Below are 116,901 nucleotides of genomic sequence, written 5' to 3'. Positions count from 1 at the left end.
GTATAACTTCCGAGGAAAAGGTTAAAATTAATAAAATCCTGAGTTTTTCTCCAGTTATGGCAAAATTTTCACTACTTACTCCTGGTTGATTAGCATAGAAACAACAGGTTTCTCCCAAAGGCACACATAGTCCCTCCTATTTCATGAGAAGTAAGTCTAAGTCTCTCCTATTCTATAGGGACACTACTGTGAGGGGACCAATCTAACAGTTGCTTTTATTCAGAAATGGAGTCCTCTAATATATTGATTCTCAACCTGTTGGTCATGACACCTTTGGGTGTTGAATGACCCTTTCACAGAGGCTGCATAAGACCATTGGTAAACACAGATATTGTGTGTTCATTGTATATTCATAACAGTAGCAAAATTACAGATATAAAGCGGCAATGAAAATAATTTTATGGTTGAGGGTCACCATAACATGAGGAACTGTATTAAAGGTTCTCAGCATCAGGAAGATTGGGAACTACTGATCCAAGACCTCTAGGTACTGATCAACCTGTCTACTTAGTTTCTTAAAGTTTCTACCCACCATGATAAAGGCCGATGTGCCTTTGGCCCTTGAGCTAGCTATGCCTGCTCTGTCCAGGTGTAAGATGAGGATGGGCAAAGCTCTTTTTTTCCTCTGTTGTCCAGTGTCCATATTAAAATATATTCCCCCTTTTCCCTATTAAATAGGTGGTATACCTGGGGCAGAGTGTAAACTAAGATGCATAAAAGGGTTTCCCAGTTTCAAAAGGATCAGAAGAGAAACATTTAGTCAAACATGCCTACCAAGCAGTCTCAGGGGCTCAGGAATATTGTTATAGTCTAGATGATGTAACAGGTCTTTCTTTGGGACATCAATTCCCAAATAATGACAGAGAGACTTCTTATTAATTATGAAAGCTTGGCATTAGCTTACGCTTGTTCTTACCTATTTCTTAAAATTAATTAAATTAACCTGTTTATATTAATCTCCATTCTGCCATGGAGTTCAATACCTTCCCTCACCTCAGTACCATATGCCTGACTTCCTTCATGTTTGCTGGAGAATCTCTTGCCAGATTCTATCTTTGCCTGGAAGTCTTGCCGATCCTCTTCTGCCTATTTACCCTTCAGCTCTTTATTAAACCAATCAGAAGGTGCCTTAGGCAGGTTAAACAGAGATACATCTTCACACAATGTGATCAAATATCCAGAAACAAGATGAGTCATCCCACAAGGTGGAATAGCAGGCATCAGAATAAGGGGGAGTGCCTAAATTAAACTGGACAGGTTTCAACCCTTATTAAGATTAAGTCCTCTAATGCTGTGGGACAATGGTCTGTATCCTGTCAATTGTATTTTAAATAAACGCTGATTGGTCAGTAGCCAGGCAGGAAGCATAGGCGGGACAACCAGGCAAGAAGCAGAGGCAGGGTGATGAGAACATGAGAATTCTGGGAAGAGGAAAGCTTGTTCTGCAGTCTTCACCCAGCCACAGATGAAGCAAGATGTGACTGCCTCGCTGAATAAGGTACCAAGTCACGTGGCTAATATAGACAAGAATAATGGGCTAATATAAGTTATAAGAGTTAATAAAAAGCCTGAGCCAATGGGCCAATCAGTTTATGATTAATGTAGACCTCTGTGTGATTTCTTTGGGACTTAATGATTGTGGGAATCGGGCAGGACAGAAAACCCTCAGTCAACACTCTAGTATGAATTCGGGCTGCCCCCAATCACAGTGAGTTTTGTCAGTCTATAGACTGACCATCTAGTTAGTTCCTATCCCTATATAATACAGGGGTTGGGGGCTTAAACATAACCAGAAATTCTGGCCAGTTCCTGGCCAGGAATGATTAACTAAGTGGTAGACTTAGAGCAGAAATAGGAAAGGGGGAGATCCCTCAGCTTCCTGGAGAGTGGGAGGCAGGACTCTGGCCCAAGGTGTGTTGAGTGAGATAGTTTTCTTTGAAGGGAAGAGTAGGTCAGGGCTTTGGCATGGGTAGATCTTTGTTAGGACTCTAAGGCCTGGGAACCCTAGGGAGGGTTTCTTCTGGATAGTTAACCTATTCCCGGGGTCCTTTCTTGTGACATTGAATCTGATGCCCCTGGTTCTCCCTGTTTCTCCTAGGCCAGACTCTCTCTTAAGAAATTTACAGACCTTGGGGGCTGGAGAGATGGCTCAGCGGTTAAGAGCATTGCCTGCTCTTCCAAAGATCCTGAGTTCAATTCCCAGCAACCATATGGTGGCTCACAACCATCTGTAATGAAGCCTGGTGTCCTCTTCTGGCCTGCAGACAGAATACTGTATACATTATAAACAAATAAATAAATATTTTTTTAAAAAAAAGAAATTTACATACCTTTAATTTTATGACCATTGCATTTTCCTATTGTGTATTCCTTGGTTTGTCTGTCTGTCTGTCTGTCTGTCTGTCTGTCTGTCTCTGTCTCTCTCTCTCCATTTATGTGAGTGTGTGTGTGTGTGTGTGTGTGTGTGTGTGTGTGTGTGTGGTGTGTGGTGTGATGTGTGTGGTGTGTGTGGTGTGATGTGTGTGGTGTGTGTGTGCACACGTGTGTATTTATCTATGTGTTTCCAGGGAGTCTCTGTTTCACAACCCCATTCTTTACAATGAAACTCCCTTGCTCTTGGCAACTAGGGTCCCAGACACAGGGCATGAACAGAATTGTAAACTCTGTATTCCAATCTCAAAAGATAAGCTCCCACATCTTTTCTTTCCTGAAGCATGATTAATAAAAACTCAGAGAAATTGGGGTTCAACCTGAAGACCTGAAAAGCAAAGCAGCCAGTCTCTGACTCTTACCTTGACTTCAGATCGAAATGGCGATCCTGCCTCCAGGAACATCAGAATGAGACTGTGTCTGAGAGCTGTTCCTTCAATTTTATCATCCTTTCTAGGGCTGAGATTAAAGGCTTGCACTGCCCAGTGTCTATGGCAACTAGTATGGCTACTGGTAGTCAAGGTGTTTTGTTACTGCTTGCCTTGCTGTAAGGCTGACCAGTGTGACCGTTTTACTTTCCTGATCCCCAGGCAAGCTTTATTTATTAAAGTACAATTGAAATGCACTGAAATGCACTACACTTTCTCAAATTCAATGGGACAGCAGTGAGCCTAGGTCCAGGTGAGGTATGGGTTGCTGGTCTATAGTCATGATCGTTAACACTTCCCCTTTCTTTGTCTTCCTCAGCTCCTAGGTCCAGGCCTGAGGGCAGTAGGAGTTGGACCCTGATCCCATCCATACTCATACCTCATATCCATAGCCATAGAGGCAGGGAATGCAAGGGTCCAAGACCAATAAAACCTTAATTTTAATGGGTCCATAGTCTAAGAAACAGTCTATTTGGCATGGTTTTCTGTGGCTTCTGCTTTCTTGACCTGGGTGTGGTGGACCCATGGTATAATGCCAGCCACTTCTTGACTGTAGGGGTGGAGATAATCACCATGTAAGGTCTTTCCCAAGTTGTTGCCAGTGCTCCCTTGGCTGCCTGCTTGACCTAGGTACTATCTATCTAGACTAGACATATTGGGCTAGAACGAGGGGAAACTGGTTGTGGATTTGGAGGTCAGCTGGGTCTCTTAGACAGTCTGATGAATAGACATTATGCAGGACTGGCGGGCCTGTAGTGATCTGAGAATGCAATGGCAGAGAGTTCTGCCAACTGCTGGCCTCTGTTCTGGAGAAACAGTGGTAAGGTCTTTCAAACATAATCTCATAGGAGACGAATCCTTCCCTGTGTGAGGGGCAGTGGGCCTGAAGCAAAACACAGGGAAAGAGGTCTATCCATCCTTTGCCAGACCCGAATGAGAGCTTTGCTAGAGCTTCTTTTAACATACTGTCATTCTTTGTACCTGCCCAGAACTCTGAGGTCTATTTGCATAGTGAAGTTTCCAATCTATGCTAAAATCTTTAGCTATTGAGGGGTTTTGACTATGAAAGCTTGGTCATTGTTGGCCTCCATTACTAGGGAGAAGCCAAATCAGTGGGCCAGTTCCTGGAGGAACTTTTTAAATACTATTTGAGCAGTTTTAGTCCAGGTGGTCAATGTTTTTAACCTACCCAGAAAGGCTAGCTATAAAAAACTATTTAGTACTTGTATCCTCCCCTGGCAGGCCAGATCTCAGTGAAGTCAGTTTCCCAGAGTTCACTGGGTTTTTAGCCTTTGCTCATTTGGACTCCTTCCTGGATAAAGGCTCTCTGTTTTGGATTTACGTGAGCACAACTCTGCCATTTGACCAAAGGGTCCAGTCTAGGTTATAACATACCTTGGTCTAAGCAACTCAGATAGTATTGTAGACCCCAGATGAGGATCCTGGTGAAGTAGGGTTACCAGGGTCCTGCCAGTTGTTTCTGGGAGGATGATCTTTCCTTCTGGTGTCCTATGGGTTTTTGCCGTTCATTTCTTCTTTTTGCATCTATTTCCTCTTGGCTGTACCATGGAGTCTCAGGCAACACCAGGTTGGGCTCTGTTACCTCTTGCCTCAGAGAAATCATCTTCTTCATCATCCCTTGGCAGTGGAAGATAGCAACTTGTAGGAGAAGCCAAACAGCCTCTAGGAGAACCAAGGTTTCTGCTTTGTTTATAACATCCTTCCCCAGTGGTGAGAAGCCCTATTTCTCTATAGATCATACTGTCTATGTACATGTGCGATGACAAAAGCGTAGTGACTGTTCATATTTATGGTGATAGACTTTCCTTTCTCCATCTGAGAGCCTGTGTCAAAGCAAGCTGTTCTGCTGTCTGGGCTGAGGTACCTGGCCCGAAGGCTTGGGCCCAAATCTGTTCAGCTTGAGTAACTACTGCAACCCTTTGTGTACCTAGTTCCATCTTTAAAGGAGCTGCTCCCATCAGTGTAGGGCTCTGCCTCAGGATATTTTAGGGGAATGTCTGTTAGGTCCAGGCAGATCTCCTGGACTACCCTGGTCACCTATAATGAGTCTTTCTCTGTCTCACCAGTCGGCTCCCAAATAATGACACAGAGACTTAGGCTTGTTCTCAACTAGCTCATAACTTAAATTAACCCATTTATATTAATCTACATTCTATCATGTGGCATTACCTCTCTTCCATCTTGCAACCCCTGTTTCCTCTCTGTGTCTCCTGGCTTCTCCTGCATACCTCAGTTCCCCCCCTTCTTCCTTTCTTTCCCTGGAAATCCCCCCTATACCTCCTGCCTACCTATTGGCCATTCATCTTTCTTATTACACCAATCACAGCAAATAGATATTCACATAGTATACAAGTATCCCACAACAATAACCTCAAGACAGTCATGCATGCACCTGTGGGTTATCCTCAGGCAAGATGGCAGCAGGATTGGTGGTAGTGGGTTTCTCAAACCAGACCTGAGGGTGGCCCAGCAGCAGGGCCTGGTACTTGGTCACATGGGCATTAGGCAGCTAATGAAGTCTGGTGTTCCTCAACTGTGTGGTATACTGCGAGTATAAGATCTCGAACCAGGCCGGGCAGCAGTAGTGGTGCATGCCTTTAATCCCAACATTTAGAAGGCAGAGGTGGGCAGATGAAGAAGATCCTGACCCAGAACTCTGGGTCTTGTCTGAACAGTGGAAACCATCACAACCAACTATCAGGTCCAATTGTTTGAACAGGTATGTGACAGGGCATTTCTATGACCCACCTCCAGAGGTGACAGACCTGGCAACTCTCATGGAGGAAAATTTAGATAGGGTGTTAGAGGGGCCTGGACCTGCTGCAAGTGCGAGCACCTTCTCTCCTAGAGCCCCAGAACATCTCAGGGTGTGCACCTCCTAGGAGGTCCACCGGTCACAGTCCAGGGCCCACATGGAGACTTCAAGGGTTGGTCAAAGTGGAGAGGGTCTTAAAAGGCTATTGATGGGACCTCCACATGTCCTGTGGTAGAGGCCACTCAGCACGACCAAAGTCTGAATTCAGAGTCTGTGTTAATCTGTGCTGACTGCCTGGACACCTGAAAGACACAGAGTGGCCTGGAATGTATCTTATAGGAAGCTTTTAAAGACAAAATCACAGAAAAATTACTTCATGATTGCCAGTTGCAGGGGGAATGAAGCAAGGAGGTAGTTTTTAAAAAGCCCCAAACAGTACGCAGTTAGCTGGGGCATTCAGATCCTGAGGGACTAGAACAGGGTTTTGTACTTTCTCATGGGATTTTTCATGTTGAAAATGGGAGTTAGGGGTTATTTCAGGTTAAACCAAAGATGGCTCCAGCTGAGACAAGATGGAGGAACCTTGGCTCTGCCACATACTCAGGTGTAGAAAATGACAGACCAGTAAGAAGACTAAATAATAAGAAGAACTCTTACCTACCACAAAAAAGCCCAGAGTCTGAGGTTTTCTCTAGTAATTTCTACAAAATACTTAAAGAATTAACTCCAGTCATTCTTAAACTCTTAAAAATAGAGAGCAAGATAGATCAGAAGAGAAAGAGGGAAGGAGAGCAAGAGAGGAACCACTGACCAAGAGAGGCAGCCTGGGCCATCAGATTGGACTAGCCAAAATGGCTAAATTGTATAGGGATCTGGCTGGGGGAAGGGAAGTGGAAGCCCCACCCCCAGGAGGTAGAGATGAGAAGTGCTGGGGGAGTCACAGGTACTTAGTGATGCTGGGAGAACGGACCAGTGTCCCCTTTGATATGTTCATAGGCACCTCAGTGTTTCTGAGACCTAACAATGCCCTCTTTTGGCTTCTGAGGACACTGGGCGTGCATGTGAAGCACAAACATACATGCAGGCAAACATACATGCAGACAAACATACATGCAGACAAACACCCATACACATTACATAAATAGGTTTATAAAAAGAGACACTAATCTAATTTTATAAAAACCAACAATACCCTCATATCAAAGCAAAAAAAGGACAATACAAGAAAAAATTAGAGGCAATATTTCTAATGAACCCACATACAAAAACTCTAAACAAAAATACATGGTAAAGTTTATCCAACAGAACATTAAAAGAATTATCAGCTATGGGCTATTGTGATAGCTCAGCAGGTAAAGGCACTTACTGCCAACCCTGACAACCTGAGTCCCACACTGGGAGTAGAGAATTGACAACCACAAGTTGTCCACTGACCTCCACACATGTGCCTTATCACACATACCCACAGATAGATAGATAGATAGATAGATAGATAGATAGATAGATAGATAGATAGAAAAATTGTAGTGAGTTTTAAAAAAAATCATCCTCAATGATAAAATAGTATTTATTTCTGGGATGTAGCAATGGGGCAACATATGTAAACAAATAAATATCCCACATCACATTAAGAGAATAAAGTCTAAATTCTTGTAATCATTTTATTATGTGCAAAGCAGGATTTGACAAAAAAAACCTCTCCTGATAGACTCTTAATACAAAGATTGAATGATTAGAGAATAAAATGAAGAAACAGAATGAACAGAAACTGATCAAAAGATTTGAGATTAAAACCATGTAGTAAAAAGATGTAATGGGGCTGAGAGATGGTTCAGCAGCTGACAGTGCTTCTGCTCTTGCAAAAATGGGGGTATAATTTTCTTGATCAAGAAGGTTCCTATTGGTATATTCTACAGTAAACAAAAAATCTCATTAATTTTCAGGCAGAAAAAGGCTAGGGCAGGGCTGGCTAGGGCTGCTGCCAGCCACTGCAAAAGATGTCAAATAGTCAATTTTATCTCAGTTTTGATTTTGGATAAGTATATAGGCAAAATCATTGTGAAAAGAATACTGTATGACTTGAAATTTTATATAGATATACTTATTTTAAAGTTTAAGTTGTTTAAAGATACGATTTCAGGACTAAATGAAGTTTGCCATTCTTAATATAAAGCATACTTTTCAGAGAAAAGCAAAAGGTCAAACAAAAACCATAATGGAAATGATACTGTGTGACTGTAGAAAGATCTAAGATTTTAAAGTATGTATTTATGTGTTTATGCATGAGTATATATGCATGCATAGAGTACAGAAGATAAAAGAATACCTAAAATATGTAAAAGACATATAATGAAAGCAGAAAATCTAACATATATCTATCAAATTAAAAAATGAACGTGGCCTGATAGTAATTATTCAGATTTAAAAGTACACACATAGTACCAAGTCCTGGTTAAGGCAGACAGCAAACCGCACATGTTGGAGGAATCTTCATAGAATCTATTACAATGGGAAAGACAGGATATTTAGATATTGAACCACAACTTACCCAAAGTGGAGGTACCGTGAACAGCTACTTGGGAGCCAGCATGCTGGGAGATCGCCAGGGCAGCAGGTATGCCATGAAAACAACACCACCTCAGAGACGGCTGTGCTGGGAGCCAGCCACTCAGTTAAGCTGAGCCCCAGTGAAATTCAGGAAATCCTCAGGACATATGTTAAAAACATATATTCCACTAAACTGTAAAATCTAAAAGAAAAAGATAAATTTCTAGATGCTTATGACTGACTAAAATTAAACTAAGATAAGATAAATAATTCAGGCCTATCTATTTCAGCAGACACTCCATATGTCTGTGAGCCACTTGTCTTCGTAGTAAGATATTGTTTCGGGCATAGCAATCTCATCCTGCCTGCATCAGAAAGAAAAAAACTCCTACAAATACCAAAAAAATAAAAAATAAAAATAAAAAACAGACAAAAAGAATGTTCATGCCTGTGGGGTACATTATATGTGTCTTCAAATTTCTCTTGTGATGAGAAATGAAAATGTATGTTGGTTCTTGATTTCTCAAATTTTTCTCACATTTTTTTTAGAAAAACATTTTTCCAAATTATTTTAGGCCCTCTGCAGAAGCTGGAGAAATACTCTGTCGAAAAGACCATTCCGAATAATGAGGACTATATTGTTCCTGGACACAAATCCCACTCTCTTGATTAAGGTCGGTATTCAAACTCTAGGAGGACCATATAGGCGGGGTGGATCACAGGCTCTAGAGTAAGGATTTGGGCTTTGGAAGACAGGAAGACTTGTGGAATTCCAGCCTTGTTTGGGTAAACTCCTTGACTTGGAACAGTTGAACCTCATTGATAAGAAGAGGCATAATGATCCTGAATGCAGAAATGTCAACATGTCTTCGCTCTTCCCTGCAGCCACAACCTAGGCAACATGCTTTTTCTCTAGCTCCCATCAGACGGTGGTGTCTGCTTCTATGCTTTGCAACTGAGTTGGTCTCTTTTGGCCATGGCTCACATAACCTTGTGTCTATTCAAGTGCATTAGTCTGACATCTGGACTGGAATGGTCTCGAATGCTTTTCATCTTTCTGTCAAGACACCTCAGCCTGCCGGAATGATGAGATATCATGAGGTGTTGGGAAAGATGCCTTGGCTGATAGCCAGCTCACCCTTCTGTGGCTGTACCATCATAACAGCCACTCACTTATCAGATGCACCAGAAGTGGCCCAGCTGAACCTCTATTGCGGGGCAACCCAGTCACCAACAAATAAGTTTTGGAGTGGTTTGTTATCCAGGGACAGAAAAGTAATGTGCCCTTATAGGCACGATGCCATGACTTAATGATATTTTAATTGTAAATTATGTGGCAAATGGTAGCTGCTATGAATGCATTAATTTCCCTTCCCACTAATTAAAGTTGGATCTCTTCGTAGATGGTGTTGAATTATACGAGAAAATTTGCAGTCATTTGTGCATATGGTTGGCTTCTTACGTTTACACAGTCCTCCACATCACAGGAGAGCACAGATGTCCACAGCCTGTCAGTTAGGTCCAAGGCCAAACTGAAAACAAAACAAAACAAAATCAGTTTTGCTTTTAATACATTTAAACTACAGAGGCAAGTCTGTAGAAGGATCAGGAAACGTGGGCTTTCCTCCCATGCTCACCTGGGGACCCCTCCTGGCTGGAGCCTCTGCTCTCTTTTAAGACCCTGTTACTCCCATGCACTGGGACCTAAGAGAAATATTGGCAGGGAATTGTATTTCTTCACCTCTGACATAAATGGGAGAAATTCTCAGGCGCCTCGCCTTTTAGAGGTCAGAAAAGTCATAGCCCTCAGAGGAGGAATGTGACCAGCTTGAACTGAAACCTGCTGAAAACTTGATGAATCTTGACAATTTAGTACAATAACCAAAATTTATGTGTGTGTGTATACACAGTATTTCTTGTATATATACGCAGTATTTCTTATAATGTGTATATATACATCAGTAATAATACATGTGTATATGTACATATGCATATAATATATATATATATCTCAGTAGCAGCAATTTCGCATAATGATAACATTTTGGATATACTGGATTTTATTACAATCACTGTTACCTGTTTTAATTTTAATATTAATACTAGAAGTTTTAATATTACACGTGTGTAATATTGAATATTGCTGATTCAGGGGATTGCTTCTCATTTTAAAATTTAGAGTTCAGGAACAAAACTCAGAAAAAAAATTGTCACGAAGTTCTTTCTATTGAGAATAATATACATATATACGATTCATAAATCGGTATGCTCTTATATACAATATTAAATACAAATGTCCCCTTTAGGGTCAGCTTTACTACGACTTGTCATTCCAGCTTCCTAGGGTAGTGCTGGGGCTTGATGGGGCGGGACCTGAAAGTCATCCAATCAGTAGCATCCCGATAGTCAGACCTTCCAATCAGACGTTTAGAAAGGGTGGCGGGGGCGGGCTTTCACGTTTTGTTTCTGAAGTCCAGGATCTTGGAATCCTGCTCAGGCTGGGTCTCTTCCGGTGTGGACGCTCGCTCGGCCCCGCCGCATCCGTCTGCCCTGCATCTGGCGGGTGCCGGGCCATCACGAGAGGACTCGGGCGCCGCAGACGCCGGGCCACAATGGTGAGTGTGCATGGCGCCCCGACACCGGAGGGAGGCTGTGTGAAGCCGGTGGGAACCGGCTGCGGTCGCCCGTCGGGGAGGGAGGACGGAGGGCACGGAGAGCGAGCTGCCGAGTGTGTGCGTGGCGCAGCGAGTGCGGAGCTGAGGGACTCTGCTCCCGGAGGGAAGCTATGGCGGCCCCGCCCTCCTCGGACGGCACTGGGGGGTGGCGGGGTCGAGTCCCCCGTAGGTGTGCTGGAGGCCTCCGTGTCCTGCCGCGCCCCGGAGCTGCTGGGCGGTGGGCGAAGGCCGCCCTGACGGATGACTCGCTGGAGGACTGCTTGCTCCCCGCTGGAGTCCTCAGCGCTCCGGTCCAGCAGCCCGAGTTGGGTGGCGATGACCAGGATCGCCGGGGTTAGGGTATGTGCCAGCCTCGGTATGGGTTTCCCACAGTGGAAGGAGCTGTGTTCTGTGTGGTGGCCGGTCCCTCCGCCCGTGCGTTCCAAATACACACGAAGCAGAACCTAACATCCAGATGCCTGCACTTCCCCTAACCTCGCTTCTCTCATGGGCGGCGGAAGATTCCTGAATTTGCATCTCCCGACTCTATTTCCAACCGCTGACTTTAAAAATAATAACAATATTAACACCCATTTCCCATGCTGCATTCCAAGTAGGCATAGGTTTTGGTTGATTGGTTTTGATTTATTTATTTTTCCTCCACATACCGGGTGACACTTTTTAAAGGGTTTCCTCTGGGGATAGTTCACATAAAATCAATGGACGCTTCATTTTAAAAACCTTAATGCCTTTCCTTTTGTCTTCCTTAGACATAGGAACCCAATCAGAATGCTTTGGGGTTGAGCTTCCCCTTTGGAGATTTACGTAGTGATGGGCCTGCCCTCATCTCGCTCTCCACCCCTTTCCTTGCCCCGGTTTCAGAGATGCCTGACACCATCTGCCATGTCTCTGGTGTCTGAGAGCATCCAGTGTGTATATCAGTGTCTGGGCTCCGGAATCTTAGCAGCTGAGGTATCAGCATAGATCGTAGGGAGCCGCTAGATGTCTTGAGCCTCGGGAGAGCCTCCTCTGAAGCGCACTTCAGCTATTTCAGCTTTTTGGTAGTATTCTGTACTTAGGATGCGGGAGGTCTGATGTTTGCTTAATTAAATCCTTTGTGCAAGTGTGTTCGAATGAATCTAGGATGCCAAGTAGTCCTAGGAAGTGTGTTCTGTAAACCAGTCCTGGAGATGAAATGGTCTCCGCTTCCCGGTCCTTTTGCCATTACTTCTGGGGTAGGGCTCCTGAGCGTGCGTGTACCCAGTTTTTCTTGCTTCATTTTTCTTTTATCATTTCTTCTTTTTCATTTGTTTAATCTTCTGAGCGGGACAGGTACTTGCCAGCCCTGGTGCTCTTGTGAGGTCAGAGGACAACTTGCAGGGAGGGCTCGATTCTGTTCTTCCATAATGTCAGTTCAAGGGGCCAAGTTTAGGTTGTCAGTTGTGGCAGCAAGGGCCACTGAGGTGTTTGATTACTGAGAGCAGTCATTAAAAAGCAAGTTCTTTAAATAAAGGGATAGTAAAAAGTATCTTTTTAAAAACATGGAAGTTTTCTTGTTTTCTGCGTTTATCTTTCTCAGCATGAATCCTGTCAGCAAGGCAAACCTGTCTGCAAGTCTGCCTTTCTCAGCAGGGGACCCTAAGAAAAGCAATGGCCTGATCAGGCCTCAGACTGAAAAACCTTTTTATTTAGAGTATTTAAAATTTGTACCATCAGCAAATAACACGTATAACTGTTGTACCCCCAAGTTACTGTAAAACCGAGATGTTCCTAAGGTGAAACAGACTTTCTAGCTCTGATTGGACTGATCTGGCAGCTGTAGCCTACTGGGAGGGGCTGGCTGAGGTCAGCTAAACTGCCTGACCCCATCATAGCACTGAGAAGAATATATCTGAGTAGGAATTAGAGACCAAATGGCCTCTATATCAATTAAGAATGATAAGACTTACCCTCTATCTGGATGGGCTGCCTGAGCTCCTCCTTGGTAATCTCGGTTGCTTTTTTGGGGGGTAGAGGTCTTTGGGCAGCGTCAGTCTTTGGCCACCAGGCCCAGAAAATCCAAGAAACTTTTCTCAAGAGGAGGTACTTGGGGAACTGACCTACCTTGGCAAGGCCAGGAAAGGCAGATTTTTTTTCAGTGTCCCACTTTTCCATGGTTTTGGCAGGGTTCTGGCAAATGGCAAACTGAAGGGCAGTTCTGCATCCGATGATCACATTTGAGCCACATTCCAGGTGAAGTCCATTGCCCCATATTCTCAAAGACGATGTTAGGGCTGTCAGGAACTGCAGCTCCATTTCCGTCTGTCACAGGAAGCTTTTCTTTTCAATAAATACCTCAAATGTTTGTCAGCAGATCTCTCTCTCTCTCTCTCTCTCTCTCTCTCTCTCTCTCTCTCTCTTTCTGTCTCTGTCTGAGAGATTTGATGGCTGTCATTGAATTTGTTAAGTATACCTGATTTTTTTTTTAAACAAACTTTACTTGTTTTTGGCTCAGTCTTGACAACATATTCAGAAGACTAAAGGTTGTCCCTATAAATGAATCACATTTGTACTCAGCATAAAAAGACTAATCATTTATGTGGTAACTGACTGTAACTTGCATGTCTTAATTGTCTTTAACAGTTTACAAGTTATTGGCTTTTATAAGATTAGGATTTTGCAGTTTTATTCCTGTTAAGTTTGAGCCTGAAAAATTGCATTTAGAGATTTAATCGAAGATCCTTTAGCATCAAGATAAAACTTTAAACCATAAGTATAGTTCACAGAGAGACTGAGAGCCTTGCTTTCCTGGCCCTTTCTCTTTTTAAAAATATTTATTTATTATGTATATAGTGTTCTGTCTACATGTATGCCTCCTGGTCAGGAGAGGGTGCCAAATCTTATTACAGATGATTTTGAGCCACCATGTGGTTGCTGGGAATTGAACTCAGGACCTCTGGAAGAGCAAGCAGTGCTCTTAACCTCTGAGCCATCTCTTCAGCCCCCTGGTCCTTTCTTAGTGTACCTTTGTAGAATGACACAATTTCTTGTATGAGTCAGTTTATCCAAATAGCTAAAGCTTTAAACAATTAGCAAAGACAAAGAGGCTGACATACATCTTCAGGTTAGTTTTTGCTAGCCTGAATGGACCTTAGGAATTAATAAACCTTATTCATCAAACATGTTCCTTATCTAAAAAAAAAAAAGTTTTTAGAAACCTGTGTCGAACACAGCTAGCAAAGACATAAGTAGTTAGACATACATCTTTAAATAGGTTTCTGTTAACCTGAGTAGACCTTGTGATGTTAGGAATTCATAACTCCCAATCATCAAACATGTTTTTAGGGCCTGTTCCAGGAGCCTCGTTCCTGCTCTTGTTCTCATCTGTTATTTTTTACCCTCAGAACAAAACAATCTCCATGCAAAATCCATCCTAATCCTAAATATCTCGGAGGCCTGGTGTTGCATTTTTAATCTCAGCTAGGAGTACAGTGACAAGCAGGGGCTCAGTAGCTCACAAAGTTTTGTGGGTGCTGCCTTAGTTGGTTTGTACCACATGGTCACCTTAACCAAGATCCCATGCCTGCCAGCCACTTGGTGGCTATTTATTACAAAGTGAGCCATCAGGCACATTTTTTTTTTTGCTTTTTATAAACATCTATTTTTCTAAACAAGAGTTGAATCAAAGTTACATATAAGTGTGTTTTAGCAAGTTAAGATTACCTATGTATAGATTTTTTTCCTATCAACTTTTTCCTATCAACTTTTTCTGTTACAAGTTTTAAGCTTTTTATTACAGACCTTAAAAAAAATACACCAAGCAAACTTAAAAATCCTGAGGTACAGGAAGTTTGCACAGTGGTCTTATAAATCTTGAGATGAAGTTTGTACTTCACCAAAAGTTTTAGAGATAGAAGAGAAGGGAGTATTCAGAAAGTTCAGTAAAACCAAGAACGGGGTGAGGTGAGCGGTGGTAACCCTTAGTGGGCGTAGTACGCTAGTGTTCCGAAGCACATGGCGTCTTTCCCGTTTCCCGGCCGTTTCTCTTTGCTTTCCTTCTCCAGCCGGACCCCGGACACAGAGACTTTGTAGGAAGCTTCTAAATGAGCGTGCTTGGGTCTGGAGAGACGCCATAACTCAACTCCAGAGTCCCCCATTTAGTAGAATAGTATACAAAACCATTTTTTAGTATTATCTATATGCCAAAGAGATTTGAATCTTTTTTTTATATTTATTTATTTATTATGTATACAGTATTCTGTCTGTGTGTCTGCCTGCAGGCCAGAAGAGGACATCAGATCTCATTTCAGATGGTTGTGAGCCACCATGTGGTTGCTGGGAATTGAACTCAGGACCTTTCGAAGAGCAGCCAGTGCTCTTAACCACTGAGCCATCTCTCCCACCCCAGAGATTTGAATCTTTAACAACGAATATCATGGTCAGAGGGAGGAGGCCACAGCAGCTTAGAGCAAAGAAGGCCCAGAGGATAAGATTTTTGGGACAAGCAGAGAAAGCTTAGAGAAAGGGGGACTTTCAGATCATTTGTATGGTGGCAGAAGTTGTCACAAGCTGAGAATTTGGCCAATTTCTGGCCATGGAGAGTGATTGTCTAGTCTGTACGGAGACCAAACTATTTGCAGTAGGACAGTAAGGCTTTAATGGGGTCCCCGAGTCTAAGGAGGAAAGAGACTAGAGGAGGCAGGTGAGGGGTCTGTGTGACCGGAAAAGCCGCAGTTGGCTATGGGTGCTGAGAGAAAGGGCAAGCAGGACAGAAGACGTCTTTCAGAAGTGAATGAAGAGGAGGTGGGAGAGGCTGAGGGAAAAGTGTTGGGAATAGGAATTCCATCAGAGGGAGGTTCCATTATCTTAGAGGCCCAGTAGGTCTTAGAGAAGCTGCCCTGAGTACCTGCTGGACTTCTGTAGAGTGGGCTTCAGGAGCTGAGAGAATCAGAAGGATCCAGTGAGAGGGACACAGACGGAGCAGGCAGCTCCTGGAGGAGGGGAAGAGAGGAGAGATGGGTGGTCAGCCATGGCTAGAGAGCAAGCTCCAAGAGGAGCTGAGACACCAGGTGAGGAGGCGGCCAGGACCAGAAGAAGGGGAGGAAGTGTCCAGGTGACAAGAATTTTAATTTGGGGTGTCCCTAGGTGGACCTAAAGATGTGTCAAAGAGATGACCTGGATCAGTGGAGGAATGTCCTTCCTCCTCATGATGGTCCCCACCCAAAAGGGCACAGGGAGGCCTCTGGACAAACCGGTGCACTTTGTGGGAGCTCCTGGTAGACAAAAACCTTTCAAGATCTGCTTTTCCAGTGAACAGCACCCTTTAGGCTTGTCCACCACCAACAGTCCTTCTGTCCACCAGCAGTCCTTCTGTCTGTCCACCACTAACAGTCCTTCTGTCCACCAACAGTCCTTCTGTCCACCACTAACAGTCCTTCTGTCCACCACTAACAGTCCTTCTGTCCACCACTAACAGTCCTTCTGTCCACCAACAGTCCTTCTGTCCACCACTAACAGTCCTTCTGTCCACCAGCAGTCCTTCTGTCTGTCCACCACTAACAGTCCTTCTATCCACCACTGACAGTCCTTCTGTCTGTCCACCACTAACAGTCCTTCTGTCCACCACTAACAGCCCTTCTGTCTACCTGGCCAAAGTCCTGTTTAGGACACGTCACCAGCACTGCCATTTTGGGGAAGGAAGCTTTGGACCTGACAGTATTTACACATTTTGCTCATCTTTACAACGTTGTAAATTGTGTATTTATTTTAAGTTTAGAAATAAGGATATTCCAACACCCAAGTTTACTGCAGAACGTTAATAATTACTGATTTTCAAAAATGCTGTAGACTTGATCACAGATATTGAGCTAAATTTACACCATTGGGAATCTTCCCTCTGTTGTAATGGTCACCTTTTCATAAGTAAATATTACCCAAAAGGTGGACTACAGGCACCAACTCAGTGCTGAGAAGAGATGTCTTCAACACATACTAATAATATACTGTTAACATAAAAAATGAGCCACGAGAATGTAGCTTACAGAACCGCTGCCTTCAGAGCGCAGCTTTTAAACAGCTGAAAGACAGGTTTGTAGAAACAATCCCAGGCCTTCAGGGTTAGACTCTGCCTTAGAGTTCAGGGATCTGTGCGGAGATTTGAGCACAAGCTATCCAAATGGAAACGTGTCTCAGGGGATTGTCACATGGCCCATTCTGAAGTGCTTGAGACAGGCCGGTTAGTGAGTTTGTTAAGTATTACAGCAAGTAGAAGTGGAAGAGGCAGTGCCTAACCATTACATTGCTTTTCTAACTCAGCACCTTTAAAGTTTGTATTATATGTAATTACTTGTGTATGTGTGTGGAGCATGTATGTACCATATGTACCACAACACATATGTGATGGTCAGAGGATATCTTGTAGGAGTCAGTCCTTTCTGCAGTGTGTGTCCCTGGTATTGCACTGAAATTGCTAGGATTGGTAGCAGGCACCTTTACCTGCTTGAGCCATCTTGCTGGGTCATCAATATTTTTTAAATTGGAGGCCAAATCAATTCTGATTAACTTACTTATAGAATTCAATTAAAATATTACAACATAGTATCATACTTTGCAAAGGTAATTTTGTTTAATTTTTGTTTCAGTTTTTCAAGGATGTGTAAGTGTATACTTGGCATGTTGTAATACAACACTTTTTTTCTTATTGTTTTTTTTTGTTGTTGTTGTTGTTGTTTGAGTCAGGGTTTCTCTCTGTAGCCTTGATTGTCCTGGAACTCACTCTGTAGACCAGGCTGGCCTCATATTTACAGAGGTCCACCTACCTCTACCTGTCGAGTGCCGGGATTAAAGGTGTGCGCCACCACTGCTATCCAACCTAAACTATATTTCTTATCATGGGCTAAATTAAAAAAGCAACTTCCTGGAAACCACACATTATTATTATCACTTATCTTACCTTTGAATTGTCTTTAGGTTTCTTCTTGTTTCCATCTTAATTATAGTGTACATCTGCTTGTTAGAAGGGTTTCAGCTGGTCCTGATGACCTGTATTTGTGTGAGTTTGATGTTCTCTCGTGTGTCTGTTGCCATGGTTGTGTGCAGCCATGCATCATCCCAGGCCTGGAACAAAGACCTTAGACACGTGCACCTGCATAGATTACTGAACTACAGTTGGTGAAGGCGGGGTTACATTATGGATGTAAAACATTTATGGATGTTTGACAAAATGTCATAATTGAAGAAAAACGTCCCCTGGTCTCAATAGATTAGTTGGGGTGGTTATGCATTAGCATATGAAAAATTCAGTGATAGTCTTTTTTAAATCACCAGAAAGGATAGTTGCCTTGCTGCTATTACAATAAAAAGTAAATTTCTTAAAACTCTCAATTCAAATCCATTTATGAATTCTCTTAGTATCTTCTTTATTGCTGGTCAGTGAGGTGTATTTGGCCCACTAATATTGGCATTGCTAGTGAGTATGCTGCATTGTCAGACATCTACTCAGAACTGCTGAATTAGAACCTCTGATTTTAGGGCTGGGATGTAGCTTAGTTATAGATCAGTTTCCTAGCTTGTGTAAAGTTTTAGGTCTGAGCTACCACCCCCGCCCCCAAAAGAGGTAGCAGTGTTTCAAAAAGTCATAAGCATGTCCTTTTCACCTGAAAAAAGACATACATGATCTTATAGTAAAAGAACTTTAAAATGTAAATACTTATGTTGATGCCATTACATTTAATTTTTTATAAAAGCAGAGTATCTCCCCTGCTTCTATGGACTTTATATTGTCTTTGCTTGAGAGTTAGGTGATACAATGGAAATGCCAGCAGGTTGGAATGTCTCCATTCAGGCCACTCCACTGTGTGAAGGGTAGTTCTCCCTAACTCCTTTATCCTGGGTCAAATTCAAGAATTGAGTCAATGGCCACATGGTCATTGTGCTGCCTATTTTTATTTCAGGAACCGTTGACCTTCAAGGATGTGGCTATCGATTTTTCTGGAGAGGAATGGGAATGCCTGAACTCCGAACAGCAGAATCTGTATAAGGATGTGATGCTGGAAAACTATCGGAACCTGCTCTTCTTGGGTAAGGCTCACTTCAGCAGAGTTACTAATTCAGCATTGCATTTACTTTCCTTGCATTGCTGAGTATATCTTGGGAGCCTATGATTTCAGGAGAGAAATGATGGGAGGTAAAGAAGTATTGAAATAGATAATATTCATATTTTAAAATCTTTATCTTTTCCATCTCTCTTCAGGTAATATATATCCCAAATTAAAATTAGTGGTAATTATAGCAACTGAGTGGCATAAACTGTTATAATTTGCATCTTAAAGTCCAATTATTCTCTCTTTACCTGTGATTGGGTACTAAGCAAAAATGGAGCTAAAAATCTTTAAATTGTAAATTTATTACTGTATATCTGTAGGGAAATAACATTTGGAAAATGATGTTATAGAGTATTATTGTATATCTTTTATGTATCTTTTTCATACTGAAATACTAATTCTAGGTCAGATATGTTAGTAGTTATGAAGAAAATAAAATAAGTATCATGTTCTGTTTTCCAATAATCAGGTCTTGCTGTGTCTAAGCCATACCTGGTTACCTGTCTGGAGCAAAAGAAAGAGCCCTGGAATGTAAAGAGGCAAAAGACCTTGATCTTGTTCCCAGGTCAGTAGGAGTGACTGAAGCAGAGCCCAAAAATGAGGGATCCAGGATTTGATGAAGCAGGCCTAAAAGATGTATTATGAAGCCTGTTCCAGTGGCATTGGCTTTCCAAAGTGCAGCTCTGTTTGTCCTCCCATTGCCACTGAAGGCACTTGCTGCTATGTTTACCATCCTTTATATCCTCCAGCCTGGTCCTCCTGCAGTGATCTCCTCCACATTCAGAGTGATCCTCCAGCCTAGTCCTCCTGAGTGGTCTCCACATTCACAGTGCTCCTTCAGCCTAGTCCTCCTGCAGTGATCTCCTCCACATTCAGAGTGATCCTCCAGCCTAGTCCTCCTGAGTGGTCTCCACATTCACAGTGCTCCTTCAGCCTAGTCCTCCTGCAGTAATCTCTTCCATATTCATAGTGCTCCTCCAGCCTAGTCCTCCTGAGTGGTCTCCACATTCATAGTGCTCCTCCAGCCTAGTCCTCCTGCCGTGATCTCTTCCATATTCACAGTGCTCCTCCATCCTAGTCCTGCAGTGCTCTACTCCACATTCACAGTGCTCCTCCAGTCTAGTCCTCCTGCAGTGATCTCCACATTCATAGTGCTCCATCCTAGTCCTGCAGTGCTCTATTCCACATTCACAGTGCTCCTCCAGTCTGGTCCTGCTGCAGTGGTCTCCACATTCACAGTGGTGGCTGAAATCCTCCCCTCTCCTTTGGGCAACTGTATAATGTGACAGTTATTTCATAATGTTTGGTAGCCTCAGAATATCTGTCGACATTTTCAGGAACTCTTGGTCAATATAGTATATTATATTAATATGCTAAAGAAGTTTTCTATTAACATTGTTTATATGTTTGGTTTTTTTCAATTGTCTCAGAACCCTTTATGTACATTTTAATGAATTTTCTGTGAATTTTTTTACCAAACACTTGACTGCTAATGATTTTATAGGTATATAGAGACAAAACTGAGAACTCGTTTTCTATAAAGGCATTTTTAATTATCACCTGATGATTTAGGATTTTATGGTACAATGGTTCATTTTTCCTTCTTTTTTCCTGTATTTTCTGTTTTTACATTCCTTTATATTCCTTAATATTAGTAGCTTTACCTGTATTTTATTATTAAATGTCTGTTATAAATACTGTATGTTTCAGGACAGTGTAAGGTGAAATTAAAATAAGACTGAGTTATGTATTTGTCTATTATCAGTAAAATTGTGTGGGTTTTTATTTGCCTGGCTAAATAGTGCACCTGTTTTGCTTATGGCAGGGATGTTTTCTGACTGGGTTGTGCTCCTTGGTCATTTCATCCTGGCTCAGTGAATATTTTTGACAGTTACCTTACTTTATCATCTGTGTCTTGATAAATCTGCTTCCATGTCTAAGAGAGACAGTTTGTTTAAGGTAGCATTTGAAGTTTCAGTTTCATTTCTTTCTTAGCTTTTTACCATGATCAAAACCATGTAAAATTAAATTTATTTTCTGAAAGATTTTATTATTCTATTTTAAACTGTTAAATCCAAATTGTTGTGTAACACATCTCTATGACCTTTTCATTTTACAAAAGAAGAATTCAGTATTTATGAACAAAAATGAGTGTTTATTTTCTTCCAGAGTCATTGTGTTCAGTATTAGTAATATAATGAAGGCCATAGATTTTTTTCCATTCTGCAGTTTGCTGTTGTGCTAAATTTAGCATGATTTTAGATGTTAGATGTGCTAATTGTATTCATCAGAGTCTAATGAGTGAAATAATTTTTTGTCTTGATTTCTTTCAGCCGTGTTTCCTCATTATAACCAACACTTTTCACCAGAGCAGAACATAAAGTATTCATTCCAGGAACTGATCGATGGAAGCCATAGAAATGGTGACCTTGACGGTTTGTGCTCCAGAGAAGAAAGGGACCATATAGAGGGACGTGAAGTTCCGAAGACGTATTATAATGGGTACAACCCGTTTGTAACAACTGAGAGTAGGAGAAGCTTTACTCCCAGTAGACAGCAAGAACCTGAAATGGCTCAAGAAAACCCTCAGGCCCTGCCTGTTGCTTGTGAACAGCCGTGTGCTTCTGTCAGTGAACATCAGAGTCAGTTTTTGAAATACACTTCTTCTTTCAAAGATAGTTTGGGAAATGCAGAGAGGGGTCTAGCCCATTCTTCAGTTACTGACTTCAGCAATTTCAAATGCAGCTTTGGGTTAAGTTTTCATTCAAACCTTTTTGTTGATGGGGAACTTAAAAATAAAGAAAAAATTTCTAAATGTAATCAATTTGAGAGCTCCATTATGAAAAATTCCTTAATATATAATCAACAATTAGGTCTTTCATGTGCCAAAACACACAATTTCCATAAACACGACAGGTTCTTTACACATCCAGTATCACCTAATCAAAATTCAAGTACAGATATTTTAGAAATCCAGTATATATGCAAAGAAAACAGGAAGGCCTTTACTGAGGAGTCTACCTTAAATAATCACCAGGGCCCATTTATTGGAGAGACAGTATATCAGTGCAATGGAAATGACAGTGACTTAATCCATGAGCCAAATCCTGCGGATCAGCAGTCTGCTCATTTCCCAAAGGACTTTTACAAATGCTACAAATGTGACACCATCTTTCATCAATACTCAGAACTTATCATCCACCAGTATATCCATATTCAAGATCAGATTTCCAAGGGTATGGATTGTAACACAGCTTTCAATAAAAATTCCAGCCTTCCTAGAAATCATACCGGAGAAAAACCCTACAAATGTAAGGAATGCGGCAAAGCCTTTACCTATTGTTCCAGCCTTAGACAGCATCATAGGATTCATTCTGGTGTCAAACATCACAAATGTAAAGAATGTGGCAAAGCCTTCTACCATAAGTCACTCCTTACGCAACACCAGAGCATCCATGCCGGGAAGAAGCCCTACTGCTGTAAATTTTGTGGCAAAGCATTTAATCAGAGATCAACTGTCACTCAACACCAGAGGATTCATACTGGAGAGCGGCCCTACCATTGTAAAGACTGTGGCAAAGCTTTTCATCAGAGGTCAAGCCTTAGCCTACACCAGAGAGTTCACACTGGAGAGAAACCCTACAAATGCAAAGAATGCGGCAAAGCCTTCAACCGTAATTCACTCCTTACTCAACACCAGAGGATTCATACTGGTGAGAAGCCCTACCATTGCAAAGATTGTGGCAAAGCGTTTAATAAAAAATCAAGCCTTACTCAACACCAGAGAATTCATACCGGAGAGAAACCCTATTCTTGTAAAGATTGTGGCAAAGCTTTTAATCAAAGATCAAGCCTCAGCCTGCACCAGAGAGGTCACACTGGAGAGAAACCCAATAAATGTAACGAATGTGGCAAAGCCTTTAACCGTGTGTTTTTCCTTACTCAACACCAGAAAATTCATACTGGAGAGAAGGCTTACCACTGTAAGGACTGTGGCAAAGCTTTTAAACAGCGCTCCAGCCTCACTCAGCACCAGAGAGTTCATACCGGGGACAAGCCCTACCACTGTAAGCACTGTGGCAAGGCGTTCACTCAGAGGTCAAGCTTTACTCGGCACCAGAGAATCCACACTGGAGAGAAGCCCTACAAGTGCCAAGATTGTGACAAAGCTTTCAGCCGCAACCTGCTTCTAATCCAACACCAGAGAATCCACACAGGAGAGAAACCATACCACTGCCAAGACTGTGGCAGAGCGTTTAATCAAAGATCGAGCCTCACTCAGCACCAGAGGGTTCATACTGGGGACAAGCCCTTCTGTTGTAAAGACTGTGGCAAGGCGTTCACTCAGAGGTCAAGCTTCAACCGACACCAGAGAATCCACACCGGAGAGAAGCCGAACAAGTGCCAAGGGTGTGAGAGCACCTTCAGCTGCAGCTCCCGCCTCGCTGAGCACCAGTGCACTTCCTTAGGCAGCTGCTTCCAAGACACAAAGTTCCTCCAGTATATGTGAGTTTACTGCTCTGTTACAGCCAGCTCGCAGACCGTTGATTCATTGTTAAACATGTGATGTGTTTTATATAAAAGGTACTTCTTTCTGTTGTTGCAATACCTTACTGGATTCCCAGAATCACTTTCTGGTTTAAATGAGTAATAGTTTTCTTTCTTGTCATTTTGTCAACTGGTTCTGTGTTAATTGCACTCTCAGATGTATTTCCCATAGTGTAAACATGAAACATATATGCTGTTACACGGAAAAACCCTATCTGGAAAAAACAAAAAAAAATACATTGTCCAATGTATACATAAAACTGTCCACCAGACTTCATACTAGAGTAGTGTTTGGCGGGCACCATTCAGAATCTCCCTGTGACTTACAGCCCCATCTCTAAACTGTGTAGCATGGAGCTTGGCTGTCTCCTCCAGTCGTGTTGATCATCTCTTCTATGGCAAAGTTAAGATGATATCATCCAGTATAGAGCTGCTGCATGCTGGTTCCACACTTCTATAAAATTGAATTGCACTGGGGAAGGGCTGTTGTGTAACAGCATGCGTGTGGGAGTCAGCGGGTAGCACTCAGTCCTCCATTTTGTTTTTGGGGCTGGAACTCGGCTCGGCTCCTCAGGCTTGTCTGCAAGCTCCTTCTCTGAGTCATCTCCGTGGTGCGACTTCAGGGTCTAGGGTTTCTCTGGCTCCACTAGAACCGCCTGCATGGCGCGGAGCCCTGCTGACGTCCACCCTGCCATGTGAGAAAGGCAAGCAGGCCACCTACAGCTTCAGCACAGGGCTTATCATCCTCCTGCGGTTTGAAGACGTGACCATACTTAAACATGAGGACGTACAGAAAATGTAGGGAAACATTTTTATGCCGAGATTTCAAAACCGACCCCCAGAGCTAAAGGCCTTTTGGGGTAGTCTTTCGTGTTCTCCAGATCATGTCTAGTTACGTGTCGCTGCTAGAAGGCTGTGTGTCAGTGTCCTGGTGATGAGTGCGGAATCTGTACGGGAAATAGTGGCAGCACACTTGGATCTGATACATTATCAGGAGGGAGAAGAGCTGAGAGGAGTGAAACTTAGACACCACCTAGCCCAGGGCTGTACACAACTAACTCAGCTATAGACTGTGAGTGGTGTTTGCCTCGGCCTATGGAGGACCAGTCCTGTCACACTGTCGAAGGTTTCTATTGGGGCCATTTCATTCTCTGTGTTGGCCTAGAGTCCAGGATCACTGTGAACTGTCTCACCGCACCTAGGACCTGCCAGATTTTTAGGGCTTCAGATTTTGCACATTGGTTCAGGCTAACAATAGGTCAGAAAGTAGTGAGTGATTCAGAATTCTTTCACGGAAGCGTTTTTGGTTCTATGGAGGAATCATTCCAGTTTTCTGGTACTCAAAGGAGGAAACCTGTGTCCACCTACAGGCAAAATACACTCAATAAATCAATTTATTCACATAGGTCTTTCCAAGACAACAGCAAGAACAAACACAAAACTGCCATGGCTGGAAACTTCTAGAGAACGTCAGTGTAAAATAAGGGGACAGATAATTGAACTTATGAGTTGATGAACATGAAGAAGGGAAGGAATGATTGACAGAATTGAATTTGTTTGGAAAAGATTGATGTATTGTATTATACATTCTGATGCCCTTCTACAAGGGCATTTTCTAGAAGGGTTCTTATTTCTGTTTGTGTTGCTTTCTCCTTGTTGGAGGATTTGGACGCTAATAGAACTGTCTTAGAGAAATTTAAAGAGTTATGTTAACTTGGCTGCTGCTTTATGTTATGAAGTGGGAAAGTAATTGTCGTTTGCTTTCTGTTGCTGTGGCAGATAACTATAACCAGAAGCAGCTTGGGGAGGAAATGGTTGGTTTTAGCTTCCTTTTGCGTGTAGCAGTGTATCATAGAGAAGTCAGGATGGGAGCTAAAGCAGGGGCAGGGGATGGAACCGTGGAAGAGAAGCTCACTGGCTTGCTCCCCCTGGCTCCTGCTCAGCCAGCTTCTCTAAACGTCCCAGGACCACCTGCTCTTGGCTGGCACTGTTCACAGTAAGCTAGGTCCTCCCACATCAGTCAGCAACCAAAACCATTCCAGACACGGTTAGAGCACCGTGATCTGGGCGGTTCCTCAGCTCCTCAGCTGAGACTCCCACTTTCCACACGACTCTTGGTGTGTTAAGTGAGAATAAGAACAAATAAGGATGGTACAGTGTAAGGTAGTGATTAGGAAGGACAACAGAGTATCTACGGTAGCAATACAGTAACCAGAAGCCTGCATCCTACTTAGGGTTCCACAGAGATGCTCAGAAGAGGCCCGCTCAAGTCGAGACCAACAGCAGTCTCCCCTCAAAAGAAGAAACAATAGGTCGGTACATTTGGTGGATACACCGGCCTCAGACTTTTCCCAGACCCCAAAGAAGATAAGTCTGTTTGGTGGGATGACACCTTGATTTACCTGTGTCCAGAAATGTTCTCTCAGATACTCTGCTTTTTGATTCCTGAAGGTCTAGTAACTGCTCCAAGTGCAAAATAACAAGCACCAACTCAGTAAGATTTCCTTTGAACGACTTTAGGAATTTCCCTTTGTCCCAGTTGTGGTGTTTAGTCCTTAGTCCTCTGCATTAGCAATGAATGAGTGATACGGAAATACATAGTTGGTCCTGACATCTGTATGGCTCACCATGCACGATGAGACAGCACCCAAATTCTAGGTCTTGTGTTAAGTGTTGCAAACAATATGAAGTTTCCAGCTCACAATTTCACAACATACTGTGAGCACATAATGCCCGCTTAAATAGACATTTTGTACATGACTATCTGCATCTTATGGATAGGTGCCTACAGCAAATTTTAAGCAGAGTGATTTAAGGTTTGCAGCATTCACTGAGAACTGAGCCTGTGTTCTGACAACAGATAATTTGCCGTGTGCTGTGCTTTTTCTCTACTGTAGCTGCACATGGTGGCTGTGAACACCGACGAGGACCCTGCTTGTGATGCCAGTTCATGAGTGTCCCCTCAGTTTCCTCAAATTCACTGAATTACAATGCCTTAGATTGGGGTCCACGTGTATTTTCTTCCTCCAAATGCAAGATCACTCGCATAAGTCTACAAGGCAGTGTGCGTGTTTGCTTTGGTGCCAGTGCCATGCTGGTTTTTAAACTTGAGAATTTTATAACTATGCTTCAATCACATTTTTTTTTCTTTTTAAAGTCTTTTTATTGCACTAGACATTTTCTCTGCTCCCTTCTCTTCCTCCCCTCTCCCCTTTTACCCCTTCGTGATCCCATACTCCCAATTTACTCTGGAGAGCTTGTCTTTTTCTCCTTCTTGTGTTTTATGTCTAAAAGCCACTTATGAGTGAGTCCATTATATTTGTCTTTCTGGGTCTGGGTTACCTCACTCAATGTGGTGTTTTCTAGTTGGTCACGTTCTTACTCCTACTTCTTCCCTAACTGCACACCATTGCCTTTAGGAGTATATAATATAGTTTGAAGTCTGAAATGCTATTTCCAGCATTACCTTTCCTACTCAAGATTGTGTTAGCTATTTGGGAGCATTTTTATAAGTTTTAGCATTTAGAAATATTTCTATAAAGAATGTCATAAAAATTTTGATTAAGATTGCGTTGAGTCTACCTATCACTCTTGGTGCTATGGATTCAGCCCAGCCATGTGCATGGGAGGTCTTTCCTGTCTTTAGTGTCTTGTGCATTTTGCTGTAGAAGAGTTTAACATGTTTGGTTAAGCTTTGTGTTTGTGTCCATATACATGTGAGCACGAGGAGGCTGGATGGAAACTTCAGGTGTTAGTTCTCAGGCGCTGTCTGCCTTGTCTCCCTGGTGTGGATTCAGCAGGTAGGACGAGGCAGGTGTTCAGCAACCCCAGAGAAGTGCAGTCTTCTTCCCAGTGCTAAGATGTGGACACACTACCACGTGCGTACTTTCTTACATGGGTTCTGGAGACTGAATCCAGATCTTCATGCTCTCATGCCCAGCATTTTGCCAACTGTACTCTCTCCCCCACACCTAAGTACATTTCTGAAGATGTCATGGGTGGAGTTTTGCTGATTTCTAGTTCATGAAGTTTGCTGATTTTGATTCTTGCTTCTTTGCTAAAACTACCAGATGTAAGAAGTTTCTGGGTCTTTTGGGTGTTTTAAGTATAGTATATGTCCTACAAATCAGTTACTTAAGTTCCTTCTGTTAGATCCCTTAGTGATGTAACTAGAATTTCAAAAAGTTGCTTTGGTCAAGAGTGGTTAGAGTGGACGTGTGTCTCCTTCCTGATTTTTAACAAGGTGTTTTCAGTTTTTTCCCAATTGGTGTGATATTGGCAACAGTTTTCAGGTGTTGAAGTATGTGTAATCTTTCTAGTTTCTTCAGGACTTCTATCATTCAGGAGTATTGAATTTTGTCAAAGGTCATTTCCAGTATTGGTTGGAATGATGATATAAGCTTTGTCCACATTTCTCTGTGCTATCAGTACTTACTGATTTGTGGATACTGAACCAGTTTTCATTCCTAGTATGAAACCAAGTAGTTGGCATATGATCTTTTGCTTTGTTCTTGTATTGAGTTTGCAAGCGTTATATTGGGGAATTTTGCATCTAGATTTGCCATGAAGGAAATTGGTTTGTAGTTCCTTTTTTTCCCCTCCCTTCCTATTCGTTTTTTTTCTTACCATGGGAATGAGTTTGGAAGTACTCTCATTTTTATTTTTACAGACTGTTTTGAGGAACATTGGTATTCAGGTTTCTTCAGATGTCTGGTGGGATTCAGCAGTGAAGCCATCTTAGTCCTGATTTCTTCATTGGGCAACTGCTACTTCTTCTATCACGTTGTCCATGATAGATTTGTTTAGTTTCTTAGACTCTTGCAATGACTGTGTGTCTACAAGAACAGTCTATATTTTTCAATGTATTGAAACATATTTGGTTTTCTTTTGTTTTTTTTTTAGCAGAGAGTTTTATTTTTTATTGCTTTATAAATAATACCATTCAAAATTTCCACTTTTTCCCCTCCTCCCATTTCCCTTTTGCTTCCCCACTCATTCTCCCCTCTCCCCCTCCAGTCCTAAGGGAGGGCAGGGTACCCTGTCATGTGGGAAGTCCAAGGCACTTCCCTCTCCATCCAGGCTTAGGAAGGTGGGCATCCAAATAGACTAGGATCCCCAAAAGCCAATACATGCAGTAGAGACAAATCCCAGTGCCATTTTCATTGGCTTCTCAGTCCACCCCCATTGTCAGCCACATTCAGAGGGTCCAGTTTGATCACATGCTCGTTCAGTCCCAGTCCAGCTGGGTTTGGTGAGCTCCCATTAGATCGGGCACACTGTCTCAGTGGGTGGACCAACCCCTTGTGGTCCTGACTTCCTTGCTTATATTCTCCCTCCTTCTGCTCTTCAACTGGACCTTGGGAGCTCAGTCCAGTGCTCCGATGTGGGTCTCTGTCTCTATCTCCATCTGTTGCTGGATGAAGGTTCTATGGTGATATTCAAGATAGTCATCAGTCTGACTATGAGACAAGGCCAGTTCAGGCACCCTCTCCTCTACTGCCCAAGGACCTAGCTGGGGACATCCCCGTGTTGAAACATATTTGTTAATTGTGCATTTCATAGTATCTTGAAGTATCATAGAAACTTGGATTTCAGTAGTATCAGTTTTATTTGATTCTTAATTGTATTCATTTCCAGTTTTCTCTCTTTTACTTCTGTTACTTAGGCTGTTTTTCTCTGTTATCTTTTCAAGCAGGTAGCCTTTCCTTTCTGTTAACCCTTCATGATTTTCTCTTTTCCCAGTTCATTAATTTGAGATCAGAACTTAGTATTTCTTTCTGTAGGTGTTAGGTTTGGCTTATTCTTGTTTTCTACCACCTTGAGATAGCATCATTAAGTTATTTACTTACTGTCTCTTTAATTCATTACTATATAAGTTTCTTTCCTAGAACTGCTTTTTTTGCTTGATTCTGTGAAGTTTTTAATCCTCCCCTTTCTTCAGTGAACCACTAATCATTCAATAGTATATTATTTAAGTTTCATATATTAGTTTATTTTTTCTTATAGTTGATTTCTGGTTTAACCCAACATGATATGATGGAGTATAAGAAGTTATTCAATATTTTTTTATTTGTTAAGATTTGCTTTAGGGGGCCTAGAAAGATGGCTCGGCGGTTAAGAGCACTGGCTGTATTTCCAGAGGTCCTGAGTTCAATTCCCAGCACCCACATGGTGGCTCACAACCATCCGTAATAAGATTTGCTTTAGGGTCTGATATAAACTATTTTGGAGAAAGTTTCATTGGCTGCTGAGTTCAATGTGTATTCTGCAACTATCAGGATATTCTTTGTGTGAGCATGTCTGTGTCTAGGATGTTTGGTCGTCGGTTCAGTTTAAAGCTTGCTGATATTTTGTCTAGATGCTCCATGTATTGATGAGATCAGGGTGTTGAAATTGCCTACTGTTGTATCTGTATTTATCTGTTCTTTATGTCCAATACTGTTTGTTTTATGAAATTGTCCGGCCAGTGTTCACTGTGTGTGTGTTTGTACACAATTGCTTTATCTTCTTGATGAACTGTTCCCCTTATTAGTATTTAATCATTTCTAGTTTCAACTAATTTTGCCCTGAAATCTCTTCAGGTATTAGGATAGTTACAGTAGCTTGTTTTCTGGATCCATTTTCATGGAATACCATTTTCCATCCTTTCGGGCTGTGTGTCTTTATTAGTGATGTTAGTAATTTCAAACAGGTAACAAAAATTGAATCTTTTTTCGTTCAAGGAGCCAGTCTCTGTTTTAATTGGAGAGCTAACACTAGCTACACTAGTTTTAACTTAGTTTGTTATTGAAAGATACATACTAGTTTCTAATTTTTTCTGATTGTTTGGAATAGCCAATTATTTTTTCAAATTAATCATAGTGTATTGCTGCTTTATTGTGATACTGTTTTTATCCCAATAATAATTTGATTATTTGTTTAGTAAGATTTATTCCTTCTTAAGCTCTTAGTATTGTATATATTGTTTTCTTGGTGTAAAATACCTTTATATATTATTTGCAATATTGGATTAATGGTGTTGAATTATTTTGATATACAGTTATCTTGAAAGGTTTTATTTCTCCACTGATTTTAAAGTATAGTTCTACTGTGACCATTACTGTTGGTTGGTAGCCATTTTCTTTCAGGATTTGAAATACATCATTCCCGTCACCTTGGCCTTAAGAGTTTTTGGTGAGAATTCTACTGTTATTCTGAACAGTTTTCCTTTGTAAGTAACTAGATGCTTCTTTCTTGGAGCCTTCACTGTTCTGCGGGTTACTCCTGGGGTTTCACTAGGATGTTACATATAGAAATGGGTATCCATGTTTTCTTAGATTTTAGCTATTTCCAGCTATTTCATGGAATGAGTTTTCTGTGCCTTTAGGCTGTATTTCCGCTCCCTCTTCTATACAAAAGATTCATAATTTTTGTCTCTTGATCGTGTCCCACAAGTCTGGATTATTATGACCACGGTCGCTCATTCCTGTTGCTCAGTTCCTCAGTCTTCCTTTGCCGTGCTCTGGTCAGCTGGAGACGCTCCCTGTGGAGTTCTTCTTCTTAAGCTTGCAGATCTTTTCCCAGAGTATTTTCCTTCTCTTTGCTTAATTTCTCATCCAAGCCGTGACTAATTTTAAAAAATTATTTGCTTTATTTGCATTATTTTAAAGTTATTGATCATTTCTTACAACAGGCTTTAGAATTTTTTGCCAAGCATTTCATGGGCATCATTATCTTTACATTTGAATATTTAAGGGTTATCGGCTTTGGGTGCAGTTATTTTTCTTGCTTTTTCAGATTATGTTTTTGTGTTTACCTTTGAGACAGGAGAGTCTTAGCAATCAGCCTTCTGGTAAGGGCCCAATCCCTGGGGGGTAATTCTTGGGGAGAAACCCCGAGATAACATCACAGCACACAACCAAACCGGATATATAAATGTAGCATGAAACAACAACACACTACGATCCCAGTAGCAACAGGAGGAAGGGGCACACAAATAAGATAGGTTAAAGAAATGGAAAACGAATAGTTTGAAAGTGAATGGTGAAAGGGAAAAGGAAAATAGAAAGAAAAGTTCCGGATTAGATTTGAGAAAAGGCGAGGGAAAGAGCAGCACGCAATCAAAATGGAGAGAAAAGTCAGATCTCTCCCTCCCGGAAGACATGGAGACGGCTCTTCCCTAGGCAGCGGAAGTGGGAAGTGGAGCTGTAAGTTGTTTTCCTTGTCCTCCAGATGGGCGGAGTCTGACAGTAGAGGCCGATCCTTGTCCTGCCAGCCAGCAGGAGCTGAGAGAAAGTGTCCACTTCAGGGCTCTGTGTGTGCCGGTGTGTGATGAAAACTGTAACCCTGCATATTTAGGCAAGACCCCTGTCTCCTGGTCCTGTGAGTGGGTGTCAACAGGCACCAGAGTCACTGTCCGTGTGACTCTGAGCATGCGAAGTGCAAAGACAGGACGGAGCATATCCTCTGAATGTCTCTGAGCATGGAAAAGGTGACCATGCCAAACGATCACCTAGCCTTGCCAGTACTTTCCATCTCAGCCCCACAGAGACACGCACATGCGCACATTGCGGCTTCACTCCCTTTGGACATTGGAACGCTGCTTTAAATAGGAAGAACCTAAGAACGGTACTCTTGCCACATAGAATTGGGGAAGAATTTTAAGTAACAGTTATTTTCCCGAGGTGGCTGCTGGCTCCCAGTTAGATCACCAGTGACTATGCTAGGAAGGGGAGGAGACAGTGCAGCATCAGCATGCTGCAGGAATTGCAGAATGTTTCAGACACTGCAAGCTGCGCAAAATTTACGTCTCGGTGTAGCCCTGCTGAGTGGCAGCTCCCCTTCTCCTCACCATCCTCTGGGGGTACACACTGGTAATATTGTGTTTCCGTTCCAGTCGAAGTGTCTGTAATTTCTAGATTTAGTCTGATTGCTGCCCAACTAGATGGTGGTAGCTCAGACTCAGGGGCTTCCAAGTGGAGCCTGATCTCGAACCTGAAGATCTGCATGTAGCCCAGCCTTTACACATTTCCAAGGGATGTGCAGATTTTCCGACAGAGTTTATCTTTGGGACTTGTTAAGACTACAGCTCAGGTTAGACCCTCAGAGCAGTGGTTCTCAACCTTCCTAATATTGTGACCTTCTTGCGCGTGAAAGGAGTGGGGTGGGGGCAGAAACTGTGCACTGGCTCAGTGGATTGATACACTACGTCTTCAGAGAAGTCTAGTTGGTGACTGACCAGGACAAATAAGATCTGACAGCAAGACAACATCTTGGAAAACACCTAGCCTGCTAAATTTGGTAAATCAGGTGCAGCTAGAGACTTCTGCCAGATCAGAGAGAGTCATCCTGAGGCTTCCCAAGTACTGCCCATGGGCTAGACCCTCAAGAGCAGGCAATGTCTAAGAGCAGTAATTACTGCCGAACACTGCACAGTCCTTCACTCTGCCTACTGACCCCATCTTTTAGGCAGGCGAGTGACCATGGCAATGGCAACAGGATGCTCTGTGCTAGGTGCACAGTGAGAAGAGAGCAGAGTTGGGCCCACACGATCTCAGCTCAGAGAGCTGCTCCAGTTTGTGGAGCTGAACTTGGCAACACGAAGCTCCTGGCTGAGTCTTGGGAGGACTAGGTCCCAGCTCTCTCGACCTCCTACTTCCAGGACCTCCCATTGCAGAGAAATAACTCAAGGCCCATTGCCTAAGGGATTACTGCTGCTCACTTTTTAATTTTGCTAAATTCTTCCTCAGAGAAATGAGGTTCAAAACAAAACAATAACCTCATTGTACACTGAGTGTTAAACTAATTAAACTGTTAGTGAAATTTGCCTTATCTAAAAAACAAAACGGAAAAAAAACAGCAGTAAGAACAAAACCCACTGTGACTAAGTGAAGATTTTCCATTGTTTTCAATAACCTTGGTAAAGAGTACTAAGCAAACAAGTGTGTGCAAGGAACCCCTGCTATCTCTGCAGCCCAGAACTAGCAAGTCCGTGCAGCTGGAGTCAATAGCTGTCTGAATTATCTATCATCTTTGGCAATTGAAGATAACATGATGTGCTTGTCAGATCCATAAGAAAATTAGGGTTGGGGAGTTAGGAAGGGGAAGTCCCATGTTTGCCTCCCTGAGGTCCGTTCTAAAGATTCAAGAGTTTATTTCTTCATGTAGTCCAGGCTTCACACATTCCCAAGGGATGTACAGATTTCCTGACAAAGATTATCTTTGGAATTTAAGTCTACAGCTCAGGCTAGATCCTTAGAGCAGTGGTTCTCAACCTTCCTAATGCTGTGACCCTTTAATATAGAGAGTTCCTCTTTGTGGTGACCCCAAGCCATAATCTTATTTTTGTTGCTTCTTCATAATGAATTTTGATACTGTTATGAATCACAATGTAAATATTTTTGAAGGTAGAGGGTTACCAAAGGAGTCCTGACCCCCAAGTTTAGAACTGCTGTCTTAAAGAGAATACTTGCCCAACAACATCTTGAACAGATTGAGGCTAGTTATTACTTCAGGTCTCCACAAACAGTGAAATTTGTATCAAAGTACCTTCTGCCAATTTCTTCCTTGCCTCCACTTTCTTAAATAAGACCATAGTTAGCAATGACAGGCGTTCCTCCTGTTGTTTAAGAAGTTACAAAATAAAATAATTCTGTTGAGAATTTTTTATTTAAATTCACACATTAAACTACAAGTCTGCCAAACGTTTCAGTGCCTCAAAATGAGATTTCTTAAGTAAGGTCACTATATTATGATCTAGGGAATCAATCAAGAATATATGGTGATTATAAATCTACATGCATTTGCAGCCCAGCATAACAGCACATTTCCAGCACTTGGGGAACTGAAGAAGAACCAAGAATTTGTGGCCAGTTCGAGTTACATAGTAATATTCTGTACCAAGCCAGTATCTCCATGCATGTAATAGTGAAGCACCCAACCTCATAAAATACATCGACTCAAAAGATAGGTTCAAATTTAGTAGTAGAAGTTTCCAAACCCCAGCAGCAGACAATCACGTAGACGATACATCAGATGTAAGAAGAACTTAAAAACGAATAAGTCTGGAATCTTGTATCTTCTGGTCACAATAGAATGAAATTAAAAGTTAGCAAAAGAAACTTTGCTGACTAGATTTTTTTTTTTTTTAAATCTGACCCAGGCTAGAGCCATTTGGAAGAGGGAACTTCAGTTGAGAAAATGCCTCTTCCATATTGACCTGTATACAGAGTTCTGGGGCGTTTTCTTGATTGACGATTGATGTGGAAGGGCCCAGCCCATTGTGGATGATGCTACCCGGGGTTGCTATAAGAAAGCAGGCTGAGCAAGCCAGTAGGAACCAGCCAGTAACCAGCTGCCTGACAAATTCCTGTCCCTGTCTTGTTTCCATGTTGGATTTGAATGTCCGAGTGTCAGCCAAATACCACCCCAAAGCCAGCTGCTCTTGTTCATGGCGTGGTATCCCAGCAGCAGAGGTCCTAACTAACACAGAGACTGCTACCAGGTTGTGGGGTATTGTTGTGACAGACCTAACCACGTGTCTCTGGGAGGATTATAATAGTCTTTGAACTTTGACCTGGAAAAGCCTTCGAATGCTCAGAGCCCAGTGGGTTGTTCTGTGGGAGCATCAAAGACAAGACTGCCAGTGAAGACGACGGAGGCTTCCTGGCTTGTGAAGTTTTAGATGGAAGCAAAGACGACTTGGGAGGGAGGGGAGCAGAGAAAAAGAGCTCAATGAAAACCAAACCAAAACCAAACCAAAACCAACAAAAAACAGAAAAAAAGGCTAACTGGGCCATTCATGTGATGCTTTGAATTAAGAACCCCTAAAGTTGTGGGTGTTGGTGGTACACACCTTTAATCCCAGCACACAGGAGGCAGAAGTGGGTGGATCTCTGTGAGTTCGAAGCCAGTCTGGTTTATAGCGTGAGTTCCAAGACAGCCAAGGCTACACAGTAAAAACCTGTCTCAAAAAAACAAACAAGTAAGAAAGCAAACAAACAAACGGAACCACTAAAGGGAAACCTTTGCTTTGCTGGATGTTGATGTTGGTCAGTGGAGGCTGAAGAATCAACTGTGAAATTCCTAATGATAATCTGTTATAGACTGGAGCCTAGCATAATCGTCATCAGAGAGGCTTCTTCAACCAGCAATGGATGGGAGCAGATGCAGACCCACAGCCAAACATGTGGAGCTCAGGGAATTGTGTGGAAGAGGGGGAGGAAGCATTGTAGGAGCCAGAAGGGTCAAGGACCACACACAGCCCATAGAATCAACTAACCAGGGCTCACAGGGGTTCACAGAGACTGAGTAAACAACCGGTGAGCCTGTATGAGTCTGATGTAGGTCCTCTGCATATTTGTTATGGTTACGTAGCTTAGTGTTCTTGTAGGACTCCTAACAGTAGGTGGTGACTGTCTCTGAGTCTTTTGCCTGATTTTCGGACCATTTTCCTACGAAGGATTGCATTGTCAGCCTTGTTATGAGGGAATATGCCTAGTCTCACTGTAACTGTTAGGTCATGTTTGGATGATATCCCCAGGAGGCCTGCCCTTTTCTAAAGGGGAACAGAGGAGGAGTGGATCTGGGGTAGAGGGGAGCTGTGTGTGGGAGGGGCACTGGGAAGAGAGGAGGGAGAGAAACCTGTAGTCGAAATGTAATATGTGAGAGAAGAATTAAAGAAAAAAAAGAGACCAGCATCGCTGAGGATCATAAACCTGGGAGTATTTCTTCAGGGTCAGCACACACAAGCTGTGGGCCATCAGGGACCAAGGCTGCACCTTGTTGTTAGCTGAACTTCGTGATGTTTAAGGGTCACCCAGATGACATTGTTTTTGAAAGCGTGAAGTGGGCATGGAGAGAAGCTGAGGCTTGACACCATATAGTAGGCTTAGAATTCCTGGAGGAAGGCCAGGAAAAGCTATTGGTGAAGGTTCGGCTTAGTTGCAATAGAAAACTCCCAACATTTTGGAGATGCCCATTTCATGCAATGAGTGCCGAGGACACTTTGAACCTGAGGGACAAGCTGTGTGTATTGCCAATGGTGGAGCCAGAGAAGTGGCCCAGAGGATCACTTCAGTTCCAGACACCAAGGACTGAGCTGTTGGACTTGGTTTCCTTTGGTCATATTGTGATTGTGTACCAGTTCTTCCCTCTTGAAGTAAGAAAGTTTTTAACCCATTTTTTTTTTAACTTTACAGGAACTGACAGCTATGAGACCTTAAGTATCTCATAGAAACTTTACAAATTAAGAGCAACTTAATTTTAGATATTTTAGAAAGACTTGAACTTTTGGAGAGAATGGCTATTTTAGAGGGGCCTAGAAGTTTGAGAGAGACTTCAGGTGTTTTAAAGAGAATGAACTTTTAAAGGTGTGAAGTGTTTTCAAAGACAGACAGACTTGGAGTGTTTTTGATTATGGCATTAAGTAATATGAGGTTTTGGGATGAGCAATACGGAAAGGTGATGATTAATCAGTGATGTATTTGTGTGTCAAGTTGACAAAGCTGTGCTGCCAATTTGACACAAGCTGGAGTCACTTGAGGAAAGGGAATGTCAATTGAGAAAATGACACCATAGATTAGCCTGTGGGAAAGCCTGTAGGGAATTTTCTTGATTAATGATTAATAAGGGAGGGCTCAGTTCATTTTGGGTGGTGCCACCCCTGGGCGGGGGATCCTGGGTGATACAAGAAAGCAGTGTGAGCAAGCCACAGGTGTCAAACTCCGTCGCGGTCTTTGCGCCAGTTCCTGGCGTCAGGCTCCGGCCTGGAGTTACTACCCTGACTTCCTTCAGCGATGAGAGTGTGCCCTGAGTTATAAGATGAAATAAAACCTTTCCTCACCAAGTTGCTTTTGATTGTGCTGTTCTATCACAGCAATAGAAACCTTCAATGAGCCAGAAATTTTAGAGATTGTGTAAATATATTGAGATTAGGTAACTTTTTTAAAAAATGGATTATTCAGAAAGTCAAAAAGAGATGTTGAAATTTTTCTTTAAGCAAAAAACTATAAATACAACATACCCAAATCTGTGGTATATAGCAAAAAACCATACTGAAGGAGATTTATAATAATAAATGCTTATATTAAGAAATAGAAATGTTTTAAATAACTTAAAAGTTAATTAAAAGTTATTAAAGCTAGTAAATAATTTATTCAATGACAAAGTTTATTAAATAAATAAAGTCAAAAATGTAGTATCCTGTGATGTGGATGTCAAGTCTGAGCCACAGACTGGAGCAAGACTCATTTGTTGCCTGGGAGAAGGGCGAACCGTGTAAGATGTCTAAGGGGTCCGTGTATATGACACCCCGGGGTAGAGCTTGCCTACAGCTGTGCCAAGTACTTAGGAACAAAAGGAGCAGGACCGAGAGAAGCAACAGCCTCAGCTCATGAGCTCCCTCTGCTCGTAGTGCTACCATCGCCCAGATCATCACAGTAAGTGAAATGCCATCAGTTCTTCGGTCACTGGAAGGCACCAGCCCACATACCCAGAGAATTTGTAAAAGGGACAAATTCAGTTCAGTGGAGAGGAAAGTGACCCACGACTGGCCACAGAATAAGTATCAACAGTGAGCTGTGTAGAATCCAAGTGGAAAAATGAACATAGACATAAACTTTACGAATTACACTAAAATGTTTTTCACTTTATAAATGGAAAATTTGTAAAGATTATAGAGGAAGATCTTCATAGCCTGTGTCCTTGAGAAAGGTGCCCACTAGATGGCCCGGTGGGTAGAGACAGCTGCTGGCACACCTAAGGATTTGAGTTAAATTCCCGAGACCTGGAGGGTGAAAGGTAAGAACTGACTCTCACAAGTCGCATTCTGACTTACAGAACTAAATAAATATGTAACTTAAAAAGATGTGTTTATCTTTATTTTATGTGTATGAGTGTTTTGCCTGCATGTTTCTATATGTACCATGCGCATTCCTGGAGCACACGGAGGCCAAAAGAAGGTCATACCCAGTTACTTTCTCCATGGACATCCAGGCAAGTAAGTGGAGGTCTGTCATAGACACTCAGAATCCCCTTAGGCTGCCCTGTCTGACCAAGAAATTCAGTTTTCAGGATTTTTTTTTTGTAAAACAAACAAATAAAAACCAAACAGGTCAAGAGAAATGGACAGAGGTCAGGAATGTCCAAGGCAATATTACTTTTTAAATATCCAATGAAGACAACTAGGAACCAAGCTATTGATTACACAATCACATGATAAATTATTGGTGTGAGAGTGAAAATCTGGAATAAATGGCTGTCCACTGACATGGACAGATGTCAGCACAGTCAGCCAAGTGAATGAAAGAAGAGACCAAAACCAACATGGCAGCTCAACAGCATATTTGTCTCATAGACACAATGAATTACCATCAGACAGGTTAATTCCCTAGTGTGTGGTGTGTAGGCCAGTTCCAGCCAGGCTTGCTGCTTGCCAACCAGGGAAGATATCCTATAACCACAAAAATGGCAGAGAGCTCCCCATACTTGAGTAACAAACTGGTAGAGGAGGGTGGCTTTGTTGGGCTAGGTGGGGTCAGGGGTGGAGCATTTCTGCTCTCCAAAGAGACCTCACTGTACAGAGCTCTCACAGCTCTCGCCTCACAGCCAGGTGGAGCAAGCCCAAGCCCATTTTGTGCTTCCTAGAATACAAGTGGTTGTCACTCAAACTGTCCAGTCAGGGCTAAGAAGCCATTGATCCTTCTCTGCAGAATTCTCCAGGGAACCCTGGGGATTTCTGTTGTGTTGAAGATCAAGTTTGGAATGGAGTGTTGAGCAACAGTGGGGTCCACATCTACCCTCTTTACCTGGTGCCCCAGGTGTGGCTGGACTAAATGTTGTTGACAGGTCAGGAGCATCCTGCTTCTCAGGTCTGGAGGCCTGGCCACCATGCCCCTGTATCCTAAAATAAAGAAAGTACCACACACAGAGGCACCATTTGCCAATCTCTGACTCACTTTTTTGCTTGGGAACTTGTTGATCTTATCAGACACTCTGTGGACCAGGCAACCCTCACTCCAGCTCCCAGTCAACTGATGTCCAAGCATCTCTGCTCAGGCACTGATAAGGTATATCTATTCCATGAAGTTCATAAAGAATCAAGCTAGCACAAAAATCATTACATTTCACCAAAAATATATCTGGCTCCCCTAGAAGATGTCACTAGTGTGTAAGAATAATACCACTCTCATGATCTCATGACAAGAACTTTATGATAGAGTTACTAATATTTCTACCAGAAGTCAACAAAGGGATTTAACTTCTTTAGTATTTATTTATTATCAGTGTGTGTGCATGGGTGTATGTGTTCATCCATGTGAATGTGGGTACTACATACACAGTTTGACACCTCAGTTCTTTCTGGGAACACAGTGACTGTGTGAAGATTCCTGGGCTACCCTGATCCAGAAAACTCTAGACGGAATGGCCTGTCTCTTTCTGAGATCCAACACAATGAGTGCCTGGGAGTTCACCAGGTAAACATAGTCTCATGAGTGACTCCCGTGAGCATGGCCTAAGGAACCCTCAGTGGAGCCAGGCTGAAAGTGATGCCTCGTGGAAGTGTGAACAGTAATCTGACAGTAACAGTAACAATAATTTCCTTAGTCACTCCACTATTGAGTGGATTGTTATGCGGAATTGACAACCAGTCCACTAACATCCCCGAGCCTCCCTGTTCTCACCTGTAAAACGAGGAAGAGAACTGCTTCCTCTGAGACATGGTCAGTTCGGTTCTGAAGTCAGCAAGGCTCTTCTGACCTCCCTGCAGTGCACAGCAAGGTCCTGGTGCTCAGCTCTGCTGCACGCAAGCAGAGCAGGGTCTGAACCATGGGCAAGTGAGACCCATGGGCAAGTGAGGCCCGGTGCCTGACACTGGGGGCAAAGTGAGGAGCACCCCGCAGCATGAATTAGACAGCATGGTCACAGGAACAGCATTCAGGGAGAGGGATGGTAAGTTTGCCACAGGGGGTTGCCTTCAATTCCAGGCGGGGATGGGGCCTGTCAGCATCCCTGTGTGAGGATGTTGATGAGGCAACATCGTCCAACAATGTGGGGCGGCCTGGGAATACTCTTGAGCCTTGCAAGGAGCCACAGGGCTGCACCAGCTGAAGCCCCACTGCCCCCTCCTCTAGGGATGTGCCGCTGCCTCGTCAGTAAAGGAGAGCTGCCCCGTGCTCTGCCTGCTAAGCACGAATGATTACTTTGAGCCCTTGTAATTTAAGTACAGAAATAAATGTTCATGTAAATTGTCCAATGTTGAACACAAATAGACTACAAATTCATATGATACTGCTGGTTTGTATAAATTCGTGTCTATATTTGAGATATTAACAGTGCCCTGACTTCTTTTTTTAGCATTTTTTTAAGTTTAAGGTTTATTTAGTTTTACACTTTTTTAAAGATTTATTTACCTATTATGAATATGTATTCAGCCTGCGTGTATGTCTGCATGCCAGACCAGAAGAGGGCATCAGATCTCATTCCGGACGGGTGTGAGGAACCATGGGGTTGGTGGGAACTGAACTCACGACCTATGGAAGGGCAGCCAGTGCACTTAACCGCTGAGAAATCTCGCCTACCCACACCTCAGACTTGTACTTAAAAACATCCCACTGCACTTTCCACTGGCATTCTCGCCGGCTGTGTCCCTTTCCTCCACACGGGGGCAGCAGTGAAGCTCAGCAGTCACTGGGGAAGATGGGAAGTGGGGAGGAGCTGCTGAAGGCGCCAGGCCTCCTGGCTGGATCTTTCCCCAGTGTCTTTCCCTGTACCGCTTCCCTTGCTGGCAAACTTTCAGAATAAAAGAGGAGACATCGGCGATGCCTAGGTGCAGAGACCTGAAGGAGTCTGTAACATAAATCAAAAAAGATTTTTTTTTTTCAAAAAAGCACACGCTTATAATTAACTATACAAGTACCTCACTCATGACCCTGGTTGTGGTGCATGCTTTCATTCCCAGTACTCAGGAAACAGAAACAGGTGGATCTCTGAGATTTCCAGGCCAGCCTGGTCTACAAAGTGAGTTCCAGGACAGCCATGGCTATCCAAAGAAATCCTGTCTCAAAACAAAACAATACAATACAAAGCAAAAGAAAATGATTTTTTTAAAAAAATAATCTTGCTAAAAAACTAAAGTCCCACTCGAGATCCTCATTAAAAACCCAACACGCAGGTGATGTGTGCTCATATTTCACAGAGAACACACACAAAGTAGCCTAGAAGCAAGGCAACATGGCGAGGGTTTAAGGTGTGCTAGGGCAATTAGGATTGGGTTTAGAATTTCAGATGCAGGTCAACAATAGGAGGTCAGATTGGAAAGCCAAGGTGCTGCCTGTACCCAGACATCCCTAGGAGCAGTGGAATGGGAAGCACCTTTGTATCTTTCTGTGTCAAGTAGTGCACGTGGGAGGAGGGAGGGGGCCTAAGAGGCTTTTGGGGAAGGCCTGTGTGAGGAGAGGACTCGGGCATGAGGACCCCAGGAGTGACCTCACTTCCTTAACAGTGACATAACAATGCAGAAACCTGCAACCAGGCAGCCAGCTGATTAGAGACAGCCGAGAAGGCTCACTTGTCTTTAGACAAGCTTGACTAGTAGTCATGCCTTCGTGCTTCCTGTGGTGTTGTTATTGTGGGAGTCGTGGGAACTCAGAGGATGACACCAATGGGAGGAGGAGGAGAGCTAGAGGCCCTAGAGGTTCCTGGAGATCGTGGCTCCAGCGCCTCTGGCCATTCGGCAGCCATGAAAGGAGAAGACAGGTGAGGCAGGGCAGCCAGAGCCAGGTAACCACTCTGAAATCTCAGTTTTCTCAAACTTGGTGTTTGGCAGAGTGAAAGGGTCAGGAAAACGTGGAATGATAATAACTAATCATGACATTGTAGTCCTGTGCCAGTTTGAACCACCCACCCTGATCTCTCCTCAGGTTGCAGAGGAGCAGGAGGAGTCAGCCCCCAGGGGCCTTACTGAGTCCGCCCCCAGGGACCAGAAGGGCTCCTCCCTGGAGGCTCAGCTGGATTCGCTCCCCGGGGTCCCTATGGGCGACTCCCCGAAGGACCAGCCAGGGCCAGTCCCTGGGGACCCGATGGGCTCCTCCACAGACGACCAGCAGGAGTCTGTTCCCAGGGACGTGATGGGTACCTCCCCGGAGGCCCAGAGGGAGTTATTCCCCGGGGACCCGATGGGCTCCACTCCCCAGGACCAGGACCGGGACCCGATGGGCTCCACTCCCGAGGACCAGGACCGGGACCCGATGGGCTCCACTCCCGAGGACCAGCACCGGGACCCGATGGGCTTCACTCCCGAGGACCAGGACCGGGACCCAATGGCCGCCGCCTCAGAGGACCAGCCCGGGTCCTTGCTTGAGGACCCCATGGGCTCCAGCCCCGAAGACCCGGAGGCCCTGAGGGAGACCGTCCCCGGGGACCTGATTGGCTCCTCCCTGGAGGCCAGTCAGGAGTCCATCCCCGGGGACCCAATGGGCTCCACTCCCGAGGACCAGGACCGGGACCCGATGGGCTCCACTCCCGAGGACCAGGACCGGGACCCGATGGGCTCCACTCCCGAGGACCAGCACCGGGACCCGATGGGCTCCACTCCCGAGGACCAGGACCGGGATCCGATGGGCTCCACTCCCGAGGACCAGGACCGGGATCCGATGGGCTCCACTCCCGAGGACCAGGACTGGGATCCGATGGGCTCCACTCCCGAGGACCAGCACCGGGACCCGATGGGCTCCACTCCCGAGGACCAGCACCGGGACCCGATGGGCTCCACTCCCGAGGACCAGGACCGGGACCCAATGGCCGCCGCCTCAGAGGACCAGCCCGGGTCCTTGCTTGAGGACCACATGGGCTCCAGCCCCGAAGACCCGGAGGCCCTGAGGGAGACCGTCCCCGGGGACCTGATTGGCTCCTCCCTGGAGGCCAGTCAGGAGTCCATCCCCGGGGACCTGACAGGCTCTGCCTCTGAGGACCTGGAGGACCAGGGGGAGGTCATTCCCGGGCACCCGCACCCCATGGACTGCACCCTGGAGGTCCAGCCGGAGTCAGTACCCGGGGACCTGACTGAGTCCTTCCCTGGGGACCCAGTGGACTCCGTCCCGCAGGACCAGCTGGAGGACCAGAGGGACTCAGTCCCAATGTCCTTAAACTTCGAGGATTTGGGGAAGGCAATAGAACAGCTCATCGCCTCCCTTCGCCGTGGGGACCGGGAGTGCCTGATGGCCTTCTTGAGCGCCTACCCTGCTCATACCACCATGGAGCAGGTGCTGGATGTGCTCTTCAGGCGGTGAGTGCCCACTTCCCGGCTCAGAGGCCTCACATCCTCTTGTCCTTTATGGGAAGCCTCTGCCTTTCTCTGGGCCTACTTAGTTGCTAGAGTCTTGTCAGAAGCCAGCAGCATGTAGTCAGACATTACTACCTCCAGGTTGGGCCCTAGGGACTGCTGTGTCCACAGCTGAGACCCTAATGAGTGTGGGTGTCCTTCAGGAAGCTCTCTATCCTTGGCCAGTTTTCCTGAAGCATGGTCAAAGCGCTTCTCCCATTGGAAAGGGGGTTCTAGAATTCATATTGGAGCACCCGATAGAGATGGGTCTTGAGTGGAGACCCGTGGAGGATAATCCGAGGGAAGCTGTGTCCACTGAGATGTCCGGGTAGACATACTGCACAGACATATTTGAAGCACCTACAGAATGCAGGTGAACTAGTAACCTGAGAGCAGAGAGAACTTCTAGGCTCTGGACTTTGATTCTGCTCGAGGAGTCAGCAGGCCCCCCAGATGTCTTTTAGGTAGGGAACTGGGACTTCACAGGTAACATCCTTCCTGATCTCCTCCAGGTATGCATGCTTCCGCCCCGGCTGCCAGGAGGATGAGCAAATAAAAGCGTAAGTGAGCTTTACAATCTGAGAAAGGCGGGCCTTGGCTCTGCAGGGTGGGCTCCCTGGGGTACCAAGGGTGAGGGGTGGCCAATGCTTGGAGCTCACGCTCCACGTTTCTACTACCATACTGAGGTCTAAGCATTGACTGGGGGGTGAAAAGAATTGCATGAGCACGGCCCTTGCAAGTGGGGATATGGGGAAAGCCTGTGGCCTCCGGTGGCCCTCTGAGACCCTACCCTCATCTCAGTCCATGGCATGAAGGCTCGCTCAGCTGTGCTCCATTAGAGCCTGAGCATGGGGGCGCATGGAGCTCCCTGCTCCCATGGCCCTCTCAGTCCTGCTCATTGTCCTCGTATGGCTACGGGTTGGATATCCCCTCCTTTGCAGTCTCACATGCACGGAGTCTTGGGCGGGATGGCAAAGGAAAGTCCAGGCCACTAAGTGTCCTGTCTGTCCCTTTCCACCAGGGCCATCTGCACCCTCCTGGACACGTGGACGAGCCTCTTTCCCGGGGACTTTCAAACAACAAGAGGCATGTCCGCCCTGGAAAGTGTCAAGAGGTACCTAATTATCAACTCGCCCTACTCCGATGCCCTTATAAAGGTGCATGAACTCATTATGAGACTCTTGTCGGAAACATCAGAAGAGGGCGATTAAGACCAAGCCAGGTAGGTGCTTGACACTGTGAAGAGGTCTCAGGACCTGGTCTCGGGTCTCAGGAATGATTGGGGGATTGCCACACCAACTCCAGTGTCGTCTGTGTGACATGACATACGTCACTATGCCGGACGGGAGCTGCGTATCCTATGGGACTAGGCTTCTTGGAGGTCAATGGCAGAAGGCCCGGTATAGGCCACCCGTTGAGGCATAGACGGGTTTCTCCATTAGCTGGCTATGTAGGATATGGGCTTTGCACCATCTCTTTTATAATGACGATATTCTTTATATCTACAAGACAAGGATTATCTCTTCAGGAACAGCTCTGGGATAGGGAAGCACAGTGTGGGAATGTATAAGACTACAGCAGAACCCTTGCCATACACTGGGGTGTATGATGAGCAAGGGAATAGATGGGTTAATGTTGATGAACAAAGAGTGGTATAATATACTTTGAACTTTATGGATAGGCTTGCTAGATCCCGACCCCGCATGGTGTCTGCTGCATAAGAAGGTACAAGAAAGTATATTTGGCAGGCGCAGAGAGCCGTCAGGCATATTTGGTCACTAGATGAGATAAAGAAAGGGTTAGAAAGAGGAGCTTGGGGAAGGCCATGAAAGCGATAATGAAACAGAAACTTTCTATTCTTAGATAAGATGAGACCACTTGTCTGAGGTTTACGTTCCCAGGGACAAAGGATGTGTTATGTCAAACACCTGTTCCTGATAATATGCTTTTCTTAGAAATCGCTCATGTAACTAAAAGAAGCTTTCATACTTGCCGCGCCAGCACGGCAACTGTAGTTGTTCTGAGCGAGGGACGTCGGGATTAACGCACAGCACTACTTCAGGTTCTGCACACAAGCCTTTATTCCACTTTTTCACACGGCATATATAGCCCTCAGCAGGGGAGGCGGAGCCAGCAAAAGCAGGAAGCTCATCATCCCAACTCACATATCTTAGGGGCAAACAGCCTTAGAAACATTGCTGAAAACGACAGATTGTTCCTGTCCTTGTTCCTGTTTCCAACCAACCAACCACAAGAGTACAAAACAGATCCAGTGGGGGTGTGAAGGCCTGTCCTCAAGGGACCCAGCAATTCCCCCCTTTTTACTTTAAAAGCATGAGAGCCCCTGTCTTAGGACTCCCCCAGATAGGTACTCTAACCTCTCTATGGGAGGTCTTAACCCCTGTCTTAGGCGAGCTTTCTATACCAGGACAGTTGCCCATCATAGGGATCCCTCATGACTTCTGCAACCAGACTTGGGGCGCTTCCTGATTACCCGAAGACAACCCGAGCAACACTTGTTGAGTGACAGTGTACTGTACGTGGGATTGCCACATAAAGCGGCAGAGAATCCAAAAACAGATAACCCCAATATCAGCAATATCAGCGCAGTGAGAGCATTGCAGACAATTGCTGGACCCAGCCCCCAAACTGGACTATGGCATTCCACTGACTGGATCCAGACACAGCAGGAACCCGTGTGCTATTCATATTAACAACATGATGAGCTGTCTGCAGGGTAAAATTCAAAAAGGAGGAATTCCAAGGGCCATCCAAACACGCATTCAACTGTTCAAACATATCAGAAGCATTTACAACATTAGCAGGTGTAACGTACAAGACACTTGTTGCAGGAGCCAAAGGGAATCTACCTGTTCTTGCAAAAGTGCAGTTTGTTGATTTAAATTTAAAAGTCCAAGTCCCATATGAGAGTCCAGAGCACTCCGTGCCTGCAGGGACTCGCTAACCCTTCCAGACAGCTGATCCACAGTCTCTGCGGTCACAGCTGTCTGGGAAACGGCAACCCCAGCAAGCATAGCCGCAGTGGCAGCGACAGCAATAGCAGCAACAATTGCAGCTGTTATCCAAAGTCTTGCCGCTGTCCATGAAGGATGATCTCCTGACCGTTCTTGAGACACCAGCCCTGGCAGAGGAATCACAGCAGGCACTCAAATGATCAAGGCTCCATCAGAACCATCCCAGCAGTTACTCAGCTTGCAGATCCTGGAAGAACAATTAAGACTATCGCCCTCCAAAGTGCCATTCCACAATACAAAGAAAAACGGGGCAAAAACACAAGCAGAGGATCAAACAGTCATATTGCGTCCAGCAGTATAACAAATCAGGCTCTTGAGTGATACATTCTCCCCACATAACTGTGGGGTAGAGATTAAAACCTCTATCAGCATCCCAACACCGAGGAGCAGGCTTGGGACCATAGGTCTATGTTATATTTGTTTTCAAATCCTCTTTCAGGATGGGATGCGGTATGAGTATGATTATTAGTTATGCAATACTAACTGGCGTTAAAATGTGGGGGGTTTTTCACCAGACTCCCCATCACCTATGATTCTGTTGTTGTTACCAGAGTCATCACCCGAAACCGAAGGAGCGTTCCCATCTTCGTCCTGACCGCAATTGGTTTGTCACCTCTTAGAGGAGCACCACATACAGCCGCCCTCACCTTTGCCAACAAGGGGGCTGGTTCCATTCATCTTGGTGTTTAAGCATCCTTACAAGAACCCATCCTAGGCTCTGATCCCTATCTTGTGTATGGGTCTCTGATGGGGAAGCGAAGTGGCTGCTCCTTGCTCTCTCTTGCTCCCAGCTGCGTGTGTGTGCTCCCTGGATCTCGGTTGTGTGAGTTTTCTGTGTTTGTGAAATTATTAAATATATTATTTATCTGTGAGCTGGTCTGGTTAATTCTAACTGCCGATTGACCACGCCCTTCACTTGGTGCCCAACGTGGGACTTTTTAGAGCTCTTTAAGACTCTGGCCAGTGGGGGCCAGGCTGCATTCATTTGGGCACAGACCCAGCTGCTATGCACGGCCAGCTGCTACGTGCCCCGTGCACCGAACTCAGGAATCCAAAGGCCAGTGCCATCTGCCCTCCCTCAGCACTTGCCACTGGAGACTAGCGGCAAGCGATAATGAAACAGAGACTTTCTATTCTTAGATAAGATGAGACCACTTTCTGCTAGTAAGAAACACACAGGATTGTGAGCTGATGAGGAAATAAACCTCTTCTCTCTTTGTCACCAGAAAACTCTCTCTCTCTCTCTCTCTCTCTTTGTTTCTCTCTCCTTCTCTCTTTGTTTCCCTCTCTCTCTCTCTCTCTCTCTCTCTCACACACACACATACACACACACACCCATGCATACACGCGCGCGCGCACACACACACACACACACACACCCCACACACGCATATGCATGCGCACACATACATACATACACAGGCACACACACATATTCACGCACGCACACACCCCCACACATTTACACAAACGCACCTGCGTCCCACTCCACCCCACGCCCGGCCAGGACACCTCCCCAACCTCCTATTTCTTCACCATTCTTCATCTTGCTGCATTGGAAATTTGGTTCACAGGGCTGCATTTTCAGTACTCCAAGATGCATCAATGTTAGATAAGCTTTGTCAACGCACACAGGATTCTGAGGGAAGGGAATGTTTATTTGTCATTAATCTTCCTGATATGACCGTCATAATGTTGTAGGTCTGATAAAGCACTGAGCCTGATTGACAGCATTTCCAGGAGTTCACAATTTCACGGCTAAGGTTCCGATCGAGGTAATACAGTTATTAACTTAATATAAAAGAAGCTTTAAAAAGATTATAAAAAGCTATCTGCCCTTGCTACAGACAGTATTACTAACTCAGACTTAGACACACACAGGAGTGAAGGCCAGCACTAATGTCAACAGGGAGATCAGGAGGGCGTGCCACTATTGTCATTAGCAATACTAATGACACATTTGGTCATTAGCGTACTAGCGTACTAGCTTGTCAGGCACAGGAAGGCAAGCATGGCTGCAGTCGCTGAGGGAAGCTGATGGAGGCAGCAGGGTCACCGTGCGCTCTAGGCTCCCTCCCTCAGTCGTCCTCTCCTCCACAGGGCAGCAGCAGAGTTTTCTTATAGTCTCCAGATGTGTCGCCCTGGAACCAGACACAGCTCACTGACTCACAAACGCCACAGGAAATAAGAGATCAGGAGCTATCTGGGCACGGATTGTGTTGCTATGACTTTTCTCCCAACCGGGAACTTCTCATGACTCCCACAACAGGAATGCTACGCAGGGAATTTTCTATCAACGTTGCTTACTTTAACTTTCTAATTTGACCCCTCAAGAGCTGTTCTCTTGATGACTGTGAAGTATGTTCTTCCATCTAGAAAGAGAGGGCAAGGAAACTTTTCCAAGTATATGAAGCTCATCATGCTTTCCAAACAGACTCCCAGTTTCTCTCAGGCTAACAAAGGCGAAGGTACAGGCCCACCTGGGTGCTAGGGCTTTGCCTTGGTCCCTTGCTGCAGATATGACCTGACACCAGAGAAAAGGTGAGGAGAGAGAAGTGTTGACAGAGACAGTGGATACCGATGAACACAGAAGGACATGTTGTAGCCGGGCAAAGCCTTGGCTCTGTTGGACCATGGTCAGGCCTGACATCCAACTCTCCCTTTGTCCTCTCTCAGAACCCCTAGCTCTAACCCTATAAGCACAGGAACTGGAGGGTTCTTTCCCCCGTTTCCTGTGTGCCGCCCACTGTCTGGCTCTGAGTTTCTAATGTGACACGAAGCTCTACCTTGATCATAGAATACAGAGAAGCGGCGAAGCTCTTCCTAAACTCCTTCCTGATGTTAAACAGATCAATCTCGCTCCTGGACACCACGACTCTGATGAGGGTGTGACCGTCCGTCCCAGCACCCTTTAGAGGAGAAAGAACACAGGCATTGAGTCTTCACATACAGCATCAAACGCCCCTGGTCTGAGTCACTTCAGTCTAGCGGTTTAGTAGGGAGAGGCAACCCGTTTGAAGATGTGAATTCCCAGGTTGTTGTCTAAGGCGTACTCAGACAGAGAAGGGCACATTGGTTAGACAGATGGTTCACGGAGTCCACTCACCTTCATCGCATAGTAGAGGGTCTCTGCAAGGTAGGCTGGTGTGCTCCGAATAGACTTCACCAGGACAACACATAATACGGCTGTCAGATGCTATTCTGCCATGAGAAGACTGATGTAATCACGGTGCGAGCACTGTCTCGTGTGCTCTCTCAGCCCTGTCTCCAAGTGTAGAGTGAGATGTGCTGCAGAGGGGCTCATCGGCAAGCTGCTAGGGTTCCCTCACCAAATACTTCTTTAGGCACTGGTCTGGTTCTCCACAGAGGTCTATGCGGGCACAGAAAGGCACTGGACCAGAGGCTCAAGTCTTTTCTGGGCCCCTTTGTTCTCTGCGGTCTCCGTTGGGTAGTTAACATGCCACAGCCTTCGACACTGATATGTTATGTAAGTAATTGGAAGTTTCTGTTCCAGATGTTCAATCAGATGGTCCAAGACTACGATCACCTCTGGAAGCACTGTGTCCTCTCCTAATCCTCCAAACTAAAACTCACAATTCACATAAGCAGCCTGCATGAATCCATTACAGTCCAGATGCCGGGCCAGACTGTCAGGGAAGCATACTCCTCCCTCCCAGCACATACAGCGAATGCAGTTAAGGCTGTGGAGACCACAGTCTCAGCAAAGGACACATGGCATATAGAAGCTTTAGCGGATAAAAATCCAACCACCTTTCAGCTGTGAGGTTTCTTAATTCTTCCTTTTCAAAGATTAAGGAAAATAGCTTTGGGGGCATACTGAGAAGTTATCATCTGGCTAGGGGGAAAAAATCTCTATCTCTGATGTGTTAGGAGATGGGACAGTGGTGGTTTGGGGGTTACATAACTTAGGGTTGTCAAGTGCTCAAATAATATGACTTCCATGTGTGTCTTCATCATGAAAGAGCCAAGTGTCCAACTTATTGGCGGTGTGTTCATGTAAAAGGTGACTTTTAAGAGTGGGCTATTGCATAATGTTTGCTCATTTTCCACAAAACAAAAAGCCAGAATGAGCTCCATGTCAAATGCTCAGGACACACAGACAAATGACAGACAGGCCGCCTTCAGACCATGTGAAACCAGGACCTGAACCCTCAGGATTTGGGGAATGGATAAAAACCCACAGTCAACTACAAACTCACTCCCCTAGTAATTCTGAGCACTTAATGAAAGATCCAAATGATTTAACCTGAAAACAACCTCCACCCCATCACGTCGAAGGTACACATTATTTTTCTAGCCAGATGGTAATTTCTCAGTCTGCATGCAAAGCTGTGAGGACAGTATTCAAAGGAAGTCTAAAACCACACAGGAATCAAAGGCAAGCCATACTAGCAAGCTCTGTGGTAACATTCCCAGCATCAGAGGGCCATCGTACTATTTTCCAGAGAGAAATAACGTCCATATTCCCAAATATCGTTTATAAATGTTCTTTTATTGTAACATGAGGGCCGGCTTGTTGGGGTTTCTGTTCAGCCCAGTACCCCAACTGGTACTCCCAGCGCACGTGCTTTGTAACTCTCTACCGCTGCGTCCCTGCCTACTCCCGAGGTTTCACCTGGGACTGGGAGCAGTTTGACCAATCCGAGAATGACACGTCCGAAGCGGGGTCTGTTTCCTTTATAAGGGATGGGTTTCCCTCATTCTGGGTCTCCGCCATGTGGCTTATGCTCTAGCTCCCAAGAGACATAAAGCTTTACTGCAGAAGGATCCTATGTGTACCGCGTGGTTCTTGCTGGCGAGACGGTAGCGCGGGACACTTTTGGGAGGAGGAATTTCATTTCATTCAAAGCTAATCTAAGTGTCTCAGAGAGCTAGATTCAAGAAGCCATTTTCTTAGGAGGTTCTGAGCAACATTGTGGAAGAGTTGCTTGGGGCTGTCTTTGGAAACAGAGGGACCAAGCCTCCAAGCTAGCGCCGACCAGCTTCTTACAACAAATTATGATGAAATAAAACAAATCGAGCAAGACATAGATTTTTTTGGACAGTTTAAATTGCCTGCTGGTTAATGCAGAGAACACATTATTCAAAATTCAAGTCATATTCAAAGTATATTTTCGTTATTGAAGAAATAAGTTGTCTGAATTTTGTAACTAGAGACATTGTGTGTGTGTGTGTGTGTGTATTTATAATCTGGCATTCTTTTTTTAACTGTTTATTTATTTATTATGTATATAATATTCTGTCTGCATGTATGCCTACAGGCCAGAAGAGGGCACCAGACCTCATTACAAATGGCTGTGAGCCACCATGTGGTTGCTGGGATTGAACTCAGGACCTTTGGAAGAGCAGTAAATGCTCCTAACTGCTGAGCCATTTCTCCAGCCCCGACACTGTATATTTTTTAAATCTAATACTCATTTTTCTTTTAAGCACATAGAAAGTTTAGAGTAACAGATACAAAAGTCCATAAAACTTTTTGAAAGAATCAATGCATGCCATCTTGTTACCGTAATAGTATTTGACACTTTTTAGATAGCTTATTTGGTTTTATGGTGTACATAAGAATAGGATTGCAGCCAGGCTGTGGTGGCGCATGTCTTTAATCCCAGCACTGGGATAGCAGAGACAGGTGGGGATCTCTGTGAGTTCAAGGCCAGCCTGGTCTAGGAAGCGAGTCCAGGACAGGACCCAAAGATACAGAGAAATACTGTATCAAAAAAAAGAACGAGACTGCATCTTATTGTTATCCCATCTTTTTTACTTTTCTATGGCTGTGAGGAGACACTACGCCCAAGACAACTTCCAGAAGAAAGCTCTAAACGGGACTTACAGTTTCAGAGGATGAGTCCATGATCGTCATGGCAGGGAGCACGGCAGCAGGAAACAGGCATGATGCGGGAGCAACAGTTGAGAGCTCACATCTTGAAACACATGAGGCAGAAAGAGAGCTAACAGTCACGCCTCTTCCAACAATGCCACACCTCCCAATCCTTCCCACATAGTTCTACGAACTGGAGGGAGGGTCAACTATTCAAATATTTGTGCCTATGAGAGTCATTCTCATTCAGATACATATTCCATACCTGTTCCTGTTGGCTTCTAGCCAACATATCAGAATGAAAAATGCATTTTGTCCAACTCCAACAGTCCCCCGAGTCTTTCAGTCTGAACAATCTCACAGGACTCTCTTAACTGTAATCCCCCTGTAAAATAATAATAAAAAAAATCAACTACATACTTCTGATATACAATTGCACAGTTATACATTACCATTCCAGAACACATGGTAAAATAATAGAGGACAGTGAGGAAATATTGGACCAAAACCCCCAAACTCCAAATCCCATAGCTCTGTGTCTACTGTCAAAGGGCTGACTTAGAAGGCTCCACCCCTTTAGCTTTGCTGGCTGCAGCACAACTCTCTCTCTCTTGGGCTGTGCATTAGTCAGGGTTCTCTAGAGAACAGAACTGATAGAACGTGTGTGTGTGTGTGTGTGTGTGTGTGTGTGTTTCTGTGTGCGTAGCAAGTGAATTTATTTCATCATAGATTTATGATATACCCAATTTTTCTAGGTCTCTGATATAACGTGCTCTCTCACTGGCTAATCCCATCCTAGTGTTTATTGCAAAAATCTTCAACTATTCTAAATATTGCACTCATTTGGGCATCTTTCCCAGAGCTGATCTAATTATATAAGAGGAGCTTTAGTTTTCTGTTCATTTAAACTAAAATTTTTACCTTTTTAACGAATTGACCTGGTATTTTGAATAATGCTGCCCTAAATTTACATATTGCTTGGAAAAAACTGGCAACTTTGCAACGTCACTGGGAAATGTTAAATGGGTGTGCTGATGGGTTTTTGGGTTTGTTCTCAAGACAGAGTTTCTCTGTGTAGCTCTGGCTGTCCTGGAATGCACTCTGTAGACCAGGCTGGCCTCAAACACACAGAGATTCCTGCTGGCTCTGGACTCACTATGATAATGATTCTTTTTTCTTTTTTTTAAAGATTTATTTATTACATATACAGTGTTCTGCTTGCATGTATACTTGCAGGCCAGAAGAGGGAACCAGATCTCATTACAGAGGGTTGCTGGGAATTGAACTCAGGACCTCTGGAAGAGCAGTCAGTGCTCTTAACCTCTGAGCCATCTCTCCAGCCCAATGATAATGATTCTTTAAAGACTTTGCAGTTGCTACAGCCTGCAACTATGCTGAGTTCTGCTGCAAAAGAGTCTTTATCAATAGGATTAAGTTAAGGACTAGCAGCGAGGAAGTTGCCCTGGATCTTCTAGAGAGTAACTAACAAATACCACCATGAGAGGGCGACCAGAAGCAGACAAGGAGATGTGAAAGTTGTGTCAGAAGATGGGGTATGGGCCACAAACCAAGAAGAATGTAGACAACTTCTAGAAAATGAAACAGGTGTGGGAATGACTTCTCTCCTAGAGCCTCGAGAAGGAAGGCAGCTCTACTGACCCTGTTTAAACTTCTGACTTCCATAACGTAGCTGCCAATAGGGCTAAGGAGGGGATGGACCCCTAAGCAGGAGTATAGAATAATCGTCTGCACACCTCATGCCTGTCTCATGTTATTCTTTACTAACAGAGGAATAAATGTTTAGAAATTGGGTAGGCAAGCTTGTCCAGAAGGGATTAAGTTACTTTTTAAGATGTAATTTCCCCTGTCAAAAATTTTGAAAAAGAGTTCCCAGTGCGGAGTCTGAACTTCATAGTTTCATGAAGGGTGTTGTGGTACCAACATGAAATGTGCCCACAGGCTCATGCGCTCCATCACTCAGTCCCCTATTACAGTAACTGTAACCTCAGTCCTCGCTACTTCACTGTTAAAATGAAGTCTTACTCACAAAGACTGGTCCTGTGTTTCCTCTTAGGTGTGGCTAGACCTGTCTCTATTTAACCAGGCTGCTCTACAATGTTAATCTCTAAAAAATATTTGTTTTAGTTGTTGCTAACAGTTTTTGTTTATTACTTATATTCTAATTTTCTGTAAAGTATCTTCTTAAACAGTTCTTACTCTGTATTAAATTTAGAAATATTTACCTTTGGGGTGCTACACTTTGCCCTCTAAACTCTAGATTACACTGAAAAGCTACTTATATCTGCCTACTTACCAAGAATTAATCCCATGACAAATGTTTTCATGTGAACTGGGTCATAGATCCACACATAAACCTAGAAGAATCAAGAAACCTCAGTGCTTAAAAGTTCTGCGGTCACACTGCAGTCAAGTGTACTCCACACTGCAGCTCCTCGAAGGCACCCCAACACCTAACACCCGAAGAACTTTTTCCTTTCAAGATCAGAACTACACTCAATCATTAAAAGGTTCTCAGTTTGAGCTCTCAGTTTCTGTAAAGTACAGCATTCTTCCATTTCCGAGTTCTATTTTGAAAAACCTTTTTATCGCTTTTATTCTGATCTGTTTATATTTCTAACACTTGGGATTTCAACTCAACCCTTATTACACTGTTTCCATATTTCCTGGAAATTAGATTCACAAACATTAGTTTGGCTACTCATCACTAAATAAAACCCTATATTTTAAAAAGAGACATTTTCCAATTTTAAAAGTCCAGAGACATGGTGTTTCTTGAGTGTGTGGGTATGTGTGCACACAAACTAACCTTTTCAAGATGACAAGGGTTCAGCTTTTGTTCAGCCTGCTTCCTCCCGGACAGACCTACAATTCCTTTCTGGTACAATGGGCAATCTGCCAGTTGGTTCTGAAGACTTACGGCAGGTGTCTACCGTCTCCTACCTAACTGGTAACCGGCAATGCTTACTACATTATACAGAATACAGAAAGATGTGTAGGTGCCTATGTCTTTAGGGAACTCTAAAATTCTTTACAGAGAATTGCACTATATTTTACTATTCCAATCCCAGCGTCTGTGAAGCATCTGGCACACACGGATGTACTCAACGCTTAACTCAAGATATCTAAGCTCTTCCCAATGCAGAATTTAAACAGAGAGCCCTAGGAAACACTGCTTTTTACATATTTGATAATTGGTATCAGTGAATTAAGAAAGAATATGTCTTGAAATTCACATCAGTTTGGCGGCTAAGACATAGTTATTATTTTTGTAGTAGTTAAGTGACTACCATAACAGCCTCCATACAAGGCCATCATCGCATAAATCTCACTACAAAAGATAGAATGGAACTATGCCCTTGAACAAAGCATTAGCAATGTTGAAAATTTCAGGGCTCCAAGAGCTGCGTCTGATGAAACACTGCTGAAGAGCCAGAAACCAGTAGGCGATTCCCATGAACCATTCTCCTGCTTCTCTCTATGATAACAGAAATTTTGCATTCTGACTGGGCAAATTAAACCCTCAGTATAAAAAGTGCATTTTGAAGACCTTATTTCAGGTGATCAGTAAATCCAACTGTGCATTCATAAGATGGTTTCCTGGAAAGGAATAAACGGGCCTCTCCTTCCTTTTCTCTGTGGATGTAGTTTTAGGGTTGATGGTCTTTATGGATCACGAGGCACCTTGGCCAGAAGATTCTAACACAGGGAAAAAGAAAGGAGGATCTCAGGCCCGCCATGAAGCTCCATGCCTGTGCTGCTCACCCCTAGACTACACTAATGAGAAAGAGTCCAGCATGTGTTCTATACTAAGCGATCGTAATTTCGGGTTTCACATCACTCATATCCAGTCAAATCTGACTCTAACATCTTATAAAACTAGCTTAGAAAAGTGAATTTTTTGAAAGTGACTTTCATGTACTTAAATTAAGTATTAGATTTTTCTAAATTATTTCTTTTCGTAGTGATGGTATTAAATATATTTCTAAGATTTTTCTAGGAAAAACTGGAATTCTATCATACTCAAATCCAATATTCTAATCTCACCTCATCTCCATCCAGAAAAACTTGATCATCATGTGGCTCAAGTTTGAATTTTTTCTTAGTTTCCTTCTTTTTTTGGAGTTCCTGAAGTTTCCTCCTATGAACAGACAGGTGAATAGAATAAATGCTTCAGATAGCAAACAATGCAACATTAATGAAGGGAGAAATCTGATGATTTCGACACTAATAAAAATCCTTGAGATCAGTATTTACAGATAGCCCAACAGTTACCTCATGTGGCTGTAAAAGCTTTATGATCATAGGCCAATTAAGGATCACATGTACAAATGATTTTTACTTTTTTAATTTGTGTATGGATGTTTTCCCTGCATTTTGTCTAAAACACGTGCATGCAGAGCTTTTAAGAGAGCCAGAAACAGATTCAGCGCAATGCCCAGCAAAATCCCAGCAAAATTCTTCAAAGACCTTGAAAGAACGGTACTCAACCTCATTTGGAAAAGCAAAAATCCCAGGAGAGCCAAAACAATCCTGTGGAATAAAAGAATTTCTGGAGGCATCACACTCCCTGACTTTATACTCTGCTACAGAGTTACAGTATTGAACACAGCCTGGTATTGGCATAAGAACAGAAAGGAGGACCAATGGAACCGAATAGAGGACCCGGATATCAATCCACACATCTTTGAACATCCGATATTTGATAAAGAAGTAAAAAATATCAAATGGGAAAAAAAGCATATTTAACATGTAGTGCTGGCATAACTGGATATCAACATGTGGAAGAATGAAAATAAACCCATATCTATCACCATGCACAAAACTCAAGTCCAAATGGATTAAAGACCTCAACATAAAGCCAGACACATTGAACCTTATAGAAGAGAAAGTGGGAAGTACAATTGGATGCACAGGCACAGGGAACGACTTCCATTTAGAATCCCAGCAGCAGAGACACTGAGAGAAACAATAAACGGGACCTCCTGAAACTGAAAAGCTTCTGTAAAGCAAAGGACACGGCCAACAAGACAAAACAACAGCTTACAGAATGAAAAAAGATCTTCACTAAGCCCACATCAGACAGAGGTCTTATATACAAAGAACTCAAGAAATTAGACACCAAAAGATCACATAATCCAATAAATAAACGGAGTACAGACCTAAAACAGAGATCTCCCAACAGAGGAATCTAAAACGGCTGAAAGACACTTAAGGAAATGTTCAACATCCTTAGTCACCAGAGAAATGCAAATCAAAACAACTCTGAGATTACATCTTACACCTCTAAGAATGGCCAAGATCAAAAACACTGATGACAACTTATGCTGGAGAGGTTGTGGGGAAAGGGAACACTTCTGCATTGCTGGTGGGAACGCAAGGTGGTACAACCCCTTTGGATGTCAGTGTGGCGATTTCTCAGAAAATTGGGAAACAACCTTCCTCAAGACCCAGCAATACCACTTTTGGGTGTATAACCAAAAGATGCTCAATCGTGCCACAAGGACATGTGCTCAACTACGTTCATAGCAGTTTAATTTGTCATAGCCAGAACCTGGAAACAACCTAAATATCCCTCGATCAAAGAATGGATAAGGAAAATGTGGTACATTTACACAATGGAGTACTATACGGCAGAAAAAAATAACATCTTGAATTTTGCAGGAAAATGGATGGATCTACAAAACATTGTTTTGAGTGAGGAAACTCAGACACAGAAAGACAATTATCACATGTACTCACTCATAGGTGGTTTGTAAACATAAAGAAAAGAAAGCCAGCATACAAACCACAATCCCAGAGAATTTAGACAACAATGCGGACACTAAGAGAGACTTAAATAGATCTACATGCAAAGTAGAAAGTATAAAAAGACAAGATCTCCTGAGTAAATTGGGAGGATAGGGACCTTGGGGAGGATTGAAGGAGGAGGGGAGAGCCAGGGAGGGGATCAGAGAAAAATAAAGAGCTCAATAAATATCAATAAAATAAAATAAAAAATTAAAAAAAGAGAGAGCCAGAGACATCCCCGGAACTGGAGTTAACAGAGGTTATGAGCCTCCACGTGGGTGTTGGAAACTGACTGTGGGTCCCCTGAAGAACGGCCTCTGCGCCATCCCTCCAGCCCCCACAGTGACTTTTAAAGTTTTAATTTAACTTCAGGAAGCTTACCTTTTTGGATTCTTCCTTTTCACCATCTTTCTTTTTCTCTTTTTCCTCTGTTGCCCTTTCTTCTTTTAAATTTTCTTTCTTGCTCTTTTTATCTTCTTTTTTCCCACTTTCAGAAATTTTCCTTCTTCTTTTTCTTTTTTTATGTCTTTATCACACTTCATTTCCATTACTTTCAGAGCCCGATGAAAAAACTGTTTCTTTAAAAGTCTGTGGGAAAAGTGACAGTTCTAGAATTACAACTCCCATGAATTACAAAGACACAAACTTTTTAAAAAAGCAACTATATCAAGACCCAAATAAAATGAGCAAGGAAGATATGAACTGGCAACTCATAAATGAAATTATCATCAGTAAGACTATGGAAAAAATACAGTCAAGTAGGACAAGCATACAAAAGAGTATGAGGAATTCCACAAAAGAAAAAAAGCCAATCATTCTCTGAAAAGCAGTCAAAACTGTCATTTGAACTAACACAAGTGACGTTACTGCTTTGAGACTTACCTGCAGAGTCTCTATGAAGTCTCAGTGACAGTAATTACGACTCATTCTCAATGTTATGCCTCTAACATAAGAGTCAAAGGGAACATAATTTATTGAAGAAATGTCAACACGGGAAACTGTGTTCCCGACTTCTGGGGCACCTACACTCTCTCTTGCTTGATTGGGTTTCCTTGTGATACCCAATTAATTCTAGCTCATGGGCATCCTACACAGCAAATGTCAAGATCTCCTCATTTGGCCTAGTCTTGTTCAGAAGCAGATACTTGAATGCAATTGTGAAACTGCTCCAACTGCCCCCCCCCATAAATGTTATTTATATCTGTTTGGTAATGTATAAATAAACAAGAATTTGAAATGAATCTTCAATGATTACTACTTGTAAATACAAAGGGGAATTTAAAAGCAGCAGGTTAAGGAGTTACTTAAGTAAGGAGAAGAATGTTCTTTTACTTCAGAATGTCTTGAAAAATTATTATAGAAGATATATTCTATTTTGCTTATATAGCCACTCAATATTTAATGGGAAATATATAATTTTTATGGGAACACCAAAATTTTATTAGATTATAGATGCCCACATACTAAAACTTCTGCTCAAAATAGTAATGTGATTAACTATAAAGTAATATTACAGCAATTTAGAATTGTCTCTACATCATTAGTTTGTGTCTTTGGATTTCAATTTACTCTGTGGAAAAAAACTTTTTCAGTCACTTACCAAAAAAAAAAAAAAAATCCTCAGTAAGAAGTTGCAGAAGGGCACAGACCTAGCAGGGCTGCTGCTTCTGCTGCTCGTCCAGCATGGCTGCCCACACACAGCAAAGCCAAGCATGTAACCACTGCCTAATAAAGGCACTTCCCAGCAAGCCCCCGGCCAACATTTGCTCAAATGGAGAGAAACTAAGAGCAATGCCACTAAAATCAGGACCAAGACAAGGCTATGCACTCTCTCAACACTTACTCGACATAGTACTTAAGTTTCAGCTAAAGAAATACAACAACTGGAGGAGACCAAGGGGGATGAAAACAGGAAAGGAAAAAGTCAAAGGATCCTTATTTGCAGATGATATAACAGTGTAAGTAAGTGACCCTTAAAAGTCCATCAGGGAACTCCTATAGCTGATAAGCACTTTCAGCAAAGCAGCCAGATACAAATTAATTCATAAAAACCAGTAGCCCTCTTATATACAAATAACAAATGGACTGAGAAAGAAGGTGGGGAAAACAACACCTTTCCCAATAGTCATAAATAATACAAAGTATCTTGGGGTAATTCGAACCAAACAAATGAAAGACTTTTATGATAAAAAAAATTTAAGACTCTAAAAAAGATATCAGAAGATAGAAAGTTCATCCATGCTCATGGATCAGTAGGATTAAATAGTAAAAATGGTGGAAAATTCACCGTCGCCATTGTCAGAGCAATTTATGGCTTTGTTCTTTTCTTAATAATGTGTATTAAGGAGCAAAAAAGCACAAATTTGTACTGCCAGGGGTAAATATACGCAGTACAAGGAGGTACAACCACAACAACTTCAATACAAACTGTAATACAGTAACTATCCACGTTAAACCGTAATAATAAATTTCAAAAGCCTAGGAATAGCATAATTAGAAACTGCTGTTGTCTTGACACTTTGGTGTAAAGACCTATGTGAAGTTGAAATATGTCTCTAATTCCCTTCTGTACCCTGTTCAAAATTACTGTTACGCCAGCCAAATTCGAAACTTGCTGAGTGTTAGGATCTCTCCCAGAGTATTTTCAAAAGGTTTAAACTTTAACTTATATAGTTCAAAAGACCCGTGGGTTAATTAATCAGTAAAACTTTCCAAGTAGATATAAAATGAAAAAAGAAAAAGCCATCTTGAGCGAGGAACAGAAAGACAAGAGTGAGGCAACTTGGGACTGGTTTATTAACAATTTAGCACATGCCATCAACTTATTATGCCTTTGGGTTTCTGGGTGAGCTCGTGAGGAGCTGGTCACATCGATATTTACCCCTTATGGATGTTCAACAAAGAACACACAACTGGGAGAGAAGTGCGGGGAAGAGATGCACAGATGACGTCCATCCCTACAGGCTGAGGGGGATGGTGTGCAGGGAGGAGGTTGCAGAGCTGGCACAGGAAAGGTGCCACCAGCTCATCGCTGGGTTTGCTTACACCGCGTCGCCTGGAGGAAAGCCGGCGAGCCTCAAGTAGGCTGCGCGGTTAAAAGAACTCCTGAGAGGGACGGGAGGACCGACGCCACCTAACGTCTGCACCGGGAGCCCGCAGGCCGGGCCGGGAGCAGGGGACCGGGGACCGGGAGCGCAAAGCAGCGGCTCGGCCCTCGGGTCCGCCTCCGCCGCCTCCGCCGCCTCCCACCGTGGACTTCATTTCGGCAGCGCCAGGATGAACGGGGAAGGGACGGGAGGCCCGAGCCCGCCGCCGCCGCCGCAGGAACGCGGGGCCGGGCGCGGTGTTCCGAGCTTCGCTCCTCCTCCCTCCCTTCCTTCCCCGCCGCTCCGCAGACCCCGTGGCCGAGCGGCCGCCAGCACCGCCCCGCCGCAGGCCCGTCCCCGGGCCGCGACCCCGCCGAGACATCCTGCCGCCGCCCGCCCGCTCAGACGTCTTCCCCGCTCCGTCCGCCTCCCGGGGCGCCCAGGTCCCCGATTCACTGCTCCGCCGAGCTACCTGGATCCGCTTCTCCTGTCGCTTGTATTCTTGGCCGCCTCCGCCTGGTTCCCTCTGGCCGGGAGCCTGGACAGCAAGGAGGCGGCGTAAAGCTCGCGAGAGCGCGGCGGCTCGCGGCCCGGTTCGTAGCCCGCCGCGGGCTCCGGGCTGCGGGAGGCTCCGGCGGCTGCGGGCTCCGTGTTCGCCCCGGGCGGCGGAGGCAGTGGCGGAGTGGGTCCGGGGACGGCAGTCTGTGACGAGCCCTGGGCTCTCAACCCCGCCTGGGCGTCCGAGTCGCCTGGCAGGGTCCCGGGCCCCCGCCCTCGGAGTCCCCGGCGCCTGGGCGAGGCGGTTCCGGAGGACACTGGACCTCGGGGTCGCATGGCGTCCCCTGTGGCGCTTCCTGCCCCAGGGAGCCCCTTCGCGCCTCTCTCTGTCTCCTGAGGTTCCACAGAGAAGATGAACGACGAAGGCGGAGTCAGCTAGAAGCGCATTTAGCTATGCATGGTTGGGGCCCTCAGTCCCCAGTGCTTTCTCAGTGTGAGGGGTTGGATCCACCACTGCCCTCCCAAAACTTGGGGTGTGTTCCCCTCCCCCAGGGGCCTGCTCAGAAGTCTTCTTCAGAATCCAGAAGGCAGGAAGAACCCAGGGCAGTTAAGATGGAAAGAGCAAGGCTGAGTTGGGATGAAGGAGACTGCAGACCACTTCAAGTCTGCCGTTTATTTACTAGGTACCTTGTTATTTTAGAGCCTTCTAGACCAGAGAGAAGAGCTCAAATTGATAAGCTCTTAGATATAAGTTCCCATGACACTGTGGGAATTTCAGACCGCTGTAGTTGTAGAAAGTTGGGGGAATACAGACGAGATAAAAACAATAAAGTTGAATTCTACCACTCAGGTCTGTTAACCATTTTAATTTTCTGTAGTCGTTTATTCCCACTTTATGTGTACACCTGATGCGTGTATGTTGACTTTACCCATTTTCTCTGGCCCCAAGCATCATACAATATGGTGGTCTGCTTTTTCACTTTTACACTGTAAACACATTATTTCAAAATCCTTGAAGTCTCGATTACATATGTCTAATATAATGATTGATATGCAATTAAGGTGAATTGCAGCAGCTTGGTGCCCGATCCTTTTGTAAAGTAAGATCGTTCAAGGTCTCTTATTTTATTTTTTAAACCTTCGATTCTACTCTGAAGGCAGTCATTTCTTTTCCTTCCCACTGTGATGAGTATTTTGGGTATGTGCTGTCAGGGAGCAGGAAAATTAATTTCTTCTCACCAATTAGCCCACAACTTAGAACATAAAATATGTTTTGATTTGTATAGTCCTTCCTTTCCAATGATGATTCTGTTTTGTGCTGTTTTATTTGGAAGGCACTGGATTGTTTCTATAGGTCAGTTGATCTGTACATGAAAGCACTATTTCATTTAATAGAGACTGAGTGCTTACCAAATGCAAAGGGTTAGGTTAGTACTATATATTGCAAGGAACGGAAACTCCTTTTGGGCTTGTGTTGGTCAGGGATCTCTAGAGAAATATATATATATATATATATATATATATATATATATATATATATATATATATATGTGTGTGTGTGTGTGTACATACACATATTTATACATACATACACATATATGTATTTGATTTAATAGATAAAATATACATTAAAAGGAAATTTGTTACATCGGGTTACACAATACTGTTTGGGTTGTCCAACAGTGAATGTCTCACTCTGGAGATGATGAGAGCCCGGGTAGTGGCTCAGCCCATGAAGCTGGGTAGCTGAGCACCCCGGTCTAGTGCTGAAAACCTGGAGGGTTCCTAGAGCTGTCTTGGTGTTTGGGACATGTTAGGATCTGCAGGCATTTGCACCCTAGTGACAGTGAAGGAATTCAGCAGCAAAGCAAAATTTATACCAATGAAAATTATTCACATCTATATCAGAGCCCCCTTTAAATATAAAAGAACATTTATAAACGATATTTGGGAATATGGACGTTATTTCTCTCTGGAAAATAGTACGATGGCCCTCTGATGCTGGGAATGTTACCACAGAGCTTGCTAGTATGGCTTGCCTTTGATTCCTGTGTGGTTTTAGACTTCCTTTGAATACTGTCCTCACAGCTTTGCATGCAGACTGAGAAATTATCATCTGGCTAGAAAAGAAATGTGTACCTTCGACGTGATGGGGTGGAGGTTGTTTTCAGGTTAAATCATTTGGATCTTTCATTAAGTGCTCAGAATTACTAGGGGAGTGAGTTTGTAGTTGACTGTGGGTTTTTATCCATTCCCCAAATCCTGAGGGTTCAGGTCCTGGTTTCACATGGTCTGAAGGCGGCCTGTCTGTCATTTGTCTGTGTGTCCTGAGCATTTGACATGGAGCTCATTCTGGCTTTTTGTTTTGTGGAAAATGAGCAAACATTATGCAATAGCCCACTCTTAAAAGTCACCTTTTACATGAACACACCGCCAATAAGTTGGACACTTGGCTCTTTCATGATGAAGACACACATGGAAGTCATATTATTTGAGCACTTGACAACCCTAAGTTATGTAACCCCCAAACCACCACTGTCCCATCTCCTAACACATCAGAGATAGAGATTTTTTCCCCCTAGCCAGATGATAACTTCTCAGTATGCCCCCAAAGCTATTTTCCTTAATCTTTGAAAAGGAAGAATTAAGAAACCTCACAGCTGAAGGGTGGTTGGATTTTTATCCGCTAAAGCTTCTATATGCCATGTGTCCTTTGCTGAGACTGTGGTCTCCACAGCCTTAACTGCATTCGCTGTATGTGCTGGGAGGGAGGAGTATGCTTCCCTGACAGTCTGGCCCGGCATCTGGACTGTAATGGATTCATGCAGGCTGCCTATGTGAATTGTGAGTTTTAGTTTGGAGGATTAGGAGAGGACACAGTGCTTCCAGAGGTGATCGTAGTCTTGGACCATCTGATTGAACATCTGGAACAGAAACTTCCAATTACTTACATAACATATCAGTGTCGAAGGCTGTGGCATGTTAACTACCCAACGGAGACCGCAGAGAACAAAGGGGCCCAGAAAAGACTTGAGCCTCTGGTCCAGTGCCTTTCTGTGCCCGCATAGACCTCTGTGGAGAACCAGACCAGTGCCTAAAGAAGTATTTGGTGAGGGAACCCTAGCAGCTTGCCGATGAGCCCCTCTGCAGCACATCTCACTCTACACTTGGAGACAGGGCTGAGAGAGCACACGAGACAGTGCTCGCACCGTGATTACATCAGTCTTCTCATGGCAGAATAGCATCTGACAGCCGTATTATGTGTTGTCCTGGTGAAGTCTATTCGGAGCACACCAGCCTACCTTGCAGAGACCCTCTACTATGCGATGAAGGTGAGTGGACCCCGTGAACCATCTGTCTAACCAATGTGCCCTTCTCTGTCTGAGTACGCCTTAGACAACAACCTGGGAATTCACATCTTCAAATGGGTTGCCTCTCCCTACTAAACCGCTAGACTGAAGTGACTCAGACCAGGGGCGTTTGATGCTGTATGTGAAGACTCAATGCCTGTGTTCTTTCTCCTCTAAAGGGTGCTGGGACGGACGGTCACACCCTCATCAGAGTTGTGGTGTCCAGGAGCGAGATTGATCTGTTTAACATCAGGAAGGAGTTTAGGAAGAGCTTCGCCGCTTCTCTGTATTCTATGATCAAGGTAGAGCTTCGTGTCACATTAGAAACTCAGAGCCAGACAGTGGGCGGCACACAGGAAACGGGGGAAAGAACCCTCCAGTTCCTGTGCTTATAGGGTTAGAGCTAGGGGTTCTGAGAGAGGACAAAGGGAGAGTTGGATGTCAGGCCTGACCATGGTCCAACAGAGCCAAGGCTTTGCCCGGCTACAACATGTCCTTCTGTGTTCATCGGTATCCACTGTCTCTGTCAACACTTCTCTCTCCTCACCTTTTCTCTGGTGTCAGGTCATATCTGCAGCAAGGGACCAAGGCAAAGCCCTAGCACCCAGGTGGGCCTGTACCTTCGCCTTTGTTAGCCTGAGAGAAACTGGGAGTCTGTTTGGAAAGCATGATGAGCTTCATATACTTGGAAAAGTTTCCTTGCCCTCTCTTTCTAGATGGAAGAACATACTTCACAGTCATCAAGAGAACAGCTCTTGAGGGGTCAAATTAGAAAGTTAAAGTAAGCAACGTTGATAGAAAATTCCCTGCGTAGCATTCCTGTTGTGGGAGTCATGAGAAGTTCCCGGTTGGGAGAAAAGTCATAGCAACACAATCCGTGCCCAGATAGCTCCTGATCTCTTATTTCCTGTGGCGTTTGTGAGTCAGTGAGCTGTGTCTGGTTCCAGGGCGACACATCTGGAGACTATAAGAAAACTCTGCTGCTGCCCTGTGGAGGAGAGGACGACTGAGGGAGGGAGCCTAGAGCGCACGGTGACCCTGCTGCCTCCATCAGCTTCCCTCAGCGACTGCAGCCATGCTTGCCTTCCTGTGCCTGACAAGCTGCCTTACTCATGCTAGTACGCTAATGACCAAATGTGTCATTAGTATTGCTAATGACAATAGTGGCACGCCCTCCTGATCTCCCTGTTGACATTAGTGCTGGCCTTCACTCCTGTGTGTGTCTAAGTCTGAGTTAGTAATACTGTCTGTAGCAAGGGCAGATAGCTTTTTATAATCTTTTTAAAGCTTCTTTTATATTAAGTTAATAACTGTATTACCTCGATCGGAACCTTAGCCGTGAAATTGTGAACTCCTGGAAATGCTGTCAATCAGGCTCAGTGCTTTATCAGACCTACAACATTATGACGGTCATATCAGGAAGATTAATGACAAATAAACATTCCCTTCCCTCAGAATCCTGTGTGCGTTGACAAAGCTTATCTAACATTGATGCTCTTTTGAAACCTGGCATTTGACGGTGGTATTAGGAAAAGCTACAATTATAGTGCATCTTGGAGTACTGAAAATGCAGCCCTGTGAACCAAATTTCCAATGCAGCAAGATGAAGAATGGTGAAGAAATAGGAGGTTGGGGAGGTGTCCTGGCCGGGCGTGGGGTGGAGTGGGACGCAGGTGCGTTTGTGCAAATGTGTGGGGGTGTGTGCGTGCGTGAATATGTGTGTGTGCCTGTGTATGTATGTATGTGTGCGCATGCATATGCGTGTGTGGGGTGTGTGTGTGTGTGTGTGTGTGTGTGTGCGCGCGCGCGCGCGTGTATGCATGGGTGTGTGTGTGTATGTGTGTGTGTGTGAGAGAGAGAGAGAGAGAGAGGGAAACAAAGAGAGAAGGAGAGAGAGAGAGAGAGAGAGAGAGTTTTCTGGTGACAAAGAGAGAAGAGGTTTATTTCCTCATCAGCTCACAATCCTGTGTGTTTCTTACTAGCAGAAAGTGGTCTCATCTTATCTAAGAATAGAAAGTCTCTGTGTCATTATCGCTTGCCGCTTGCCGCTAGTCTCCAGTGGCAAGTGCTGAGGGAGGGCAGATGGCACTGGCCTTTGGATTCCTGAGTTCGGTGCACGGGGCACGTAGCAGCTGGCCGTGCATAGCAGCTGGGTCTGTGCCCAAATGAATGCAGCCTGGCCCCCACTGGCCAGAGTCTTAAAGAGCTCTAAAAAGTCCCACGTTGGGCACCAAGTGAAGGGCGTGGTCAATCGGCAGTTAGAATTAACCAGACCAGCTCACAGATAAATAATATATTTAATAATTTCACAAACACAGAAAACTCACACAACCGAGATCCAGGGAGCACACACACGCAGCTGGGAGCAAGAGAGAGCAAGGAGCAGCCACTTCGCTTCCCCATCAGAGACCCATACACAAATTAGGGATCAGAGCCTAGGATGGGTTCTTGTAAGGATGCTTAAACACCAAGATGAATGGAACCAGCCCCCTTGTTGGCAAAGGTGAGGGCGGCTGTATGTGGCGCTCCTCTAAGAGGTGACAAACCAATTGCGGTCAGGACGAAGATGGGAACGCTCCTTCGGTTTCGGGTGATGACTCTGGTAACAACAACAGAATCATAGGTGATGGGGAGTCTGGTGAAAAACCCCCCACATTTTAACGCCAGTTAGTATTGCATAACTAATAATCATACTCATACCGCATCCCATCCTGAAAGAGGATTTGAAAACAAATATAACATAGACCTATGGTCCCAAGCCTGCTCCTCGGTGTTGGGATGCTGATAGAGGTTTTAATCTCTACCCCACAGTTATGTGGGGAGAATGTATCACTCAAGAGCCTGATTTGTTATACTGCTGGACGCAATATGACTGTTTGATCCTCTGCTTGTGTTTTTGCCCCGTTTTTCTTTGTATTGTGGAATGGCACTTTGGAGGGCGATAGTCTTAATTGTTCTTCCAGGATCTGCAAGCTGAGTAACTGCTGGGATGGTTCTGATGGAGCCTTGATCATATGAGTGCCTGCTGTGATTCCTCTGCCAGGGCTGGTGTCTCAAGAACGGTCAGGAGATCATCCTTTATGGACAGCGGCAAGACTTTGGATAACAGCTGCAATTGTTGCTGCTATTGCTGTCGCTGCCACTGCGGCTATGCTTGCTGGGGTTGCCGTTTCCCAGACAGCTGTGACCGCAGAGACTGTGGATCAGCTGTCTGGAAGGGTTAGCGAGTCCCTGCAGGCACGGAGTGCTCTGGACTCTCATATGGGACTTGGACTTTTAAATTTAAATCAACAAACTGCGCTTTTGCAAGAACAGGTAGATTCCCTTTGGCTCCTGCAACAAGTGTCTTGTACGTTACACCTGCTAATGTTGTAAATGCTTCTGATATGTTTGAACAGTTGAATGCGTGTTTGGATGGCCCTTGGAATTCCTCCTTTTTGAATTTTACCCTGCAGACAGCTCATCATATTGTTAATATGAATAGCACACGGGTTCCTGCTGTGTCTGGATCCAGTCAGTGGAATGCCATAGTCCAGTTTGGGGGCTGGGTCCAGCAATTGTCTGCAATGCTCTCACTGCGCTGATATTGCTGATATTGGGGTTATCTGTTTTTGGATTCTCTGCCGCTTTATGTGGCAATCCCACGTACAGTACACTGTCACTCAACAAGTGTTGCTCGGGTTGTCTTCGGGTAATCAGGAAGCGCCCCAAGTCTGGCTGCAGAAGTCATGAGGGATCCCTATGATGGGCAACTGTCCTGGTATAGAAAGCTCGCCTAAGACAGGGGTTAAGACCTCCCATAGAGAGGTTAGAGTACCTATCTGGGGGAGTCCTAAGACAGGGGCTCTCATGCTTTTAAAGTAAAAAGGGGGGAATTGCTGGGTACCTTGAGGACAGGCCTTCACACCCCCACTGGATCTGTTTTGTACTCTTGTGGTTGGTTGGTTGGAAACAGGAACAAGGACAGGAACAATCTGTCGTTTTCAGCAATGTTTCTAAGGCTGTTTGCCCCTAAGATATGTGAGTTGGGATGATGAGCTTCCTGCTTTTGCTGGCTCCGCCTCCCCTGCTGAGGGCTATATATGCCGTGTGAAAAAGTGGAATAAAGGCTTGTGTGCAGAACCTGAAGTAGTGCTGTGCGTTAATCCCGACGTCCCTCGCTCAGAACAACTACAGTTGCCGTGCTGGCGCGGCAAGTATGAAAGCTTCTTTTAGTTACATGAGCAATTTCTAAGAAAAGCATATTATCAGGAACAGGTGTTTGACATAACACATCCTTTGTCCCTGGGAACGTAAACCTCAGACAAGTGGTCTCATCTTATCTAAGAATAGAAAGTTTCTGTTTCATTATCGCTTTCATGGCCTTCCCCAAGCTCCTCTTTCTAACCCTTTCTTTATCTCATCTAGTGACCAAATATGCCTGACGGCTCTCTGCGCCTGCCAAATATACTTTCTTGTACCTTCTTATGCAGCAGACACCATGCGGGGTCGGGATCTAGCAAGCCTATCCATAAAGTTCAAAGTATATTATACCACTCTTTGTTCATCAACATTAACCCATCTATTCCCTTGCTCATCATACACCCCAGTGTATGGCAAGGGTTCTGCTGTAGTCTTATACATTCCCACACTGTGCTTCCCTATCCCAGAGCTGTTCCTGAAGAGATAATCCTTGTCTTGTAGATATAAAGAATATCGTCATTATAAAAGAGATGGTGCAAAGCCCATATCCTGCATAGCCAGCTAATGGAGAAACCCGTCTATGCCTCAACGGGTGGCCTATACCGGGCCTTCTGCCATTGACCTCCAAGAAGCCTAGTCCCATAGGATACGCAGCTCCCGTCCGGCATAGTGACGTATGTCATGTCACACAGACGACACTGGAGTTGGTGTGGCAATCCCCCAATCATTCCTGAGACCCGAGACCAGGTCCTGAGACCTCTTCACAGTGTCAAGCACCTACCTGGCTTGGTCTTAATCGCCCTCTTCTGATGTTTCCGACAAGAGTCTCATAATGAGTTCATGCACCTTTATAAGGGCATCGGAGTAGGGCGAGTTGACGATTAGGTATCTTTTGACACTTTCCAGGGCGGACATGCCTCTTGTTGTTTGAAAGTCCCCGGGAAAGAGGCTCGTCCACGTGTCCAGGAGGGTGCAGATGGCCCTGGTGGAAAGGGACAGACAGGACACTTAGTGGCCTGGACTTTCCTTTGCCACCCCGCCCAAGACTCCGTGCATGTGAGACTGCAAAGGAGGGGATATCCAACCCGTAGCCATACGAGGACAATGAGCAGGACTGAGAGGGCCATGGGAGCAGGGAGCTCCATGCGCCCCATGCTCAGGCTCTAATGGAGCACAGCTGAGCGAGCCTTCATGCCATGGACTGAGATGAGGGTAGGGTCTCAGAGGGCCACCGGAGGCCACAGGCTTTCCCCATATCCCCACTTGCAAGGGCCGTGCTCATGCAATTCTTTTCACCCCCCAGTCAATGCTTAGACCTCAGTATGGTAGTAGAAATGTGGAGCGTGAGCTCCAAGCATTGGCCACCCCTCACCCTTGGTACCCCAGGGAGCCCACCCTGCAGAGCCAAGGCCCGCCTTTCTCAGATTGTAAAGCTCACTTACGCCTTTATTTGCTCATCCTCCTGGCAGCCGGGGTGGAAGCATGCATACCTGGAGGAGATCAGGAAGGATGTTACCTGTGGAGTCCCAGTTCCCTACCTAAAAGACATCTGGGGGGCCTGCTGACTCCTGGAGCAGAATCAAAGTCCAGAGCCTAGAAGTTCTCTCTGCTCTCAGGTTACTAGTTCACCTGCATTCTGTAGGTGCTTCAAATATGTCTGTGCAGTATGTCTACCCGGACATCTCAGTGGACACAGCTTCCCTCGGATTATCCTCCACGGGTCTCCACTCAAGACCCATCTCTATCGGGTGCTCCAATATGAATTCTAGAACCCCCTTTCCAATGGGAGAAGCGCTTTGACCATGCTTCAGGAAAACTGGCCAAGGATAGAGCTTCCTGAAGGACACCCACACTCATTAGGGTCTCAGCTGTGGACACAGCAGTCCCTAGGGCCCAACCTGGAAGTAGTAATGTCTGACTACATGCTGCTGGCTTCTGACAAGACTCTAGCAACTAAGTAGGCCCAGAGAAAGGCAGAGGCTTCCCATAAAGGACAAGAGGATGTGAGGCCTCTGAGCCGGGAAGTGGGCACTCACCGCCTGAAGAGCACATCCAGCACCTGCTCCATGGTGGTATGAGCAGGGTAGGCGCTCAAGAAGGCCATCAGGCACTCCCGGTCCCCACGGCGAAGGGAGGCGATGAGCTGTTCTATTGCCTTCCCCAAATCCCCGAAGTTTAAGGACATTGGGACTGAGTCCCTCTGGTCTTCCAGCTGGTCCTGCGGGAAGGAGTCCACTGAGTCCCCAGGGAAGGACTCAGTCAGGTCCCCGGGTACTGACTCCAGCTGGACCTCCAGGGTGCAGTCCATGGGGTGCGGGTGCCCGGGAATGACCTCCCCCTGGTCCTCCAGGTCCTCAGAGGCAGAGCCTGTCAGGTCCCCGGGGATGGACTCCTGACTGGCCTCCAGGGAGGAGCCAATCAGGTCCCCGGGGACGGTCTCCCTCAGGGCCTCCGGGTCTTCGGGGCTGGAGCCCATGGGGTCCTCAAGCAAGGACCCGGGCTGGTCCTCTGAGGCGGCGGCCATTGGGTCCCGGTCCTGGTCCTCGGGAGTGGAGCCCATCGGGTCCCGGTGCTGGTCCTCGTGAGTGGAGCCCATCGGATCCCGGTCCTGGTCCTCGGGAGTGGAGCCCATCGGGTCCCGGTCCTGGTCCTCGGGAGTGGAGCCCATCGGGTCCCGGTGCTGGTCCTCGGGAGTGGAGCCCATCGGATCCCGGTCCTGGTCCTCGGGAGTGGAGCCCATCGGGTCCCGGTGCTGGTCCTCGGGAGTGGAGCCCATCGGATCCCGGTCCTGGTCCTCGGGAGTGGAGCCCATCGGGTCCCGGTGCTGGTCCTCGGGAGTGGAGCCCATCGGGTCCCGGTGCTGGTCCTCGGGAGTGGAGCCCATCGGGTCCCGGTCCTGGTCCTCGGGAGTGGAGCCCATCGGGTCCCGGTGCTGGTCCTCGGCAGTGGAGCCCATCGGATCCCGGTCCTGGTCCTCGGGAGTGGAGCCCATCGGGTCCCGGTGCTGTTCCTCGGGAGTGGAGCCCATCGGGTCCCGGTCCTGGTCCTCGGGAGTGGAGCCCATCGGATCCCGGTCCTGGTCCTCGGGAGTGGAGCCCATCGGGTCCCGGTGCTGGTCCTCGGGAGTGGAGCCCATCGGATCCCGGTCCTGGTCCTCGGGAGTGGAGCCCATCGGGTCCCGGTCCAGGTCCTCGGGAGTGGAGCCCATCGGGTCCCGGTCCTGGTCCTCGGGAGTGGAGCCCATTGGGTCCCCGGGGATGGACTCCTGACTGGCCTCCAGGGAGGAGCCAATCAGGTCCCCGGGGACGGTCTCCCTCAGGGCCTCCGGGTCTTCGGGGCTGGAGCCCATGGGGTCCTCAAGCAAGGACCCGGGCTGGTCCTCTGAGGCGGCGGCCATTGGGTCCCGGTCCTGGTCCTCGGGAGTGGAGCCCATCGGGTCCCGGTGCTGGTCCTCGGGAGTGGAGCCCATCGGATCCCGGTCCTGGTCCTCGGGAGTGGAGCCCATCTGGTCCCGGTCCTGGTCCTCGGGAGTGGAGGCCATCGGGTCCCGGTCCTGGTCCTCGGGAGTGGAGCCCATCGGATCCCGGTCCTGGTCCTCGGGAGTGGAGCCCATCGGGTCCCGGTCCTGGTCCTGGGGAGTGGAGCCCATCGGGTGTCCGGGGAATAACTCCCTCTGGGCCTCCGGGGAGGTACCCATCACGTCCCTGGGAACAGACTCCTGCTGGTCGTCTGTGGAGGAGCCCATCGGGTCCCCAGGGACTGGCCCTGGCTGGTCCTTCGGGGAGTCGCCCATAGGGACCCCGGGGAGCGACTCCAGCTGAGCCTCCAGGGAGGAGCCCATCAGGTCCCAGGCGATGGACTCCTTCTGGTCCCTGGGGGCGGACTCAGTAAGGCCCCTGGGGGCTGACTCCTCCTGCTCCTCTGCAACCTGAGGAGAGATCAGGGTGGGTGGTTCAAACTGGCACAGGACTACAATGTCATGATTAGTTATTATCATTCCACGTTTTCCTGACCCTTTCACTCTGCCAAACACCAAGTTTGAGAAAACTGAGATTTCAGAGTGGTTACCTGGCTCTGGCTGCCCTGCCTCACCTGTCTTCTCCTTTCATGGCTGCCGAATGGCCAGAGGCGCTGGAGCCACGATCTCCAGGAACCTCTAGGGCCTCTAGCTCTCCTCCTCCTCCCATTGGTGTCATCGTCGGAGTTCCCACGACTCCCACAATAACAACACCACAGGAAGCACGAAGGCATGACTACTAGTCAAGCTTGTCTAAAGACAAGTGAGCCTTCTCGGCTGTCTCTAATCAGCTGGCTGCCTGGTTGCAGGTTTCTGCATTGTTATGTCACTGTTAAGGAAGTGAGGTCACTCCTGGGGTCCTCATGCCCGAGTCCTCTCCTCACACAGGCCTTCCCCAAAAGCCTCTTAGGCCCCCTCCCTCCTCCCACGTGCACTACTTGACACAGAAAGATACAAAGGTGCTTCCCATTCCACTGCTCCTAGGGATGTCTGGGTACAGGCAGCACCTCGGCTTTCCAATCTGACCTCCTATTGTTGACCTGCATCTGAAATTCTAAACCCAATCCTAATTGCCCTAGCACACCTTAAACCCTCGCCATGTTGCCTTGCTTCTAGGCTACTTTGTGTGTGTTCTCTGTGAAATATGAGCACACATCACCTGCGTGTTGGGTTTTTAATGAGGATCTCGAGTGGGACTTTAGTTTTTTAGCAAGATTATTTTTTTTAAAAAAATCATTTTCTTTTGCTTTGTATTGTATTGTTTTGTTTTGAGACAGGATTTCTTTGGATAGCCATGGCTGTCCTGGAACTCACTTTGTAGACCAGGCTGGCCTGGAAATCTCAGAGATCCACCTGTTTCTGTTTCCTGAGTACTGGGAATGAAAGCATGCACCACAACCAGGGTCATGAGTGAGGTACTTGTATAGTTAATTATAAGCGTGTGCTTTTTTGAAAAAAAAAAATCTTTTTTTTTGATTTATGTTACAGACTCCTTCAGGTCTCTGCACCTAGGCATCGCCGATGTCTCCTCTTTTATTCTGAAAGTTTGCCAGCAAGGGAAGCGGTACAGGGAAAGACACTGGGGGAAAGATCCAGCCAGGAGGCCTGGAGCCTCCAGCAGCTCCTCTCCACTTCCCATCTTCCCCAGTGACCGCTGAGCTTCACTGCTGCCCCCGTGTGGAGGAAAGGGACACAGCCGGCGAGAATGCCAGTGGAAAGTGCAGTGGGATGTTTTTAAGTACAAGTCTGAGGTGTGGGTAGGCGAGATTTCTCAGCGGTTAAGTGCACTGGCTGCCCTTCCATAGGTCGTGAGTTCAGTTCCCACCAACCCCATGGTTCCTCACACCCGTCCGGAATGAGATCTGATGCCCTCTTCTGGTCCGGCATGCAGACATACATGCAGGCTGAATACATATCCATAATAGGTAAATAAATCTTTAAAAAACATGTAAAACTAAATAAACCTTAAACTTAAAAAAATGCTAAAAAAGAAGTGCCATCACTGTTAATATCTCAAATATATACACGAATTTATACAAACCAGCAGTATCATATGAATTTGTAGTCTATTTGTGTTCAACATTGGACAATTTACATGAACATTTATTTCTGTACTTAAATTACAAGGGCTCAAAGTAATCATTCGTGCTTAGCAGGCAGAGCACGGGGCAGCTCTCCTTTACTGACGAGGCAGCGGCACATCCCTAGAGGAGGGGGCAGTGGGGCTTCAGCTGGTGCAGCCCTGTGGCTCCTTGCAAGGCTCAAGAGTATTCCCAGGCCGCCCCACATTGTTGGACGATGGTGCCCCATCAACATCCTCACACAGGGATGCTGACAGATCCCATCCCCGCCTGGAATTGAAGGCAACCCCCTGTGGCAAACTTACCATCCCTCTCCCTGAAAGCCGTTCCTGTGACCATGCTGTCTAATTCATGCTGCGGGGTGCTCCTCACTTTGCCCCCAGCGTCAGGCACCGGGCCTCACTTGCCCATGGTTCAGACCCTGCTCTGCTTGCGTGCAGCAGAGCTGAGCACCAGGACCTTGCTGTGCACTGCAGGGAGGGCAGAAGAACCTCGTTGACTTCAGAACCGAACTGACCATATCTCAGAGGAAGCAGTTCTCTTCCTCATTTTACAGGTGAGAACAGGGAGGCTCGGGGATGTTAGTGGACTGGTTGTCAATTCCGCATAACAAACCACTCAACAGTGGAGTGACTAAGGAAATTATTGTTACTGTTACTGTCAGATTACTGTTCACACTTCCATGAGGCATCACTTTCAGCCTGGCTCCACTGAGGGTTCCTTAGGCCATGCTCACGGGAGTCACTCATGAGACTATGTTTACCTGGTGAACTCCCAGGCACTCATTGTGTTGGGTCTCAGAAAGAGGCAGGCCATCCCATCTAGAGTTTTCTGGATCAGGGTAGCCCAGGAATCTTCACACAGTCACTGTGTGAAGTTCCCAGAAAGAGAACAGAGGCGTCAAAGCGTCTGCAGATCCAGTACAGGACACTGCACACCACTCCTGTGACCATGGGAGTCCCTCACTGCTCCAGCTGTTAAGAGGGGCAAAGGGGCTTGAAACTGTGATGGATTTGTAGCCTTTGTCCTGTCTTAAAAATCTTGTCCAGCAAGCAAACTCTCTAAGCTCACCGAGGAAGTGTTGGCACGCAGAATTGGGCCTGAAGAGTCTGCTTCAGTCTGTGGGTTTGACCGCAGTGGTTACTGTGGGAAAGGAAGGCCTCTTTTTCTTCAGTTCCTCATGCTTTCTGGACGCTTCTGCTCCCGCACCCAGCCCCACGGTGTGACTGCATCAGTTTTACCCGTATGCTCAGGTGCTAGTTCAGAACTTAAAGGAACGTTTCTGTGGTGAAAATCTGATGTGATCTTTTCCTTAGAAACATTCATGAACCTTTATTTATTCCTGTCTTCTGACTCCTTGGCCCTGACTGGGGAGCCAAGCATTTACACTCACGTTCACCAAACTCTACACCGACTCAGACACGTGAGCAGCTCGCATCCCACTCAAGGACACTATGTGAGTTTAAAACCCCTTCCTTCCTGTGGTATCTAGAAGCAATCAAGAATGTGCTTTTGGGAGGAGGAATTTCTTTTTTTTTTTTATTGTTTAAATACCTTATTCTTTTTTTTTTTTAGTAAATTTTATTAAATTATAAAAGTTTCCATTTCCGCCCCCCCCCTCCCAACACCCTCCCACTCCCACCCTCCTTCCCCTCCGTCCCCCAGGGCAGTCAGTGTTTCCTGCCCTGTGGGAAGCTCCAGCTCCCTCCCCCTCCCTCCAGGTCCAGGAAGGCGAGCGTCCAAACAGACTGGATCCCCAAAATCCAGCATATGCAGAGGAAACAGGTCCCAGTGTCATAGTCAATGGCTTTTCAGAAAGACCCCGGGCCAGCCACAGTCAGAGAATCCGGCCAAATTCCGAGAATCTGGCTAGATCACGTCCTCGTTCAGTCCCAGTCCGACTGGCCCTGGTAAACTCTCATCAGATCCGTTCCCTTGTATCAGTGGGTGATAGCATCCCTCGCAGTACTGATTTCGTCTTTCATGTTCCTCCTCCTTCCGCTCCCCCTCCGGACCTCGGGGGGCTCAATCCGGTGCTCCAATGTGGGCCTCCGACTGCATAGCCGTCCTTCGCCAGACGAAGGATCTATGGTGATAAGCAAAATATACATCAGTATGGTCATGGGCCACGGCCGATTCAGGCACCCTCTCCTCTGTCCAGAGAGCAATCTGGGGGATTTCTCCTTGGACCTGGGATCCCATATATAATCAAGTCTCCTGTAAACCCTAAAATGGCTCCCTTAGTTGAAATATATTGTTCCCTGATCCCATATTCATCCTACCTCCCTCCCCCCCCCATCCCCGGCCACCAAGCTTTCCCCGTTCCTCCCCTACTCCCTTCTCTCTAGCCCTCTCCCCCTCCATCGACCCTCCCACCCCCCCATGCACCCGAGGTTACCTGGGACTCTTGTCTATTTCCTACGTCCTGGTGGATAGCTAAATAATCTTCATATGGTTCATCTTCTTATTTAGCTTCTCTAGGATCACGAATAATAGGCTCAAAGACCTTTAATTATGGTTAGAATCCACTTATGAGTGAATACATACCGTGTTCCTCTTTTTGGGTCTGGCTTACCTGGGAGGAGGAATTTCATTTCATTCAAAGCTAATCTAAGTGTCTCAGAGAGCTAGATTCAAGAAGCCATTTTCTTAGGAGGTTCTGAGCAACATTGTGGAAGAGTAGCTTGGGGCTGTCTTTGGAAACAGAGGGACCAAGCCTCCAAGCTAGCGCCGACCAGCTTCTTACAACAAATTATGATGAAATAAAACAAATCGAGCAAGACATAGATTTTTTGGACAGTTTAAATTGCCTGCTGGTTAATGCAGAGAACACATTATTCAAAATTCAAGTCATATTCAAAGTATATTTTCATTATTGAAGAAATAAGTTGTCTGAATTTTGTAACTAGAGACATTGTGTGTGTGTGTGTGTGTGTGTGTGTATTTATAATCTGGCATTCTTTTTTTAACTATTTATTTATTATGTATACAATATTCTGTCTGCATGTATGCCTACAGGCCAGAAGAGGGCACCAGACCTCATTACAAATGGCTGTGAGCCACCATGTGGTTGCTGGGAATTGAACTCAGGACCTTTGGAAGAGCAGTAAATGCTCCTAACTGCTGAGCCATTTCTCCAGCCCCGACACTGTATATTTTTTAAATCTAATACTCATTTTTCTTTTAAGCACATAGAAAGTTTAGAGTAACAGATACAAAAGTCTATAAAACTTTTTGAAAGAATCAATGCATGTCATCTTGTTACCATAATAGTATTTGACACTTTTTAGATAGCTTATTTGGTTTTATGGTGTACATAAGAATAGGATTGCAGCCAGGCTGTGGTGGCGCATGTCTTTAATCCCAGCACTGGGATAGCAGAGACAGGTGGGGATCTCTGTGAGTTCAAGGCCAGCCTGGTCTAGGAAGCGAGTCCAGGACAGGACCCAAAGATACAGAGAAACACTGTATCAAAAAAAAAAGAACGAGACTGCATCTTATTGTTATCCCATCTTTTTTACTTTTCTATGGCTGTGAGGAGACACTACGCCCAAGACAACTTCCAGAAGAAAGCTCTAAACGGGACTTACAGTTTCAGAGGATGAGTCCATGATCGTCATGGCAGGGAGCACGGCAGCAGGAAACAGGCATGATGCGGGAGCAACAGTTGAGAGCTCACATCTTGAAACACATGAGGCAGAAAGAGAGCTAACAGTCACGCCTCTTCCAACAATGCCACACCTCCCAATCCTTCCCACATAGTTCTACGAACTGGAGGGAGGGTCAACTATTCAAATATTTGTGCCTATGAGAGTCATTCTCATTCAGATACATATTCCATACCTGTTCCTGTTGGCTTCTGGCCAACACATCAGAATGAAAAATGCATTTTGTCCAACTCCAACAGTCCCCCTAGTCTTTCAGTCTGAACAATCTCACAGGACTCTCATAACTGTAATCACCCTGTAAAATAATAATAAATAAAATCAACTACATACTTCTGATATACAATTGCACAGTTATACATTACCATTCCAGAACACATGGTAAAATAATAGAGGGCAGTGAGGAAATATTGGACCAAAACCCCCAAACTCCAAATCCCATAGCTCTGTGTCTATTGTCAAAGGGCTGACTTAGAAGGCTCCACCCCTTTAGCTTTGCTGGCTGCAGCACAACTCTCTCTCTCTTGGGCTGTGCATTAGTCAGGGTTCTCTAGAGAACAGAACTGATAGAACGTGTGTGTGTGTGTGTGTTTCTGTGTGCGTAGCAAGTGAATTTATTTCATCATAGATTTATGATATACCCAATTTTTCTAGGTCTCTGATATAACGTGCTCTCTCACTGGCTAATCCCATCCTAGTGTTTATTGCAAAAATCTTCAACTATTCTAAATATTGCACTCATTTGGGCATCTTTCCCAGAGCTGATCTAATTATATAAGAGGAGCTTTAGTTTTCTGTTCATTTAAACTAAAATTTTTACCTTTTTAACGAATTGACCTGGTATTTTGACTAATGCTGCCCTAAATTTACATATTGCTTGGAAAAAATTGGCAACTTTGCAACGTCACTGGGAAATGTTAAATGGGTGTGCTGATGGGTTTTTGGGTTTGTTCTCAAGACAGAGTTTCTCTGTGTAGCTCTGGCTGTCCTGGAATGCACTCTGTAGACCAGGCTGGCCTCAAACACACAGAGATTCCTGCTGGCTCTGGACTCACTATGATAATGATTCTTTTTTCTTTTTTTTAAAGATTTATTTATTACATATACAGTGTTCTGCTTGCATGTATACTTGCAGGCCAGAAGAGGGAACCAGATCTCATTACAGAGGGTTGCTGGGAATTGAACTCAGGACCTCTGGAAGAGCAGTCAGTGCTCTTAACCTCTGAGCCATCTCTCCAGCCCAATGATAATGATTCTTTAAAGACTTTGCAGTTGCTACAGCCTGCAACTATGCTGAGTTCTGCTGCAAAAGAGTCTTTATCAATAGGATTAAGTTAAGGACTAGCAGCGAGGAAGTTGCCCTGGATCTTCTAGAGAGTAACTAACAAATACCACCATGAGAGGGCGACCAGAAGCAGACAAGGAGATGTGAAAGTTGTGTCAGAAGATGGGGTATGGGCCACAAACCAAGAAGAATGTAGACAACTTCTAGAAAATGAAACAGGTGTGGGAATGACTTCTCTCCTAGAGCCTCGAGAAGGAAGGCAGCTCTACTGACCCTGTTTAAACTTCTGACTTCCATAACGTAGCTGCCAATAGGGCTAAGGAGGGGATGGACCCCTAAGCAGGAGTATAGAATAATCGTCTGCACACCTCATGCCTGTCTCATGTTATTCTTTACTAACAGAGGAATAAATGTTTAGAAATTGGGTAGGCAAGCTTGTCCAGAAGGGATTAAGTTACTTTTTAAGATGTAATTTCCCCTGTCAAAAATTTTGAAAAAGAGTTCCCAGTGCGGAGTCTGAACTTCATAGTTTCATGAAGGGTGTTGTGGTACCAACATGAAATGTGCCCACAGGCTCATGCGCTCCATCACTCAGTCCCCTATTACAGTAACTGTAACCTCAGTCCTCGCTACTTCACTGTTAAAATGAAGTCTTACTCACAAAGACTGGTCCTGTGTTTCCTCTTAGGTGTGGCTAGACCTGTCTCTATTTAACCAGGCTGCTCTACAATGTTAATCTCTAAAAAATATTTGTTTTAGTTGTTGCTAACAGTTTTTGTTTATTACTTATATTCTAATTTTCTGTAAAGTATCTTCTTAAACAGTTCTTACTCTGTATTAAATTTAGAAATATTTACCTTTGGGGTGCTACACTTTGCCCTCTAAACTCTAGATTACACTGAAAAGCTACTTATATCTGCCTACTTACCAAGAATTAATCCCATGACAAATGTTTTCATGTGAACTGGGTCATAGATCCACACATAAACCTAGAAGAATCAAGAAACCTCAGTGCTTAAAAGTTCTGCGGTCACACTGCAGTCAAGTGTACTCCACACTGCAGCTCCTCGAAGGCACCCCAACACCTAACACCCGAAGAACTTTTTCCTTTCAAGATCAGAACTACACTCAATCATTAAAAGGCTCTCAGTTTGAGCTCTCAGTTTCTGTAAAGTACAGCATTCTTCCATTTCCGAGTTCTATTTTGAAAAAACTTTTTATCGCTTTTATTCTGATCTGTTTATATTTCTAACACTTGGGATTTCAACTCAACCCTTATTACACTGTTTCCATATTTCCTGGAAATTAGATTCACAAACATTAGTTTGGCTACTCATCACTAAATAAAACCCTATATTTTAAAAAGAGACATTTTCCAATTTTAAAAGTCCAGAGACATGGTGTTTCTTGAGTGTGTGGGTATGTGTGCACACAAACTAACCTTTTCAAGATGACAAGGGTTCAGCTTTTGTTCAGCCTGCTTCCTCCCGGGACAGACCTACAATTCCTTCCTGGTACAATGTGCAATCTGACAGTTGGTTCTGAAGACTTACGGCAGGTGTCTACCGTCTCCTACCTAACTGGTAACCGGCAATGCTTACTACATTATACAGAATACAGAAAGATGTGTAGGTGCCTATGTCTTTAGGGAACTCTAAAATTCTTTACAGAGAATTGCACTATATTTTACTATACCAATCCCAGCATCTGTGAAGCATCTGGCACACACGGATGTACTCAACGCTTAACTCAAGATATCTAAGCTCTTCCCAATGCAGAATTTAAACAGAGAGCCCTAGGAAACACTGCTTTTTACATATTTGATAATTGGTATCAGTGAATTAAGAAAGAATATGTCTTGAAATTCACATCAGTTCGTCTAAGACATAGTTATTATTTTTGTAGTAGTTAAGTGACTACCATAACAGCCTCCATGCAAGGCCATCATCGCATAAATCTCACTACAAAAGATAGAATGGAACTATGCCCTTGAACAAAGCATTAGCAATGTTGAAAATTTCAGGGCTCCAAGAGCTGCGTCTGATGAAACACTGCTGAAGAGCCAGAAACCAGTAGGCGATTCCCATGAACCATTCTCCTGCTTCTCTCTATGATAACAGAAATTTTGCATTCTGACTGGGCAAATTAAACCCTCAGTATAAAAAGTGCATTTTGAAGACCTTATTTCAGGTGATCAGTAAATCCAAGTGTGCATTCATAAGATGGTTTCCTGGAAAGGAATAAACGTGCCTCTCCTTCCTTTTCTCTGTGGATGTAGTTTTAGGGTTGATGGTCTTTATGGATCACGAGGCACCTTGGCCAGAAGATTCTAACACAGGGAAAAAGAAAGGAGGATCTCAGGCCCGCCATGGAGCTCCATGCCTGTGCTGCTCACCCCTAGACTACACTAATGAGAAAGAGTCCAGCATGTGTTCTATACTAAGCGATCGTAATTTCGGGTTTCACATCACTCATATCCAGTCAAATCTGACTCTAACATCTTATAAAACTAGCTTAGAAAAGTGAATTTTTTGAAAGTGACTTTCATGTACTTAAATTAAGTATTAGATTTTTCTAAATTATTTCTTTTCGTAGTGATGGTATTAAATATATTTCTAAGATTTTTCTAGGAAAAACTGGAATTCTATCATACTCAAATCCAATATTCTAATCTCACCTCATCTCCATCCAGAAAAACTTGATCATCATGTGGCTCAAGTTTGAATTTTTTCTTAGTTTCCTTCTTTTTTTGGAGTTCCTGAAGTTTCCTCCTATGAACAGACAGGTGAATAGAATAAATGCTTCAGACAGCAAACAATGCAACATTAATGAAGGGAGAAATCTGATGATTTCGACACTAATAAAAATCCTTGAGATCAGTATTTACAGATAGCCCAATAGTTACCTCATGTGGCTGTAAAAGCTTTATGATCATAGGCCAATTAAAGATCACATGTACAAATGATTTTTACTTTTTTAATTTGGGTATGGATGTTTGTGGAGGGCCGGACCACATTCTCCATTGCTTCTAGGAACAAAGGTAGAGATTGACCTCTGTGACCCCAAGGTGTGGCGGTACACGCCTTTAGTCCTGATGCCTGGGCGGCAGAGGCAGATTGACCTCTGTGACCTCAAGGCGTGGTAGTATACGCCTTTGGTCCCAATGCCTGGGAGGTAGAGACAAGCAGATCTCTGTGAGTTCAAGGTGATGTAGCACACGCCTTTTATCCCAGCGCACGTGCTTGGTAACTCTCTACCGCTGCGTCCCTGCCTACTCCCGAGGCATCATTTGGGATAATGGGCAGTGGACCCATCCAAGAGTGACACGTCAGAAGCGAGGACTGTTTCCTTTATAAGGGTTGGGTTCCATCTTATCTGGGTCTCCGCCATGTTGGCTGATGCCCGCTCTCCCAAGGGGCATTAAAGCTTTACTGCAGAAGTATCCTATGTGTACCGCGTGGTTCTTGCTGGCGAGACGGTAGCGCGGGACATCTGGTGCCGAAACCCGGGAAGAAGAAGAAAAAGAAGAACTTTGCACCGCCGGAGACCCCTTGGACAGGAGGATTCAGAACTGCAGGCATGCAAGCTTAGAGAGGTACGCTCTAAAGTCCAGAGAGCATATCAGAAACTGAGCAGCAGTGGGAGGTTGTGCGCGCACCCAGATAAGTTAAAAAGGACCCTCCGGTAAAGAATGGGGGAGACAGAAAAGAAAATAAGTTAAAAAGGACCTCCCAGTGATTTTAAAAAAAGTAAAAATGGGGGAGAAGGCTGATTTACAAGGTCAAAAGCTTTATGTTATGTTATATGTGTTGTCTTTTGTGTACTGGATAGGAGAAAGATATTTAAACTTAGAAACTGCTAAGGATATGATGTTTTGGGAAAGAGGTTCTGTTTTCGTCTCCACAGAAAAGGAGAGCCTAAGGATGTACTTGGGATTTATGTGGTTTGAATCACCGAGACCTCCTGAAATGTTGTAGTGTATACCCCTGAAATTCAGCGGCCCAATAACAGCAGGAAGCAGCCAGAGAGACTAAACGACGCCCAAATTCCCTAAAAGATTAAATGAGGTCCTTGCAGAGCAGCAAGCCTGCTTCTCTGAATTCCGCTTTGCTCCGTACACCGGTTTGGGCTCGGAATGGGTGCAGCTGGGGCTGGAGGGCGGCTGGAGCGGAGCTTTGCTCTGTGGCTATGGTGGAGAGCACGTTGCGCAGGCTCAGTTGGTGCCTGGCCTGGAGGGTATCACAGCTGTACCGAGAATGAGAGCGGTGCCACAGACAGCCAGGCCAGAAGGCTTACAATGTACCTAAAACTGTGCTGGTCTCTGAGGGTAAAATGGCTCTGATTCCATTTGGCCATGCTAAACGATGCTGACTTCAGGCAGGGCTGGCCGTATTTATCATAATAAAAGCGCAATTAAGGTTTAAATGCAGTAAACAGGCAGTACCGTATTACATCTACATAGTGTGACTTAAGTTTTTAAGAACTGCTTAGCATTTTAAGAACTCAAGTCCTCCTAAAAGATTGCTGTGTATACGCTTGGCTTGTCTGGTGTTTCAGGATCCGCAGGGAGGTGGATGCGAAGGGCCTTTGGATTTTGGGGTGATTGGGTCGTTGGCTGGATCTGTGAGAGTTTATAGCCGCTTTTGCTGTGGCACAGGTGTTGAGAGTTGGCTAGTAGGGAAGCGGCCCTGTTCGCCGCCTCTCCCATCGGCCCCTTGAGCCGCAGGCTCTGGCGCGGACCTTGAGATGTTGCCGCCTGTGCCACCTCGGTCTGAGTGTCGGCTCCCGCCACACTCCGCCACCAACACAGCCTCAGAGAACGAGGCTAGCCCCGCGGGGAAGGCAGGGGCGCCTGGGGGTGGAGCCGCCACTTCTTGGCTTGGGACACAGGGAGCTGCGCAGCGAGCAGGCCCAGGGCCGCGCACAGCCCTTGGATGGCGGGCGGGCTCTGGAACCCAAGGCCACCATACCGGCAAGGAATACAGGAGCCAATAAATCTTAAATCTAATATCAACAAACAGGGCCTGGGTTTTTCCTAGGCGCCACTGGGGCAACACGGCCCATACCGTAAAAAACAGAGATCCCCATATGGGTTCCCCAATGGCCACGTCATCTTAGGACTCCAGGCTGGAAACAGGAAAACGGTTTTCTCATATTTTTAAAACAATAATCTCATCTGTGCCAGATTTAAAATGGTTTAATTCTAAGGCCTACTATAATGACACAGACAAACAAGATTGCTCTTTAGAACAGAGACCTATAGGTCTAAGTTCAAGACCAGCCTACTTCCAGTACTGACTGTGCTAAATTTTTACACTGAGTTTTTTAATACTCTTAAATGTTATTTTGGGAGAAGAGTTTATGTTTTTTTTCTAGAAATACTACTATTCATGCTGTGGATTCATCTGTCCAGAGGCCTGAGGACAAAGCCTCTGCTATGGAGCTGTCTGGCCTGATTGCTGCGGAGCTGGCGGGTTCCTGAGGGATGGTCCAGCTCCTGCCCTTGGTCTGTCAGTTATTGCTGTGTTGTTGTTGTACATTGCAATGTTGTTGTTGCTGTGCCATTGCTATGCTGCTGGATTTCCCCTTGTTTTGTCAGTTATTGCTTGCTATCAGTTTCCCTTATCCTGTCAGTTATTTCTGCTAAACACTATGGGTATCTTCAAGATAGGTTACAAAATGCCATGGTTATTTAAATTAAAAATTGGATAAATATCTATTTAAACAAAAAGGGGGGGAATAATAAAGGAACTGCCCCCGATGCCAAGAATGGCCATCGCCATGGCTCTGTTCACCATAAATTTTTAAATCTGGATGATAATGGCCAAAATGCTGCAACACGACATTGTTCGGATCCGCAGCGGCCCAAAGATTTGGTTAAGTGGAAAGATGTGCTTTCTAATGAATGGAAAGGCCCGGATCCCATCTTATTGAGATCCAGGGGAGCTGTTTGTGTCTTCCCACAGGATCAAGAAAGCCCATTCTGGCTGCCAGAGCGATTGACCCGAACAGTGAAGAGTGATCCACAACACACGGATTCGCCTGAGGACCTGGCTGCTGTTCCTCCTGCCATTTTGCGGATGGATGACAGAGCACCGATGGAGGACACTCTCAGCCTTCCTGAAGCTGTTACCAGTCAACCATAGGATGGCGGTGTCTCCCCGATTTTTTACAACCAATATGACTCTGGGCCCCCTCCCCCTACCGTCCTAGAGATGATTTATAAGCTTGGCCATAGGATTACAGTCCTGGGTCGTGTCTTTCTTCCCCTACTTCAAAGAATGGGTGGGGGTGGAAATGTTTGGAACAGTCCTATGCTATGGAATAGTGTTTCTCCTCTGGATGGTCTGCTGACTCAAATCCCAAAGTCTTAGGGACAAAGTGGTTATTGCACAAGCGCTGGCTGCCCTGGAACAGGGGGCCTCTACTGATGTGTGGCTATCTATGTTAAAGCAGTAAGGTTTAAGCCAACCAGCTCCTGCACCCCTAGGACTGTGGTCCATTGCACAGGGTGGAGTGCTTGGCTTAGCTAGCCCTGAAGGTTGTTGAGCTGAAGAGCATCGCACAGAGAATGGCCCTCTCTGAGAGATAAGTCGCTTTGCTTAAGGGTTTCCTGCCGTATATTCCCTTTCCCAGAAAATTGGCAAAGGGCAGGCCGGATAGGTTCCAGGTGTCATGAGCCTAGGGACAGATTCCGTGTAAGCCCATTTTAATGTTTTCATTTTGGGAAGTGCGACCTCTATCTTTACCTTCCTAGGGAGTTGCCTTTCTGCAAAGAAGTAAAATTAGGGGGAGATGTAGAAGGCCGCAGCCACATTCTCCATTATCAAGATGGCGCTGACATCCGGCTTCACCACCAGGTGAACGCACATGTGCTCGGTAATTTCCCACTGAGTCCCCGCCTACTCCCGAGGCATCACCTGGGACTGGGAGCAGCGGACCTATCCAAGAGTGACACGTCCAAAGCAGGGTCTGTTTCCTATATAAGGGATGGGTTCCATCTTATCTGGGTCTCTGCCATGTTGGCTGATGCCCGCTCTCCCAAGGGGCATTAAAGCTTTACTGCAGAAGTATCCTATGTGTACCACGTGGTTCTTGCTGGCGAGACGGTAGCGCGGGACATCCATAACTTCTCCTAACTCGTGTTTGAAAAGTAGGAGATAAGGAAGAGACTGAAAACATATATTAGCTTGTATCTCTACAAAGATGCTGAAAGGTATTTGAGGCATATTGTTTGGGTATAGGCCGAGGAGAGCATCAATCTGATTTGCCCATGATGGCGTCTGTGCATGCCCGCAGTCCTCAACAGGGTCAGCAGTGCCACTTTTCCCTCCTCCGTGCTGCTTTGATGAGCCCCATGTGGAGCGGGTCTGGAGGAAGTGGGATCAGCAGGACAGGGACACAGGGCTCAATATCCTCAGTTATTAAACTGCTGGGTGAATGCAACCTGCACCAATAGACAAGCTTCAAAGAAAACACCTATAAAATACTTACAACTTAAAGGCATAATTCGCTTTATATGTATTAAATATTTAATATGTATTAAGGCATATGTTTTATGTGCATACACACATATAAATAAGGCAGTTCCATTTTAAAATAACTTGTGTAAAGATCACCGGGTCATCTTTGACTGCTCCAGCAGCCATTAACTGCCTGTTTATCATCCTTCATATTGAAAGCAAAATGATCATGACGTCTGGAAAATGAAGGCCAAAGACTTGAAAAAAATAATTTACAGAGTAAGGTGAAATAAACATGTGGATAGAGTCATTCATGAGAGTAATGTCAAATAAAATTATGGTGAGGTGTAATTTTCCACTTAGTTTAGCAAAGATCAAACAGGTGTGGCTAAAGGCCTTGTGTGCCACACCCTGTACAGCTCCAGGGGTAGGCCTGACAGGTGGCGAGGGAATGAAGAAAAGGCAGACACACAGACACACAGAAAAACTGGGGCTGGAGTGTGTTTCTGTGAATGTCTGTGGTGTGTGTGGGTGCATCTGAGTATATGTGTGTGGTGTGTCAGTGTGTGTTTCTGTGAATGTCTGTGAATGTCTGTGGTGTGTGTGCGTCTGAGTACATGTGTGTGGTGTGTCAGTGTGTGTTTCTGTGAATGTCTGTGGTATGTCTGTGGTGTGCACCTGTTTTCCTAACATCTAGGCAGTCCATTTTGTGTCCAGCAGGTGGTGCTGTTGACATGAGTTTAGTTTTACCACCTTCAGGCTACTCTTCCAATTACATAGAACTTTTGGAAACTTCAATACCATTGCAGGGTATTCTTATTATTATTTCTTTATTGAATCTTGGGGGATTTCACATCATACATCTCAATTCTGTTCACTTCTGGGTCTCCCATATCCACCCTTCATCCCTGTTGCATCCTCCCCCATCCCACAAAACAAAACAAAACAGAACAAAATAAGCAAGCAAGCAAACAAACAAAAGCAACAACAACATCAACAACAACAAAAACCCAATAAGCCAAAAAAGAACAAAAACCAGGCCAGAAACATAAAAATCTCTGATTCTCCATTCTGATGGCACTGGAGGCTTCAGTGTGTCATATAGAATACCTCTTTGTTCCATCAGCTTGATTGGCAATTGTTCATTGCAATGAGTCATTGGTTTGGTTCGGTCTCTGGGTTTGGTACACCATCCTTGCTGGTTCTTCACCGGAGCTCCAAAGCTCTTCTAGGGATCCTGGTTCTTGGAGATTGTCCAGGTTTTGTTCCAGAGGACCAGTCCCTTCACAAGCTCCAGTAGGACCTAGATGGGGGAGATGCTAGTGTGAATCAACCCAAGGCCCAGTTGTGGGCCTGGGTGTTAGCCAGGCAGGTCAGATCAAGCCACTGAGGCCACCCACCTTCGTGCCCTTGTCCCTCATGCATGCCCTCAGGGTAGTTTTATTCTTTCCTGTGGTGGTGGTGGTGGGCTCTCTCCTGAGTGCAGTGGCCACCTCTGGTGCTGTAGTGGGCAGTGAGAGGTAAGGCCAGTTTTCGCAGGGCAGTGAAGGGTGGCATTGGCTCAGTATAGCCCTCTGATTTCATCCGGCATGGTCCCTAAGGCCTCCTGAGCTGACTCTGGCTACAGACATCAACACAGACCCCAGCTGTGGTTGGACCATGACCAAGACATGGCCCTTGGGAGCACTTTAGGCCTGGAAGACACCGTGGCTCTGAGTGGGAGGAATGGCCATTCAGGTGGGAATGATTCCAGTGGCTGTGTGGTCGACGGACACCACCAAGGCCTCTGGTTGCAGCCCCGATCCTGGGCCTCTATGTGACCATTAGAAGCAAAGCCATTGCAGGGTATTCTTATAAGAAGCTTCCTCACCCTGACAGACAGAACCTAATCTAAGTTTTAACCCTTGATACATCCACTGTGGAGTTAGAGGTATGCTCTTTTCCAGTTGGGAAATTTGGTTTTGTCCTGTAAAGTGCTGGCTGCCCGATTGTCCCCCTCTTCTTAGAATCAGTTGCTGCCTTTTGATCACTGAAATTGCTTTTCATTTGTTTGGGTTTGTGTTATTTGAGACAGAGTCTTTTTGTATTCTAGGCTAGCCTTGAACACTGATCCTTCTACTCCTACGTCTTGAGTGGTAGAATTATAGGCATGTACCTCTATACTAACCTTATGACTCTCTCTGTCTCTCTCTGTCTCTCTCTGTCTCTCTCTGTCTCTGTCTCTGTCTCTCACTCTCTCTCTCTCTCTCTCTGTGTGTGTGTGTGTGTGTGTGTGTGTGTGTGTGTGTGTGTGTATTACCTGGTTTTCAGGCAGGGGGCCTGGCCTCTGGTGAGGTAGGAAGTTTCTGTCAGAGGTGTAGGTTGGGATATGGCCATGTTAATTGCTTTTTAAGTGTCTGTAATAGCCAAGCCCAGAGGAAAGTCTGTGGCTCCTTCCCTATAATTTTCATCCTGGAATTTTTTTCCTGGAGAATTCATACTTTTATTGGGTTGATTTATTGCTCAGTGTGTTATACACCTATCATGCTTGGCCTTCTAGATGCCAGCATTTGATGATTACCCTCCCAGTGAGTGCCCTGGTTCTCCAGAGATGGACCAATCATTTAGACAAGGCACCTTCCTCACTTACTTCTTCCCTCTAAGTCCTCCTTCCTTCTTTTCTTCTGGCCAGGATTAGGATGGAATTAGCAGCAGGGATGTTCTGAACTCCTGGGTCAATTCCATGTGCTCGTAGCCTTGTACCCAGGCTTTAAATTGGTTCTTCTGTCTCAGACTCTACTTATCCTCTCCATTGTTTTGTTGAGGCGGTGTCTGTGAGTGACAGCTGTCTGTCACTTGTAGCCCCTTCTCTGTGCTTTGGCATTCCATTTTCCTTTCTCAACAATTTGATGACATGTCTCTGTGCTGATAGCTTCTCTTCTGTCATCTTTGATGTAAGAATCTGTTTTTACTCTCATTTTACTGGACTATGGAGTCTGCAGCTTAGACCACTGTCTTGAAAATTCGATAATTACTTATTTTTCTTAAGGCAGAGTTTCTCTGTGTAACCACCCTGGCTGTCCTGGAACTCACTCTGTAGATCAGGCTGGCCTCGAACTCACAGAGATCTGCCTGCTTCTGCCTCCTGAGTGCTCGATTAAAGGTGTGTGCCTCCACACCCAGCCTAAGATGTCCTCTAAGAACTAAGAAGGCCAATGACCACCTCTTGAGCTCCTCTGCCAGCCTCACACAGTTCCCATGCCTTTGTCAGGCCTTTGGTATGACTCAACTCCCTCTAGTTTACTGCATCACTTTATCTTGATGTACAGAAGACTGTTAAATCCCAGAGGATCTCTCACTGACATGACCGGTGGGTGTCCTGACATCCAGGTCCTGGTGCTTATCTTTACCTCAGATCATCCTGATGCTATAGGACTCCTGTGTCCCTCTGTCCCTGGGATTCAATTCTCCTTTTTCTGTGTCACCAACTTCATCAACATCAGCTTGTTCACTGTCAAGTAGACATCACCTCTCCCAAATCCCTGTGATTACATAGTGCTCCTCCTTGGGACTTCATAGTATAGACTGCTGCCCATTTCCTCAAGGTGGGCTTCACTTTAGTCCACTTCCATGTGACCACTGCCCTAGTCCTGTGGCTTCATGTTGTAAACTCATTTTTCTTCCAAGCTGTATTCTCAACACCTATCTCTCACTGGCCCCCTCCTGCTTCTTCCCTCCTAGATGGAGTCACTCTGAGAGGTTCGGAAAGAGTTTATGGTCCCACGTGTCAATAGGCCATCCCCCTTTTGCTATGGTCTGAACATTTTTATTCCTTAAAGTGCATTCCTTATATTCCTAACTCCCAAAGTGATGGTGTTGGGAACTGAGAATTCCTAAAATAGGCCCAAAGGAACTCAGGTGCCCTTCTTTTTATGGGAGGATATGGAGAGGAGGCACCATCTATGGGCCAGAAAATAAATTTGCACAAGATCTCAAATCCATTGGCACCCTAGTCATGTGAGAAGTAAATGAGCCTCTGCAGTGTACATGGAGATACCTTCCAACTCTACACAACCAGCAGTGTGTGCATCCTCAGGCAGGTTTTGTCACTAAAGGGTCAAGTTGTGCTTGGTGATTGGAAATAATCTTACACTTCCTCTGTATAAAGAAAACACACACACACACACACACACACACACAGAGAGAGAGAGAGAGAGAGAGAGAGAGAGAGAGAGAGAGAGAGAGAGAGATAGAATAAAAGTATTTGCTGGCTGAGCAGGGAGCCTGGGAATCTGTGATTCCACTCTCCAGCACTGAGATTGCAAGTGTGCAGCTCCACACCAGGATTTCTCTTTCCTAACAATGGTTCTGGGTCTCAAATGCAGGTCTTCATGCTTACAAGGCAAATGCTTTAGTGATTAAATAATCTTCAGCCTTCAATGATTGTTGACAGATATTTCTGTCCCTCCCATCCTGCAGTCGTTCAGTTCCAAAGAAACACAAAAAGGTCTACATTAATTATAAACTGATTGGCCTATTAGCTCAGGCTTCTTATTAGCTAACTCTTACATCTTACATTAACCCATAATTCCTGTCTTTGTTAGTCACATGGTTTGGTACCTTTTATCAGTGAGGCATTCTTATCATGCTTCCTCTGCGTCTGGGTGATGACTGCAGGCTGAGTCTTTCCTCTTCCTAGAATTTTTCTATTCTGTTCACCCCACCTATACTTCCTGCCTGGCTACTGGGCAATCAGTGTTTTATTAAACCAATACAAGTGACAAACCTTTACAGTGTACAAGACCATTGTCCCACAGTACTTCCTTTCTTTTCTTTTCAAAGCAAGAACTCTAAATTTAATCTTATTTATTTAGCTTTTTCTCTGACCATTATCCATAACAACTTGTAACTAACACTCTCTACAAAGACAAACAGACATAATCTGTTTTAGGGGAATGTGGGTGTAGTTTTCTAGGCTACTTCCCACTGATTGGGGGCACTGATAATTTTATGGGGACCTAAAGAAAATTTAGGATTATGGTCAAGTCCTGACTGGAATATTCTGTGAGACTTGATCATTTCAGCCTTCAGTCTTGAGGCTGTTCTGGATATAGAACTCAGAGGAAACTCCAACAGAGGTCCTCTGAAATGTTGGATCATCTAGGCCATCTGTTTCTATTAGAGAAGTGAATGCCTGTAATCTTGGCATTCTGTAGGCAGGGACAGGACAATAACCAGTCTGATCCATATAGTGAGTTCCAGGCCTGCTATTGCTAAATGAAAAGAAAACAAAGTGTTGGGACACTCCACCCAGTCCCACTCCTCCCATTCCAGACCCCACCCTTGTAACATCCCACCATTGGTGGCTCCTCTTCTGGAAGTGCTCAAGACCGCCTACAGGTTATTTAAGACCCGCCCACAGGTCTTCCACATGCTCTCATGCTCTCCTTTCTCCCTTCCTGAGAGTCACCTGGGAGTACTCTGCCTGCTTGCGTCTGGTTATTAAATAGGGTTTATTAATTTGGTTTGATTTGGCTTATTCAGCGGAGGAACCCAATAACTGGGGATCTAATACTTACCAACTGGTCTGGGAAAGACTCAACTCACCCTGGACAATGCACCAGTTATGTTTATCAACATAAACAGATCTAAGGTCCAGGTCTTAAATAGCCTGTAGGTTGTCTTGAGCAGTTCCAGGGGAGGAGCCGCCTATGGAGGGCTTTTTCAAGGGCAGGGTCTGGAACGGGAGGAGTGGGGCTGGGGGAGCTTCCCAACATAAAGAAAAACAAAATGAACAAGAATACCTAAAGGATCCACTTAGCTAATACCTTCAGAGAGAAGTGCTTGCCACAGAAACCTAAAACCTTGGTTTAAAGGGGTTTTTGTTGTTGTTTTGTGCGTTTTGGTTTTTTCTTTTGTTTTGTTTTTGTTTTTTTTGTTTTTTTTTTTTTCCTTAAAAGTTTCTCCTGTGGTTTCAGGGTCACTCACAAAACACCTGAAAGCTTGGACTTCCCATTGATAAGAAAAATGAGTTAAAATTCGGCTTTTCCAGGGGAAAAGATAGTAAGTTGTGGAAGCTTTGCATTTCATAGTGATGAGGCTATCTGAGGCCTTTACAGGATCCATGAAGCTTGACTGATGATTTTCAAATCAGACACAAAAGAATTCAACCCCCCTCCCCCCAATGAGGCTCTCTGCACTCCAGGTTTTAGGCTGATAGATGGCAGATGATTTCTTCCCAGGACTTGATTCACTTGTGGGAGACACAGGAAGCTAGAAGCCTGAATCCCTAGGGTGGTTTTTGTCACCTGCTGGAGGGATCTTGAGGGCGATGCCCTTGAAGGGGTTAGGGGTTCTTCCATAACATTCTCCCCAGCACACCATGTCTTGTCTCCCCTGCTGCTTCAAAGACCTTGCCACATTTCAGGGGCCTCAGGGGACTTGGTCATGCTGCCTCTTCATGCAGGTAGGATCTATCTAGGTATTTCTTGTACTCAACATGTTTTTTTAAAAATACTTTTTGACCAAGTAAAGGTCCAATTTCCCATCAGAATTATTGCTGTGGGGGGAGAGTCTAAATTCCAGCTAGAGTGAAGCCAAATGATCTTATTTATTTACAAGAAAAGAATCCTTTACATTAGTACCATTCTTCTGAAAAGAATTTGATTCCAAATACTTATACTATTTAACATGATAATTCTAGTTTCTTAGAAATAGCCAAAGGAAATACTTTGAAATACAGTTAAAAATTTCCAACCTATAAAATATTCATTATAATTTTATTCATAGTATTTTGAAAAAATCTGAACAAAATCATTTGAGGTGTGGTTGGATAGATGATATGAATTTAGCATGAAATGTCATGTAGTTAATGAAAAATATACTAAAATGTTGAGTGGTGAAGTAGGTACAGCATTTTAGAAAGACTGTAATTCCACATGGAAAGCAAATGACAAAGAAAAAGGCAGACCCAGCTGGTAGCCTACCTAGAGTAGGACTAGGCTAATTCATGTCGTTCTGGCCATAGAACATTACACAGCAGTGAAAATAAACTCTTGTTCCATCAAATAATGTGAATTAATCTTTCTTTCTAAAAATTTATTCTTTCATACCATTCTTCTCTACCACAGTATACCCTTCCTCCCCTCCTCCCAGTCCTCCTCCCTCCCCTCTCCCAGATCTGCTTCTCCTCTGTTTCCCTTCAGAGAAGATCAGACCCTAGGGATATGAACCAAATGTGGCATAACAAGATACAATATGACTAGGTGCAAACCCTCATATCATGGCTGAATTAGGCAACCCAGTAGGAACAAAATGGTCCCAAGAGTAGGCAAAACAGTGTCTGTTCAGTATTTTCGCACCTACGTTTGTGACTTTGATACTATTTCATTTGCTTTATTATCCCTATTTTGGTATTGCCAGGGTGCTTCTGTATAAACTAAAAGTTCATATCAGATTAGAATTTCTGTCCCTTAGATTTCCTGCCTATGAAGTCACCTGGTTCCGTTATTTCCCTCGAGGGAACACTATCAACTCCATTGTTTAACGGCTTCATGTCTAGTCATAAGGTTTTTTTAAAAAGTAAAATTTTGTAGGTTATTTTTTTTAGAATTCTGTTTCATCTAAGTTTTCAGATTTATTGATGACATTTCACAATTTTTTTAAAGAAGAAAACACTGAGTTGGACACATGGTGTTTATGCTAAATAGATTATAAATTTTACACAGACTATAATTGCAAGTGTGAAATCTTACTAAAGTGTAATAAATTATATATTTATATGTAAGCTATATGTAAACATATGTGTGTGTATATATATAGTGTATTTTGAGGTTTGTAAAATTATTTCTTATGAAAAGGAATATTAAGTTATTAAGAATTAATATCTTTTTCCATTTCTCTTAAACCATATGTACAGAACCTGATCAAATGATGTACTACTGAACTATACTTCCTAGCCCAGGGCAGAGACTGTGCTATGCGAAGAGACGTAGTCAGTCATGGCAATGCCTGCTATTTCCTTTCTCATGCTTTGCTTCATTTGATTCATTGGCAGTTTTATTTTATTCTTCCATTTAAAATTCACACAGATTGATTGTGATTATAAAGTCATTTTGGGGCAACAGTTTGCCGTGGACTATTTGAGTTCACCCATAGTAGAATCAGACCCTTGAGCCCTGGCCTGACTTTCCTCCTTCAGACCCTGAGGTGCCTCAGGCCACAGCCTTGCTCTGTGCTCGCACATCTCAGCAGGCCGGAGTCGTTCATCAGGGAGCAACTCAGGAACTGGGCACTCATAGGCCTTGCTTAGATTTTAGCCATGTGATATTGAGAGACTACCTATATTGATTTTTCATACAACAGATGGAGTTAAACAACATTATTAATTTCCAAGACTTCTTTTATGTAGTTTTATTAAAAGACTGTGGTCTGTATTCCCAGGTAGCTGTTTGGAATCTCTTTAAGGTCAGAGCACATACAAGGACATTCACGGACATTCAGCCCCACTCCACTTGCTTGTTTTTCTTCAATAGACAACGTTTTAGGTCAGTTTTAGACTTGCAGAAAACATGGTTCCCGTAGATCTTCCTTCACCTGAGTAATATCTTATTAAGATAAGATTTAATATCTTATTAATGCAGCAGTGTCTCTCCAAGCCCATAGAAACATTGAGGTTCATTCTTAGCATTCTGTGTTTTGTGGATTTTTAGGAATAGAATGGCATGTATCCAACATTATAGAGCAATACGGAAAAGCCTCATTACCCCCAAAGCTGTTTACATACCTCCTATTTTCTGCTGTCAATTAATTTATTTAAAAATATGTTATTTTCATGGTCTGACACAGAAGGCTGAAAATCAACCAGGGAAGCAATGATTCCATGAGACAAACCTATGAATCAATACGCAGAGTGTAATGGAGGTGAGGTGGATCAACTTGCAGTTGTCATAGAGACGTGGAATCTTTGGGAGGAACTGATGATCCCAAAGGTGAGTGACAAACTGTCTACCTTGTGTTAGGGAAAGGATCAGGAAAGATTTAATCTGGAGAGCACAGGGTACATACAGCTTAGGAGGCCTGAACTCACAGAACGGCCTGTGAGAAAAAAGTCTGTTAGCATTTGGTAGGGATGGACGCAAGCCCTGGTGCTGTGTAACAGTTGTCCCCCAAGACCACGGTGCCACCGCCCTTTGAATACAATTTGTCACTCAGAACACATTAGTAAGATTTGCTCAGACTAAACAATACCACTTTATCTTGAAGATTAGTGTGAACAGCGTTTAATAAGATGTGTTTTTCAGAAACCCCTTGCCACCTGAGGGTTGGATACATAGCACAGTAACAAATGATACCTATGTTGGTTTTAGGAGAAATCTTGTCAAGAAAGAACTATTACAGCAAACACACGCCCTCCTGACTCCAGCTGCTCGTCTGGGGCTTCTCAGAATGAATGAATGTCTGTCAGCTCTTACCTTTGGGTGAATGACTCTCCACAGCATCTGCCTCTTCTGCCAGTCTTGACTGGCTGGTGGATAAGGTGCGAGGTGACTTCCTGTACCTGGCTACCCCGGAAGCGGGACAGTTACAGCACAGGTGTGTGCACTTGTTATGCAGGCTCACAAAGCGGCAGTGGCAATGCATGTTCCAGACAGCGGAAGCAACCAGCCCCAGATAGAGAGTAGAATTCTCTCTGAGCATTTAGTCTGTTTCATCTGGTTCCTCATACCTAAATCATTGTTGAAAGTGACTCAGATAGGAGTGGCTCCTATAATAATGGTAACGACCTGTGACTGTTGTGATCTTAATTAATTTTACCTTTACAGTTATTAACTTTCACATCAGTTGAAGGTATGCCTACTTCGGGATAGATAAGATAATAGTTGACAAAAGATACAGAGTGTGAAATGGAGACGCTGTCTGGACAATGCGGGTTGGCTCTCTTTTAACTGGGCTGTGTTAAGAATGAGGGACGCCGAGGATAGCGCCAACGGCACAGACCATTGTTTGGGGTATTTATCTGTGGATGATGGAAACCAACCACCCTAGTGGAGCAGGGAGTGACGGAGCAGATTGGAACAACTGGAGGTTAACTCATGCGGTGAACAGCTTCAAAGAGAGATGAGAGTTTTCTTCAGGTTTCGTGTGGATAGAGAATGAAAATGCAATGGGCGAGGACCAGTATTCTTAGTTAAGACAACACAATTTTGATAAACTTGATGCCACCTAGGGCCTAGACTCGCTAGGTTCTTTTTCTCATGTTATTTAAAGAATTAACATGGTCCCTTTGGGCACCGTGAGCTAGCCAAGAGTGGGAAAGCTGCCAGATCAGCTCCATTTCTCTGGTCCTGCAACCAGAGTGCGTGAGAACTTCAGCAGTGGGGCCTTAGCCTGTGATTCTGGCAGGCATGATTGCAGGGACTTGCCTTGAGTATATTAACTGATATGAGAAGATCCATTCTAAGAGTAGGTGCACCATTCCATGGGGTGGGACCCTGGCTGAGCAAAAGTGGAACAACTAAGGAGAGCACGGGCATGTATGCATTCTCTTTCCACAAGCATGCATGCATTCTCTTTCCACAAGTGTGCATGCATTCTCTTTCCACAAGCGTGCATGCATTCTCTTTCCAAGAACATGCACATTCTCTCTCCACAAGCATGCATGCATTCTCTCTCCACAAGTGTGCATGCATTCTCTCTCCAAGGACATGCATGCATTCTCTCTCCACAAGCATGCATGCATTCTCTCTCCACAAGCATGCATGCATTCTCTCTCCACAAGCATGCATGTGTTGTCTTTTGGGTCACGTATGTGACTGTATAGACTGGTTGCTTCCTATTTCTGCCATGACTTCTTCACTATGATGGAATACAATGTGGAATTATGAGCTAACAAGCGATTTCTCCCTCATTTGCTTTTGCCGGAGTATTTTATGACAGTGACAGAAATGACACTAAGACACATGGGTAGAGCATAAGGTAAGCGCATCAGGGCTTTGTGGCTACGAACTTCGCTTTATGGTGCCTGGTGCATTCCTGGTGCACAAATGCACCCATTCTGTCTAGCACACGCCTATGCCTGAAACTGCCACGGCACATGTTCACCTTCAGTAGGTAGTTCATCCCCAGAAGCCTCACAAACTAGCTGTGCCCTGCTGTGTTCCCATTCTAATTGCTTCATGTCTTATCCATATCCTTTGTAACTAAAACAAAAGTTGTCACCCTAGGAGGAAGTGCTATCACACTTAGTGTCCGTACATCACTCACGGAGAAAACTGTTGCGCATCTTCTCGTGTGCTCACTGACTGCTCGCGTGGCCTGTTCCCGAGAAGGGCTCTTCCAAGTCTTTTTCTCCTTAAGGAAAAAGAAAAAGGCCGCTGGAGTATAACGTAGCGGCAGAGCACTTGTTCTCTGTGTGCAGCCCTGAGGTTTGAACCCAACATCTCACTTCAAGTCCCTCTCTGTTGATTCTGAATGTGAGTTCTGTGACCTTGTGTTCTCCATGTGTATCTTATTAGAGCTTGCTGGGAACCTGAGATTTTATCATCCTATTTTCAATACAGGAAGTTGATCCAGTAAGTTGACTGAGACATCTAACGTGAGAAAGTGGCTTAGAACTACAAACCAGGACCATATTGCTGAGGCAGGATTAAAAGAGAAAACCAAAGCCACACGGGGGCCGGGGGCTCATGGGGGCAGAGCACTTATGGGGGTGGGGCTCTCACTCTTTTAAAGTCATTCTTCATTGAAGAGCCAGGAATTTTTGTACATCTAACAAAATTCATTTGTAAAGATCATCTATATGGAGACAATATACATATGGAGATCTTTCAAATACAAGTGTTAAAATAGGTGTGAATCATGCTTGGGGCACAAGCCTTCATGACCTTTAGGGTCAACCTACTTCCATCTGAGTAACTTAGACCTGTAGCTCTTTGAGAATCCTATAAACACAATTATGAACTTGTTATAACACAGAGGAAACCATGTGTCTTAACTTCCTGTAACCTGGTGTAATAAGCACCTCGTCTGACATGGTTCCATGGATGAACTTGACTAGGATGGTGAGAGAATGAGGAAAAGACAGACAGACAGACAGACACTCAGACAGAAGGCCTCTGGTGTGGGCTCTCGGAGGGAAGCTCAGCGTAGTTATTATTCAGAGTTTACAAAGAGGCGGGGTTATCGCGTACAGCTGGAAAAAGAGGTAGGGATGGGGTTATCCAGACAAACACGGAGGCAGCATTCATGGTATAAGGCAGGACCATGGAGGCAGGTTTGGCTGTTCCTGGTAGGAGCGGTCTCTGCAGGGGAGCAGTTTTCAGGTCACCAACATCCAGGGAGAGGAAGCCAGGGTGGACATTTCCTGTACACACTGTCTCTGTATTCGCTTTGACCAAAGGAAGGTTCTGCCATGCCTGTGAGCCTCACCTCAGGGAAGAAGGTTGTGCCATCTCTGCAGATCTGAGACTCTGTGGTCTGAGACATGGTAGGTAGGTGTCACCTAAGACACTCCCTGAGGACTGCACTCACTGAGGTTTCTCCACTTCCTACACATAAGGATTGTTTTTCACCCTTGTGGCCTTATCTCACTGACTTGGAGTCCGGTTCAGTGCACCTCAGGAACCACCCATGGTCTCCTTTATAAAATAAAAGTTCTTTAGAAACACTTTGAACAAGGTAACCTGAGAATTCACCAAAATTACGTATCTGTTCACTGTTAAGAAACTTCATTGTGATTCTCTCCTGAGAAGCCTGACTCGTGTTTGGGAGTTTACTACCCTGTCTCCAAGCACTTCTCATTCCTTAAACACCTGGGTTTAAATCTACCAAAACCGTTTTATAATAAAGTCCAGCTTTGTTTCATGCTGGATTCTTTTCTGAGGTACAGTCAAGAGTCTTGGTTTCTCTGCATGGAAGTCTCTGAATGAACCCATCACGCTGCTGGGGCTTTGGCTCTGATTCCCAGCAACACTGTCCCCTGCCTCTCCCATTCTATCACGCTGCTTGTTCTGAACTATCAGAAATAAGGAATTTGTTCCACATATAGAGTCTCTACAAAATTAAATCAGCCACAAGCAAACTGATAGCTGAGTCTTTTTCTTTTTTTTAACTCCTCCAGGTCTTGAGGCTTTTCTTGAACTCCAGTCTTTTTATAATGACAGAAGAGGCAGCTCGTACTTTCTTCAAGGAAAGAAACGAAGAAAATACAAGCCAAGAAATTGCTGTCAGATCTGACTTACTGAACAAGCTGTGTGAAGCAACATTTTCCTGAGGCTGGGAAATCTGCTCAGGCAGTAACTGTGTGGTTTCCGATTTTCCTTATTAGTGTAAAGGACAGAAAGGGTCTGAAATTGACCTTCTAGGCACAGAACACACACATAGAGATTTGCAAGGCAATCCTTTGAGGATCCCCAACACCCTTTAAACAACTGACTGGTATTTACCTTGTTGCTCTAAGTGGTGTCAGAGATTGCCGCACAGTTATTGGTAAGGGTCATGGGAAATGAATGTCTAAAACCTCAGAAATAATCGCTAATGAAAACGAACTCACACAGAAACAGCAGCTCGAGAGAGGGTCAAGTTTGAACTTTGGTTCATCCAGAATGTTCCTGCAGAAGGATGAAGGTTAAAACAACTCTAATGTTAGCACCCAGTCACACTGTAGTTGGATGTCATGGGTCCAGGCACCTCCATGTTTATTCTGAACACAGAGCATGGCCACAAGTTTACATGATAAGTGCACAGATGTAAGAGCCCATGTTGTCTTGGTAACTGTGCTTGCCGGTGGCTTTACGGGTGTGCGTGGTTTGTTGCCTTTCATTCTGGGAGTTCATCACTTGCCTAATTAAGAGAAGGATGGTTCCCCTCACAGCAAACAGTGAGTGCTGGTCAGCCCTGAGGGTCAGCATGCTGCCTAGCCCATGTCACTGCCCCCAACTCTCCTTCCCTGTCCAGTGCCTAGCTGGACATATCATTTTCCTTTTGTGCCTAAGATGATGTAAGGTCACTTACAGTTTGGCTTAAAAGAGGACAATGACATTCACAGGATAACAAATTGTTCCTGGGGGGACAAGTACTATAATTTCAAGCTTAGATAATTGCCTTTAGTAAACCCTCCTGAGATTACTTAAAGATACAGTAAATATGTCCTCAAAAATACTAGCTGCAGAATACATGTATAATATACAACAGAAAACCAATAAACATTTAATGGAATGACTAAATCTTTTCTGCACAAAATTCCTATAGTTAGTATCCTCCAGAGAGTCAAAGAAAACATGGTGTCTGAAGTAATTTAGAAGAAAATAAAGGTAATATTCTTTAAGAACTATGTTAAGTGACTTGAGCATTACTTTAGTGATGATCGAGATAATTTAAAGGTCACACATCAAGTTTGAAAAAGCAGCTTCATGCATCCTAAGAGAAAGAAAAGAAACTCAATGTTTTGAAATTGTCTTATGTGTTTTCATATTCCCTGGCTTTTACATAACATATGATTTTTAAGTATGTATGAATCAATTGACCGAGAGAGTTAAGCATTTATTGTACCCTGAAAGATTGTATATGAGCCAAAAGCATTTTGCTAAATGCACATCATTTACCCCGGCGCTGTCTTTCTTTTGAGTGTATTTGCTTCCTTGATCCTTTATGCATTTTTCAGACCTCAGACAGAGAAACTATTCTGTGGTGACAGAGTTGGAATTGTGACCCCACAAACAGTCAAAGAAGGAAGTGCATTAAGTTTTAATTTAAAAAATAGCCAACTAACAAAACTATGATCCAATTTTTATTATTACCTTGTGATGACAAGTTGAATTGGTTATTAGCATCAGGGCTGACCTCGTGGCTAACACTAACCACCCAAAGCTACTGGACCATTTTTAGTCTCTTAAAACAAATGAAAAACAGTGTAAGAAGTTTAAGAACACAAGAAGATGCCAATATCCATACCGTTCCAAACCAATGCCGACAATAGGTAAGAATTCAATGTCAGAAACAACAACCACAACAATTATGGGGATCAGACCTGAGAAATGTATTTCTGCCACTCACGAAGGAGCAGCCTTGGGCATCTCACCTTTCTGCACCTTACAATTTTTGTTTTCTTTCCTTTTGGGGGAGGTTGATTTCTTGATATATACAGGGATTCTCCTTGTAGCCCTGGTTGTCCTGGAGCTTGCTCTGTAGACCAAGCTTCTGCCTCTTAATTTAATCCCTGCTTTTGCTGGGATTAAAGATCTGTGCCACCACTGCCCAGTTTACGTTTTCTTAAGTGGAATAAGGAGAGTTAGATTTAATATTCCTAAACCCAACAATAATGTTGGAGAGACTACAATGACCACCAGTAACCTGGGGATTTACCACTTACAGGCCACCCAGGTAAAGTTGGATCCTTGACTACATGATGGAAATAATCCTGGATGCTAGGGAGATGGCTCAGTCAGTAAAGCAATTGCCTTGCAAGAATAGGGACCTGAGTCAGGTCCCCCAAGGACCCACAGAAACCTGCTGGCAAGTTGACATGTGCTTGTAATGCCAGAGATAGGGTGGCGGAGACAAATGAATCTTTAGGGTTGGCTGACCCACATGGCTAGCCCATGGGGTGGCTTCCAGGTCAATAACAAACACTGTCTTAAAATAAGTGGCCAGTTTCCAAGGAGCAAGATCAAAGGTTGTTCTCTGGCCTTTACATGGAGAAACACACACACACACACACGAGAGAGAGAGAGAGAAAAAGAGAGAGAGAGAGAGAGAGAGAGAGAGAGAGAGAGAGAGAGAGAGAGAATTTTAGATGAATCAAAGGGAACCAATATCAATGTTGGTTTGCTGAACAGAGAGCTGAGACAGTACATTCTTTTGGTTTAAGCTTGAGAGCTTAGAGCTACTTAAGAACAGAACAATAAACACCCTGAAGACATAAGTGTGGGCTTACCAAGAAGTTGTGAAACTTAGATGTTTTCACAATTGCTATATATGTATATATATATATATATATATATATATATATATATATATATATATATATATAAATATAAAATTTAGTGGTCATCTAAGCCACATTGTTTAAAAAATAAAGTTCACAACAGAATTTAAAGGCAAAATAATTTTCTTCAGTAAAAAAAAAATCATTATGCAGTATTATTCTGCAGTGAGCTGTCTGGGTTTAGGAGCAAGAGAGAACCACTGAGACAGTTAAACCAAAGTCACAGATGTTCTGGTCTGAAATGAGCGGCTTGCTATCTTTAATATCTTTGAGATATTTTTAATGAAGATAGTCGTTATTTACATGAGCCACACATGTCCAATCTCGGGAATCAGCAGCTACATGTAACCAAGAATGCTTATGAACGCAGCTCAATCAAAACTGTAAACTTCCTTAAGACATTATGGTTAAGCTTCTGGCAGCTCAGTTGTGTGGTTCTCCAGTATGAACTCAGTCAATGACAGTGCCATTTAACAGTGTCAACAGCTTGGTGGCCCCAGCTGTGAGCAACTTGTATTTTATCAGCTGTATTGGAGTTACTGCCTTGTAGCCAGGTGCTGGAATGAGTAACCTTTCCCTTCCATGTTCCCTTCGTGTCCTCTATTTTTTTTAATCTTGCCTAAAAACATTTTCCGGTCTCCAGTGCAGAACACTAATCTATATTTGATGCTGCAGTTAATATAAGAAACCCAGGGAGGTTGTCCTCTTCTGTCCATGATGGTTATGACTGGTGGGCTAGACCTGGCCTCAGGATTGTGAGCAAGAGTCCCTGCTTCTCCACACTCCTCAGAGGGAATGCTTCCTCCCCATTCTCCCGTACCTCTTGTTTGGTACCCGCGTGCCAAGCAACTCTGTCTCCTGTGACTCTATTCCTTTGAATTAGCTCCATTCCGTGGGGTTTTTTTTGTTTGTTTGTTTTGTTTTGGTATTTTGTTTGTTTGTATAAGAATGCAAAACAATTTTATTTCATATGAAGAACTGTAGGAATTTTTAATGTAAAACATTCGATAATACCATAAGGTGACCATATTTATAGGAATACTTAATAAATGTAAAAACATCACTCTCTACATCTTATCATTCTGCGCTTCTCTCAAGTGTAGGCTCTTCCTGTCACCATAACAACACACAGTCTGTGACAACTATCAAAATACCAGAAATGGCAGAAGGAACCGGTCTGCCATCTTTTCATATATTTTATATCTTCTCAGCCAAGAGTATCTTTATTGAGGTCACTCAGGATTTATTGCTTATAGAGCTTTCCCTGAGAACCCGGGTTCTTTATATCCCGCAGGAGAAGAAGGCAGGACAGGTTGTGACGGACTGAGAGAGCAAAGCGGGGAAGTAATGAAGTCAGGACACAGGAGTCTGCTGAGGGCTTCCTGGGTCTGAGAGGGATCAGGACAGTGAGATATTCAATTCTGAAAAAAGGAAAAAGCAACTAAGAGTGTTCTTGTGGATAAAAGAGCTCTCCTGACTGGAAAGTGGGGGGCAGTTGTCTGCAGATAACGACCAAAGACTTTCAGTAAGGACCTTTGACTGGGGCATGCTAGAGATGGTCGCTGTGCAGGAGGCTAGATCAGAAGTGCCACAAATAGGCAAGCTAGCCACAGAAGGCATAGTGTAAAGTGTGCGTTCATAAAGACAATAGGAGACAAAGTTGATTAGAAACGTGCATTTCACAGTTACACTTGCATAGTTCCTACTTTGCCATCAGTGTGCTGTGCAGCCGTCCTGCCAGCAGACTTAGTGAAAGGGAGATGCCATTCCGGCAACTAGTGAACACAATCAAGACCCGGTTAGGTGGCAGATATGGCTGCCCTCGGTGACTATAGAATGCTGGCTCCAGAGGTCAATGGTTTCCTTCGAAAGCTGTGTACAATGGGCGGAACTGGACAGCCAGGCCCAGGACAAACAAGCTCACTGTGGGAAGGGGGGTTTTCTGCTGTGGAGGAAGGGACCTCCCTCGGTTCATTTAGTGTTAGAGAATGAACATGCCTTCCTTGTGAGAAATCACTCTGAGCACTTAGAGATGAATGCACATTTGTAAGAGATGGGCTTATTGTCCATGGTGTTCCCTATTAAAGTCAGCCCAAGTTTCCTCTTCCCTGTCTTCCACCCCGCAAATAATATGGTCAAAATTCCGGGTTCATTTCCAGGGCTCAGCATCATTATATTGAAAAAGAAAGGAGCAAAAAACTTGTCTAAGGCCCCAAATTTGTTTAGTTAGAGGCTTAACTTAGCTAGAGGGTCTCTCTCTCTCTCTCTCTCTCTCTCTCTCTCTCTCTCTCTCCTTCTCTTCCCTTCCTCTCTGTTTCTTTTTTTTATGTTTTTCTCTCTCCTTTATCTCTGTTTCTGTCTATCTTATTTACCTGTCTCTGTCTCTTCCTCTCTTCCCTTTTTTCCCTCTGATTTCCTACCCAGGATAGGATATTTGCGGTAGTTTAAATGTAATTAGCCCCCATAATCCCCTAATCACATTGGAAGTGGCACTATTAGGAGGTGTGGCTTTGTTGGAGTGGCTATGGCCTTGTAGGAGGAAGTGTGTCACTGTGTAGTTGGGTTCTGAGGTTTCATTATTCAGTATACCGCCCAGTGTGCCAGTTGGTTTCCTGTTACCTGCAGGATGTATGACACTTGGCGGTTTCTTCAACCCCATGCCTACTTGCATGCCACCATCGTTCCTGCCATGGTGGACTGAACCTCTGACTGTAAGTGAGCCACCACAGAGAAATGTTACCTTTAAAACAGTTGCCATGGTCACGCACAGCAAAAGAAACCCTAACTAAGACAGTATTGAATCTCAGTTCTACCTTATTTCTTTTTCTAGAAAGGATGACATTGATGATTGACTTCCCATTAGTACATTGCTTTGCTTTGGGTTTCAGACTTTGGACTCTAGACTTTGAGGATGGGTTGGGTTTGGTCTAACCTAGTGGTCTGGTTATATAGTGCAGGCTGACTTCGTAGTCAAGATTATTTGGCCTCAGCCCTTCAAGTACTGGAATTTGGGGTATGTGACACCATGCCAGGGTTTGCTATTGTTTCTCACAGAGTTAGTTTGGAAGTTCGTGGTGAGGAGAGCAGGGCTATTGCCAATGGACCTGACAAGAAGACTGGGTGAAGAAAGTGTTCCTGTTCTTCTGAGGTCAGGTCTTGGAGTGCTTTTCAAAGTGTTGTGAACATATATATTTATTGTTCCTTTAAGATGGAGTTGCATTACATAATCAATGTATTACTTTTTTTCTTGTAGTAATTTGAGTTGACTTTCTGTGGCTGTCTTTAAAAAGCCTTGAATAAAATAGGAAATGATTGTCAAAGCAAAACTCTGAGCATACTGAGGTCTCCTACTGCGAGATCAGTTTTTAAAAGCATCACAACCTCCCTCCTATCAACCCGAGTCTTTCGATGAAACAGATATTAACTTAAAAACAATGCCAACTTTCCGGGAAGCAGGGTTGTGGCACATGAGTATGGGTACACAAGATTATGGTGGGAGTTTGATCCTGAGTTGCTCTGTGATAGTCAAGCTTTGGGGTGGTACAAATGCTACCCACCTTGAGGTAGTGGGAGTGTGAACTGTCATGGGGAGACAGTGTGGGAGTAAAGCTTTGCAGTGGTAGAAGCTTCATGCTCCTTTGCGGGAAACAGGAAGAGTTATTTAGACCACATTGAGGGAAGCTTGCAGCTGGCCACCTTCCTCGTCTTCGCCCATCTTCTTCATCCTGACTTTGGCTCAGGATGTCTGGTGATTTAGTAAAATGGCCACTAGTACTTCTAAGATGTGTCAGATGTGGTTCTGTCACTTAAGTTCTAACAAAATAAAAAACAAATCAGTTACTGAGAGCTTATTGCATATCAAATATATTCACTTGCATGATTTTGCTCAATCCACCTTATGACTGTATTCAACAGGATGACACAGAACCTCTAGACACTAATAGAATTATCAAGGTCACTTGGCAGAGCTGGGAATCACACTTAGCTCTGTCCATGCAACACAGTTCTTAATGGCTAAGCCTTCATGTGTTCTCGGCAGTGTGTGCACCAAGGCAAGGAGGTATTAAGGAGATTGTAAGCATTGCTAATTCCCTCATTTTTTTATGGCTACCCATTTTCATAACTGTCCAATAAATTAGCTTAACCTATAAATCATGCTTCTGCCACTAACGGTGTTTTTGAAAACTCTTGGGAAAATGTTGGCATTTGCCGGACTGCCATTTCTCACAGTTCTCCCTTCACAGGCAAAAGGCCTCAGAGAATATGGGGCTCATCTCAGTTTTTAAACACACAGACAACACTGGTATTTAGAATTAAAATTTCTGTAAGTGTTTCAGAGGGCAAGAGTGTCCCAGGGTAGGAGATGACCGCTCAGCATCAACTACGCTGAACCTGGTCTATGTCTTAAGTTTCACATTTGAGACTCACGTTGACCACTTCTCTTTCTGAGCATTGGTCTCTCTTGGAACTCTTCTTCCCATTCAACCTCATCGTAATGCCTGCCCTAAGTCAAGATTGCCAGGAGTAATGAGAAGTTGTTTTATGTTATAGGAATAGTGCCATTATTTTCCAAAAAGCCACGTCTTCAAAATTAATGTTTAGCCTCAAATATTTGCCTTTGAATTACTGCACTAAAACTCAAAGTCCCATTATCAATAAGGACTAAGAGCACACACAGCCATTCTTGAACAGCACTCAACAGACTGATCCATGCCCTCACTCAAAAGAGTTTCCTCTTGCGGGTCGTGATGGTGCATGCTGGTAGGATTTGCTGAAGGAGGTGGAGGCAGAAGGATCATGACTTTGAGGCCAGCCTGGGATACACATTTAGCCAGGCATGGTGGTGCATGCCTTTAATCCCAGGACTTGGGAGGCAGAAGCAGGCAGATCTTTACTCTTGAGGCAAATTATTGCCGTAATCTCTAGAGCACAGAAAATTTTGATTTAAAAGGACAGTTTTGCCCTTGCTTTTAGCTATCCAATATTTGTAAGTACTATGTATAGTCCTTTTTAGTACGATTCTGCCCTCAGGGAATTCTGATAGGTGCAATAGTTGAACCATACGCTACTTCCCAGCTAAGCAATTGGCTTTTGGGGTTGTAACAGCCTCTATTGAGGCCTTGGCTTTGCTTCTCAGTGAAAGTCAGCTGTACCCGAATTCCCTCCATCTTGTCATGTTGTCTCTTCCCAGACAGTCCATTGTAAAGGCTTCCGCTCGATTTGGAGTCCCCAGGTTCAGCTTCACATCCCTTTTCTGACCCTGCTTCCCTAATTCAGGGGTTGCTAACCAAAGATGTGCACCGGAAATATCAGTATAGGTTTTGTAAGACCTCAATGCCCTGATCATCTTCCCCAGGATTTTCTTGCTCAGTGTGTCTAGAGTAGAACCCTGTAACTCAGGATCTGAACATGGGTGGTAGGTAGAGTCCTTGGTGTGATCCGCATGCTACCTGGATCCACAGAGACAATGCTACATCTTTGTAATTAGAGTGAATTGAAGAGCACATTTATTCCTGTGGCCTCCTGGGAAGCTTGGCAGAGCTGTGAACTAACCCATGTTGTGGGAGTATCTTCCGCTGCCTCAGCCGATAGTCGCTGAAGCATGAGCCCACAGTGCAGCAGGGAGCGACTTCCGCTCTGTCAGCCAATAACCGCTGAAATACCAGCCCACTGGGGCGTGGTATATTTCTCTTTTAAAAAGAGACACAGATCCGGATCAGGCCCTCTTGGTTCCGGCGCTTGGTCCCGGCTCTTGCTCCCGGCTCCTGCTCCAGCGACTAGGCTCCCTTCCTGACGGTTTATGGTGTATGTAAGTTTTACCCCCCAAAATAAATAACCCCTTAAAACATAACTGGTGTGGGATTGATTCGCCGATAAACCCAAGGTAGCAGAGAGTTGGCAACAGAGAAGACATTCTGCTCCAGGCTTTCTGACCCAAGTTCATGGAGTTTTGTTGATGTTTTTGTTTTCTTACATGAAAGCCTCTTCTCTCAAAGAGTTGTCAAAAGAGCTCAGGTCCTTTTCAGATTTCCTTTTTTTACTCAAAGTGGTAGGTAAAACATGAAGTGAAATGAGACCATGTCTCCCTGTTTACAATCAATTCCCAATGTCCTTGTAACTCTTGAAGATGTGGTATGATGGTACTCCAAACACTATAAGAAAAAAAGAACGTAATTCAAATATAAGCATGTGCCATTGAAATTGTACATTTTGGATTTTTGATTACAAAGAATAGGGTATAGTTTTTAAAATTAGGTTTTGAGTTTTTGGGGAGAGAAGCATATATGCAATCTCCCTCATTTCTTCCCTCCCTCTCTTCTTTCCTTCCTCCCCTGTCTGTGGAATGAGTCTCACTTTGTTTTCTAGGCTGTCCTTGAACTTCTGGACTCCGCTGTTCATCTCATGTCAACCTCCCAGGTGCTGAAACTATAGGCACAAACCACTGCCCCCAGATTTATTTCTTCTTTAATACTGACACATAATAAAAAAGTTAATGTTTTGCTGCTGTGATTTTGACATAAAGGGTCTCCCAAAGGATCATATGTTGAAGACTTGACTCCCAGCTGCTAGATTTAATCATCAGAGGTGATTGGATTGTGGTGACTGATGCAGCCAATGAATTAATCCCTAGATTAGACATGTGACTGCAGGCATGTTCTCTGAGACAACAGAGACAATGTCTATTTCCTAAGGTGATGTCATTATTGGAGGTGGGGCCTAGTTGAAGGAAGTATGTCACTGAGAACATGTCTTCCAAGGATATATCTCATGCCCTGCTCTTTCTTCCCCAACTCTGCTTTCTGGATGCTACCATGCCCTTCTCTTATGTTTCTCTGCTGCCATGCCCTTCTCCTATGTTTCTCTGCTGCCATGCCCTTCTCCCATGATTCTCTGCTGCACCTCACATTCCAGAACAGCAGAGTCAATCAACCAGGAATAAAACCTTAAGAGGCTGTATCCAAAATAAAGTTTTTCTTCCTTTAAAAAAACTTCCATAAAGTTGTTTATGGCAGATAATCTGACATAGTGAAGAAAATTAGCCAATAGGTTTGTCTTTGTGCTTCCTGGCTCTCCTTGTTTCCAGGTAATGACCTCAGCAGGACAGGGCTTAGGATTTAGCACAGGGCTTTGATATTCAGAGATTGTAAGATGCAGCCAAATGAGTAACTTAACTCCTCGGAACAGAACAAGGGGCTCTTACATGGAACTCCTGAGATTTGAAAAATTATAAGCAAAACTGGATGTGCGCGTGATGTTAAAAGTGTGCTCTGAGAATTTACCAGGGAGGGCTGTATGTGGGGGAAGAGAGAGGTTTTAGGAAGTCAGCCTTGTGGCAGATGGTTGGCTCATCTTCCATTATTCCTGGAGTCTTAGATAGGTATTCTCTTATAATGGGTAGCATGACATGGTAGGTAAAGGAGAATTGATAGAAAGCATTCGATTTTGAGATTTAAAAACAGAAATCTTCCAGCAAGTCCTACTTGGAATGTGTTTTTGGTGTTACAACTGTAACCGGACAAAGTCCATTTTGTTTCCTGTAGAACCAAAGAAAGGAAATTGTTGCCTCCGCCATTCTCAGAGAATGGTTAGAACACCAAGGTGGGGATTTTTAAAAAACAATGTAGGCATTTTTAGACTGGAAAGCAGCACTCCTTACAAAAGTCACACACCTCTCTTCATGTCCTTGGCATGTGGTTTTCAAGCATTTTATAAAGGCCGCTTCTGAGCTAGATACCCTGCAGTCTAGGGAGCCAAGGCAGCCTAAGACTGCATCGCAGTTTTGAAACTATTTGGCAAAATACATAATAAACACTTTCATCAAAGCAGAGGCAGCACGTGAAGCAAGATAAAGCAGGGTTTCAATCTGCCCCGGGGGGTTGATAGGCCTGTGAGAAGGTGAGGGGTGGGCTGTGCAGTCAGCAGGTGTGCAGGATCCCAGGTGTGAGACAGAGACGTGAGGGTCAAAGCAGCAGCTCCCAGAGAGACAGTCTCTTCTGGCTAAGCAAGACCCAGCATTCGTTTTTGCAGGCTGACATACACCTGCCCTCTTTAGTATTGCTACATAGTCAAAAGAGAGTGACTCCTGGGGACAGAGCAGGGTGACATTTTTAAAGGTCCTGGAGGTGCTGGTGTGCATTCTGAGCGTCATTCATCGGCATCATCCTTCATGTTAACTTTGGGTAACACAGAGGCTGCAAAAGAGATCAGATACTAGGAGGACATGTTTTTATAACCAGGCTATTGTATTTAAAGTTGCCGAGGGGGGGGACTTCAACCTCCCCCCAAGAAGGAATTCTCAGTGGTTGAAGATAAGGGGACAGTTTCTTTAAGAAGCTCACAGCTGTAGCTCTAACTATTGCTCAGTGGCCCAGTCCGGAGGAGAAATGCTTCCTGGTTTACATATGGCTGGGCATTGTCATAGTCTGTGACCATCTTGGGGCAGTCTTCTCATTGCCACCCCAAAAGAGACTGTTTCCAGAGCTAAGCAAGGTTTCCAGAAGCTGAAATGTGCAGGTTTCTAGCTAGGACAGTTGCATCCTTAGCAAGCAGAACATGCTGCGTGGGTGGATGCCGGTGGTTGCTTCTCTCGGGAGAGGGACAAATTCCACCCTTTCCAGAGAAGATGGCGGGGCAAGCGGCTCCACAGAGCAGGCTTCAGCAGTTCAGATTTGGCCCCATTGTCTTAGATCAGGCAGGGTTTCTCATTCTGTTTGCTTATCCCTGTGTAACCTAATATTTCCTAAGTAAGCTTGTTAATCACATTTATTAAATGTTAAAGCTTGCTATTTTCCTTCAAACAAAACACTCTGTATAGTTCAGTCCTGTGAATTACTGAAAAGGACAAGAGCTTAGGGGTGTATCCCTTTTATGTCTGTTAATTAATTCCCTTTCGTATTTGGAGATAAGGGTTTGCGCAGTTCAGCTAAGGGAAAATGTCAGCATCTTGGCTGCCAAAGAATGAAAATTGTATTTTGAGATCGCAAGTGACTGCCTGTCTTCAACTCATCCTTTTTTAATGGAAGAATAGGATTCACAACTCACCACTGTCCTCACCTTATCAGATGACAGGCCCCGAGGTCAAGAGAGGTTTGGTTTTCAAAGCCATGATGACAACTAGCTGATGGGGCCAAATGCAGTCAGCCTGAGCTCCTGGGCCTCACAGTAATACTTTCCAGGCATTTCTCAGGAAGACTGTTTCCATGTAGTAGAGGTGTGAGCTCTTCCATCCTGCCTTACCTACTTGATTTCTGTTTTTCAAGTATTTTAAGGACAACTGACAACACCCCCGCCCCCACCACTGTCTCAGGTTCTGGGTTCCAGAGAGGACCACTTGTTCATGAACACCGTACTTACTAGCTGCTCCTGACTGCCATGTTTCTTCCCTCGTCTAGCTGACGGCTATATTGTGGCCAATAAGTCTGGCACAGTCGGCCTTTATGTGGCTTATAAGCTAGAGAGGGGCACAGATATCAAATATTTGATGATATGCTGTGTTATTTTTCCATGAGGGATGGAGCATAAACTATGTTGAGGGAAAGGATGGGGCAGTCTAAATAAGCTGAGGAGGGATGTGGAGGCTGACAGGTGTGTAGGGACCAGCTAAGAACAAATGGCTCAGGTGGTCAGAGGTAATTGTCTGAGCCTAGGAAGTTCATGGTCTGGGAAAGCGACTGGAGTGTTGAGCACGGCCTGGACGGTGGTCCTTTGTTTTCTGTGTGGGGCAGCTAAGCCTGCAGCTGGGGAAACGGCAGATGGATGGAATTCAAGGCAGTGGCCTCTGTGTCATTTCTTAGAGACACGTGTTTGCCAACTCAACTTCCCTGATTAGGCTTATTATTTTATATAAACTGCCTGTTCTCAGAAAAATATGAGGTAGTGTTGTTAATCCATCAGAAGGAGAACTCCAGGTCCAATCCTACTGAGGCGATATTTGCAGAACACAATGAACTTGCTTTCTTGACTTGGCCATGTGGCCTTTTCTTTGGATTTGTCAAAAATCTCAATTTTAGTTGATTTATTGTACTTGATTTTGCCTTTAATCCATATTCCATACAATTGATATGAATTTTTAAAGCCACAAGCAATTCTCAGTATGGAAAATAAAGTCAGAAAACTGTTGGAATTTAGGTAAAAGATCAAAATGTATTATTTGCTTTTAGGGCAGTTTGCTTCAAAATGTTCCAAGCAACATTTATTTTCAATTCACTTTGATGTCAGATAGTTAGAATGTGGTAAATGGATGATAGCATTTTCTAGTTACTGTTTTATACATCTGATTTATTTTTCTTGGCGTGTGCTTTTCATTTTGTGGAATATTCAGCCAACTGGTGATAACAGAGGGGTCTCCGGCGTGGGCTCAGCACAGGAGCCCCTTGTTTCTGAGAGAAGCTCCAGAGAGAAACCTTCTAGATGGGAGAGTCTTAGCTGAATGTGCAGAAGGAGAGGAGTCTTGTTTCTTAAGTGGAAGGATTTCAAACAGAACAGCAGTGGCTGGGAAAAGGACCACACATCTAAGTGGAGAGGTCTGTCCATCACTGAGATGGTCATGTGGCCCTTGAGGGTTCATAAATCCTACCACGCCTCCATGTCCATTTGCTCCGCCTTCCCAAGACAACCATTTCATAGTTTCTTCTTTTCAGGAATGGTTTCCTTCCTGTCTCCTGTTTGTTCTCATTTAAAGGCCTAGGGTTTTTTTTTTTTATTACTAAGAAACTAGTAGCAATTAAGAAGAAATCATTTTCTCAACAAAAATCATCCCCATGCCCATGGGTTCTATAAGTTGTCAACATGAATAAGTTGTTCTCCTCTCTAAAATCAACCCTTCCCTCATGCATTCAGTTCTACCCACTTCTGCCCACACACGTCACACGTGTGAATGGCTCCCTCTTTTCCCATCACCCCATGCCCATCTTCAGAACCATTTCCATCCTCAGACAACGAGGCTGTAACTCTTTCCAGTTCCGAGTGTCTCTTCTAACCACTTCTGACACTCTCCTAACTTCCTAAAGTTCTTGAGAGCAGTCAGGCAGCCTTGTTGTGCATATTGGCCAGTTAAATGCTACCACGTGACAAGAGTCTGTTTTCAGTCACCGCCATATATTAATTAGTAACTGTGGGGAATTGATTCTACATCCCCCTCAGATACTCAAATCCAAAGACAGCGCTGGCATTAGTTACTTCTCTAATAACTGTGTTAAAATACCCAATAAAAACAACTTAACAAAGACAGGGATTATTCTGACTTACAGTCTGAGGATGCAGCACAGCAAGGAAGAGAAGGAAGGGCAGCAGAAGTATCAGTTTGTCCATCAGGTCTGCAGTAGGAAAGCAGGAAGAAGTGAAAGCTGGTGCTCAGCTCACTTCCTCTGTGATCCACAGGGACCCTTGCCAATGAGATGGTTCTGCCCGCAACGGGGAAGGGGGAGGTATTTCCACACCAATGAACTCAAACTGGGAACTCCATTAACGGTGTGCCCAGAAGCTGATCTCCTGGACAACCCTAGGGTTTACAACTCTAAGGGCAGTGAGACCTGGGAGAGTGGAGCTGATGAATGAACTGATCTCTGTCCTCCTGCAGTGGCCGGCTTTACTCAGGTCGTCAGGCAATTTATAGTCTGAGGATTGATGAGTAAAGTCCAGTCACAAGGGTAAACTGCACATGTGACAAGAACATAGTTTCCCACATAAACAAATACCAATAGCCAGTTGTAAGGAATAATCTGAAATAAATAAACTCACTCCTATCCACTACACATAGGAAGGACATGAAAACATTCCAAGAACAATTCCGCATTTCTGAAGAATCTGAGGTTACAAGACTCTTGTTTTGCTTCATTTTGTTTGTTTTCTTTTTTGCTTTTTAAAAAAATTTTCTCACAAATACTCAGAATTGTCCTCACATGACTCCATTCTTGGACCATGTTCTGACATGCTAAATCGACAGGCAATGTTAACCATCACCATTCCTTTTTATAAAATGGCATGTCTGCGTGTAACCTGCCATATCTTCCTGTGTGCCCTGCATTATCTCTAGATTGCTTACAATACCCAACACTGTGGCTGCTGGGTAAACAGCTGTTTCACCACACTTTGAAGTATTTTGATCCATGGGTTCAGAACCTACAGCTATAGAGATCCGACTGTATGTCCATAGATGAGACTGCCAGGTCTTTAGTCCACAAGTCCCTCTGTGCAGAACAATACCCGTTGTGCTCAGTATATGCTACTTTTCATAGTGCTATGATCAAAACTGAAAGAATCAACTTAAGCAAGAAAAGACTGACTTTGGCTCCTGGTTAGTGGGACAGAATCGATGACGGTGGGGAGGGCGTGGCAGCAGGAGCAGTTCCCTGCTGAGAGTAGTGCAGCTTGCTCCCTCAGCTTGGATCAGGACTCAGAGGAGACAGCAATTTGGCACAGGCTGCACTTCAAGGCCAAGCCCCAGCAGCCAACTTCATCCAGACAGACTCCATTGTAGAACAGCAGTTGAGGACAGTGCCTCAATCTAGGCATCACGTGTTCAGATGCGTGAGCCTGAGGGGACAATTCAGCCAAATTGTAACAACCTGCCCCTTGCCACCCAATAGGTTTGTGGGTGTTTATTACACAAAATACAGTCGGCCTAATTTAAAACAAAAAACCCTACTGAGACCTCCGTCTTCAAGTTTCAACATAATTCAAAAGTTCAACATTCAAAGACTTTTCTGAGATTCAAAGTAACCTCTTAACTGGAATCCTCTGGGAAGAAACAAACCACAAAACAACCAACCACACAAAAAAGACCCAGGTTACATACTTTTGATGTACAATGGCACAGAGCAAACATTCTCATTCCAAAGGGAGGAATGATGATCTCACAAGGAAAGATAAGACTAAGCAAATTGAACCCCAGCGGAGCAAACATCAAATCCTGAAGCTCCATGTTTGCTATCTGGGGCTCTTGATAGAAACAGCTTGGCCCCTCCTGTCCTACTGCCTGTGACACGCGTGGCCTTACTTGGGCAACTTGCACTTAGGGCTTCAGCTTTCTCTAGTGATTGTCCCTCATTGCTGGCGTCGCCAGTACCCTTGGGTCTCTACCACACTTAGGCGATCTTTAATGTTCTGACTTGACAATTCCAGCAGCATTCAGAAGGTAGCTATGGTCTAAGACAATAAGATTTAGGGTAGTGTGTCATACAGCAACGGTAGCCGACACAGATTTGTTGTTGCTTGTTTGCTCGGTTGTTTGGGGTAGTTTTCTGTTTTTGCACGTGTATGCATGTAAGCATGTCTTGGAGATGATTGACTCTTGGCAAAGGACTTTGTGTACTTCCTCCAGGGTGCAGGCTTGCTGGCCTCAGAAAGTCAAAACCAGGTGACTCC

The 116,901-nt window shown here is 44.6% G+C and overlaps 4 protein-coding genes and 2 long non-coding RNA genes across 14 annotated transcripts; 3 read left to right on the top strand and 3 right to left on the bottom strand.

Annotated features, from left to right (window-relative positions):
- The first annotated feature begins 10,653 nt into the window (after positions 1–10,653).
- Positions 10,654–23,526, top strand: LOC125397495 (KRAB domain-containing protein 5-like). Of its 3 annotated transcripts, none has more exons than XM_085682349.2 (4): positions 10,654–10,796; positions 18,767–18,893; positions 19,386–19,481; positions 21,250–23,526. In XM_085682349.2, the coding sequence occupies exons 1-4, from the start codon at positions 10,794–10,796 to the stop codon at positions 23,424–23,426; spliced, it is 2,403 nt and encodes an 800-aa protein (XP_085538475.2). In that variant the 5' UTR covers positions 10,654–10,793; the 3' UTR covers positions 23,427–23,526. The 3 variants fall into 3 exon arrangements, with proteins under 3 accessions (XP_085538475.2, XP_048285860.2, XP_087755671.1); XM_048429903.3 differs by lacking the exon at positions 10,654–10,796 and adding an exon at positions 10,805–11,195; XM_087899545.1 differs by lacking the exons at positions 10,654–10,796; positions 21,250–23,526 and adding an exon at positions 10,807–11,195 and having other exon boundaries at positions 19,386–19,489.
- A 14,543-nt stretch (positions 23,527–38,069) lies between these two features.
- On the bottom strand, positions 38,070–41,908 carry LOC148118835 (uncharacterized). Its single transcript, XR_015735784.1, has 3 exons — positions 41,816–41,908; positions 40,126–41,290; positions 38,070–38,228 (listed from the first exon to the last, which is right to left on the bottom strand). It is a non-coding gene; the product is annotated as an uncharacterized LOC148118835 (long non-coding RNA).
- Positions 41,909–42,040: 132 nt separating this feature from the next.
- Positions 42,041–47,670, top strand: LOC148118834 (uncharacterized). The gene is made up of 5 exons (XM_087899552.1): positions 42,041–42,199; positions 42,364–43,727; positions 44,276–44,323; positions 44,785–44,985; positions 47,350–47,670. Exons 1-4 carry the CDS (start codon positions 42,041–42,043, stop codon positions 44,972–44,974), a joined length of 1,761 nt encoding a protein of 586 aa, XP_087755678.1. The 3' UTR covers positions 44,975–44,985; positions 47,350–47,670.
- A 765-nt stretch (positions 47,671–48,435) lies between these two features.
- Positions 48,436–62,139, bottom strand: LOC148118833 (uncharacterized). Of its 2 annotated transcripts, XM_087899554.1 has the most exons (10): positions 62,004–62,139; positions 58,827–59,033; positions 56,703–56,796; positions 54,952–55,012; positions 52,903–53,022; positions 52,650–52,740; positions 49,905–49,999; positions 49,585–49,707; positions 49,279–49,322; positions 48,436–48,939 (listed from the first exon to the last, which is right to left on the bottom strand). In XM_087899554.1, the coding sequence occupies exons 7-10, from the start codon at positions 49,908–49,910 to the stop codon at positions 48,774–48,776; spliced, it is 339 nt and encodes a 112-aa protein (XP_087755680.1). In that variant the 5' UTR covers positions 49,911–49,999; positions 52,650–52,740; positions 52,903–53,022; positions 54,952–55,012; positions 56,703–56,796; positions 58,827–59,033; positions 62,004–62,139; the 3' UTR covers positions 48,436–48,773. The 2 variants fall into 2 exon arrangements, with proteins under 2 accessions (XP_087755680.1, XP_087755679.1); XM_087899553.1 differs by having other exon boundaries at positions 49,905–52,740.
- A 5,518-nt stretch (positions 62,140–67,657) lies between these two features.
- On the bottom strand, positions 67,658–82,903 carry LOC148118832 (uncharacterized). 6 transcript variants are annotated; one of them, XM_087899550.1, is made up of 9 exons: positions 82,787–82,903; positions 81,038–81,098; positions 79,003–79,122; positions 78,750–78,840; positions 75,465–75,629; positions 71,598–73,489; positions 71,004–71,051; positions 70,343–70,543; positions 67,658–67,978 (listed from the first exon to the last, which is right to left on the bottom strand). In XM_087899550.1, the coding sequence occupies exons 5-8, from the start codon at positions 75,465–75,467 to the stop codon at positions 70,354–70,356; spliced, it is 2,133 nt and encodes a 710-aa protein (XP_087755676.1). In that variant the 5' UTR covers positions 75,468–75,629; positions 78,750–78,840; positions 79,003–79,122; positions 81,038–81,098; positions 82,787–82,903; the 3' UTR covers positions 67,658–67,978; positions 70,343–70,353. The 6 variants fall into 6 exon arrangements, with proteins under 6 accessions (XP_087755676.1, XP_087755673.1, XP_087755675.1 ...); XM_087899547.1 differs by lacking the exon at positions 75,465–75,629 and having other exon boundaries at positions 82,787–82,902; XM_087899549.1 differs by lacking the exons at positions 75,465–75,629; positions 79,003–79,122.
- Positions 82,904–96,338: 13,435 nt separating this feature from the next.
- On the top strand, positions 96,339–101,883 carry LOC148118831 (uncharacterized). Its single transcript, XR_015735783.1, has 2 exons — positions 96,339–96,541; positions 100,672–101,883. It is a non-coding gene; the product is annotated as an uncharacterized LOC148118831 (long non-coding RNA).
- Positions 101,884–116,901: the final 15,018 nt, after the last annotated feature.

The sequence above is a fragment of the Myodes glareolus genome, chromosome 20, assembly GCF_982192425.1.
Source record: "Myodes glareolus chromosome 20, mMyoGla1.1, whole genome shotgun sequence".
Lineage (NCBI taxonomy): Eukaryota > Metazoa > Chordata > Mammalia > Rodentia > Cricetidae > Myodes > Myodes glareolus.
This window is presented reverse-complemented; position numbering and strand designations above follow the sequence as displayed.

Coding starts and splice junctions, on each gene's coding strand:
- LOC125397495 (XM_048429903.3), top strand. CDS start 11,097: ATGACTCGCTGGAGGACTGCTTGCTCCCCGCTGGAGTCCTCAGCGCTC. Junction 11,196..18,766: donor CCAGGATCGCCGGGGTTAGG/GTATGTGCCAGC, acceptor TTTTTATTTCAG/GAACCGTTGACCTTCAAGGA. Junction 18,894..19,385: donor TCGGAACCTGCTCTTCTTGG/GTAAGGCTCACT, acceptor TCCAATAATCAG/GTCTTGCTGTGTCTAAGCCA.
- LOC148118834 (XM_087899552.1), top strand. CDS start 42,041: ATGCCTTCGTGCTTCCTGTGGTGTTGTTATTGTGGGAGTCGTGGGAAC. Junction 42,200..42,363: donor GCCATGAAAGGAGAAGACAG/GTGAGGCAGGGC, acceptor ATCTCTCCTCAG/GTTGCAGAGGAGCAGGAGGA. Junction 43,728..44,275: donor CTGGATGTGCTCTTCAGGCG/GTGAGTGCCCAC, acceptor GATCTCCTCCAG/GTATGCATGCTTCCGCCCCG.
- LOC148118833 (XM_087899553.1), bottom strand. Junction 49,323..49,584: donor CTCTGTATTCTATGATCAAG/GTAGAGCTTCGT, acceptor CTCTGGTGTCAG/GTCATATCTGCAGCAAGGGA. Junction 48,940..49,278: donor GGCAAAGCCCTAGCACCCAG/GTGGGCCTGTAC, acceptor GTCTGGTTCCAG/GGCGACACATCTGGAGACTA.
- LOC148118832 (XM_087899546.1), bottom strand. CDS start 73,812: ATGCCTTCGTGCTTCCTGTGGTGTTGTTATTGTGGGAGTCGTGGGAAC. Junction 73,490..73,653: donor GCCATGAAAGGAGAAGACAG/GTGAGGCAGGGC, acceptor ATCTCTCCTCAG/GTTGCAGAGGAGCAGGAGGA. Junction 70,544..71,003: donor GAGGATGAGCAAATAAAGGC/GTAAGTGAGCTT, acceptor CCTTTCCACCAG/GGCCATCTGCACCCTCCTGG.